The 144,179-nt window shown below is 39.5% G+C and overlaps 9 protein-coding genes across 12 annotated transcripts in view; 5 read left to right on the forward strand and 4 right to left on the reverse strand.

Annotated features, from left to right (window-relative positions):
- Positions 1 to 3,078: 3,078 nt before the first annotated feature.
- On the reverse strand, positions 3,079 to 11,565 carry pmela (premelanosome protein a). The gene is made up of 13 exons (XM_050039096.1): positions 11,427 to 11,565; positions 10,280 to 10,375; positions 10,037 to 10,183; positions 9,506 to 9,640; positions 8,035 to 8,196; positions 7,653 to 7,937; positions 7,244 to 7,546; positions 6,616 to 7,068; positions 6,347 to 6,511; positions 6,118 to 6,220; positions 5,626 to 5,831; positions 5,448 to 5,538; positions 3,079 to 3,624 (listed from the first exon to the last, which is right to left on the reverse strand). Exons 1-13 carry the CDS (start codon positions 11,482 to 11,484, stop codon positions 3,480 to 3,482), a joined length of 2,349 nt encoding a protein of 782 aa, XP_049895053.1. The 5' UTR covers positions 11,485 to 11,565; the 3' UTR covers positions 3,079 to 3,479.
- A 6,605-nt stretch (positions 11,566 to 18,170) lies between these two features.
- On the forward strand, positions 18,171 to 23,194 carry cdk2 (cyclin-dependent kinase 2). The gene is made up of 7 exons (XM_050038667.1): positions 18,171 to 18,758; positions 20,166 to 20,243; positions 20,354 to 20,474; positions 20,602 to 20,772; positions 20,974 to 21,075; positions 21,205 to 21,408; positions 22,233 to 23,194. The coding sequence occupies exons 1-7, from the start codon at positions 18,643 to 18,645 to the stop codon at positions 22,335 to 22,337; spliced, it is 897 nt and encodes a 298-aa protein (XP_049894624.1). The 5' UTR covers positions 18,171 to 18,642; the 3' UTR covers positions 22,338 to 23,194.
- A 117-nt stretch (positions 23,195 to 23,311) lies between these two features.
- On the reverse strand, positions 23,312 to 30,460 carry olfml3b (olfactomedin-like 3b). Its single transcript, XM_050038666.1, has 3 exons — positions 30,287 to 30,460; positions 28,305 to 28,590; positions 23,312 to 27,597 (listed from the first exon to the last, which is right to left on the reverse strand). The coding sequence occupies exons 1-3, from the start codon at positions 30,383 to 30,385 to the stop codon at positions 26,813 to 26,815; spliced, it is 1,170 nt and encodes a 389-aa protein (XP_049894623.1). The 5' UTR covers positions 30,386 to 30,460; the 3' UTR covers positions 23,312 to 26,812.
- An 8,098-nt stretch (positions 30,461 to 38,558) lies between these two features.
- avil (advillin) lies at positions 38,559 to 48,110 on the forward strand. Its single transcript, XM_050038106.1, has 19 exons — positions 38,559 to 38,657; positions 38,878 to 38,952; positions 39,136 to 39,332; positions 39,410 to 39,518; positions 39,599 to 39,709; positions 41,612 to 41,817; positions 41,911 to 41,989; positions 42,198 to 42,296; positions 42,460 to 42,613; positions 42,719 to 42,819; positions 43,840 to 43,977; positions 44,137 to 44,295; positions 44,380 to 44,559; positions 45,101 to 45,258; positions 45,350 to 45,494; positions 45,617 to 45,805; positions 45,884 to 45,952; positions 46,461 to 46,571; positions 47,750 to 48,110. Exons 1-19 carry the CDS (start codon positions 38,598 to 38,600, stop codon positions 47,861 to 47,863), a joined length of 2,454 nt encoding a protein of 817 aa, XP_049894063.1. The 5' UTR covers positions 38,559 to 38,597; the 3' UTR covers positions 47,864 to 48,110.
- Positions 48,111 to 50,946: 2,836 nt separating this feature from the next.
- si:ch1073-456m8.1 (leucine-rich repeat flightless-interacting protein 2) lies at positions 50,947 to 58,685 on the reverse strand. 2 transcript variants are annotated; one of them, XM_050037321.1, is made up of 6 exons: positions 58,438 to 58,685; positions 58,071 to 58,145; positions 55,952 to 55,987; positions 55,545 to 55,706; positions 55,294 to 55,377; positions 50,947 to 54,609 (listed from the first exon to the last, which is right to left on the reverse strand). In XM_050037321.1, the coding sequence occupies exons 1-6, from the start codon at positions 58,534 to 58,536 to the stop codon at positions 54,088 to 54,090; spliced, it is 978 nt and encodes a 325-aa protein (XP_049893278.1). In that variant the 5' UTR covers positions 58,537 to 58,685; the 3' UTR covers positions 50,947 to 54,087. The 2 variants fall into 2 exon arrangements, with proteins under 2 accessions (XP_049893278.1, XP_049893277.1); XM_050037320.1 differs by having other exon boundaries at positions 50,949 to 54,609; positions 55,952 to 55,990.
- gdf11 (growth differentiation factor 11) lies at positions 58,039 to 98,730 on the forward strand. 2 transcript variants are annotated; one of them, XM_050037318.1, is made up of 5 exons: positions 58,039 to 58,173; positions 60,325 to 60,510; positions 63,265 to 63,792; positions 85,056 to 85,429; positions 94,698 to 98,730. In XM_050037318.1, the coding sequence occupies exons 3-5, from the start codon at positions 63,378 to 63,380 to the stop codon at positions 95,076 to 95,078; spliced, it is 1,170 nt and encodes a 389-aa protein (XP_049893275.1). In that variant the 5' UTR covers positions 58,039 to 58,173; positions 60,325 to 60,510; positions 63,265 to 63,377; the 3' UTR covers positions 95,079 to 98,730. The 2 variants fall into 2 exon arrangements, with proteins under 2 accessions (XP_049893275.1, XP_049893276.1); XM_050037319.1 differs by lacking the exons at positions 58,039 to 58,173; positions 60,325 to 60,510 and having other exon boundaries at positions 62,476 to 63,792; positions 94,701 to 98,730.
- LOC126385550 (piggyBac transposable element-derived protein 3-like) lies at positions 81,405 to 82,655 on the reverse strand. The gene is made up of 2 exons (XM_050037322.1): positions 82,616 to 82,655; positions 81,405 to 82,281 (listed from the first exon to the last, which is right to left on the reverse strand). The coding sequence occupies exons 1-2, from the start codon at positions 82,649 to 82,651 to the stop codon at positions 81,763 to 81,765; spliced, it is 555 nt and encodes a 184-aa protein (XP_049893279.1). The 5' UTR covers positions 82,652 to 82,655; the 3' UTR covers positions 81,405 to 81,762.
- Positions 98,731 to 122,888: 24,158 nt separating the features above from the next.
- On the forward strand, positions 122,889 to 124,264 carry gpr25 (G protein-coupled receptor 25). Its single transcript, XM_050038536.1, has one exon. The coding sequence runs from the start codon at positions 122,911 to 122,913 to the stop codon at positions 124,030 to 124,032; it is 1,122 nt and encodes a 373-aa protein (XP_049894493.1). The 5' UTR covers positions 122,889 to 122,910; the 3' UTR covers positions 124,033 to 124,264.
- Positions 124,265 to 130,308: 6,044 nt separating this feature from the next.
- The window catches only part of inavab (innate immunity activator b), a 21,756-nt gene continuing 7,885 nt past the window's right edge, over positions 130,309 to 144,179 (forward strand). Inside the window, exons 1-3 of one of the 2 annotated variants that reach the window (XM_050038910.1) lie at positions 130,309 to 130,584; positions 137,943 to 138,057; positions 143,591 to 143,724. In XM_050038910.1, coding sequence (XP_049894867.1) covers positions 138,003 to 138,057; positions 143,591 to 143,724 — 189 coding nt within the window. In that variant the 5' untranslated portion in view covers positions 130,309 to 130,584; positions 137,943 to 138,002. Of the gene's footprint in view, positions 130,585 to 135,125; positions 135,238 to 137,942; positions 138,058 to 143,590; positions 143,725 to 144,179 lie in introns of those variants that run through there. The other variant, XM_050038911.1, reaches the window with a different exon arrangement.

A 144,179-nucleotide genomic window follows, 5' to 3' on the forward strand; every position in this document is an offset into this window, starting at 1 on the left:
GCATAAGACATTTGAAAGATGCTGAATTTTGGTTACTTAACAACACAACCTAAAATAACAAAATATTAACGTCATCTGTCGTCAGTATTCTATGTCAAATTAATGTTGGCATTATCCTGGTTACTCAAAGTCACAACCTAAATTCAACCACATATCAACATTTACATTGACATTGGTGGTCAGTTGGGGCATTTACTATAGACCACTATAGCAAAAAAAACAAAGTTGAAATATTTCATTCTGTAAGACTTTCCATCAACTAGCTTTGAAAACTCCTGAGTAATGTAATTATGCTTCACATGCCAGATTTCTTTATGTTTCAAATCAAGTCTGTGTGACACTACTGAAGTTTAGGATGTTAAAATCAATATGTGTAGAATTTAGTCAAGGTTGAAACTGTGAGACAAGAATAACTCGAAACTTGTGACAAATGTTATTACCATGGTAAAAAGAAGAAGAAAATGTTGTGTCAGAAGTACTGTATGTGCTGATTGGGTGCTGCAGCAAGACTTATTGCTACATCCTTGACTGTGGTAGGTTTCTGCAGTGTAGAGGACAGATGAAGGAAACTGTATCCCTTTTAACATCAGTTGCTAGGGAGTGGTGTGCAATAAAGAATCGCTCAAATTAATCAGAGCTGTGTAGCTGCTTGGGTGGTGTCAACTCACTGACTGATCTTCAGGTCTCAGAGAGGACTCATGACTTGTAAGAGACAAGCCTGGTTATCTGGAAAAGAGAAGCCAGTTCCTGGAGTGTGCTGACAGCTCAGCCACTTTGACTGGGACTAGTGTGCAGGATGCTGTGACCTATTAAAAGCTGCAGGCCTGGTAAGCTGCGGGAGGGCTGTCAGGTCCAAGATAGAGATCATCATGTGAAAAATGATGGCGTTCAAGCAGAGCTGTGGGATTTTGTCTTGACTGCAGTGCACACCCGGAATGAAAGGAGATGGCTGAACAACACTCTGTACATGTGACCAAGAAACACGTTAACGGGAGAGGGTGATTAATGGCCGTGTTTGTGTAATTACTGTAATGGAGCACTGCAGTGTTACACAAGTCCGTTGGAAGGATATTCATTTGGAATATTTATGTATGTTAGTAAAAAGATAGAGAGAGCAAGGACGTGTAGCAGTGTATGCCTGAGTGAAACCCCATCAATACAAGTTTCCCCCTCATATCCCAATAGTTTTGTTGAGAAAAGTATGCTTTTATCTCATATTTTACTGCCCAAAGACTTAGGCGAGTCTGTTTCCCTCTCTGGTGCAATAATACAAAAGGCTGAATTTTAATTTCAGTAAAAACTGACATCAAGAATGCAACAGCCTTCACTCCAGTCACACTTTTACTTTGATTCCTAAATACAAACCATGTTATCAAGAGCCATCTTTTCCTTTACTTCCCTATCACTCCACATCTTTGTTTCTCCTGTGCAAGCCAGGCCTTATAGCTTCTTCCAATAAAGATTCTGCTGCATTGACGTCAGCCTCTTGCCTGCACTGCAGTGTGTCATATGATGTTCATGTTACGACCAGCAGCTCTTTGTCAGCTCAATACATAAAGGTACCCTGCAACATCTTAATGAATCATTTTAATTGAGCAGAGAGCAGAACATGATGGCAGTATTTTTTTTAGCGTACTCAGCTGCAGTGTTCCTGTAACCACACCACTTCCTGAGCGCATCTCTGCTCCACCTATAAGTGCCTGCTGAGTACACGTGAAATGTTCCTGACATGCTTGTACATATTTTATTAGGTGGTTTGCTGCCATCTAAACAAGGTATCTTTTGTTGTTTTTAGAATATTGTCCATTAATTTTTACTTTTATTTATTAATGCATTGAGTATGTTGTCTATATGTTATGTACCCGCTATTTAATCTGTGGCTCAGTGTAAATGTGTGATATGTTTTAACGCCCATTTCACTGTTTTATTGATTTATGCTTTTCTTTAAACATAAAGTCACTGTAATAGATTCGCCCCGATGGATGTTTATGGTTTAGCGGTAATGACCTTTAAAGATATACTATGCAGGTTAGTTACTGTTTGTTAATAGTATCGCTGGCAAAAGTAAAAGCCAGCGCTAGATTCACTTTGCTTGGTTTATGACCTCACGACCTTTGCATTTTTATTTATTTATTTTTTCAGCGCTGTGTCTGCAATATTTGTGGTCTTCTCTTGGATGCGTACTGCTTACAGTCCAGCACCTGGTCACTATATTTCTATAAAGTCCCAACCTCACCTGTACGCTGTAAAGACAAGAAGAAAATAAAAAAATACAGGCAGAGGGCCGAGTCAGATGATGACTGAGAAGGGTCACTATACATTCTATATTCTTTTTTTTTTTAAAGGAAAATCCTGCATAGCATACCTTTAAGGTTTTCATTAAACCTGCATTTGTTGATTTTTTTTGTCCACTTGGGGGCAGCAAACATTATATCACCTTATAAAGTTACTATAACAAATGTGTTTTAAACAGTTGCCTATTTACATATCCAACAGATTGGGAGCAACATTCACATTCATTGTAGTTGAAACTTTGAATGTAAATGCAATATTAAATTTCCTTTTAGCTCAGTGTTGGTCTCCACCAACTCCTGAGGGAATTATTTGACCCTTTAATCTGTAGAGGTGAGTGTAGAGTGGTGAGAGTGAAACAAAACAGTGAAGCTGCGGGCAAAAAAACAAAACTATAAGGTAAAAAAACTTATTCTGCAGAGCTTAAGGGGAACTGCAAAGACGTGATAATTCTCATTACTTCATCAACCCTTTTCTTAATACACATTTGATCCATTGTTAACGTAAAAATAATGTATTACACCTTGCATGTAAAAAAGATTCAATAAAATAACAAAATACTTTATATAAATATATCAATTAAACATTTTGTATTAATGACACCATTAATCAGTTTTGTGTTGTTCCAGCCAAAGTGTTGTTGTATTGTCTTCATGGTTCAATAAATCAACCAAATATTTCCATTTCTGATGATCAGATTCAAAAAATTACTTTCCTCTGCTCTTCAACTCTTCGAGACATAAAATCACATGAATATTACATGAAAATGAAAAGGAGATAAACACATAACAGTAATAAAGTTCCATTTTATTCATTTCATAACGTTCTGTGATGTAAGTGATTTAATTACAATGTAAAGAAAGAACTGAAATGTGTTAACATTGATTTAGTATAAGTAGGCCAAAAATAAAAGAGTAAGGCATGGCTTCTATAAACTAATGGTGCCAATTAATATAAAACACTGCAGGTCAAAATAAATATCACTTTCAACATTCTTCTGACACTTCTCTATTTCACACTTCTTTCTATTTCTACGCACGTTGTTGCACACGGGGCTGGTTCACTTAACTTGGCTCATTTAATTGGTTCTGGTATGGTACATTGGCAGTTACAATATCACTATAGTTAGAGTATAATGTGCATAAAGTCAGTATTTTAATGGATGGTGATGATGTTGATGATGCTATTCACACAATCCTCCCCTGAAGCAGTGGACGACTCTCTCCTGGCGACTGTCGGCTCAATAGGTTCCACAACAACATAGGCACTGATGTTACCGCTGAGCTGCCTCCATTACTGTCTTCTCTCAGTGGCTGATATTGTTTAAACCGCCTGCACAGAAACATGAAACAGGTGAGACTGGTGAGAAGGGTTCACTAAAAACTAAGTTAAAGTAAATAAGTGGTTTTACCCAGTGACATCTAGGAGTTTATATGGCATTAAATAGGGGCCTAAATGTCAAAAACATACAAAATCATAAAAAAGTAAAAAAGGAATGAAAACTGTTTAACTGTTTAAAAAGAAAAGAAGAAGAAGAAGAAAGATAGTTCCAAGAAGTTTGGTACGGACTACAGACTCTATGTAAAGATGGACCACCCGGCTCTACTTACTCCCATCGTACAAAACGAGATGTAAAGCAGCCAATACATCCACCTGTATCGTACACAACATGCCCCTACAAACCACTTCCACCACTAGTGCAAGACAAACCCACCATCGTTACGGATATCTGAATCCTGCCACAATGCAACATTGTAATGAATAATTATGAGGGCAAATGTAGCAATGATCAACTTAACAAGTCATTCTAAATTAACACGTGATTCACTTTATAAGTAATGAGATCAAACTCTAAATCTTAACCATAACAGCCTCTCTTTTAACCCAATACTTTTTATAGCATCAAATAACTCATTAAAACCAAACACATTAGAAAATGAAAATTGGCACATACAGTACATTAGCATGATAAGAACTACATAAAATGGCAAATACCATCTTTGGAAAAAAGTTTGAATTTTTTTGTTTGGCCCATGTCCCATCTGCTAACATAGAGGGAGCGAGGTTACTGCAGCCGGCCACCAGGGGGACGATCAGGATGTTTTGGCTTCACTTTTTGGTAACTGTCCCCTCAGTATGAACTGTAAACAATTTGGTGATTCCTTAACTTTTCATCCAGAACCATCATCAGGATAAAATTTCAATTTGTCCAAAACTAAAGTTAATGTCCAAATACCTGCAAAGCTATAGGTAGCAGATTTTTTTTTCTTTTCAGTGCTTATTAATGAATGTTAGCATTCTAACACACTACATTGTGATGGTGAACAACAGCATGTTAACATTGTCATTGTGTGCATATTAGCGTACTGATGTTAGCTCAAATTACTGTTGAAAAGACTCAGCTGTCAGCTGTCTGTTTGGGTGTTCCACAGGGATCAGTCCCCAGACCCCTTACTTTTTCTAAGGGCCCCAACACACCGAGCCAACCCTCAGCCACTGGTCAATTTCCTAGTCCGTCGGTTAATTGAAATCACTGTGATTGGTATTTCAGCTCAGTGCAGGAGAAGAGAAACAGAAGTGAAGAAAGCAAACAAACAACTAAATCTGAGAGGGTGTGAGATAAAAACAAACTTGTTGTATAAGGTAAAATTGTGTTTTTCAGCCACTTAGCTCTTTAGCAGATACTGTTTGTAATTGCATGTGTTAGTGTTTGCTAGCACATAGTAAATATCATTTGATTTTTCAACATCAAGTTGTGCTGATATTGTGCTAACTGGCTGGAATCCAACTTGTCGGTCTTGAGGGTCTTGGGTAAGACACAGGAGACATGAGGCCACCCAACAGGCAGCCTTCATCGTCACCAGTTCTTTGATGTTGGTTTGGTGTGTCTGGGCCTTATATGTGAATGATACTATACTGATGACTCAGTTTTACTGGTCACTTTTTGATATTGTGCGTACTGGCTTATTGACATGGCTTCTGACACACCTAAATTGATCTGAGGCATCATTTATGTCATCACCTGTATGTTTCCTGCTGTGACAAATTAAATCCTCACATTACAATGGAGGCAAAAACAGATTTTTCTTTTTTTTCATTCTTATTTGCCTCACATTAAATTCATAAATTAAGTTAATAATAAATTAGGTACTCACCTGTACATCAAACCAATGCAACAGACAACACAGGCGAGAACCATTACCCCCAGGACTGTGGCTGCAGTTCCAGCTGGGGAACCACCAGAGGCTGCAATTGAAGCACATCATACAAATAAGAGACAAATCTATAAATTGAGTAATTTAGTGGTTATTAATTCATTTTTCTTCCACCCACCTAGTGTTACACTGACTCTAGCACTTGCCACAGCAAGACTGACATCATTGGTCAGGGAGACATTGATGCAAAATACTCCGGAGTCATTGAAGAACTGACGAAGGATCATTTGACAGTCTGGAGAGGGTGTAGCTGCATTACAGACCGTTTCCACCGGTGTGATACAGTCAGCATCTGATATGACTGTGCAGACCTCATTTGGCAGACTGGAGGAAGGGTAGTGAAGATGTAGAGACATAGTTACAAAAAGAACAATCATAAGTGGATATGTTATTTTATAAATAAATGGGTTTTTTTGTGCTAAAGATAATACTTAATAAGACAATACATATCAGAGTTTCTGTGTTGGCAACCTACAAGATCATTGTTGCAATACTTTTATGGACCATTAGTCAAAATCAATACACTTCTAAAGTTAAGCTGAACAGTAAGTGAACCTCTTGACCCTGCCTGGGTGCTCTCTTTATTGAGTTGATGGATGTTACTGCTCACCTTCCCTGACAGGTAATGGTGACGTCCACAGCATTCTGATCCAACTCAGTCGCCATTGCTACAACGTTGGTCATCTGTACAATCTCTACACTTTCAATACCCTCTGCAGGGTTGAAAGAGGCAGAAGGGGAGATTTAGACACCATTAAACCCTACTTGTTTACTATTAAAGTAGAACATCATCGAATGAAGTATAAACTGCCATAGCTACAAAAACTGTATTGACTCACGAATAACATCTACAGAGGTGGCGAGGGAGCCATAACGGTAGACCATGCAGTCAGCTGTCAGCTCTGGTGCTTGTCTTTTAGCCACAACGAGGGGAACCTGTGCTGGATCTGCTTCTGCCTCTGCTTGGACTTCACCTTCAGCTGCAACGGCCTCTTCATCACCTGCTGGTTGTTTTGGAAAATAAAAAACATTTTGCCGTAATACTTCTGTAACAAGAGATGTCTTTTTATTTTCTGTATACTTATTTTAGTTTACAGTAAACACTCACCTGCAGGAGCTGCAGCTTCATTCTCAGTTGCCTGTACTTCAGCCTCAGTATCAGCAGCTGGTGCTGCCTCTTCTACAGGTGTGGCCTCAGTGGCAGCAGGGGCTACAATGTTATCAGCAGGAGCTTCTGTTTCAGCCTGGACCACCTCTGCATCAGCATCAGCAGCAGCATCGACAGCTACATCAACTTCTTGCTCTACAGGTACTTCGGCTGCAGGAGCAACAGTGGCAGCGCCAGCGTCCTCAACTGCAGCTTCTTCACCCTCTGTAACAGGTGCAACTGAAGCAGCAGCATCAATCACAGGCTCATTTTCTTCAGCTGCATCTGCAACCACTGTGGTTTCATCTGCAACTACTGCAGTTTCATCTGCAACCTCTGCGTTTTCATCTGCAGCAGCTGTATCGGCATCGGCAGCTGCGTCGGCATCTGCAGCAGCTGTATCGGCATCGGCAGCTGCGTCGGCATCTGCAGCAGTTGTATCGGCATCGGGCAGCTGCGTCGGCATCTGCAGCAGTTGTATCGGCATCGGCAGCAGCTGCGTCAGTGTCTGCAACAGCTGCATCGATGTCTGCAGCAGCTGCATCGGCATCTACAGCAGTGGCCACCTCACCTGCTGCTGCATCTGCACCCTCGGCAGCAACATCCGCTTCTGCAGCAGTGTCAGCAGGATCTTGTTCCTCTGGAGCAACAGCTGTGTCGACTACTGCAGGTGCTACTGAGGCAACCTCTATCACCTCTGTGTCTGCATCAATGACTGCTTCTCCATCTTCTGCTTCAGCTGGCTGCACGGACGCAGCGAGGGGAGTGGCGTCAGAGGCAGGAACATCCAGAGCAATTGCATCTCCTCCCTCAGCTGGTGCTGCAGGGACGGCTGCAGGGGTGGAGGCCATCACAACTACTTCTGGAGCAGCAGAGGCATCCATAGGAACAACTGAAAGAAATGTTAAAGACAACTGAGCCAAACTTATTGCACACTTCTCGTATGAGAGTATGTATGTCAAAAAGATAAAAAGAGAATAATTTGTTTAAAATCTCACCAGCAGTGGGGTTTCCACAGCCATTGGGGATGCTTGCCATCAGGACCACCTGAGGTTTGAACGTCCCGACTGCGAGGTACGTATGTGTGACGGTGAGGTCTCTGGAGATCAGGGTACCAGTGCTGTCACCAAAGTCCCAGCTGAAGCTGATGTCGGCGTTGTTGAGATACTGGCTGGGATCATGGAGCTTGACGTTGAAAGCAATGGCTCGGTTCTGGATGAAGTTCTGGTCGTTCTCGTTAACATCATTGACTTGGGCGAGCGATATGGTGAAGGGAACCTGGTCTGAGGACGGAGTAAAAGACGTGGAGCTAGTTAAATAAATAATAACAATGTAGAATCATTTTCCTCCAGCTAGGTTAGAAATTGTTGGCTAGGTCACCTGTGATGGTGAAGACCGTGGAGGCATAGCCAAGAGGGATGAACTTGTCTTTGCCGCGGCAGTGATAGATGACAACCTCCATGTTGTAGGAGCCCAGGGGGACATTGTCTGTACCGATAGTGAGGGAGGAGGAGGGTCCGTCTGCCACCTGCCAGTAACGCCCTTGAACAGAGCAGCATTGTAATTATTTAGAGTGGTCTGGTGATCACAGTGAAAGTCATTAAATTCACAAATTTTGGAGACACTCCAGGTGTTACTTTTATCATGTAGAACATGAGATTCTACCGTGTCTTTGATTTGTTGTGGAAGACAAACAGAATGAAGAAATGTACTTTTTGTTTTCTGAATTGTGCTGAAGAACACACTTTTGGTTAAGAAATTGGTGAAGAATGTCTCCAATTTTTTCTTAAATTTGACACATGTTGGCTTCTTCTTACCTGGCGCTCTGCTATTAAATGAATGAATAGTGTCAGACTTTGCAACTAGTTTACCAAAACAGGTAAATAAAATAAAACTTCTTAAGGGGCGTTACAAATTTATCCACATTATACTTATTAATCAGGGAATAAGTTAACAAACAAATCATTTCCCTGAGTTAAAAGCACAATTTCAATACAATATGCATTTTCCTTTACAGTGTGTCTTCAAATGTAAAAAAAATTTTTCATGACAGTTATAAAATGCTGGGGATCAGCACAAACAAGTTGTTTACTCAAAAGGCTTTGTTTGTAAAACGACCTGGGGCAAATATTAAACTTTAACATTAATGCCTGGAGCAGAAACTTCCCCTGGATTCTTCAGCTATAAAATAAATCTATAAATATACTATAAAAACTATTCAATTAAATGATTAATTTCTTACTGTTTTTGATATTTTTGTCAGATATGCAATGATGATTGCTGGGTATATATATATGCTGATGCTGTCTGATGTCAAGTCTCTATTTGTGTCAAGACAATGCATGCACGATAGCATGCACTAGGGTCAGTCATAATAGTGTGCACTGGGGCCTGTCATAACTTCCTTACGCCACTGCTGGAGGGGATGATGGATGGCATGACACATAGGCGAGACGCCTGACATGCTGCATAACACTATTGGAGAGCAACAAACAACAAAACCAGTTGTGTTTTAACAACCCATTGCTGTGTTTCCAGCAGCTTTTTTGGCAGTTTTTTACAGAGACATTGCTGCTTTTCCAAGGGGCCAACCAAAGTATTTTAAGCCAAAACATCTTCTCCTAAACATGACCAAGTGTTTTTTATACCTAAACCTAACTGCAGCATTGTTGAAATGTAAAGTGTTCTGTTCTTTGTCTCTATGGAGCTTTTACATGTTAATGTAAAGTATTCATGGCATTTGCAGTATTTTGGTGTCCTACTGCAGCATTAACTGCAGCTAAGGATCAACCTTGGTTTTTAACAGTAAATATTAATTTAAAGTAAATATTATGAAATTAAATATCTTTACCCCATGTCTTCCACACAAACACATAGTGGGGTTTCTTGTTCTGGCTCCTGTTGAAGGGTGTACCATCAGGAAAAACTCCAGTCGACTGGGAGTCCTGGTCAGGATACACAGCCTGACCCGCCTGGTACTGTTGTCCTGAAAGAGACGACAGCCACAGATCATATATTCATAGCAATAACAGACATGTGATCATTCCAACTGTAAGACTGCATATAGTTATAAGGAATTAAAAAAAGGGAATAAATTGTCTTTTGACCTTTCATAATGAAAGTAGCACAGTTTCAAAAATCACATTGATTATGATAAATATTCAGTGGTCTAACAGGTAATTCACAGATAAATTTGTTCTTTTGAATAATCATCTGTACATTATTTAATGAGGTTTTTCTTACTAATTTCTTGATATGGGAGGTCTAAAAACAATTAAATTCCTTAGGAAACATCATGTCAAAAATGAATGTGTCTTGACATTAAGATCATTTTGTAGTCAAACTTGTGATAAAATTATCCTTTCACAGAAAAGTTTCTTACCATTGATGGTACAGTTTTGTGCCCAGACCACCTGTCCGTCAGAGAGCGTTGTCTGATTTGGTGGGAAATTAAGATTAATATTGAAGGTTGCTTTTGCTCCAGTCAGGGTGGGTGCATCGTTTTTCAGATCAAAAGTTACTTCACCACCTGAAAAAAACAAACACATTTTAACATCTTTGGCTTGACCTGCAGACAGAATATTGTAACATTTCTGTTTTGAGAAACTGAGAAATGAAGCCTCACCAGACCAACAGTTCCTGAATCTTGGGTCTCCATCTTTCCATACGGGATACATCCGTGAGTTCCATGAGCGGTAACGTGTGAACTGACTTCTAGACTCTGGAAGAAATGTCAAAGACTCTTCAGGAAAAGAAGCTACATTCTGCAACACATGCTATTTTCATAAGTTTCAACTAGCACATATGATGAAAAAATAAATTTTTTTTAAAGCTTTTATTTCTAAAATCCATTCCTCAGCTGCAAAAAATGTACGTCAGTATTATTCAGTGTATGTTATATGATATTTATGTTTTGTTTGTGCCTGTTATACTATTAACTGCTTATTTCATTCGAATTAAAGTTGTGTACGCCTTTTAATAGAGGCACAACTTTTATATTTATTTCTATGATAATCAAGCAGGATTTGGACATAATGACAGATGCTTATGTAAACGAGAGCGGGTCAATGTTTGTGGTGTTGAGGAGGAGTGAGGAGTGTCGGGGTTCTTGGCGGTGGGAGTCACATGACCTGCAATCCCCCTCAATCCCTTTCATGTGACCATCAGCTGAGCAGCAGCATCAGTAATCCCAGTGAGAGGAATGAGGGATCCCAGACAACTGGCTCCCTGGGCTTTTTTCCTCAGCCTGTGATGTGTGTATATGAAAAAGCCATTGCATAAAATAAGATGATGAATGTTTTTCAATTTCCCAAGTGTGACAAGACAAGACCATACATGACAGAACAGTTTTCTGAATAATTGCACTGAATTATCATGGATGCAAACTGCCAAAACGTTGTACATCTTCCCTCTCAGTGCGGAGCGTGTTAGCATGAAATAAGCATGGAAATGAGAGATATTTATTTGCTTTTCAATTTGTAGTCCAAACAGTTACAGACTAAAGCATGTAATTGATGGCAAAGCAGAACATTAGTCACAGACAATGAACATTAACCACTCTCCCTGTTGCAAAAACTCCATCTTAACAAATTATTTACACTCAACTCTTAAACTTTGCTTTTCTTAAAAGAAAGAATTAAGCTAACAAGATAGATAAGGTAATTCCTCTTTATTCATATGCAGCTTTTCTTGCTTTAAATCTTTTATAAGATTGTCAAATGAAATACAAAAGTTCATTGTAATAGCACTGAGAAAAAAAAAATTGAACTCACTTGTCGCAGTGGCAAATGTAAAAGCCAAAACCAGCAGCAGCAGTGCCAGAGTCCTCATCCTGTATTTGTTGGTCTGTCTCCTCTCTCTGAGCCCCGATCCTCACCCAGCAGTCCTGAACCCCAACACAACTCCCAGAGAGACTTAAGAAATGTCCTTTCGCTCTCTTTATGAGGGCCTCAGACCTGAATTACCATAAAGTTTCTTCTCACCTCTGACATCACTGGGAGTCTCGGACTGGGACCACCCCCTTTGGAAAGAACAGATATGAGTACTGTTTTGTTACTAATTATTACTAACTATTGTTGTGTTTTATAAAAACTGTTGTGTTTACTTGTTGACATTATGATCTTTTCTATTAATTCTTTTTCTCTGCCTGAGTTAGCAATGATTTTACTTTGTGTGTTATGTGTATTTTTGTTTGAGAACAGTGGTAGAATGTAACTAAGTACATTAAGTTAAGCATGGGTGGATGATGAGACAACAGGCTCCTGGGCACAGACATGCAAAAGGCCCCTCCATCTTCCCTACATAGGAGCAAGACACAGAATTTGCGCTGGGTTTGCCTTTTTTTTATTGTTGTTGTCGTTTTGTGTATCTTATTAGTTGTCAAGATCTTTTTGTAACCTTGTGTCTCTGTGTGGTAATTTTGTGTGTCCCTGTGGTTGTTTTGTGTTTTTTATAAACATTTTGCGTCTCTTAGGGATATATTAATGTCCTTTTTGGTAATTTTCTTTCTTTTTGTAGTTCCTTTGCATCTCCTTATAGGTGTTTTGTGTCACTTTGAGGTCATTTTGTGCCTCTGAGGGGTATATTTGTGTATGTTTTGATCATTTTATGTATCTTTGAAATCGCTTTTTGTCTCTTTGTACTTCCTTTGCATCTCTTTGTGGTCATTTTGAGTATCTTCCTGATCGATACATGTTAATTTGAGTGACATTTTGCAGGTGAAGGTTGGGGGGCCACTAACACTTTGGACCCTGGGCCTGTTCCCAGTAGGCCCGTTTGGTGATCATTTATGAACTTAAATACTGTACTTAACTTTTGAGATACTGGTGCTTGAGAATTTCCATTTTATGGTACTTAATATTTCTCCTCCACTACTTGTCAGAGAGAAATAACTGAACTTTTTACTCCACTGCATTTGTTTTAAAGCTGTAGAGTTACTTTGCAGATTTACATTATTAATGCAAAATGTAAAATCAACAGATAAATTAGGATAGGCCTATATTATTAAAGTTTAAGTAACCCAGCAGTATATAAAGTATATAACTCCATTTATTGATTTACACATTAATGCATCACTAATGATACTCCAGTAATATAGTATACATTATTCTGAAATGAATCCTTCTCCCTAATGAGTACTTTTACTTTTGATACCAAAGTATATTTTAATGCTAATAGGCTATTTATGTACTTTTACTTAAGTAAGATTTTGAATGCAGGGCTTTTACTTGTGACAGTGTATTTTTTACACTGATATTTCTACTTTAAATGGAATAAAAGATTTGCTTCTTTCACCACTGCTTAAATGTAAACCATATTTAATCCAAATTTCACTCATTTTTTTCTGATTCCAACACAATGTGTCATAAATGCAGTCTCTCAAATAAGGAACCTCTAGAGAAAGGAACTTGTACGGTAATTTAATACGGGCTTTACGCTCCAAAAGATGGATATACTGCACGTTAATAATTCAAACGAACACAAAGTAACAGACGTGCCTCGAGCAGGACAATATTTTCTGAGTGCTTTACTGGAAAATCAATGGATTCTTTCTGCGCAGTGTAAATGAAATTGTTGTACATAATGCCTGCTCAAGGAAGGAGAGAGTGGTGAGATCTGTGAGCAAAGCTCAAGTCATGCCTGTTTTTGACGTATGACCTTAAAGCTATGTGTGCATGGGCGTCACAAGAGCAGTGTGTGGGAGGCAAATCAATAGCATCCTTTTATTTCCTCAGCTATTCCTCCGTATCCAGCTGTCCACCTCAGGCTGCTGCAGCTCTAAGAATGTGTGCTCGCCGCAACACAGACACACCCATGCTCAGTTTATGAGGCATAATCCAAAGTTTCATTCAGAAGAGGACAAGAATGCATTTGAGGAAGGAGCTGATTGATTCTGGGAGTGATTAACGAACAAAAAACCCATCTTCACTGATAAACTGTCACCTTCTTGAATATAAATGATTTCTATCAGTTCCCACGTCTGTTATTTTCCACTTGTTTGTTTATAATACAAATATGAGTCACATTAAGCCCAATGAAGCAGCTCACATGTCGCATTCAAACAACACAAGGCACACAGCATCAATAAATCCTGAAATAAGATATCATTATACAGAATGAATTATTTATGTTATCCTGAGTGCCTGGGTTTATGTTGGATGGAAAAAAAAACAGTATCCATATCTCAAGTACTCTACAATCAAGCAGGATACTGTAAACTTGTATATTTATCAAAACTGAATATGTTTCTAATATGAAAGCAATTGCTACGCAAAGGAGGCTGGATTAAGGATTTTATTATTATTATTATTATACAAGTTTATATTATATCATATAAGTGATTCTGACAAAAAATCCATATTGTTTTCCTTAAAGAGTAAAATCTGAAGTTATAAAAGGTGGGGAAAAAAATAAAAGAAAAAAAAGTGGATGATAGTTTTTCAAAGAAGAAGGGCTGTGCGCACATCCAAAGACTGTATTAGGTACCAGGTGCAGGACAAACAGGTGAAATCAAAAATTGAAATTGAAGAGCGGACGAGGAGAGAGAGGGAGCAGCAACAAGCAGAGGAACATGTCCGAATCCAGCTAAAGGTAAACACAGACGTTCATTTCTCCTTTCCGTTATGTTGTCGGATAATTATACTAACAATCCGAGTCTATCTGTGTGAAAAAAATGCACTTTTAGTGAACGTATTTTGATGTTGTTTGACGCGGTCTGAGTGCCCTATTATTTAATATAGCGCGCGCTCACGGGCAGCAGGCAGGTCAGCCCTAGCTTCATTCTGGAGAAATGTCAAATATTGAACATCCTATCACTCATTTAGACAAAAGTAGATCCGAAAATAGGGCCCAGGTTGATAAAAACATTAGTTCCCCTTTAAGTGTATAATCACCTGGAAGTAAGAATCATTGGGTTTTTATAACCTTAGAATGAGCTGTTTATATCTACGTAGGGAGCGGGTCCTCATCCACGGAGTCCACCATGTTGCACCGCCATGTTTATACAGTAGCCCAGAACAGACAAACTAAACACTGGCTCTAGACAGGGCCACTGTAGTTAGCAGCCCCTCTGTGATGAGCAGTGTTGGAGAAACACTGATATGTAATGTGAAACTGCTTTATTCAGTGTTTTAAACTGTTTAAACCACCTGGTCTGTTTCTTTTGGAGAGGAAGAGACTTCCGCGGATAATTCAGCTCCTGGTAGAAACCTCTTGAACAATGAACTCTAAAGGAATCTTAACCGGGCGAAGTTTCAGCTGGTTGCAATCTGCAATCCTCACCACTAGATGCCACTAAATCCCCCTAAATCTTACACACTGGCCCTTTACAGTTATTTCTCTTTTTCTTAAATACACATATTTTACACATCCTTTTTCTTTTCTTTTGGACTTGTTTCATTTTTCTGTAACTACTTCTGTGTGTTAATTGTTAAAATGTAATTTAAATACACAGTGAATATATTATTATGCAATTATATTTTACTGAGGGGCTGTTATTGTCATAGTGATTAGTGGTTTTTCCACTGATGTTGTCTCATGCCTGTGAGTCTGCTCAGGCTGCTCCACATGTGACCCCTCATGTGCTAACAGCAGAGTTCAGGAGGAAGTAAATCCTTCCCACAGAGCACCTGACTTAACATACCACAAACAGTCGACCGTTAGCTTCTTTGCTCATTAGTCTCCATTGTATGGTGTCTCAATATCACGTTTGAGGAATTTGTAGAATTAAAGACAACATAGAGGGTTGTTTTTCAGACTGAGGGACTCATTTCAAAGAATTGAAAATCTGGGAATTTTACAACTGCTTGCTTTCCAGGAATATTCCTTGATGTAGTTAACAATGTGTTGCACAGACTGGCTGCATTAGATGATAATTGTTTTGTAGTTTTCTTTACAGCAAGCCAGAATAGAGTGATGAATGATTTGCCACATAAAATAAAGGGAAATAACCACAATAATTACTTTGTGGAACTGCCTAAACATAATGTGACAAGTAATAGAGGGTTATCAAATTTCACATCAGGGTCACAATAAGGCTTGGATGCCTTAAAATTATACAAATACAGAGCCTGTCCTTCACTTGCAGTCTCACACACAAACCTTCTGTTTTCAAGCACAAACTCATAGAAAATTGGGATTTTTGTTTTATTATTGGCCAAAAGCCAGGTCAGTAAGGCCATGTGGTTTGTGAAATGTCAGCACAATATCAGACCAGACAGGCAAGTTAATTCATGAATACAGCAAGAATAGCAGCCATTCCGTGCATTCACAAGGCTTAAACAAACTTCCCTCATGTTTGATCCTAATTCCTTCTCTCTGTTAGTCAGTCGATTTCCTCCCAAACACCAACACTCAAAAACGAGACAAATTAGTTGCACACTTCTGCAAACACAAAGGAAAACTTTCATTAGTACATGACTTTCATCAGGATATACTTCTGGTGTTATAAACCCTCGAAAAAAAGGTATCTGTCACTCGATCAAAACATTTTCACACAGATCACTCCAAATCTGTGAATCACTAACTACATATAACCTCCATTAAATGAGAAATAGATGTCACTCAACATATAAACCAGCTGGGTGGATACATTTCAAGCCTCTGGGCTTTGATCATGTGCAGCGCTGGTATGAGTGCTTCTAACAGAGGCTGTTTCTCTTATAACCGGTGACATCAAATGGCTCATGACCAATCCTGCTCTCAATGTCAGATTAATATAGGTCCCATTTTGACTTGTCAAAATACACAGGTGTACAGAGCTAAATCAAGGCCAAACGTTTTGAAGATTTTTTTTTTTTTAAAATGTAATTGAAAAACAAAATTTTAAAATTTAACTTAAGTTTTAATTCAAACTTTAAAAATATAACAGTGTATTCACAATTTTCTCCCTGGGGATCAATAAAGTAGTCTGATTCTGATTATTCAAACTAAAAATAAGTGCAAGAAAGGATTTTTCAGGTTAAATACTGTATAAATTTGTGTCAGTTCTGAAATTCCTTTATTTGTTTTCATTTTTCACTTTAATATGTATATATATATATATATATATTATCAAATTTAGATCTTGTTTTTTTTTGTTTACAGTTTCAAATCTTTCTATTCAGATCCAGATTTTTTTTTCACTTTGAGATCTTATTTTTTTACTTTCAGATTTTTGGCATCTATCTGGTGTGGGGGGCGTGGCATCAGTTGAGATAGGTGTGGAATAATATTTAACCTAAAAAAAAAATTAAAAAGAAAAAACCTTTTCCTACACTTATTTCAAGTTCAATAAGTTTAAGATCAAAACTTAACTTTCATATCATGTTTCAATTTCTTTCTTACTATTTATTCCAGTAAGCCATGACAGTGTGACAATGAGCCAGCATTCATAATACTAGGACCCAAAGCTGTTAAATTTAACTCAGCCATCATTCATTGTCTTATTTACTACTGTACTTTTCCTACTGTGACATGTCAACTTCATTCCAGCTGCAGACCTTTGTTGCAAGTTGCCTTAGAGGCTAATAGGGGCCAACAGTTCTGGGGTCCCATAACTGCTTCATGTGGCCCTGGAGGCACACAAAGCTGTTGCATGATCTCACCATGATTGGATGAAGTGTTAATTGCTGCAAAAATTTAATAATTGATGGAAATGTTATTGGCTCCTCCAGTGTTTTTCAGTTATGATGATTACACGTGTCTACTGTGAAAAATGTCTATGACTCTGCTTTAGGAATAATAGCCTTTATGGAGGCATATGATATACAGTATATGCCAGGTTGGAAAGAACTCATTACTCTGAACCTGTGAGGGAGTGCACAGCTACACTTACTGCCACTAGAGGGAGCAACTGTATCTCTAGCATCCTGCCCTGTTCAGTGCACTGTGAAACATGGGGCCTTTTACTACATCATTTAGCATTTACCAACATACCAGACAACATGATTTCTGTGCAAAAACAGTATAAAAAAAATAAATAAATAAACAAAAATACCTGCCTGTATATTTTTGGAAAACAGCTTGGCTATAAAGGTTTCCAGATGTTTGGCCAAATAATATAGGCCTTGTCACTTTGTATACTATGCTGCTTTTTTTTAATGTATTTTACTTGTGTTGTATTTTGTGTCAACCTGTAAAAAGCAGTTTTGTTGACTAATTTATTTTTCTGAAAGCTATTTTATTACAGTCTATATGGTTTTCTATGACGTGTAATCACATGTATGTATAAAGATAACGGTAACTACCCCCTCAGCTGAAATTACTGTTTCTCTGTCCTTTAAAAATTTATTTTTAATTTTAAGAAGTTCGTACTTATTCTTTTTTTTCTTGTTTTCCTCTGCTACCACTTCCGCCTTGGACGTTGATTACGTAATACGTCACCGTTGTGTCACCATGTGGCCTGTGAGGTACGTTTGATGGATGATTGTTTCCCGTCCCGGTATAACACGACTCCTTTTCTCAACTTGCACCGACTGACATTAAAGGAAAGAATTTAAAGTATTTAAAACACAGTTTCACCTACATGTGGAGTAGTGTATTTCACGGTGATTCATAAGGAAGACGCCTTTGAGGAGTAATTTCGTAAAACCCTGAAACACCATTCGGCACCAACAGTCTGTGTGTCTTGAACACAAAAACGAGCGCCCCTGAGGTAACGCGGGAAACGCCGCTGTGTTGGTTGAGTGTTTTCGCAGAGAGGAACCGCCACGCTAATCCACATATTTACGGATATTACCATTATCAGAGCTAACAAATGACCTGACTCCCACAGTATTTAGCTGTTTGGCTCTGAACTGAGACAGTGAATCCTCTACTGGGCCGCTGCCCGCCAGCTGTGGTGTACCTGGACAATTTGAACCCGGAGCAGTGGTTAGTTATATGTCGGTCCCCGCGCTGCCCGTTAACGTCTGTCTCTGTAGCCACCGAGCAGTTGTTAGCTCACACACAAAGAGGGACGTCCTGCTAACTAGCTGAACAACCAACAAAGCTCCTGTTGTGTTTTGTACAATGGATACGTTTCAGAAGGTGGAGAAGATAGGAGAGGGGACGTATGGAGTGGTTTACAAAGCCAAGAACAAAGTCACCGGAGAAACTGTTGCTCTCAAGAAAATCCGACTCGACACGTAAGTTGATTTGTGAGTGTTGTTGGTGAACATCTGAGCACCACGGGAGGCCAAGCTAACGTTACTGGAGCTAACTGTTGCTTTTACTCTGCTACTAATGCGATGGTACTGGTTTACATCAGGGTGTGACAGTGACGAGCTCTGCAGCTAGCTAACTAGCACAGCTTCCTCCCTTCATCTCTTATCATCTCATCAGTGTTGTATAAGACAAGTCTTCATCAGTCCCACAGCAGGGACATTTACAGTGCTACAGCTGCAGAGGGGAGGGTGCAAATGACAAAACCAAAATATTTTACAGTATAAGTGCTGATCAGTCACCAGCCTTTCATTGTAACTACATTTAGACACTGCTCATGCGATTCCCTACACATTAAAATACTTATATCTGAAATTTAACACATTGTGCTGCAGCCACTGCACAAATAATCACGATATTAAAGTGCAATATGGCCAAGTGCAACATCCAAATCACAGGAGCTGCAGTTTCTTGACAAAGGTAAATGTGTCACCGTGGTGCTACAGAGATGCCTCAGCCTATAAATCATATTTATGACATAAGGGAGCATGTTTGTTTGGTGCAGACCCCAGTTAAAATCACATCCTTATCATTTTTATATTTTTTCCAATGGAAATAAACTGCAAAAAAATACAATTCCCATTACAATTGTGACTCATAACACAATATCTGTCAAAATAATTGCAGTATGACTTTTTTGCATATTGTGCAGCCCTAATTTTTGTCCACATTAAGGCATTAATTGTGAGCCATGTAATTCATATATATAATGCACATTTAAATATGGATCTAAATGTTGCTTATGTGCACCATGCAAGAAAACATAAATACTTCTTAAACTGCTTACTAATGCTGCTTAAAAATTGTTTATTTTTGGTCATCAGTGGCTGCAGTTTTTTTGATAAAGGTAAAATGTGTTACAACACCATGCTTGTTTGGTACAGACCCCAGCAATAATTACATCATTATCATTTTTGTGTTTTTGTTTTTAATGAAAATAAAATGCAAAAATTACCATTCCCAATAAAAGCGGGACTCATATCGCAATCACAATGTCTGTCAAAATAGAAATATGATTTTTATTTTTTTTTTGCATATTGAGCAGCCCTACTAATATGTTACCTGCCAATGATGGTGCAGTGATATATTTATAGGACTAATAGCAGTGCCAGTATAAGAGATGCTGCTATACAGCTCTGGTTGTCTCTCAAATGGACGTCCAAGTTATTTTGTCTCTCAAGTTGCTTTTGGTATAAAAGCTTTGAGTGTTTGCTCTGAAGATACACAACAGACAGAAAGAAGGAACTGAAAACCATTGAAACAAGCCAAATGCTGTGAAAACATTCACCAAGTTCAACGTAACCAGGTAATTTCCATTTTATTTCATTCAGGGAAACAGAGGGTGTACCAAGCACTGCCATCCGAGAGATTTCACTCCTCAAAGAACTCAGTCACCCAAATATTGTCAAGTAAGTGCCTGATGTTACAACTCTTAAATAAATCTGGTTTGCAGTATCACCTGCCTGTGTGACTTGATTCTATAAGTTCTCACGCCAGCCTGCCTGTTAACATATTTCAGATTGCGGGACGTCATCCACACCGAGAACAAGCTCTACCTTGTTTTTGAGTTCCTTCATCAGGATCTAAAGAAGTTTATGGACTCCTTCACAGTCGCAGGTCTCCCTCTGCCCCTGGTTAAGGTAAACATCGGCTAGATTTGCAAAAATGAATCTGTCTCAATCTCTTCAATAAATTGAGAGTAAATGGACCCTTGATTTTCAAGTTGACTTACCTGGGTGTATATTTTTGTGTGTGTGTGTTTTGTAGAGCTATCTTTTCCAGCTGCTGCAAGGCCTAGCCTTCTGCCACTCCCACAGAGTTCTTCATCGAGACCTTAAGCCCCAGAACCTCCTCATCAACGCCCAGGGGGAGATCAAGCTTGCTGACTTTGGCCTGGCGAGAGCCTTTGGGGTGCCTGTCCGCACTTACACACATGAGGTAACATGTACAGCTAACCCATCCATGTCAACAGGCTTCTCAGAAAAGTTTGGAGTTGTATGGTTTAAAATGTAGCCAGTGTTCACTGTATCATGCTTCCTCTGTGTGAATTGAGCACAATGGTATAGTGAACATTGGCTAATGGTAGTCCTGAGAAATTGTGTTTCTAAAAACCAAACTTGCTTCTGTGATATTTTTCAGGTGGTAACACTTTGGTATAGAGCACCAGAAATCCTCTTGGGCTGTAAATACTACTCCACAGCTGTCGACATCTGGAGTCTGGGGTGCATCTTTGCTGAGATGGTAATTTTCATTCTGTTCCATGTTTTACAATAAGCCTCACTGTGAATGACTGAAGCCTGCACATGTTGCACAGCAGATCAAATGTAACATCTAACCAACAGACTCTCTTCACTGTCCACTGTCTTGCAGCTCACCAAGAGGGCCTTATTCCCTGGAGACTCAGAGATCGACCAGTTATTCCGAATCTTCCGCACCTTGGGCACACCTGATGAGACCGTCTGGCCAGGAGTCACATCAATGCCCGACTACAAACCATCTTTCCCCAAGTGGGCCCGACAGGATTTATCCAAAGTGGTGCCAATTCTTGATGAGGATGGAAGAGAACTGCTTGGGGTGAGAACCTTTGTCGTTCATTCATAGATTAGTGTTACCTGTGCAAAAGAAGTTTGACTCGTGTGTGTGTTTGTGTGTTAGCCAGATCAAAATATGACAATAATATACATGTTAAAGTTTGTGAAGAGGGTCAAGGACCATGAACTACTGCACTTAAGTGCAACAAAATTAGACAAATCCTGTCCAAGGATAATGTGTTACTTTTTTTAATTTTGATGAAGATGCAGATTACAAGTTAAATAATTTTGCAGCCTTGGCAGAAGTATGAACTCTCAGGGCCAGAACACATGCTGCGTCTTTTACTGCCTGGGAAACGTGAGGTCAGATGCTGTGTGCTACTTTTGTGCATACTCTGGGCCGCCATTAAGGATGTGGGGGCAGGTTGCGCCTGACTTTGCTAAGCAGTCATAACCAGCACTGTATCATAGCCTTTTACCAGAAATCCTGAGTAAGGAACTGATGTTCTTCCAGGTGTTGTTGTTTTAAGGGCTAGTGTGTAGGATTTAGTTGCAGAGTAAAGCTCCTCACTTTCATACTGATGCAGGCAGCTGTGGACCCAGACCCAGGTTAATCTGAGTGAGACAGAGGCAGCTACCAATACAGTTCACAGCGACGTCATATGTTACAGTCTCTGGCTTTTGTTTGATATCTAATGTCGGCAAAAAATGTTGTACATTTTTCACTATTTCCTGACATTGTCTAGACTAAAATGATGAATCGATTAGTCAGGAAAAGAAATGGTAGGTTATTGACAATAGTTGTTAGTTGCAGCTGTACTTTATAGACACAACTATATTTCTCTATTTCTGTTTTTGTCCATGCAGGAAATGCTGAATTACGATCCAAACAAAAGGATATCTGCCAAAAACGCCCTTGTACACCGATTCTTCCGTGACGTCACCATGCCAATTCCTCATCTGAGACTCTGAGTCAAGCAAAGCATCAGTCCATTTTGACGCCAACAATGTCTAAGCAATAAGAACCTCCTCTCCTCACCTCATACCCGGGACTGGAGTGGACAGAAAAAGTGGACACTACAGGATATGTTGGATCCTTTAATGGATATTTGTTAATACCTAAAGCCAGCTTTCTAGGGTGTTATAATTGTAATGAAGGTTAAACTGTAATTTTCAATATCATATTTTTGCATATTTGTGTTCAGCTGCCATTTTCATCGTTGATGTTTGTGATTGGGATGGTCCTGATGGGGTCAGGGAAACTCATCCTAGTTATCTGCCAATGAAACGGTATGTTGGCTTTAGGATGTTCAAATTCGAATAGTCAAATAGTTAGAGTTAAATATGTTTAAATGAGTTTGTGGGATAGTGCAAATAACAAATGTCATACTTTGTGAGACAGCAGCAGCTGAAATGAAAGATGTGAGTGAAGGTTGTCACAAAGCAAACATCATCAGCTGAGCATAAAACAGTTGGAGCTAAAAGAATATGAGACAGCTGTCGTGCTCTTTTGATTTGATTTTCTTGCAGCTAAAGTCTAAATTTGGGTCTAAAATATCTGAAGATATTTTCTAGCAGCACCTTTTGGTTGTTTAAAACACAAAAATGTTTATTGGTCGTTCGGCTGGCAGGATTACTCACCAAACTGAAGTTCTCAGCGTTGTACATACAGTTGTGATATAGACATGTTCCCCGTTGTTATTCAGATTTTACAGAATTTAATGTGCTGTTGCCTCTTTCTTACTCTAGATTTTATTCAAATTTAAGGAACCGTTTTTATGGATTTTGTTAATTTACAGTTTGAAAAAATAAAACTTGTTTAAACAACTGTTAGTGTTTGTTCGTGTGAGGATTGTTTTGGTCTTAAAGGAATAGTTCACCCCTGTATGACCATTTGTATATTACACACTCAGGGTTATGTTGAATTCATGAAGAAATCGTTTCTCTGGCAGGCCTCTGGTGAACGAAGAATCCAAAAATGGAGAAGTCAGTGGGGTCCACATTTAACAACACCAAAACTATATCAAAACATCTGTTTACAAAGTCTGCCACAACTCGTGAACTACAAGTATTATTTATAGTCGTATGCTCAGTATTTCCCAAACACACCGCCCTTTCTGATGGGGAACTAAACTAAAAGTGAAATGTACTTTTGCTCTCCTCAAAGCCAGACTCCATTGACAAAAACAGTATTTTTACCTTGCTGAACATGGGAGCTGCTGGTCTATTGCTACCTTGATCAGTTTGTTTTTGTCATTGTGTGACTTTGGAAAAAGGGTCAATTTGAATTCAGCAAAATTACACAACACAAACTAACGGATAGAAGCAGTGGTAGACCAGCAGCTCCTGTGTTCAGCGAGGTAAAATTACAGTTTTTGTTAATGGAGTCTGGCTTTGAAGAGAGCATAGGTAAGTTTCACTTTCAGTTCAGTTCCCTGTCTGTTTGGGAAGCACTGAGCATGTGACTGGATAAATGAGACTTGGATAACATTGCATGAGTTGTGTGAGAGTTTGTAAATGGATGTTTTTATATAGTTTTACTGTTGTTAAGCATGGACCCTTATGACTTAAATTCATCATGAACTTTCTCTGTTTTTGGATTCTTCGTTCACCGTGGCGGCATGTGAAAAAAAAAATCAGTTCCCAAAGTTCAAAGTAACACAGTAAATAAAGTAAATGATATACAAATGATCATTTTGGGGAAGGGGGTGTACTGTCCCTTTAAGCTTGCACTTCAGGTGGTTCATTTGAGGCAAAAATATTTTCTTCAGTTCTGGAGCCAAGTGACGCAATTAATGCCTGATAGTTGTGAAACTGAAATACCAGAGTCAAATGCTGTCTCGCATTATTAAATCAAATTACTGTCACACATCATTAATCTTGGGCTGGACAAATGCACAGGTCCATTTCTACTGTTGGCATCGCATCACACTGGTTTTGTTCACCTGAGTAGTTTTTACGGTACATGGTGTAATTTTCTCCAGCAGAAAAGACCCATGTATGTTTTTATGTAATGAAATGGCAGTGATGTCGACTTCAAATTCAAATTCATATCTTAATTTTAAGTCACATTATGTGAAGAAGTGCATGACAGTTTGAGTTGAAACTACAGAAAGCACAGGAAAAGTACAGCAAAAGAGATGTTAAGTTTTCAAGACAAAAAAGGTTCAAGTATGTAAAATTAGATGATTAACTTGAGCTATAAGGTAAAATTAGGCAAAAATTAAATAAATAAAATTAGTGTTTTAAAAGCTGAAAATAACTGCTTCACACAAGTAAATTACTTTAAAAAACGCTCCAGTGAAATACCAATCAACCAACAGACTTCCAACTAAATAAGTCTTTATTAGTCGCGCCATATTTAGACGTCACGTCGGTCAATGCAAGAAGGTTGAAATCAAGAAAAGATGAACAGAGACAAACAGATAGCACAGATAATCTGAATCACAGGGAAAGTAATGCATTGCTGTCTGCCACAGTGTCTTTTTGATGCTACCACTTGGGAGTGCCAAAGTCTAAAATGTTTAAATCTTACACATAGTGGCTTTATTATGCTCATATCTGCACATCCTGTACATAGTAGGAGACAGAGCCCTAGTGTTAACGGGTGTAGTTTGCCATTTTATTTCCATAATGAACAAGAATTAGAGGCAGAAATGGGCAAAGATAGTTGGAAAATGAGCAGAAAAAAATAGATATGTTATATTCAGATATAAATTAATAAACGATTGCATTGCATGAGAGGCGTTATTCAAATAGTGGTGCTCTATGTTAATTTTATTAATTTCATTTAGTAAAATGTTAATAGCACAAAATCCATATGTGCTCGACTTGTGTGAAAAGTTGATGCATAAACAGAGAAATGTAATCTGAGGTTGCCATAGTGACAACATTTTTGTGGCTGCACTATATGTGAGACAACCCCGTAGATATTTTGATTATGACAGCTGGTAAATTAAAGCAATGTGTACTAGAAATGTTAAAAGACTGACGAGTTAATAAAGCTGCTGAATGAACTTTGAGGCATAACTGAAGAAATGTTTATTTTTTTAATGCTATCTTAAGAACTATGCATTGTCTTTTATGTAAAGTGATAAAAGTTAAATAGATGCTACGCATACTGTTATGAGGTGAGCGATTGCAGGAGGGTACATTTGACTAGAAACTCAGGTTGAATTCAACTGACCAACAAACAAGAGTGTTTCTATGCACTCAGCACTGCTACAGGATATAACATTTATTCAGACAGCAAAATGACAGGTTAAGTAGACGCACAGATATTGAGGTTTAAGTGAGTGGTCCAATAAAGTATGATGTGTCCTGCGTCCTGTATATTGACAAAAAAAAGATAAGTGCTTGGCTGATTTAACACAAAATATCACAGGTAAGTGCATTAAGTTGATGCACCAGTAGGCACAGATATAACTGATAAAATGGAAAGGCAGTGCAGTTTGATTAGAAATAACTGTTTGGCAGTGATGACAAAATGTGCCTCAGATAAAGAAGTCACATGATACCTTTTTAAATGTGGAAATATATGTCCAATGTTAACATCTAAAAGTGCGAGTTTACAGATGCAGCTCAGCAATCCAGCACCAATGAACTTTTTAAGGCTTTATGTGATTCAGACTCAAAGCCCACACTGGTGATATTGCATGTTCAGCCAGCTGATTACAAATCACATCACTGCTGACCATTGTGCACACCATGTTGGAGTGTTGGAGACTTTTGAACTTACTTTTCCTTCCCTCCAACCCTTTCCATTCATTTACATACGATATTGGAACCCATTTCTGCCAGTGTGATAGAAGAAAATGATTATAATAACTGATTGTAATTAGAAATTATATGAAAATAATCACTCTGTATTCCAAAATAATGAATTGTTATCATAAAACAATGTTTCTTTATCTCAAAATAATGACTCAGTATCATAAAATAATGCCTCTATCTTAAAGTAATGAGTCAGTATCTGATATACTAAGAATCTGACAAAGTATCTGAAATACTAAGTCATTGTTTTATGAAAGTTTCTCATTATAATTACTTAAATATTCTTTTTTTTTTTTTCATTTTAAATGGGTTGCAAACTCTTGAAACTTGCTTGAGTTGTCACAGTGCACAAATGTTTAAAAAATGTTCTGTAATTATTGAGACTTCAAACAGTCCGGACTTAAACTTTCATGTACCACACCACAATAATGAAACTGGAAAAAAAAACAGGTATTACTTGATGGTCTCTGGATTACACAGTTAAAGTTTCAAGATTTATTTTTACACTGTACGGACCCCAGTGGCACATTAATCTGAATTCTACATTATGCATTAAAATGGTCAGCAGTGCACATGATTTGCGGTTAAGGAGCTAAAGCACTGGTTTGGTACTTTAATGGGGTTTGGGTTTGTTTGTGGGAGTTTTGGGAGGATGTTGTGGTGTATTATGTAACTCAAATTTCTAGTTTCTTTTTCATGATAAGCTTGTACAGAATCTGGTAGCCATCATCCCAGGCGTACAACAGCTGCTCGTGTGGGTTATATTTCAGACTGGAGTGGGCTCCGTAACGCTTTGGAAAGTAAACTAGTGGTGCATCTTCATTGGTCACCATACCATTGACGTCAAACACACACTGGACACGTGAGCGACCAGGCTGCTTGGTGTTGTACACGACATACAAAGTGCCACAGATGACAAAAGCTGCCTCCGCGTTCTCCCTCGGACAGTTTGTGTCCCACATTTGCTCGATGTCCAGAGAGTTGGCGTCCATTTTCGCCAGAGAGATGTACCTCTCGTTCTGCCGTGTGGCATAAATGGCCCACAGGCCTTCCTCGTCCACAGCCAGGTCCATCACTGTCTCAGGGGTCAGGCCGTACACTGGGACGTGGTCCTGCACCGGGAACACTGCGCTGTCTTTCACAGAGTTGTTCTTTATGTCATATTTAACCACCATTATCTCATCAGCCTGATTTATATAATACACATGATTGTTGAAGACAACATGTCCGGTCCCCTTCCAGGCAGACGGCAGCTTCAGGTCCTTGGACAGAGACAGGCCCAGTGAGCGGGAGAAGTCTTGTACAGTTGCAAACTCATGGATGGTGTCTTCATCTGTCCCGTTAAAAATGTAGATCTTCCCAGAGCCCCTGCTGGTGTCTTTGGTCCACGTGCCCTTTGGCCCTCCGACTCGCTTCAAGATCTTCATGGCTTTTATGCTGGAGATCATGTCGCTGCAGTCTGAAAATGAGAGAGCAACAGGCTTTACATGATGGGTGAAACCTCGCCAACACACTGATCATGTTTACATTTTATTATCATTTAAATACATCAGGAGTGTCTTTAAAGGGAAAGCTTGAAATTTAAGGAAACACGTTTATTTGCTTTCTTGTCCAGAGTTAGAAAAGAAGATCAGTGTCTGTTCACTGGCATGCAGGAGACGCTTAGCTTAGTGCTAAAGATGCCAAACACCCAGTGGAGACTCCTGGTCACTGCAGCCAGCTAACAATAGTCCAGCACCTAAAACCATAGCCTGTCGGGGTTTTTTGTACAGATTAAACTAAAGAAATGTAACAAGGTAATTAATGAGCTTTAAAGGTGCTGGTAGGTACATTTTGTTACCTTCAGGCAGAGCCAGGCTAGCCATTTCCTTCTGTTTCCAGTCTTTATGCTAAGCTAAGCTAACCTGCTGCTATTTCCAGTCTTATTTTTCAGTGCACACACACGAGAGTTTCATCAGTCTTCTTACTGAACTCTCATCAAGAAAGCAAATAGGCGCATTTCCCCAAATATTAAACCATTCGCTGAAGTCATTTGGGACAAGGTCAAGTCAAGTCCTTCTGGGTGAATCCAAGTCAGGTCCTCATGTTTATAACTTAAGTCCCCTGCACTATTATGCGGTGTTTATTCTGATAAACATGTCGTCTTGTTGTCCAAGCACATCTCACCTGATAGTTTTGAATACTTGGCCTTCTGCTTCTCCTCTACCAGCGTCACTTGCTGCTCTATCAGCTTGTCGTCCACGTCCACACATGGCTGAGCTCCGTTCTGAGTCTCCAGGTAGTCCAGCTCACGCTCAACCCGGTCCACCCTGGTCCCCACACCATCCAGACTCGTCCTCAGTATCTCTTTCTCTTTATCCAGGTTCTCCAGCTGGGAAACCATCTGTTGCTTTAGCTCCCGCAGCTCGGAGGCGTAACGGGCAGTCTGTTCATGCCACAGGGAGATCCGGTCCTGTGTTAAAAGAAGGTGACAAAGTTATGTCTGAATTTTTACACAAGCTGAAGTGGTCACTTGTTTTCAACTTATCTGTTTGTGCTTTAGTAATATGAGCAATACGTGATGTCAGTTTTATGGGAACTGTAAATCAGAGGTGTGGACCCTGGACTGGAGTCACATGACTTGGACTTGAGTCAGACTCTAATCACAAATTTGGTGACTTTAGATTTGACAAAATAAAAAAAAAGACTTGCAGCTTGACCTGAACATTAAAATCACTGACTCGTGATTCCACCTGGACTTGAGCCTTTTGTCTTGAAAAAACTTAATGCCTTTCCTCAAGCTGCGAAAGTAATAAATGAAACAAGGTTCCCAGCTGATGTAGCTACATATGCTGCTGTGCTGAAGCAGCATGTAGCTACATCAGCTGACTCTCGCCTCAAGGACAGAGAACTATAGACATTTTTTCAGTATGAGGTGAGTTTACAACAAAACAGGACAGAGACATACAAAATTAATTCTGTTGTGGTACTGGTTATTAGTGCTATACGCTATGAAAGTGCAATGTCAGCACTGTCTTTTAAGATAAGTTCAGTTGCACTTTTAAAGAGCATTCATGATTTCTGTAAACCAGCCTTATATATTATTACTCTGTTGTTAAAATGGCACGTTTAGGATTTGAAACTTAAAGTTTTGACTTGCGACTTGACGCAGGACTTGCCTATCTTTACTTGGGACTTGATTGAAAAGACCTGAGACTTACTCGTGACTTGCAAAACAATGACCTGTTCCCACCTCTGCTATAAATACACTACTAGAAAGCTCTGAGAAGGCCATAATTTTAAGGTTTTTTTCAGGCTCCGTAAACAGACTGGGACAGAGGGACATAATAAGTAGGAAACTCATCCTTCAAACAACCAGGTTCAACCCACACGTGGCAAGTTTCCACCCTGCTCAAATGTCTTTTAGCAAAACACTAAATCCTACCAGCGCACTATGCTGCAGCCCCTGACCTCTGACCTCAATGTGGAGGAGGAACAAGAAAATAGATTTTCTCTGCAGATGATGAGAGAAATCTGACACCACATTACAGAGAGATACAGATACTGAGTGATGTGGATGATCAACATCTTTATTTTTAGTTACTCCATTCATAGAAAACCACAATATTAAAGTAGAATAACTGCATAACACAATCCACATGTTGAGCTATTACTGGATCCTTGAGGTATATTTGATACATTGGAGATATATTTGTATCCATCACAAAAATCATTTTCCACACAGGCAGGACATTCCCTGAAAGATATTTAATGTGTCATGTGCTGCTGGTGATATCAGTACTGACTTCATCATCATGGGAAATGTCATTTTCAGATGCTAATATAGCACAACTCTTCTGAACAAACCAGCTTTCACCTAATTTTTTTTTTTTAGCATTTTCCATTATGTAACTTTAAAAATTAGCATTTTCTGAGTGCACTGTGTCATTTTTGAGATCATATATGGACCAATCCAACTTTTAAATTACATTTTTGTCTCAGTCTCTGAGGCTCATGCTCCCTACACATTTTAGAAAGCAGCATTTTCCAGCATTTTCCCCAGGATTTGCCCACATCTGCATTCCATTGCCTTTGCCCTGTCCCTGAAAGTTTCCTTTCAGAGGGACTCTGGAGCACAGGGCTCGGCAGGAAGGTAAAGTGAGTCTTACCTCAATAGCGAGCAGCCTCCGCTCCAAGTAGTCAATCAGTGCTTGGTGCTGAGCACTGGCAAAGCAGGCCAAAGTAACCAAAACAACAAGTCCTCTCATTTTGTGTCGGCTCAGTCTCTTTAGCTCCTGTAAAAAGTTTGACTGGAGTTGAGTGAGAGTGTGTGTGTGTGTGTGTGTGTGAAGGAGCCAGCAGATTCCCAGAGGTGGGCTGGAATGTTTTACTAAGCTGTCTGGGAGGAGCCAAAAACATCTGGTGAAGATGGAGGCACACAGTCTCTGAGAGAGACAAGACACTGGTTTTATTCTCACTCCAACTTTTACCTGAAAAAGTGGTGGGAATTTTTTTATTCAAAACATATGACATTAATGTGGCACAGCAGGACCACACGTTACGTAGGAGGAGCAAGGGAAATGTGAGTCAGTGAGGCACTGTACTCCTGCGTTGAGGGGAGGATCATGGACTGTGGAATTCAAAATTAAATCATGTTGTAAACCCCCCTAATGATGCAACAATGAAAAATTATGTGACCACAATATGACCTGTTCTAAGAGATGGATATAGTAGCTGTTGGCCTGAGCTGTGATCCAAACAGGTGTCTTTATTTTGAATGGTGAGAGCAGAAATCTAATGTACCTCATTTCACAGGACATGAAACACTGATGCACACAGATCCAGAGGTTTAGATTATATTAGATAAGATTAAATGACTTTATTCATCCTAAACAAGGACGTTAGTTTGGTTGCTGCAGGTCAGAAAGGTCAGATCTGACAGGAGTGACACTATCACATATTCCATCTGGATATTGGTGTTGCTGGGTCCAGTTGTTAAAAAATGTAATCTGGATCAGAATAATCTGGATTTTGAAATCCCATGTTTTGCTATCCAGCATCAGTTAAGCCATTTGACTTTTGTGTCAGTTTTTCAAAGCAACATTGGACTGGATCACCCTGATCAAGGTACAGACTTTTCAAGATTACCAAACCCAGATAACCAGTTTTCAAATGGGAGTACATATCACAGTGTAGGCTACAAAAGACTAGCGGGTAGAATAGCCAATGTGGGGTCACTCTCAGTGTTTTAATTTGAAAGGACAGAGAACAGCATGAGGGATGTAACTATTAGAAACAATTTTTGCCTGTCAGGGTCTCTGAACATTTTCATGGACAAAATTTCCAAACTTTTCCATGACTTTTCAAGGACCTATAATGACATTTCTATGACCATTTTTGATGTATAAAACAAACATGTATCCATCTAAAAATGCAGAACAATTTATAGTAGTAGTAGCAGGGACAAAATCTTTTATTTATAAACGTTTACTTCATTGTACAGATACAGAAAGACTTAATTGGTAGCCTAATGTCTACTTTATCACTGTAATGGTGAAACAAACCAATGTATATATATGCAGTTTAAAAGTTTTATTACATTTTGTGACTAAAATCCACCCTGAATCCAGCCTTCTGCTGGGGTCAGGATGATCCTGAATTTTGTTTTTGTTTTTTTCAATCAAAGGTATCCTAATCTTAGTGAAAGAATTTGAACAACACATACAGACGGTTTGATCCAGATCACAACTAAAACCTGTATTTTTACTCTTGAACAACCCATTTTCAGTATTTGATCCAATCCAATAGCTGAAGTCCAAACAGATTACTTCTAAATAACTTGGCCCAGGAGACCACCTAACCACTTAATTTGAAAAATAAGTATTTGATACACAATCATTTAATAAATCTGACTGTAAGTCATAAACGACCCATATCTCACATGCCATTCAAAAGTTTCACAGTTTTGGGACCTTCTCAATCCTTCTGTTGAGCATCTTAGCATCCTTAAGTCACTCAGCAAACACTTTATAGACAATAAACACTAAACAGGGGATGACCTTCAGTTTGAAGTTTGGTTTGAACAATTATGTAAACCTAAACTGTAATGGACCGTAAAACAAAAACATTGTAATAGTGCCGGAAGAAAAATCTTTTAATAACCAAAATGGTTTGATTCATCAGTGCAGTGTTGTTTGGTCGTGTTCCAGCAGAGCCTGCTGTGTTTTCAGCTGTCTCTGTGTACAGTAATACTGGACTGATGTCTGCAGCATGAAAACAGTAGTTAGTTTGGTGAGCAGTGAATTACTGGGGAAATAGGAAATAGTGTCTGCAGTGTCACTTATAATTATCAGACCACCTTGTTGTACAGAAGTCAGTAGTGACATCACTGCACCTCTTTTTCAACACAGCCTGCTTTACTTTAGTTTTTCCAGTAGCTCTGAAACTCACTCACACAGGCCAGAGTGTGTTCATACTATAATTAATAGCTTTATGCTATTCCTGTCCTTTTAAGTTTTACAGATTTATGATTTATTCTATTTTGGCAGCTTTGAACTACATGACATAACATCCCATAGAGACCCATCTGTGGTGGAGAGACATGAAGTAAAAAGTTTTTATAGAAGTTTGCTGTAAGTAGTGCAGTCCGTCTTTCATTCATGCTCTGTCTTGTGTGATTTTATGTTAATTGTGCCGCGTGCTTCTGTAGTGGTAAATCGATTTTGCAAATCAAAACAGTATTATTTTCATTCCGCACAAACTATGATGCAATAGTTTTGCATTTTCAGATTTTCAGCACCACTGCAGTATGTCTGCCTACACGGTCCATTGGCAGTATCACCACTAACAGAATGGCAGCTTTTATCCTCATTAAATCACTAACTGATGCAATCAAACGAGGAACTATGAAAGATGGCGTCTGCTCTGTACTGCTGCTGAACTCTTAACACTCCAAGTCACAGTCCTCTAGATAACGGAATATGAAAGTCAGCTATAAATGATTCTATTTTTACAGTTATTACTATTATAGTGATAAAACCAAGGTTACTTATGTGTTTAAAAGAAAAACTGTGTAGCCTTTTGATGGACTGTCCTGGGTGTGTCCTGCTGCGTGGAGCTTCAGCCTCCCACAAACCTGAACAGAAAAATTAGTTTAGAAAATTAATCTATGAATGAGATAAACAAGCAACAGGGTCACAGGATTACATTCATAGTAGGGCTGCAGCTGTATACTGTTGAACCGTATACCGTGGCAACCCAGCTGGCCATCACCGTCATTAGACATTGACATTTGGTTGAAGTTAGGCTGCTGACCAAAATTCAATATCAAGACATCATCAGCCAATGAAAATTTGACGTAGAATACTGACGACAGACAACACTGATATTTTGTTGGTTTTAGGTTGTGTAGTAAAGTAACCAAAAATGACTACCAAACATCTCGTGCTAACATCATCTTGACATAGAATAATGAAATTTAGTCGTGAGGTATGGAGAACAAAACCCAATGTCTTCAAATTGTCATAATGTTAATGTCCACACAATATGAAATTGTCATATCGTTAGACATTTAAAATTTCGTCAATCCAATTTTCAACCCAACTAAACTTTAATGTCTGTCTGATGTAAGAGTCCAACGTCTTTCTGATGTCATATTGACATCTGGTGCCAGCTGGAAGAAAACCGATGGTTATCATACTGTGTACATTTGCTCATTCATGGTAGGCCTATTGAAAACTGAGAATATCACCTGAGCATCCAGTCTCTTTTGGTCTTAAAGTCTTCAACTGCCTGGAGTGTTTGTTCAACCAAACATTACCTCGAGGGTCACGGTAACAGATGATAATAATAACTGCGTAATACTGTATACCATGATATTTTCTCAGTACCATGAAAATCTCACACTATTTCAACGTGCTCCACCCACCCAAACACTGTTGCAGACAAAATAAACCCCCTCATTGCCATGACACTTGTCCATGGCAGTGCCCCCCCAGCAGGACAATGCACCATGCCACACCATAAAAACTGCTCAGCCATGACCCGAGGAACGGGACAAAGAGCTCAAGGTGTCAACCTGACCTCCACATTACCCAGATCCCAACTTGATCGAACATTTGAGGGATATGCTAATACCCCAGAGGTACCCCCGATCCACGGCTGGTGCTCCTTGGACTGGACTCCCGTTAAGGCGTGGACACAGGACCTGTGGAGGGCGTCCCTTGGTGTCTGGCACCAGGGTGCTAGCTTCAGATCATTTGTGTCCTGTGGGTTGTGAGGTGGGGTACCAGCATGTCCCACAGATGTTTGATCAGATTGGGGTCCAAGGAATTTGGAGGCAAGGTTGACGCCTTGAGCTCTTTGTCACGTTTCTCGTACCATTCCTGAGCAGTTTTTGTGGTGTAGCATGGCACATTGTCCTGCTGGGGGGGGGGGGCACAGCTACTGGGGAGTGCCATTGCCATAATGGGGGGTGTCTGGTCTGCACTGGTGTAGTTGGGTGTAGCGTGTCAGGTGGCAACCACACGAATGTCAGAACCCAAGATTTCCCGACAGAACTTGGCATTGTCACAAGATGATTAGCATTGTTCACGTCACCTGTCAGTGGTTTTAATGTTTGGCTGATCAGTGTATATTCAAAGATCATATTTTAAAATATTCCAGACTCTTGGCCATGTCTTAGATAGCTTTATGTGATCCATCTGTGGATTACTCAGATAACCTACAGATACAAATCCAAGGCAGGCTATGTACCCTTTTGACGAGTGCCACTGCTGCGGTGTGTAGAAAATTACATGGGAAAACTTTTACAAAATAAGGATTTGAGATAAGCTTGAGATCATACTGAGCCCAGGAAGATGTGGGTGAATGGTTTAACTAAAAATAAAGCATAAATATTTCTCACAGCTCTTTAAAATCCAAGATTTTTTTTTTACTCCCAACAGTAACTCTATTGTGCTGGGCTGCAGCTCATTTGTAAATTGGCGCTACGGCCATCTCAGCATCCTACACAGGAAATATGGTGCTATTTAATGCTGCTACAACTAAAGGCCTGCTGTATTGGTCATTGTTGACAGTAGGGTCATTGTAATTCATGGTCATGTGAAGCATGTTTCTGACTCTCTGTTATCTCACTTTGTACTGTCATTGCTTAAGGTTTGTTTGTTTAAGAATGTGCTTATTTGAATTTGCGTCACTTTTATGATCAGTTGATTTTTCATTTCATTTAAAAAAAGGTCAGCATACAGATATACAAGCTGCTATAACAACCTGGATAAATATAAGTGAAAACAGCTTAAGGTGGTTATTAAATGGCATGGTTAAAAGGTGGTTATGTTAGTATGTAACAGCCCAGCATGTGCGAGTGTGTGTAGGTGTTCCTGTGCTGTGTATGAAAATGTTTCTGGGCAGTGACTGTGTGTTAAATGATAACAGAACAAATATTTGTTAGTCATTATTGAAAACTATCTTGTGCTTTTACACGCATGGGATTAATCCTGTCACTGACAGAGAACAGTAAGAAGAGATTCCTAATGTTTGGCAAATCTCTAATAAAAATGCACAGTTGATGCATTCACCTCATAAATCATGACATAAGCTTCTCCCTCCATGATAACACATTAGAGGTTCTGTCTCTGGTTTTTCTCAGCATAAGAACCAAATGTTATGGTATCATCCACCCCTATTAATGTATTTGATGTGTTTGTGTCAGGGAAGGTTGGAGCTGCCTGAACAGGAGCTTCAATGCTGGCGTCAAGTCAGGGTATTTTGCAGCATTGTCAGAGTCTTGTCAAAACCTGGTTCCCACATTACCCACAATGCAACCTAATACTGTGCTCCATTTACCCTGACAGTCAAAGGATGGAGCTGGGAAAGACATTGGATCCAATTTCACCGTGTTCCAGTACAACTAGTTGGAAAACCAAGATGTTGTTAGCAATGCCAGTTCTAGCCAGGTTGGCCATTATTAGCAATACTAGTAAATAAAAACATATTACGCTGTATTTTGCTCCTACACACATTGTAGCAACAAGTCCACAGGTAGAGGTTGGACAGGACTGTGTGTGCGACTGTTTTAATGAGAGACAAATCAGACAGAAGTGCTAATTAACAGTGAATTACTACAGCTTTCAGTACTGATAATGTGCAGAGCTGCGATCTTGGATTTTGAGGACAGGGTTGGTGAAGTTCCTCTGACATTCTGAGTTGGAATTCCACCTTTAGGCGGCAATCCAGTTGAAATTTCCAATTGGGAACTCCAAAATTCCCATTTCCCAGTGCAAAAGGGAGACGCCATGAGATTTGAGTGCGTTATAATTGTATAGCTGCTAATGTAGCCTCGAGCCACCCAGCCCCAAGCAGGGATGAGCAGCAGGCTACAGAGGTAAGCTCACTACTTTCTACCTCTACACATTATTTATTTATTTATTTGTTTGTTTTTAAACTTGTAGTCTCCACCTGACAATAACAGGGAACCATACATCCCAAATGACCGTGACTCAAGTGACATCACTTGAGGTTATTTATGAGATTTCATGCAGCTCCCTCTAGAGCCACAAAAGGGTTCATATAAATTTTGTCACACATGCAGTAGTACTTCCAAAAGATTATCCTTAAAGGTGCAATATTAACCTGGTCACACTTCTCTTCAAATACCGAAACTTGGTCAGTGGCTCTCAGCATCAGACACTGACGCACAGAGGCACTCTTAGCGGTGGTGAGATGCACTGGATAGCGGCATTTTTTGACACTCTAGGCAACTACCACAGTATGGAGAACAAGAAAAGTCTGCATATGATGGTTGAGAGGGGAGGTGGATGTTCAAATAACTTCTGACTTTCACCAGGAGATCGCTGTTTGTTTCCCATGTGAAACCAAAATTCAGTGGAGTTATTTATTAAACCATGTTGTGTGCTAGTATGTGCAGCATGCTAGGCTCATTGCGTGTGTCACATGATGTATGTCATGACGTTATTTTAGGTTAGTAACAACAGTAGCCTACTTACTTTAAGCCAAGTTTTTTTTTATAAACCTAACTATGAGCTTTAGTTGTCTAAACCTAAGAAAGTAAACCTAAAAGCAAAGGTTTTTTTTTTTTATCCATGTTCTAAGTTACTTTTGAAAAAGCCAGTATACATACAATGAGCATAAACTGACCCGCCCAAAACTGACACAGAAGGAGGGGTACGTAACGTGTCATATTTTAACGTGTAGGCCAGCTGACCAAAACGTCAGCATTTGAGTTGGGAGTGAGAATGTATTGGCAACATACAGCTCTCATGTCTAATGTCACAAGTAAACATAAAAATCATATCAGCTATAACTGCTGTATGAGTGCAGTACAGAGCGGCAGCAATTAGCTCGCCAGTGGGACACACACACAGGGACTCACATGCACTTACATGCACACGCAGTCGGCCAAATCAAAGAGCAGAGAAGCTCAAGTTACAACACAGAGAGAGAGCGTGACTTCCTTCTCTGCTTCTCTGCCATTACTCCACCATATCTTTATATAGCAAACAGTCATTTGCGGATATATAATGTTCTGAATGTTCTGTAGCCTATATTGCAGCTTAAAAACAAATTTACGTGAAAGATTTACGACATCACTCTGGACAGTTCTACACTTTGGTGCTCACCTCTGTCCATAGACAAACCCATCTCACTATGGTGTGCCAGCAGTGCAACTAGGCCTGATCTCATCTGCTTTAGTGTGTATACGTATGTGATACTAATATAACGCTATTACTACTGTTATCACTAATGCTAATACGACTAGGCCTACTAATAGTAATAAAAACACATAATCATTATTATCTATATCCTTGTAAGGAACTGTAATATACGATTCTTTTGAAGCTCATTAACACAAAGTTGTTATTTATAGACAGTCTTTCTACCCATAGCAGTGGATGCATCCATATATGGGGTGAATGTGGTGGTACAGGGCCAAGCGGGCTGTAAATGAATGAACAAGATGGCGCTGATTAGTGTTACTGTGTGTGTTTGTGCATTTGAATATGAGTCAATCCTTTTTTTCCAGCACATTTGCCTACAGGATTGTGTGTCTTCTTCAGTGATTGGGCAGAACACCGCGAGAGGTCCAGAAACATGCAAACACAGGCAAATGTTTAAGAGGCAGCGAGGGGAAGAGGATTGAGGGCCTCTTGTTATCACATAGAAATCAGCTGTTTGCACATCATACAAGGCTGCAGGGAAGTGTACAAACAAGAATACAAGGTATGTTCTGATGGATAATACATTGATTAGGAGATTTTATCATGTTGGCTCACTGTAGGTTTAAAGAAGTGAAAAGAGACTAAAGAGGAAAAGTTTTTTTTCAAATAATGTTTGTGTTTTTGTAGGTCTGTACTGAAGGAGACTGTATTTAATGTACCAAAAAAAGAAACAGTGATCATTTTGATTTCCCTCCAGAAAGAGAATACAAAGTGCTACTGAAACTGTGAGCATTGGAGCAACATGGAGTACACATTCAGAGCAGTATCTCACAGCCCTGGGATTATAATCTGGAGAATTGAGGTAATTTGATTTTACAGTAGCTGCTGCAATAGTGACTGTGGACTGGGGTTATTCAAAATCAGCTGTACAGTTTGGAAAGAGAAAAAAAGGTCTGGGACTCGCAAATGACTAAAACAGCAGTTATGATGTGGGGGGAAAAAACTGAGATCGAGGAATACTGGTTTTTACATCTGAAATGTAGACCTTTTTTTTTGGACGCCTTGTTCTCCCTGTGCAACAGAAAATGGAGCTGGTCCAAATCCCTGAGAAATCTTATGGAAACTTTTATGAGGGCGACTGCTACGTACTTCTGTCTGTAAGTCTGGGAAGGTGACTAATAGTGGTTTTGGGTGCCATGGCTGATTGTTTGTTTGTTTGGATCTGTTGTGTTTGAAGACAGTAAAAAGAAGTGGTGACAAAAATTGCTTTTGTCTTTTAGTAAATCAGATAACATCCTGATCCATGCACACTGTTTCTTCACTCCTGTATTTCTCCACAGACTCAGAAGGTGAGCAGCTCTCTGTGTTATGATATCCACTACTGGATCGGCTCACAGTCCACTCAGGACGAACAAGGTGCAGCTGCTGTTTACACCATACAGCTCGATGAATTTTTGGGTTCCACTCCTGTCCAGCACCGAGAGGTTCAGAACCATGAGTCTGATGCCTTCAGAGGCTACTTCAAACAAGGCATAATGTGAGTGAAATTATCATGACCATCATTTTATAGACAGTTAAAAAAAACCTTGAAAATCATCATCCTGTCTTGTGTAGCTATAAGAAAGGTGGAGTTGCATCAGGAATGAGGCACACTGAAACCAACACCTATGACGTTAAGAGGCTGCTTCATGTCAAAGGGAAGAAGAGAGTGATTGCAACCGAGGTGGGCCACGCTTCACAGTGGTTACGTAACATTATGGCACAGAGGATGTCATTTTGAAGGAGTGCTCTAATTTGTTTCAGGTGGAGATGAGCTGGAAGAGCTTCAACCTTGGAGATGTGTTTTTGTTGGACATTGGCAAGACTATTGTTCAGTGGAACGGACCAAAGTGCAACAAACAGGAAAAGCTTAAAGTAAGATTTTTGTGGTCATTTGGTTGCCTGTGTTTATGACTGGGTGCAGAATTCATATGGAAATGCACAAAAATATTGAATAGAAAACTAGATGCATTTACTCCACATTATTTCACTCTTCACTTCTTTTTCAACAATACAGGATATGTCGTATAGGATTACAGGAAATCAGCTTACCAGCGAATACATTTGCAATTGTTTTTGCCGGTGCATAATAATAACATAACAGTAACTTTACCTGGCTTACAATTTACATTTTCTAACAAAGATGTTTTATGATCATGTGAAAGTCATGTGAGCAGCGTTTGAGGTGCAGACCCTGAAACAAGACTGACAGACGGCTTTAACTCCTGCCCTCACCCCGTCTAAATATCATCATTACACCTCTATGGAAAGCTGTGGGAGGGTGCAGTCGGAGCTCATTTCCTTCTTCCTGCAAAGAGGCTGGAGGCTCTGAATGATTCACTACCCCACTGCGCACAGTCCAAAGCTATGTAACAGCAGCACAGTGAGCGAGGAAACTTTCAGGTTATTGATCTTTATATTCTAGTATTACCATCATTTTGGCTCCCCCACATAATACTTCATTCAGATATATTTAGCCATTAGTCAGGTTATGTGCTCATTTATGTTGCATGTCCTGTCTTTATAATGAGATTTCTGACAAACCAACTTTGGAACTCCATATAGATAAAACTAGTATTGGATATAACTTACAAACTTCTACTTAACTGGGAGGTGAGAAACTAAAAAAATGGTTAAAGTGAAAGCTAGGCTAAGATATTCTGATTTTAAAGAGGACCTAGTATGCTCATTTTTAGGCTCATACTTGTATTTTGGGTTTCTATTAGAACATATTTACATGCTTTAATGTTCAAAAAACACTTTCATTTTCCTCATACTGTCTGTGCTGGAACACCTGTATTCATCCTCTGTCTGAGATGCTCGGTTTTAATGGCTGTCTCTTTAAGTGTCTCTCCTACAAAAAGGCCCAGTCAGCTCTGATTGGTCAGCGTTTCCAGGTCCTTATCTTGGAATTCCTGCACCTTCATTGCAGCCAGGGGAATGACTGTAACAGAGATTAGCGGCATTTTCTACCATGTAAAATCATCAAAAAAAAGCTTCTAAACACAACCAGACATGTTCCAGCAGGAATATAATCCAAAATCGGAGAGAAATGAACACCATCAGTGACCAGGATTACATGTTGTATTGGAAGCCATCACTTGCAGTAGTCGTGCATGGAGCAGACAACCACATTAAGGAATTTGTCTTGAGCTGACGCCTTGTAGCCAAAGCAGAACAGAATGGTCTGAAGCCTGAGGTCTCTGCTCATTATCTGAAACTTTGGTCACATTTAATTTGAACATGCATTATCATGATACATGACAGAAAATAAGGAAAATATGTCCCCTTTAAGTCTCTTGTATGGCTCCAAAACCACTGGATCTTTCTGTCATAATTTTAAGGTCTGGAGCCCAAACTGAGATAACCAGGGTGACATCATCAGTTTTTTTCCAGGCTTACGAAATCTCCCTCCCTCCACAGAAGATATTATACAGCTGTTTTCACAAGCTGGGTAGGGTAGTAATTATGACTACTATACTGAGTTTAGTTTAGTTCATCTTTAATATCTGCTTCTTTGCTTTGCTGTGACTAGATGCCTGTGTGCTGATCAAAACAGTTTTACTGAATGAGTTAAAAACAGCACATATATATCTTTGCCGAATGAGCTAATGAAAAATGATTAGGGTACACTTTACAGCAATGATGTTTTCACCACATTATGACACCTCACTTTAATATCTTGTGGTGAATTTAGTGGGCATGCTCAGTTTTTTAGTTTGAAGTCTGAGATTTCTTGATTGTGTAGTTTTTCTGTGTCACACTTCTGCTCCTCAGGGCATGCTGTTGGCCAAAGACATCCGAGACAGAGAGAGAGGAGGTCGGGCAGAGATCCGAGTGATCGAGGGTGATGCAGAGGGCAACTCTCCTCAGAGCATGGAGATCCTGAACAGTGTTCTTGGAGAAAGAAGCTTTGAGCTGAAGGATGGATCTCCAGATGAAACTGCTGACCAGGAACAGAAGGCGAAACTCACACTTTACCAGTGAGCTGCTCCCCGGCCGTGACATTTTCATGTAGCTTATGTCCAGTTAAAGTGTAGCTTGTTTCTTCTTATTTGTTTGTGCGTTTATTTCAGTGTGTCAGACGCTGATGGTCAGATGAAGGTCACAGAAGTCGCTACCAGACCATTGGTTCAGGATCTCCTGAGCCATGAAGTGAGTTGGTGCAATAAAGACTAAATAAAGATGCATATGTGATTATGGCCAGTGGCACCTATAAAATATAGCTGTCCATCTAGTGTGACATTTCCCTGAACAACTTAAAGTTTTAAACTCTTGACACTGCTGTTTAGACTCAAATGACTTGAACAAATAGTTTATTTACTGATTTCATCTTGTAAATTTAATGTAATTATGTGTTTAGGACTGCTACTTCCTGGATCAGGGAGGGACGAAAATCTTTGTATGGAAGGGGAAGAAAGCAAACAGAGCTGAGAGACAGGCTGCTATGGCCAGAGCTTTGGTGAGTGACCCTACATCAGGCCTTCATGTGTAATCTCAGCTTGTGTTCGATTGCTCTTGCATGCATACAACTAGATAAAACTAATGCAGTCCAATACAGCAGTCCTGCAGTACATTCCACCTGAGTGTATTTGCCATGGATTTTTTCTGATTGGCTGTTATAGGAGTTCATCAAAGCAAAAAACTACCCAATCACTACAAATGTGGAGACGGTAAATGACGGGGCAGAGTCAGCTCTCTTCAAGCAGCTGTTCCAGAGGTGGACTGTAAAGAACCAGACTCAAGGTCTGGGCAAAGTGCATACAAGAGGGAAAGTTGGTACGTGTGTTTTTAAATTCACAAAAACACAACAAGAACAGACTATTGCTTCTGATAAACAAAGAAAGAAATGAACTGGTTTTGTTTTGTGACCATATGTTTCAGCTCATGTCACACAGGAAAAGTTTGATGCCTCTCTGATGCACATGATGCCAGAGGTCGCTGCACAGGAGCGAATGGTGGACAATGGCTCAGGTCAAGTGGAGGTATCAGTGGCAATTTAATCTGAATGTACTTCGAGAAGGATCAGTCTGTTATCCACTGTATTAACTTTATGAAAATCTAATGAGTAAATCGGTGGCATAAGGCAGTTAGGACAGGCCCCTGTGCATGCTAGTTACTAGTTATGAAGCACATTTTGTGTCCAAACTATCTATCGTATATCCATTGTCTCGTCACACGATCAGATAGAGATAGAATCGCTTACTGTTCTGCGCACACCACATTGTTGGAGGGCCCACTCTCTCCATGGGCATGCTAACACTATTATGTTAGCATTATACTATTAACATTCAGCTCAAAGTGCAACTAAGCATAGGAACAGGTGACAAACAAAGCTGCATTATAAAATGCTCCTCTTACGTTTTTACTCACACCTCGCTCTCATACACTTTTAATTAATTCCTCCACACTCTCACACCCATCATTAATACCCCCCCCCAGACTCCCACTCTTTCATAGAGTAGGCCCACATTTCAACTAGGAATGTACAAATAGAGGAGTCTTCAAGAATAATAGAATGACTCAGTAAAATAATAAATGTATGATTAATTACAACTTCATTTCGTAATATGTACCACTCAAGGTGCCTTCTTCACAGCAAACATTTTGAGTTGTAGCAGGAAAAACAGCAGGTATTACTAATAACATTAATGATGGCTCTGAACTAATCAGTTGTGCCATTAGCTAGTAGGCCGTGAGAGTGATAGTGAGCCAGCATGCACGATACCAAGACCCTGAAACTGAAGCTAAATAGACTACAGCCATGATTGATTTTATTATTTAGGCCACACTTGTGCTTTTCCTACTGTGACATGCCAAAGTGTCTTCTGAGAAAAAGGTGAGTAGGGTCCCACAGTTCTGGGTTAATCTGAACAATCAGTTCTGTAGTTGGTATTTCTTACCAACAATCTTTCATATGTGTAATGAGCATTTTAACCCTTGAAGGGGAACTTTACCTGCAAATTTCAGCACTTCCAGTAAATGTGCCTTTGCAATGTGTTCAGGTGTGGAGAATTGAGAATCTGGAGCTTGTCCCTGTGGACCCTCAATGGTACGGATACTTCTATGGAGGAGACTGCTACCTGATCCTCTACACTTATCTGGTCAACAACAAGAAGTGTTACCTGCTCTATATATGGCAGGTGAGGATTTAATTCAACACCCAGTGTCTTACATAATAATAATAGTAATTCACAATCAGTTGCTTACAGGAAAGCCTATCCCTCACTGTCCCTGCTTTGGAATTTCCTGATTATCACTGCATTATATGATAGAAAATACTTTACCACTGATTGTTTCAGGGCCGTCACGCCACACAGGATGAAGTGGCAGCCTCAGCGTTTCAGGCTGTGGACTTGGATCAGAAGTACGGGGGTGAGCCAGTTCAAGTGAGAATAACAATGGGCAAAGAACCAAGACACTTTATGGCCATGTTCAAGGGTAAAATGGTCATCTTTGAGGTACGACTGTACTTATAATCATACATTTGGAAACACTGTGGTGTATACAGTTTTTATAACAGTGTAGATTTTTTTTTCTGTTAGGGGGGCACATCTAGAAAAGAGTTTGCTGATCCAGAGCCACCCATAAGGTTGTTCCAGGTCCACGGTTCTGACCCGTCCAACACAAAAGCCATTGAGGTTCCAGCGCTGGCTACCTCTCTAAACTCCAATGATGTGTTTCTACTAAAGTGCCAATCGGGAGTCTATCTGTGGTGTGGAAAGGTAAACAAAGGTGGTGTTAAAATAAGATGGAGAAAATGATGGTGGCTGGTGACAATACAACACAGTATGATACCTTTGTAGTGTCTGTTGTGATACTAATGGGTAAAATACATAGAAATCCACATCCAGAAACATTTGTGTACTTTTGTGTCCATCACTGTTTTCATGTTTTGGACTATGGCCCGTAGCACCAATGAAGTAAAATCATGAGAGTGTAATGATACTTTAGACAACAGTGTGCTTCCAGTGTTGTGGCAACTGTTTGGGAGGGCCCTTGTGCACAAAGCCAGAGCTGGAACTGGACGCAGACTACGAGCCGGGCCTTATCGGCCAACATCAAGGCCTCACCTCACTAACGGTCTTGTGCCTTAAGCAAATCCCTGCAGCCTGGCTCGGAGACCTGTTGGAAAGTCTCTCCGGAATAATGGATACTCTTAAAGCAGCATGTTAATACTCATACGTTCTACAATCACATGTGGGATGTAATGTTTGTGTGTCCACATACCTTACTGTAACAGAGTAACTGACTTTTCATTACCAGGGATCAAGTGGAGACGAGAGAGCCATGGCAAAGGAGGTGAGCTCTGTGATTGGCCAGCAATCACAGCAAGGCAATGAAGAGCTTGTGGCCGAGGGTCAGGAGCCCATTGAATTCTGGGAGCTGCTCGGAGGGAAAGCTCCCTATGCTAGTGACAAGAGGTGATGATGACACATTTACAATACTGTTATTTGCAAATGGGCTTCAAATGGGTTTTTCACTATTTTGCATCTAACATGTTGTTGATAACAGATTACAGCAAACGGTTTCAGACCACCAGCCGCGCCTGTTTGAATGCTCCAATAAGACAGGCCGTTTCATTGTGACCGAGGTGACTCAGTTCACGCAGGACGATCTCAGTGAGGATGATGTCATGCTGCTGGACACATGGGACCAGGTATGAAGCGACACTATACATTTAAGAGCTGAAGGTGATTACATTGCCAACATACCTGAATTTTTGTGTAGCCTTTTCTGTCCCACGCTACCTTAAATGTTCATTTTTATCGTTGGTCTTAGGTGTTTCTCTGGATAGGTAAAGAGGCCAATGAGGTAGAGCGTAAAGAAGCACTGGTCACCAGCCAAGAGTACCTGCGCACCCATCCAGGTGCCAGAGATCCAGACACCCTCATCATCTTGATCAAGCAAGGATTTGAGCCACCGATCTTCACTGGGTGGTTCACAGCATGGGACCCCTCCAAATGGAGTGTGAGTGGTTTTGAAGTGAAATGTAGATCAACATGTACACTGATGATTTGTTTTTAAATATATATTTCTTTCTTTTAGGGAGGAAAGAGTTACGAGGAGTTGAAGAAGGAGCTGGGAGATGAAGTGTCACTTGTTCATGTTACAGCTGTATGTAACATCTTATTTATTTTTTTAAGCTTTTTTGCAACATATATCATTATTTGTCTGATACAGTGGTCACCAAGATGTTTCCATTCTTCTTCACGCACATTGCATTGAAGTTTCGGTGTTAGTGCTTCAGGAAAAGAGGTTTTGTCATGATTAAATTCCAGTCAGATACAGAAGAACATTTGGGAATAATTACTTTAGAGCTGCAAACATCCAGTCTTACCTAAAGCATTCAGGATAGCAAATCTTAAGAGGAATGCTAAGGACATTACAGTTACATGGAAGAACTGAAGATGGATTTTCAACACTGTTGTTTTTGTTTAGCCGATCTTGAATGCAAAAGAGTATGACAAAGAGTCAGGGATTGTATCAAAGAACTCTATCCCTCTACTACTGTCTCACCAAAAATGTGTTTTAAGAGCCGGTTTAATGTCGCAACAGGAAGTGATACATTAATGAAGATACAAAGATCAATACTCTGAATCTAAACCATGATGTGACTTTCTAGGAGCAGAACTGTGTTGAACCTCAGAAAAACTTTCAGTCCTTCCCACCTGACGACTTGGTGAACAAGCTCGCCAGCGAACTGCCTGAAGGTGTTGACCCAACCCAGAAAGAGGTGAATGTGTGTGTGTGTGTGTGTGTGTGTGTGTGTGTGTGTGTGTGTGTGTGTGTGTGTGTGTTAGGGGAGCAGGTGCTTAACATGGTGTGATGAAGTTAAAGTTCAGCCACCATGTTCATGCACTCTGCCCCTGGGACAGTTCTGTCATATCTTCTGCATAACCTAACCGGTCATGGCAGAAATAAAACCTCAACTGACAACTAGACGTTATTACTGTATATAAGTCAAATATATGTCAAATACATATTGACAATCAGCCAAAAAAGTACAAGTCTGTGATCCCGAAAGCCACATTAAATTATCCAAAGTGGATATTATGAACTTGGTAATGCTTTATTTTAAGGATAAACAGTAAGGCAAACCAGGCACTCCAAAATATAAGATAAAATATGTCACTGAGGAAGAAAATAATAAAAAGCCTTTATTGTTGTGGCTATATCATTTAAAAAAGCCAACATGTTTTGACCAATAGGTGTTCATCAGGGCGTTTATAAACGGACAACAGGGGTGTTGCCTAACCTATATTGTAGCAACTGCCAATGGGAGGCAATCACATGACTCACATGATCCCATGACAGGTAAAACAAATTGAAAATAATGCCTGAATAGCGCCTGATTTGCCTTCCTGTTTATCCTCTTTTGTTCCCTATTTTCTAAGAGCACCCAATACATTTTTGAACTATGTTTGAGTATACAGAGCAACCAGTAATCTCTTTTTCCTTGCTTATTTTTATGGCTTTATAGGGGGAAAATAGGGATTTCCTTATAAAGAAAGGCTCAGTTTATATCCAAAGATTAGTTAATTATTCCTTTATTGTATCTCCATGTTGAACTGTAAGCTGTCTCTAGACAAATGTCACATTTTTATGAGCTGCCCCTATTTTAAAATGAGTATGAAATTACATAGCTTTTTTCTTTTTAAGATAATTCCAAAGAAATAACTAGGAAACTGCTGACACATAAAACCTTTTCCATTAATAGTATCATTGCCATGTCTGATTCAGTTATTATTTTTCAGGAGCTACTTATAGTCAGCAGTTAGTCTCTGATTTGTTCCCCCCTCAATCATTGTTCATCCACTCAGCATTTTGTGCACCTTGTTGTAAAATGTAACCACGATGCTTTGCTGCTATTGTGATGCATTCACTAACTACAGTTTGGGAACTGTTTTTCAGAAACACCTGTCTGACTCTGACTTCTACGACGTATTTGGCATCACCAAAGACGACTTTGCCAGCATGCCACGGTGGAAACAACTAAACCTGAAGAAAGAAAAGGGGATGTTTTGATCAGATTGTTTTCTGTACTTGATATAAACTTCCCTCTTTAGCTTAACCTGTGTTTGGAGTAAATATTAATAATGTGTCTTTTTAGGTCTGATTTTTATTGTAATTCATACATTTGTTCCAAATCACTGTATGTCTTGAATACTTGATTCCTTTATGAATTGTGTGGATGTCGTTCAATCAACACTGTATAATTAATTGTTTGTGACAATATTATTTGAACTCTCAGAATGAAAAAAAATATAAAGTATATTGCTTATTCTGCTGTGTTTGTTTTGTGGCACAACTTACATCTAATGAAATGGCATATTTTAGCTAAAACAAGACGTCACATTCATTACTGATTTACCGACTATAATCGGACATGATCTATTTATTATGGATTCAAATTCCAGCTTGGTGCTTTTTACTGCTGGATCTCAATGAAGCTTCTGACACTATTTATCAATCACCATATACTTATTGACTGACTGGAAAACAAATGTGGCATTTCTGGTCTGGCTCTTGAGTGGCAACAATCTTATCTATCTGAAAGAACACAGTATATTATCTTTAATAATACAACATCAGTATTTTCTGATGTGAATTATGGAGTACCTCAGGACTCCATTCTTGGTCCTTTGCTCTTCTCTCTGTAGGCCAATATAAACACAGTCATGGAATTAATTTACACTGTTACACTGATGAAACTCAGCTGTATTCGCCTGCAAAGGCAGATGATCATTCCCAAACTTGGAGGCCTGCTTGCCTGCTGTGACAAACTGGATGTTAAGTAATTTCTTGCCCCTAAATTTAGATCAAACTGAAAAACACTGGTCCTTCTCAACACAGACGCCAGTTTTATCAAGTAACAGAAACTCTAGACAACTGTGTCATATCCCAAAGTTCGACACCCAATAATCTTGTTGTTACATTTGATTCAAACCTTGTTTTGACCAGCACATTAAAGATATCAAGATTGCCTCACTTCACCCACGCAACATGGCTAAAATCAGGTCATTTTATCCATGGCTGATACAGAGATCTAAATTTCCACCTTTGCATCATTAAGACTGGATTATTGTAACATTTTGTTGTCAGGCCTGCCAGGCCTTCTAGTACTAGAAGTCTCCAAATGGTGCAGAGCACTGCAGCAAGAATTTAAAATAAAACTAGAATATCTGACCATAATATACCAGTTTTAGCTTTTCTTGATTTGCTCCTTACCCATGTGAGATTGGACTCTCCGCTGTTAGTGTGCAGGGCACTTGTGTGTCCCCAGAGTTTAAAAAGAAGTCAGTGGAATTCCCCTTAAGTAACCTCCCTATGGACATCAGACAATCTGATTCTGTTAAAACCTTTAAATCCAAACTCAAAACTTTTTTGCCTTAACTTTAAATTAATTGCTTTCTCTGCCATCACATGATGATGGGTTGGTCTCAGTCTCAATGTATAATTTAAGCCTAGTTGTCCTGCCGACAAGCCACTGCTTCTCAACAACCCTTTGTTGGTTGTGTCCCACAAACACTGCTGTGTGCCTCTCTGTCTCTTTCTCTGTCTGTCTTTCTCTCTCCCTCCCTACCTCTCTGTTTTTTATAACTCAGGCTTCTCTGTGCTGGACCATGGGCCCTCCTGGGACCTCTTTTTCTCTCCAGGCTGTTGGTGCCTCATTCCAGATGTCTGGATCTACTTTAGTCTCTCGCTGTGCTTGTTCATTCTCCTGTCTATGAGAATGATGTGCTTCAGTTTTGCTTCTTGTGTGTTTCTGTAGCCTGTCCTCTTTTAACCCAACCAGCAGAAAAAAAATGTTGGCACTGTACGTTTCTCTAAGCCACAGATACATTTGCACGTTATTATATAGTGCATACGTTGAAACCTGAAGTTTCAACAGCGCTGTGGTTAACATGTGGTTAGGTTTAGGCACAAAAACCACTTGGTAAGGAAATTATCATAGTTCTGTTGTCACAATCATGGCTGGAGAACCAGTTGATGTCTCTGTAAAAAACAACCGTTTTTTTAGTTTGATGGTCCTCAACAGTGATCTGCAGCTTTCCAGCTGTAGCACCATCCACCATCCCCTCCACCTTCCAATGACAAAGTCAGCTCATATACTACCTTACTTTAGAAACGCTGATATTATACATATGTTAAAGTACAAATGTATCATATTCCTGGTTTGCAAAAACGTACAGTTTCAACATTTTCTCCTGGGGACTGGGCTGCTTCTTTCCTGGTTACATGGTAAAGAGGTTGTGTGGCTCTGTTTGGTGTTACCTGGAAGCTGCCTGACATCCTCCTGGATCCACCTTTTTCATATATGTTTACATCTCTATGTCTATTCTGTACATATGACATGTCTTGCATGTCTGTCTGTCCTGGGCAGTGGGATCCCTCCTCTGTTGCTCTTTCTGAGGTTTCTTCCATTTTCCCCACTAAAGGGTTTCTGGTGAAATTTTTCCTTATTTGCTGCAAGTGTCTAAAGACAGATGTGTCATATGGTGTACAGATTGTTAAGTCCCCTAAGGCAAGTTGTGAGTTGTAACATTGGGCTATATAAATAAAAATAGACTTGACTTGACAATTGAATTTCAGTCCTGATGAAAAGGCTTTAGCTATATGATAAAAGACCACATTATTAAAAAATATATTTTCAGAAAGTGATAACAACAGAACATTAGAGTGAACAATTTTCCAAACTCATCACAGTAACAAACATTTATGTAACTTTTAGTAACTCTGATCTCCTGGACACAAAACCAAATGTGAGGATGATCTACTGTGCCATCTGCTGGACAAATACTGTGACAACATGTCAGGCCAAAATAGCTCAGGGAACAAAATGACAAATTTGAAAATGGTTTAAAAGTTCCCTCCCATATCTGCAGGGGGTACACCGAATGCAGTGCAATTTCTAGTGGATTTCTCTGTTATACTGTATAGCACTTTAGGTTTCACAGGAACAAATTACCAATTGCCATTTTCAGTGTAGTTTATTTTCATCTATTTAGTTACATTTAGTTTCTCTGAAGGCAATGCCAAAACTGTTCTGATGTTTTGCTCCACAATGATGCAAATATATGCCTTTAACAAAAGCATGCTATGGCATTAATTGTAGGAAACTAGACCTGTTTCTTCCTTTATTATGTCATAAATATTTTAAATATAAGTAAAGAACAAATGACTAATCAGCATCAGCATTATTTCACTTTTTTTATTTTGATATGTTTGGAACGTATTTTGTGTTACAAGTATAAATCTATGTAATTTACTGTTACATCTTAACATGTAATACAAAGCTCAGGACAAGTCAAAATATCTACCCCATAAAACAGATCACATGAAGAACATATTTTTTGCATTGTTGTGGAAAATGAAACACAAAAAGCACTTTGATAACTTCGCAAGTTGTGGAAATGTCACTGCTTTGAGAAATAAAATGAAGCTTAAACATGATGTTCAATCAGTTAAACATTTGAAGTTAGACTAATGTAACTTGATTGGTTCATTACAACAAACCAAATTATTTGACCTGACAGGAAACCAACAGGAAAATAAAATCAATTGTTGATGACAGCATAAACAACCAATGATTGTGGATGTTCATGTAGAAACGTCTGACCAGCATTGGTTGCAAATGACCTGATTGCTCAAGAACTGACTACAGTGCCACCACACAGCACTACAGTAACAGTAACCTCCTCCTATCAGCTCATTTTGTGCATAACGGCAGCCAACAAAACAGATAATCAAGTATCAGCATGTGAACCAGCATTATGTTGAAATAGGACTGTGTGATGAAAGTGATATAAAAGACAAACGAAACAATACAAACATTAACACACCGCCATAAACCCACAAAATGATGAGCAGCTCTGTGCAGCCGCTGTTAACATTCTACATATTTCTACATTTTTATTAATGCTTTAATATTGTTCCGCTTTTGTTTTTTTGTGTAACCAGATATCAAAATTGCCATTTTCATTTAAAAAATGTTAGTGTCACATATGCCCCATCAAACTGGAATTATTTGCTAACTTGAGACCCACCTTAAAAAACAGGAAATGACAGAATGATACTTTATATATGCAAAAAAAGTAAAATTAAAATCCCTTCAAAACACCAATTGTCGCAGTAAATACCTTAGATCAAAGTATTATGTAATATATGTGTACTGTGTGCAAAAGTACTGATAAATGACAGATCAAGTCATGTGCGATTTGGAAATACATTCTTAGATGCTCATGCAAACTATCACAAATGAGGTGAAAGGGTCGATTCTTGCGTCAAGCATAAAATAAATGTACCGTTGTAAAAACAAACATTAAAAAATTGCGATTAAATACAAAGTGTTTACAGCAATCAAAGACGTCCAAAGAGACTCATTTCAGCAAGTTTCACTGCAATTGTGCATACAGTATTACCATGCAGGCAGAGAGAATACAGCCTGCAGCAGGTCAGCTGATTACTTCTCACTGACGTGTTTGGTTGTGAAGAGACAGTTCACCCCAAAATCTAAAATACATATTTCTCCTCTTGCCTGTGGCACTGTTTATCTGTATAAATTGTTTTGGTGTTGTGAGCAGTTTCAACTAGGAGCTAAACCCGCCAGCTATTATCACCATGAAGGAAGCGTGCATCTACCCATGGACGCCTCTTGTTCCTATGATATCACAAGGTGTAAACATCAATGCCATTACGTTAGCTAGCTCAGTGGTGCTAGGTGAGCTGGCAGTAGATGCATGTTTTATTTTGTGCGGTGGCAGGTGTAGCTCAGTAGAAAGGAAACAGTTCCTACATGAAACTGCTCACAACAAGGTCTGTGGATTATCTTGAGTGAGAGGGTCACGATTCCTGGAAAGAGACATTGCTGTTGAGTGTTTCAAATTTTTTGGCACTTTGAGCACCACAAGCAAAGTGACATTTATTCTATTATATGTGAAGGAAGGTCTCCAACACTCAGCAACTCACACCAAAACAATCTAGACTGATAAATAGGACTACAGGTCGGAGAAAGAATGTGTATTTTTAATTTTTGGTTAAACTGTCCTTTTAAGGGAATGTTGCTTCTAATGTAATCGAACAAATTTATTCCACAATACAAGAACTTTAAAAAGTGCAAATGCAGCCAAATCAATTTCCCTAAATTCAACATAAAAACAGGAAAAGGGACGGATATGAAAGATAAAAAAATACATTTTGTAAAGATCAGCAAGGCAGCAAATAGATGGCATTTTCCCTTACTTCAAAAATCTGTTTTCCATAGCCTTTCGGACGACTGCCTTTGTCTTATCTTAGCTTCCAAAGATCAGTGTCAAACACATCCTACACCTTCTGTACAGTGAGCTCTACAGCTGAAGACAGCCACATCAAATATCTTTAAATCAGTTAACAGCTGGGAGTGTCTGAAATGTTCAGACTGCCTCTGTAAATTCCAGACACTTTAACATGACTGGAGCCAAAACATCAACAGTCCAGATACTGATGGAGCTCACTGTGTTTTGTCTACAGGTGAATCCCAATGTGTGTCCTCGCAGCTGTTAGTATACAAACAAACCTTATCAAAAGATTAAAAGAGGTAAACGGTCAAAGCAGCATGGACTATTTTCCATGTCTATCCACAGATATATTTTTTAAAGAAGTTAAGACAGATATTAAAAAGAAATTATTGGCAAATAGTATTAAGTAGTCATTAGTGGAATTCAGGCTGGTAAACCACCTGGATCCTGAGTTTTTTTGTTGTGAATTTAAAACTGAAACTTAGAATTCTTACAGTGTATTACAACTAGAGCTGCAACTAACCGTTATTTATCAATTTAAGCTACAGATTAATCGTTACTTTATAAAATGTCAAAAATAGTGAAAAATTATCATTACAATTTCCCAGAGCCTAAAGTGACGTCTTCAAATTCCCACCAGCGGTTAAATCCCAAATATATTTCTTTGACTATGTATTTATGACAAAGAAAAGCAGCAAATCCTCACATTTAAGAAGCTTAAACCAGCGATCGTTTGGCATGTTTTTGACACATCACTAAAACGATGAATCGATTGTCAATATAGTCGCAGATTCATTTCTTTCGACTGACTACTTGTTGGAGCTCTAGTTACAACTCTGAATGTTACCGTTGGCCTCAAAGTTTTCTAAGAACATAAATATCAGATGTAGGTAAACTTAAGATCAAAGAGCTCTTGAATTACACCAAATGATCAATGATCAATAATGTCTGACCTTTTGCCCAGTAAACAGATTAAGACACGACACAAGCTTCAGGGTTTTTGGGGTCTTGGGTCTCCCCGTGATTGATCGGGCAGTCGTTAGAAGTCGTCTCCGAATCATCAGGCAGCTCCAAAGCATCCGCTTCATCTGGGAACATCCTTTCCTGCTCTGGAGTCTCAGCAGATGCATCCTCGTAGGCACTTATGCTGTCTGGGTCGTCTGGTCCGTCCTGGACGCTGTTTTCGAAAGGCCTCTGCAGGACCCCGTCTTCACAGAATGGGTTGTCTATTGCGAGAGAGGGCATGTGGCTCAAGGGCCGATTGACCATCTTCCGCAGCTTCGTCATGACGCTTCCTTCATCCTCTGCCCCTTCACTCTGTCCCTCTTCCTCTGACGCTCTGCCTCTGCTTTCACTGCTCTGAGGGTCACACAGCGAGGAGTCTTTCATTGGTCCCTCTGCATCATTTTTCATTTGGTTTCCTTGACCTTGTCTCGTTCCCTTGTCCCCACTTCCATGTGTGTTCTCTGGAGCAGATGGTTCCTTGTTCTTCTCCTACAAAGAGAAAATTATCTGTAGGTAAATTATGTGTCCTTAAAAACATGGTTGCATTTGCTATTTTGTCATTATCAGTTGCATAAAATTCGCAATGGGTGGTTTTGCTTTCACCTTGTGAATCTGTGTGTGTCACTGATGTACAATGTGGTCCTGGTGGCTCCTACTGAGCTTGAACCAACACAGAAGCCATTTTTGTGTGTGTGTGTTTCAGTCTGTCTGTCTGTCTGTCTGTCAAGATGCAGTCACAAAACTTTTCAGGTGTCTAAGGCTGGTTAGAAGTTAGGAAGGAGCCATTTCTGTGGGGATAAGCCATCGTATTAACTTCTCATTTCAAGGTAAGTATCGCTCATTTGTGCTAAAATTACTCAGTGTGTGACTTTTTCCTGTCAGTTCCTGTAAACAGACACGATGAGGAACTGAGTAACATTAAAGTGCATGGGGTACTATCATAGCTAGTGATACAGTTACTAATTAGTATAAATCAGGAGAGAATGTCACAACTAACTTAGATATCCAGGATAAACAAAACATGCACCATCTCCAGTGTTCACATTGAATATGAAGTGATCGTGCTCTTGACAAACTGTTACATAACAGGTTCCATAAGACTCTACATCGTCATACATTAATTCAAAAAGCTTGCATCTCACTGTTGTGGTGTAACATTAACCGTCACATTACCTCTCTTAATCTCTCCACCTCTTGCATCAGAGAGTGGACCATGATCTCCAGTTTCTTCTTGGCCTCCCTCTCTCGTTCCAACTCCTACAAACAGAGGAAAACAGTTTGTCAGTGTCACACTTTGTCACAACAAGGAAGGACAAGAAACTTCTCATTAGAGAGGATGAAGACTAAAGACGTGCTATGTTGGTGAAGTAAAGTGTTTAAGTGAATTTAAATGGTGTTTTAGTGTTGGTGAGGCCTCAACGTACCATACTAGCATGTCCAGCTTCCCTCTGGGCCTCGGCCAGCAGCTCCTCGACACCCTCCAGCGTGTCCTGCAGGACGTCCACCTGGAACAACAGAGCCTCTCGCTCGACCTCCAGCCCACGCAGCTCCTGCACCACCTCGTCATAGCTGGCCTGCAGCTCCAGCTACATCACAAACACAATTACAAATCAGTGTGGGCAACTTTAGAGGAGCGCATGCCAGTCAGTGGGTGGGCAAGTGTTTAGAACGCTCTCAGAGGCATCAGTGGGAGGCCTCATCTGGAGGCACAACGATCCCTCCATATGCATGGGAATATAAATCACTGCAGTGATCTATTAGATCTGACAGAGCGGTGAAGACTTTACATATTAATAATAGTCATAAATATGATAACAGTAGAAAAACTCACCATTTCGGGGAGTCCCATAAGGAGGTCCTGGTCAGACTGCTGGAAGCAGAAAAAAATGTTAATTTATTGATAATGGTTGGGTATTTTTAACTCACTTAAATTAGGCAAGCACGTTCTAAAAGGCCAAATGGGATGTTTTTTTTATCAACTCCTCTTGTTCATACAAAACAATTATGACAAACCATAGCATTAAACATAACCATTAAGTTAACTCACAAATTAAATCATTGTATATAAAAGAACAAAGTGTTGCAGGACTGTAATCCTGGTTTGTATCAGAGCCATAAGAAAAGCAATGTTTTGTGACATATAATTAAAGATTAATAAATAATTTGTGCTGCTTCAATTAACATTAGTAGTTTGTTTCTGTTACTGAGATGGTCCTTTACTGTAACTGATGATGTCATAGTCAATAGCTTTCAGTCTGACATTTAGACATGTCACAGTAGGAAAAATCCAGGTGTAAATTGAATGAATGACAGACGAATACGATTTAATTGCTTCAGTTTCAGGGTCCTAGCATTGTGCATGCTGGCTCACTGTCATGACTTATTAAGACACTTCAAAATAGCAGAGTCATTGTTAATGGTATTAGTAACACCAGTGCTTTTCCTCTCATAACTGTCTGCTGTGAAAATGGCCCCAGAGAAGGACAGTTTTTTGTTGGAGACTTAAAAGAAAATGGAGCTTTTTAATCTGTAACTTTTTCTTTTTCATTGTAACCCTTTAAAATAGGGTGTTGCACCAAATTCTGCGACCCAATTAGGATCTCCAACACGAACATTTTTAATCACAACTTATAATATACTTTCTTATAATAACAGCTGTTATTATAGTGCCTCTGCGGTTAGTTCTTTCTCTAACGTCACAGAGTCTAACAAGTCATGGACTTTGGTACACCAAAATCGCAGCTATCAAAATTTGGGACCTAATCTAAATACTGTACTGCACCATGTCTGATAACAGCTCTCAAAACACAGCATGTGATTAGGTAAGATTAAAAACATTTGCAGTGGCAATATAGCTGACATTTCTAATCCAGTCATGACATGTGACAGATCACGGGACGTGTGCAACATGAAGACTTGATGTGTTTTTAACATCAGTAATGGTGAATTTACCAAAAAAAACAAAACAAAAGGATTGCCAAACAAGAGACAGCATTATATTTTCAAATAAATCAATTTCAAGAAATCAACTGTCAAGCTTCAGATCCAACTCCATGAAGAGAACACAGTTTGTCCCAACCAGCTGACTGAATGCAAGTTTTGATTTTCTGTAAATAGACATTTAAAATCAGCCTTTGTGACATGAGACACCAAATAGATATAAAGGCATATATCAGAACTTAGCTAAACTTAGCTAAAGTTGATGTTTCTTAAGTACAGAAGATTCTGATCCTTTACTTGTTTAAAAATACTAATACAACAATTTAAAAACAGCACTCTGTAGCTGGATGAGGTGGAGCTGCCGTCTAGTTTAGATAGTTCAGATAAATGTGAGGGGCTGTGACATGATTAAATGGATCAAAAAAGAAGAAGAAGAAATGACAGTGTTATGATTAACACATTTGTATTCATTACGATTTCTTTCTTTTTTCTTGCTTTTTTTATCTTTGCTTTTTTGAAATATTGCGTAATTTGATCTCTTTGGCTTCAAACAGCTGTTCAATAACTATCTGATATAAAATCACATTTTGGTGAACTGCTTACAACTAGGATATCTAAACCATGACATTGCTTTTCTGTAAGAGGTCACATGTCAAAAAGATTGGGAATCACTGCCTAAAGATCTAACAGTGTGTTGAAATTCATAAGCTTATGGTATGTTTTCTATATGTAAAACAATACTCTGACTTTAGCTGTATGTTGATTATAGTGGAGTAAAGAGCACAGTATTTCAAACACAAGTAACACAAGGACCTGTAACGTCACTTGAGTAAATAGTTACTTTCCACTGACGTTACTGCTTAGGTATTATCATTACATTGCAGTGATAAAGACGCAGGTAAAGTGGAGACATTCAGGACCGTGGGAATCTTTGGTTATCTACAGATCAATACAGGTGTTTTGATTTCTCTGTCCCCTCCTGGCTCTTGTTCGTGTTATCAGGCTCCTACCTGACTCTCACTCGTCCTCTTCAGGGTGCCTGCTCGGCTGTCGCTTCGTGTCAGACGCCTGGTTGAACTCTCTGTCTGTAAAGAAGACACAACCACACCTCAGGTGAGTTAAACAGCCTAGCATCACATGCAGTCAGTAACAAACAAGCTAACGGTGGCTAATGAGGAAGTGAACTGAAGCTACAGGCCGATATAAACGAGTCTGTAGAGCCGTTAGTCAGTCTTAAACGGTTACTAAAATGGCGGAGATTCATACCGACTATCTTGATAACGTTAAATGTTTAAAAAAGTGTAAATAATGAGCGGTAAAAGAACCTTAGCGTTAGCTTTAGACAGTGAGTAATGACGGCGTGATTCCTGCGCTCACCTCCTTTATAATGCTGCGGAGAGACTCATCCTCGCTCATGCCCCGTGATAACGTCCGCTTCTTTGGCGAACCACTGCTGTCCAGCGTGACTGAGTGCATTTTTTTAATGGGTTATATTAAGTTTTCCTTTATGTAAGAGACACCTCCGAGCTCTCAGCTGGGTGGAGAGGAGTTTTGTGTTTTTGTTTCCTACGCAGGAACAGCTGTAAGTGAACTGCCGACGCCCAGGCCGTGATCTACGGAGAGCCACGGGGTACAAACTGTCTTTAACACCGCCCTCACTCCGCCCACACAGTCACACAGGAGTCAAAAGATCAGCCTCTGGCCTGGATCTATACATCCCGTGGCCTCTCACAGTAGAGACCAGTCCATGTTGAAACGTTTTGGGCATTTAAATAGTAAAGTGTTTCAAAGTTCAGATAAGCACCATGGCGCGTGTCAGGTCCTGAAACTCATCAATGACAACAAGGTGTACCAGCTGTTTTCAGGTAAGCTCGATGGTTCATGTGCATTTTGTGAAAATGTGAGGTAGGCCTACAGTTTGGGGGAAGTTTGGGGGAAACGGTACAATGAAAAGGCAGACATCACACTTAATTAACGAACAGTATAGAAATACATTAAAATCTTAGTCTCTGCCAATGATGCTCCATGCAAACCCCATGCAAAAGCAGTGTCGTCATCACCACCATCATCATCATCATCATCATCATCATCACAATCATAAAAGCACATAGTCAAGCACTATCCAAACCCACAACCTTTTTTTTTTTGCCAAAATCCAGAAGACACCAAAGACGGAAGATGACATAAGATAAGATAAGATGAGATAAGATTGTTTTGCAGTAGGTGCAGTACAGGGAGAAAGAGTGCAAATATAAAACATAACATAAGGCCTATTTGCACTATTTCCTCCTGTACTGTACCTTATTGATATTTTATGTCATAGGCTGTAAATCTAACTATATATAAGGTGCAAAATACGTGGGAATTAGGGGGAAATGTCTATACAATATGCACATTACTTTTAAAATGTCCTTGTTTGATGTAATGATGAAAACATAGAGTAAAAATTAGACCTAGAATTAGATGGAACATGCAGATACAAAATGTACAGGCTGTGTGATACTGTAACTTTTTGAACTTCTAAGCATGAATTCATTAAGCAATGATATTTGAAAGCACCAATTATTTAACTCAGGGCATTCCATAAGTGAGGATTAAGTGTAAAGCTTTCAGGGGCCACTTCTATAGGTGGGCCTGACTCCATTGTCAACATACACAAAACAGAACTCTTTAGAACTTCCTGAAACATTGTATAATAATTGCTCCACAATGTACATTGTCTCTACATCCTTCTTTATTTCAATGGGGTAATATAAAGTTCAGCGTGATTGTGTAGTCAGATCAGATAACTCAGTTCACAATTCACCCCTCAGCCTCACTTTACATTCACATCTCTTATCAATGAGTCTATCAAATTTCACTTTGCCGACTTTATTCATTAATATATTATTACTATAACTGATTTATGATCACTGGCTCATTGACCTTTTATCCCAGCAGATATTTTGGCCTGTCATAAAAGCACAGGTGTTACTAATGGCTCTTTTTGTATGTTAGGTAAGACATGACAGTGGTACAGTGAGCCAGCATCTATAATATCAGGACCCTGAACCAAAGTAGCTAAATGGAATTAAGCCATTGTTAATTATTATTTACAGCTGTTCTTTATTGTGATATTATATGTCAAAATGTCTTCAGTGGAATAAACCTATAATGAGGTGGTTCATTGTGAATACACAGACTTGAGATATGTCTGATTGATTGAGTTTATTCATATGAAGGAGCGCACATTAACTACTTTATGTCTCTCTTCTTGTTCCACAGCATCATCATCACACTCTCAGTTTCTTGGTTATGATGGCGGACAAAAGCTCAGCAGCAGAAGGTTGAATTGACGAGCTGAAAAAGTCCAGCAGCTCCTGAAGCCTGAGGACTCAAAATGAAGCCTCCTTTCTGGGAAGCAGGTCTTGGTGCTACAGACTTGAGAGCTGATGTGCAGATGAGATTTTGGTGAGTTTTTGGTCCCATATTCATATATATCTATAAGCACATGTAAACAACAGTTTTTGCAGCAAACATACAGTATTTGATGCTAAGCATGTACAGTACAGTGCAAGTCAAGACTAAGCTGGTAACATTTCTTTTCATCTAAAGTCATCAATTTAATACAAAAAATATTAACACCTAAAACTATTTTCATGGTAAGGACCAAAAGGAAAAGGAATAAACCCAAAGACAGTCAGAACTGACAGCCCCTGGATTTTCTGCTTGCAGCTCTCTTACAATGCCATTTTCTGTCCCCTAAATGTGTAGCATAAAGCAATAGTTCAGCATTTTGTAAAATAAACATGTTCACTTTCTTGCTAAGAGTTACATAAGAAGACTGATGCCACAGTTTAGCAATACATCAGTGAAGACATACTCTGTTACAAGTACAAGTTAAGAAATTGCAAACAAACTCCCACACTCTGTTTAGCTTGCAAAAATATATTTATTTGCAATTTTTTTTGGTCAAGTTAAAGTCCTGCATTCGAAATTGCACTCAAGTAAAAGTGTTCAATATGCAGAATGGCCCATTTCACAATAATGTACATTATATTATTGGACCTGATAATCAACAAAGTCTTATCTTATTTTAAACTATAATTATTTCTTGGTGATATTTCACATTAGTAATCTGAATCTGCAAAGTGACTAGAAACTAAAGTTGTCAAATAAATGTAGGGGAGTAATAAGTACAATGTATGCCTCTGAATTGTAGTGGATTAGGAGCATAAAGTAGCATACTTAAGTAAAGTACAGACTGTACTTGAGTACAGTGCTAGAGTAAATCTACATGGTTATTTTCCACTACTGCTGAGGTTCAGGTTGGGTGCATTACATAGAAGTTTTGTTATTCTAAATTGAGCTGTTGTGTTGGTGAGTGAATGCTGTGCTGTAAAAATGTAATATTGATGATTTACATGAAATTTCATAAAAACCTACAAACACACTAAACAGGGACATGCAGCTATCCCTTGAGGACTCTCTGGTTTATGGTTTCGATCAGTTTCATTTAGATAAGGCAGATCGTTTCTGAAGATGTTTCAGGTCAGCAGTGTAGTGTTATTTAATTTAATGTTCATTCATGGAATGAAGCTTCCAGTGTAAGACATTGTTTGCACACAAGAGAATTAAAGAAAGAAATGTGTGCAAACAGCAGCAAAATGTTTCCCATATATTAATGTCTTGGAAGCTCCACCGAAGAACATTAAGAGACAACTGGATTCATTTATGGAGCACTAATGCTTGATCCTCACTAACCTCTAGTCCTACCAGTATTTTAAAAAATACTGCTGTATTCCCAAACTAAATGAGCTCATAACTAAAGGGCCCTGTTTTCCACTGAAGTACCACAATTTGGACACATCAAGCAATGAAAGAGGCATCACACATGAAAACTATTCCTCGAAGCGGATCTGCTCTGCAGCTGCAGCTGTGTTTTCCTCCAGCAGATGACACTAGTGAGTCAGTGATGGTTCACTAAGAGACTCATTGCTATGTGAAGTACAATTTGTACATAAAGAAATCAGGTCCAGAAATATCACAACTTTTATTGAGCACATGTGCAGTCATGAGTACAGCATCTCTCCATGATTTGTAGCTGGGCTACATTTTGATCAAATACTGTGATATTTTGAAACACTGTGGGTTTATGGGTAAATGTGACACACAAAAGACTTGAAATTCTACAAACTACAGTAATCCATAAGGAAGCGAGAAAAAATGTGTGACATTTTTATTAGGGTCATAGCTGATTAGTGCAAATTCAATTCAAAGTAGGCTCATATAGATTATAAAGTCTCTGCAGACCTGCTGCTACTGCAGGGCTTCAATCAGTATATTAATACAGGCTAATAAACATAAACCTTACATTATTATCATAACCTTTCAGAACCTCATTTGTGCATTTTAGAGCCCTTGTTATGAAATATAAAGTCCAGTTGTTACTCTAGTGGTTCACAAAGATACTTTGACGCTCACTTTGGAGAGCCCTGCATCGAACAAGCTCGTGCAACTTCTAAATAATCTGCATTAAAACACCTGGTAGGTCCTTAAAACGACTTCTCATCAGTGGGTTCTTATTAAAATGCACTTAGATGTGTGTGATTAAGGAGATGATGTGGAGAATTCGGGAGGAATCCATGAGGCTTTTCTTTAATTCATTTTTACACCATAATAAACCATTTAGGCTCCAACAACAGGCGCAATGAGCCATAGTTTATGTCATCATCATAATAACCTAATTGGGCAATATCTCTAATGTGAGACATTGTGTGTGCACTGTAAAAACATTTATACTCCCATAACAGTGCGTGCACCCTCCCTTCGCTCTGTCCCTCTTGACTTGGTGACAGACCTAAAAGCCTTTTGTTGCAATCTTAGCCAATGGAGACGGATTACGACACCGGGCAGCTGAGATATATAAAGAGCCCCTTTTTGACCGCACTTGCACATTTTTCAGTGACACTTCTGAACACTCACACACCTCCATGGACTAAATTGTACAGAAGAACCCCAAAACAACCATTATAGTACACGTGAGCGGGCTATGCATTCATCAGACAGATAATTTGTTCACTTTCAATCAAAGCAGCCTGCACCGAGACACACTGGAACGTACTTTTTTTTTTATTTATTGCAAAATCTCCTGCAAAAAAAGCAGCAACTTCGGAGTGATCGTATTGGATTAGATGCATGTCACTGATTCCCTGCCTTTTGTAGGATAAGGCAAGGAGCGACGCACACCCGGCAGAGGGGATATAACGGAATAAAGCGAGTGAAAAGACAAGCAAAAGAAAGAAAAAAGTTGCATTGCCTGGTGTCCACGCATCGTCATGCCGAGGTACAACTTCTTACTGTGCTTGATGGTGCTCATCTCCCTGGGACAGTCGGGGAGCGATGAACCCAATCTGCTGCTGCCTTCTGCCAGCGAGACGCCTACGGATGCCGGACTGTCCCTGCTGGACGAGGACGCCGGTTCTCACGAGTGCTCCGCCTGCGTTTGGAGGGAGCAGAGCAAAGTGCTGAGACTAGAGACCATCAAGTCCCAGATCCTGAGCAAGCTGCGCCTGAAGCAGGCGCCCAACATCAGCCGGGAGGTGGTCAATCAGCTGCTGCCCAAGGCGCCTCCGCTCCAGCAGCTCCTGGACCACCACGACTTCCAGGGAGACGCGTCGTCCCAGGATGAGTTTATGGAGGAGGATGAGTACCACGCCACCACGGAGTCCGTGATCACCATGGCCTCTGAGCGTGAGTAATAGTTTACAACCCAACAATATTGTCTCCAAATGCGTCATGCGCGTAATTGCGGAGCAGATAGGCTCAAGTGACTCAGGCCTGCTGCGTGGACAGTGGAGCCGCTGGGGCTCATTCAAGTGAGTGACCTAACCTACTTTTTTCAGATTGGGGGTCCACTCTGTGTGTCTGAAGCGGAATGATAATATTAGACAAATGGTCTGCGGTCAGCTGCTGGCCACGGCTGTCAAAATAGGGATTACGCGTTCGGCTGATAAATCAATAATCAGCAGCATAAAGAGCCTCGTCACTCTGAAACAGACAGCTCCAATATGGCCTGATGGACTTTTGTTTTCATGGTGATGATGTTTATGATGATGATGATGGAGGGCTAAGTCCTATTGGAGCAGCAGTCTAATATTTAGCTGCCCAGTCCACCTGCTGTCATGTTCAAACTTTCCCTCATATGCAGGATTTTTTTTGTGTGTGTGTTTGACGGGGTGTAAACGCATGACAGAGCCGTGTGAATGTCAAGTGCATTATTAATGATAATGCAGCATTTGGCTGGCAGTTGCATCAATTTATCCTTTATGCCTTCTTTTGCATAAAGGCCCTAAATTCTGGAGTTATGATCGCGCCGTGAGGCCCTCTTATTATTGCCCCTCTAACAATTTGCTCGCCCTCTTATAGTTTCCCATAAATCCACAGATAAACCGCAGGCAGGCCCCTTGGAGACATTTTATAAAATTACTGTTGAACCCTGGCAGCTGTGCTCTATCGGTCTTTTATAGGAGGCTCTACCGGTTTCCCTGCTGTTCATCGCAGTGAGAAAAAGTGTGTCCAAAAAGCTGCTATTGTTCCCCTCATGCAGCGGCCCCCCTCGGCCGCACTTGCCTTTTAAATGCGAAGTTTATGGGCGCAGCTCGTTTTTTTTTTCACCACGAGTACACAAAGAGAGAGAATCACTCGAGGTCGAGGGGAGTGTGTGACCTTTCCCTGGCGAATCGCGGGGTTCAACAACATTTACACACGTAATATATTCTGCACAAGGCGGATAAAACACACTCCAAATAATCAGCTTTTTCTTACTCCACCAATGAACAAAGATACGCCTGTGTGCAGGAGACTTTGGCCTCGTGTTGTCTGACATTATTAATTCCTCATTATAACATCTATCTATCTATCTATCTATCTATCTATCTATCTATCTATCTAGTTGGGATTTGCATCTTCAAAGAGCCTCGGTTTCTTTACTTTCATCAATTACTTTTTGTTGTTTGAGGTGTATTATAATATCTTAGAGTTTAATTATACTTTTCTGTCCTCACCTGACCAGACAGTCCCACCTGTATCTGTAATTACAGCAAATCATCTTTCACTTGACATGTTGTGACATACAGTTCCAAATGTCATCTAAATTTTAACTCGACCTTTCCCGCAGAGTGCTGCAGGAATGAGTCCTAAAACTCAAAAGCTAAAGAAAACATGTAAGTTTCATAAACTTTTGATTGTATTCTGCAGTATTCCAAAATCCAATGGAAAAATTCCATAAGCTTTTAATGAGGGAACCAGGGTGACACTAACTTCTGTGTTGGCATAAGAAGCACTCTATGGCTTTAGTCTTTATCAAAGCTTTTAACTATTTTGTATTTTTTTAACCACCGTTTCTTTTGAGAGATGTTTTTTGCTCTGATGCGAGTGATGCAGTTCAGTTCATCATAAAGGAGAACAGTGCACAGCTGATATCTTGCATCGTACAGGTGAATAGAGGAGGCATTCAGTTTGACATTTGTCAGTCGCTTGCTTTATTTGGCAACTATTTTTAGGGCATTTCCACAGGATAATCAGTGTGTCAGTGCTTCTATCTATCTGTCTATTGATCGATCTATTTCGAATGCTGACAGTGAAGGTCTTCTATAATAACTGGCTGTCATCTCTCTGATGTGCGGATCAATCCTACATTGGACTATCTCTGTCCACCTGTAAATACAGACACCTCTGTATGCCTAACACACTCATCTGTACATTACAAGTGAAATCAACAATATCCTCCATATCCTCAATATATAGTGTATTTTTGCTTCTCATCCTCTGCACGTCCACACTCGCACACCATGCAAAGTGATTTGATACAAGCCAGAAAAAGGGGCATTATGCATGACGCTGGCTAATTGCATATTTCTAATGGCCCTCATGCCAGCCCGAGGAGCTAATGACTGACATTACTTCTGTATCTGTTATGTTACAGCACTTCCTGTTCTGTTCTGTTCTCCTCATCTCTCTACGTCAGCTGCCGTTTTTATCATCTGCTCCTTCTCTCCATCTCTTTCTCTCTCTCCCCCCCCCCCCNCCTCTTCTTTTTCTCCGGTACTCATGGAAGAGTTGAGAGAATGAGTGCATCTCTTTTTGCCTGTGGCGCCTTAGTGATCCCACAGGATTAAAAGTGCCTTTTCTGTCTCTCTGATAGAAGGAGGACTTCAAACACTATTCCCTGCGCACCTCGAACCCAATCACCCTTTCACGGTCGTGCACACTGCCTTTGATGGGCCATGTGGGTTCACACAGTACATACTGAACTGGACCTGTGCCAGAGTTGCTTCTTAGTATTCACTCAAGGTACGTGGGTGCCGCAGTGGGGGTTGAGAGGGTCCATGCTTCCTGGTCTCTAATTACTATGAAATTTCATGGAAAAGTACAGCTATTTATATCATAGTGCGGCACTAAAACATCACCCTCCGTATAGTGTGTTGTGTAGGTAACCGCTGCGCTCACTGTTCATGCATGAAAAATGAGTCCGTTTGAAGCAGTTTATCAGGGTCATTTTCTCGCACAGCATCATGAACGAGCGTTGATTTTTATTATCAGATCTATTTACATTAACATATATGTTGATTTGTGTGTGTAGTAATTGTGCGCAAGCGTGCATGCAGTGTGTGAATTTGGGAGCTCGGTTCGTTTTGCCCGAGGTGGGGTGAGGATTTGACCCCACTAGTCTCCCATTTGTCACCTGTCCAAGGCATTTAGACCAGACCTTCCCCTTCCATCAGTGACCTCCTCCTCCTGTCTTTCTCTCTGTCTCTGTATGTATGTTTTTATGCTCACTGACCACACACTATTCAACTGTTCCATTAAATACTCCAGTAATAATAATACTGAAAACACAATTACTCTGCTAGAGCACACAAAAAAACAGCACAGAAAAAAGATTTAAAGGAATACTTCACCCCCAAATGACCACTTGTTTATCAGTTGCTCGCCCCGTGTTACGTTGAATTTGTACAGAGAACTTAGTTTTTGTTGCATGCCTTCATGGTGAACAAAGAATCCAAAAATGGAGAAAATTCCCAATGAATTGAAGTCATAAGGGTCCAAGTTTAATGACAACAGAACTATATTAGAAAAACTCCCCCCACCCCAATGACAATTCCTCTGTCAATTACCCACCCTGTGTTATGTTGAATTTGTAAAGAAAACTTTGTTTTTCTCACATACCTCAATGGTGCATGAAGAATCCAAAAGCAAAACTACATCAAAACATCTGTTTACAGACTCTCACACAACTCATGCAGTATAATCCAAGTCTCATTTATCCAGTCGTATGTTCAGTACTACCCAAACAGACAGACCTTTCTGATGGAGAACTGAACTGTAAGTGAAACTTATCTATCTTCTCTACAGACTCCATTGACAAAAGGAGTAGTTTTACCATGCTGACCACAGGAGCAGCTGTTCTACCGCTGCCTTGATCAGTTAGTTTGTTTGTGTTATTGTGTGACATTGGTGTTTTAAAGGGTTGGTTCGCATTCAACAAAGTCACACATTAACACAAACTAACTGATCAAGGCAGCCGTAGATCAGCAGCAGGTGAAATGACTGTTTTGTCAATAGATTCTGGCTTTGAAGAAAGATTAGATAAGTTTCACTTTCAGTGTAGTTCCCCACTAGAAAGAGCTGTCTGTTTGGGAAGTACAGCGCATACAGCTGGATAAATTAGACCTGGATTATACTGCACGAGTTGTGTTAGAGTTTGTTAACAGATGTTTTGATGTAGTTTTGCTTTTGGATTCTTCATGCACCATTGAGGTATGTGAGAAAAACAAAGTTTTCTTTACAAATTCAACATAACACAGGGTGGGTAATTGACAGAGGAATTGTCATTGGGGTTGGGGGAGTTTTTCTTCAAAGAGAAATGCCACATCTGTGGACTAAGAATACAACGGATATGACTTAGTTTAGGTAGTATGTGTGTGAAGCTTAATGTGTTCTTTATCAGCTTCTTTGCTGTGACATTTTGAAAGGTTTTGAGTAATGCTGACATTGTCCAGTAAAAGAGATTCCTCACTCACTTACCCTCCCTCTGAGCATTTATTCCATGTTTACATTTTTTCATTGCAGTGCGTCCAAAACATAGGAAATCACTGACTAACCCTAGCCCCTAACCCTATCAGCAAGGAAAGCTTGACCATTTAAAGGAGTACAAACTTAAGTTTAAAACATTACTAATGACCACTCAGCTATTCTTGAAAGTTCTCATTTTGTTAAACTATTTTATACCCACATTTCATCTTGTCCATCATGATTGTATGTAGGCTAACATTAGGAAGTGCTATACTGGTATTATTATGTAATCCTGTTAAGATGAGGCACATTCAGTACGAGCACAGGCTTACACAACTCTTCAGTTGAAAAATGAACATCTACACACATGTAAAGGTACGAATGTACAAATTTCCACATGTGCACACTTGCGTAGACACATGAGGATGCTCTCGCGCACACACACACACTCACACCCAGTCACACAGTCACACACACACTCCAGAGAAAAGTTCTCCTATTGACAAAAAGGGTCACAGAGTTCACAGCTATGTGATATATTGGAAGAGGAGACTATTAACCTCATCGGGTCTCTTTCTTTGGCAGCAAAGACGAACCGGTAGTAACTTGAACACTTATCCCCCACCACACACACACACACACATGCTCACACACACACATTCATCCACTTACCACTCCCACAAAAAAACAAGTCTTTTATAGTGTTGACCCTATAAAAGGGTCATTTCCTGAAGGTGCAGGAACCATAAAAATTAAGAGGGAGAGCGCTAAAAGGACAGAGCAGCAGAAGTCGGACTGTCTTCAGCTCAGTGGCTAGTGTTTGCTGGAAGTTGATGACTATGTGAGGTTTTTATAGATTTATTTATTCCATGGAGGTCTCAGTTTGACGATGACACCTGTTCTCCCTGTGTAGTAGCTGGCATCAGTCGAGGGAAAGATAAACTTTGGTGTTGAATTGTTTGGACACAGGGGGGCACGACTGGTTTGTTTAAAAAGAAGTAAAAACGTAAGAATGAAAGGTCTGTAGAAATTGCACAACATACTGTCAACTTTATGGCTAATAAAATTTCAAAGGGACCAAAGTCTATTAATACAGGGACAAAATTTCCCCAGGACCTCAGGAATCTCACTCCTTCCACCCTCCTTCCCCTATTCCCACGCTCCCGTGTACCAGTCCCTGCAGCCGGTCGTTCCTCTTGGCATTTGGGAATATGTTGCCTAGGAATTTAATGCATGCTTTACCAAAAATACAACACTGAGCAGTTGGGAGAATGGATGTAACACATGAGTTTGGAGGCATAGATGAGCAAGGGTATTATTTTTTTTGTCTCCTTTTAAAAAAATAAAAGATGATCTCTGCTTTCACTGCTTGTGAGCACTGGTGAGCTCCTCATTGCTTCTTTAAAGGGTTTCTAAAGAGTGTGATCGAGTTAGGTGCACCGCGGCTCACGCTGTATGAAGGGGGGGGTTGGGGGGAAGAAGGGAGGGAGTCCGCAGGGAGCAACAAGCAGCCCAGTCCTATCCTAAAGGGACAGAAATCATGCAAGGGTTTTATAGGTACAATTAAAAAGACCTGAAACAGATGTTACGTTTCACTAATAAAGGAAATAATTACTTCACACCAGTAATTAAGGGACATGAGTGAAGAGGAGGAGGAGGAGGAGGAGGAGGAGGAGGGGAGTGAAAAGATAAAATGGAGATCATTGAGGGGATTATTGTTGATGGATGCGTTCAGGCTCTGTGTGGTCGTGTGCGAGGAGCTGCTGAGGATCAGTTTATGGAAGAGTCCATTAAATCTGAGAGGCGTTTAAGCAAAGGAAATGCTGCATGGGCACAATGCTTGATCCCATGAGGGAACCACTGTGTCGGATAGAAGCACAATTAACGGTGGATTACCTCATGATTATCTACATGAAAATTTAATTAGCCTCTTTTCTGCGGCGAAGGAGAGCAGCTTCTCGCTGTATTTATCACCTGTGGTTGTATTTCTGCCTGCCGTACCCACATCATCCCAGGAAGTTCATTATGGAAAATGCACAGTCGAAGTTCTTCAGGGACAAGAGCCAAGTTTGATTTATATAGTGCACAACACCCATGGATAGCTCATAAAGGGAACAATATTCTCACGTTGGTTGGAAAATCACGAGGAAACACTGTAGATGAAAATGCTTCCAAGAGCGAGGGTTGGCCACTCTAAGTCTCTTGGCTAAGACAGATTTGGGTGGCCTCAGGAATTTTTTTTTCAGTAACTGAGTTTGCTCAAACAGAAAGACATACAGGGAGAAACGTGGCACATTTTATAGCATTTAAGGTGATGAAACTAATGAGTGCTCAGCATGTGTAAGGGATAGTGTTTGAATGTGTTCAGGTGTCAGAATGAGCAACAATAAGTACATCAATAGTAATGCCATAGTATTAGTAACATGCATGTTTATAATTTCCTTTGCTGGATTAGATTAATTGTTTTGCAAGAGAGCATGCTGGAAATTCAGAAGTTTAGTTAACACATAAAGCAATAACGCATTAAAGAAATATGAAGAGACAAACATCAGTTGAATTAGAAAATGAAAACAAGGACAAACAGATGGATGAAGGTTTGGTTTGGATAATAGTCTTCAGATGGCAGAGGTGAACGTCGTGTTTATTCTGGAAGTTTGTTCCCACTACATGGAGCATAATGTTGCTACAGGCTTATGACATTTCATATGGTAATAGACAGAGAGGAGAAATTAATCAAGATTTTGTCCGTATCTGTAGCATTTCATCATTTATTTGTTGAGTGTATTGGTTGTGGAGCATTTTCAGCCTAGTAACTAGTTAAATGTGTGAACTCATGTTTTATTTGTTCTGGCAGATGCGTTTGGTTCCCCTCCTGGTCAGACAGATTTCCAGCTGACCTGGCCCGGGTCGGACCAATTACAACCGTTTTTCGAATATGGGGCATGTTTTAGACAATATCTGACAGCTTAAAGGGATAGTGCACCCAAAAATGAAAATTCAGCCATTATCTACTCACCCATATGCTGAGGGAGGCTCAGGTGAAGTTTTAGAGTCCTCACAACACTTGCAGAGATCCCAGGGGAGAGGGGGTAGCAACACAACTCCACCTAATGGAGGCTTACGGCGCCCCAGATTCAAACGTCCAAAAACACATAATTGAAACCACGAAATATCTCCATACTGCTCGTCCGTAGTGATCCAAGTGTCCTGAAGCCCCGACATAAAAAGTTGTTTGAACTTCATTTGAACTCTGTTTTTAGCCGCATTGTAGCCTGTAGCTCTAACTGCTTCTGTGTACACCAAGCTCACGTGTGCGCGCTTGCACATGAGACCAGCGAAAGCACGTGAACACACATGAACGCGGTGCTCACGTCTCACGGTCTTGCGTAAGCGCCCACACGTGAGCGCGGTGTACAGAGAGGCAGTGCTACAGGCTACAATGAGGCTAAAAACAGAGTTCAAATGACGTTTTTCCAAGCAACTTTTTATGTCGGGGCTTCAGGACACTTGGATCACTACGGAAGAGCAGCATGGTGGAGATGCATGGAGATATTTTGTGTTTTCAATTATGTGTGTTTTCATCTGAGCCTCCCTCAGCATATGGGTGAGTAGATAATGGCTGAATTTTCATTTTTGGGGGCACTATCCCTTTAAGGAGCCTTTGCGCCAAATGCAATTCAGAGTAGGCGTAAACACAGAAAGTTGAAATATCTCCAGTGCTGTGCTAAAGGGTTGCTGTGTAGTGGGCTGCACCAACAGTGAATTCAAAAACACTGTTCTCTGATTTTCTCCTGATAGAAGGCTTTATGGCTCCAAGCTAAAGACCAGTCGTCACCAAGGCCACGCCCCCTTTTGGAGAAAGGGAATGCGCCGTCACATATAGAGCGAGAAGCTGTTACGTAGCGGGCAAACCAAGGCTTTAACACTGAGTGAATATTAAGTTGCTAAATGATGCCGGTGACAGTTACTACTGATGGACAGCTAATGTTAGCATGAGTGGGAGCTGCTGCAGTAAAGTTACAGTCATACAGTACAGCAGCATTAAATTCTCATCTCCAACTAAATCCAAGCCTAGATCAAACAGTTGGCTATTAACAGGTTGGTTAGACTGACACTACACTGATGATACGTGGTGATTCAGTCATCCATCCATTAATTCATTTTCATCTGCTTTCCGAGGCTGGGCTGCGGGGACAGCAGGCTGAGCAAAGTGCTCCAAACGTCCCTCTCCCCAGCAACGCTTTCCAGCTCCTCATAGGGAATCCTGAGGCATTCCCAGGCTAGGTGAAAGATATAAAATCCCTCTAGCATGTTCCGGGTTTTCCCTGGGGCCTCCTACCAGTTCGATGTGCCCCGAACACCTCTAAAGGGGGTGCCCAAGAGGCATCCTGATCAGATGTCCGAACCACCTCAAGTGGCCCCTTACGACGCGCAAAAGCAGCGTCTCTCCCTCCGGATGTCGGAGCTCCTCACCCTATCTCGAAGGCTGAGCTCACCCTATGGAGAAAGCTCATTTCGGCCACTTGTATCCACCATCTCATTCTTTCAGTCATTACCCAAAGCTCATGACCATGGGTGAGGGTCGTGTTGATTCAGTCCATCCACTTGAACGCGGGAAGACTGAAGGAACATGATGCCGATCAACCTTCATTTATTCTCGTAATGCGAATGCTCAGGTTCAGGCAAGGTCACAAAACAGACATTTCTTTGAAACAAACATTCATTTAACAACAATTAAATGCTTGCATCAAATTGCATTGACGTTAGTCAGATCTTCAGCTCCCTATCTCCAAAAAGGGGCACAGCCTTGACTTTTGTGAAGTCCCCGTATCTGCTGGTCTGATCTATAAATCTCGCTCCGTAAAGAGGAGCGCCGTTGAGGCTTCATTGAAAACAGCCAAGACTTTATGTTGAAGTACTATTCACAAATTCTGAGGGCAAAAATCGCAAAATTCGTTCACAGATGTTTTAAAGCTACACCATCAAAGTTCATCTCTGCATGCTCTGTCTGTTGCTCAGTGCCACGTCACATGTTTCATTGCTCTGATAGGTTGTAGCCCTATCCAGTTACATCCAGACGTGTGTTGATATACATCTGTTGATAACATCCTTTGGAAATTAAAAATTAGGGTTCCAGAGAGAGACGTTCCAGACTTACTTGCTTTTGCAGTTTGCTGTGGGGATGTCAGGCTAAGCATTATCATTTGGTTAAAGAGATACATGTGTCATCTGCATAATTAGGATAGGTGTTTTTATTATTATTTTTTATATAATTTTTATTACTCTGCATATTTGACAGTATCAAAAGTCATGTACAATATCAAGAACACGGGTGGCCTTGGGGGCAAAATTCTCACCTCATCTCCCAGTAGTAGTACCTTGAGTATTCCAGCAGACACTATTGGCTGTGTTCAGAATTGGGAAGCAGATGAGGGATCACGTTCTTGTCAGTTCACTAGTGTCAACCTACTGGTCCTCTGCAATGAAGAAATAACATTTCACTACAAATAAAATCAGACATAAGGGATACAATACTATACATTTTACAGAAGAAAGAAGTAAATTAAACTCGGATAAGATGATTGTTGGGGGTTTTTTGCAGCAAAATGTCATTAAACGATAAAAATGACACTTCACTACCTATCTATGGGATATCATATGGATTAGGATATTAGCACAGGGGATGTGTCTAATGCAATGCATTGTTACAGCATCTTAATGCAACTGTTGAATGATTTCCAAACACAGATGTACTGTGAGACAGTTAAACCTGGTTCTTGCCCTGGTTTCATGGATCTGCAAGTGTTAATATCTGTTTGTCCTCATAAAATGTAGCATTAACAAATAAGTTATGGTCCTTCCGTACATAACATGACTCGAGCTCCACTTGCTGCTGCATTCAGCACACATCTCATGAGGTGTTCGGTGATGTTAGGTGAGTAATAGGTGGTTTTCAAAACCGCCTTTCTTTACCTAGTTGAATTTTGGGTGCGAGCTTGGCGAGTGGTGTGTTGTGCCGTGGACGTGCTTGTCCGAAATGGGCTTTACAATATGAAATTATTCCTGTGTTCATCTCGTACATAAATGTACAACTCTTCAAAAAGTAACTTTGGATAAAGATAACTGTTTTGCACATGTCACGTGAAAGAATATTAGTGACCATGTTTCACCAGTGAGAAAAATTATCTCAGAGGTCGAACTGAGTCTTTGTAACTACAACCAAAATGTGTCAGCCAGTGTTTATACAGTATGTGTTGTCATCAGCCACATGTAACGTGAGATAATGTAGAACAAGCCTCTAGATAGGCAGGTAGGTTTGTAGAAATGTGCTTCTTCCATGCAGTTTTAATTATAATCCCTCTGCCACAGGTTTTGCAGAACTGCTGAGATGAACAAAATGAGTGAACAGCCAGTAATCTGTCTGTCTTATATCGCTGTTAGCTATCGGGTGATATGAACTGAACTGCTTATGTTTCTGTTCAAGAGTAAAATCGTACTGTTGTTATTTTGTATCATACTAATGTTGCTGCAAAGTTTGTACGTTGGATTAGTTGTGCTTGTCACCTTGAACAGCAGTAAATAAGTAAGTGGTAAAAGACCTGAACTAATGGTTAAATCAGTGTTGTTGTAGGCCAACAAGGTTTCTGGCAATTGTTTTGCAGCTTTCCTTGGTGACATTAGTTACAGCACAGCGACTTGATGACCAGCAGTGCAGTGCAAGTTGATAAAGGGTGTAAATTTTGTCCTCGGGTTATTTAACTTTAATCAACAGATGTATCAGGTAACCAGTGAAGTAACTCAGCAGTTGCTTGAAGAAATATACAGTAGGGAACATTATCATCATGCTCAGTGACATAATGTCAGCCTGCAAACCCAGAGATGATCTATGTTGCATCTGTATAAGTTTTAAGTTTCTATCATCTGAGTAATAACGGCTGAAATTATAACCGCCTCTCAAGTGTTTATTCTCTTCCTTCCGTTTTCCATCAGTCACCTCTAAGCTCCGTCCCTGCTGAAGCCTTCGCCTCGGGGCTTCTGCCATTTCTGAAACGATAGTCTCTCAGGAGGGTCACTGCCAAATTGAATGCCACACACACTCGGGTAAACAAACACACTGTTAAGTTGCAGCACATTTCAGATAGAGTCCAAGGCTAAGAATTACATTTCCAACAACAAAATTTTTGTTTCAGCTTTGCAAATGATGTCTTTCAACTTGGTGAAGATTCAGCTGATTGAATGAATATCTGATTTTTTTTAGATTGAAACACACACTGATACTATCCCGGTGTATTCTGGGAAACTTGGCCGGAGCTAATGTAAGAAACAAAGCCAGAAAAATGTGAAATCTATAACAATAACCACAATTTAAATAGCATTAAAGGGACATACATGTCAGAACCTCATACTAACCAAATCAAAACTGCTACTTCTGATCGGCACAAGTTAACAAACTCTGCTCAGTTTTATTTTAGTTTTCCTCTCGTCATGTGAAAGACTTTCTCTGTACTTTTACAGACATGACATGTATTGGAACATATTGAGCAGAGGGCTAAAATGCACTGCAAGTGTGCAGGATCGTCTTGAAATATAACAACTGTTTACTGTTGTCTTAGATTGTCATCTTGCAGTGGTGTTTTGTTTAAATACAGTGCAAAAAACACATGTTAGTATTCATTCATAATCTGACTAAAGCGTGTCAGCAGTTCAAAGCAGCAGCACTATAAAACGGAGCCTGCAAATCAGTCAGAGCCATCTTTCTATCTTGTCTTGTCCAGATATCTGCTTTATATAAAATGTGTTTTAAAAAAAAAAAAAAGTTTGGAATTAACTTTTGAAAACAGAGCATAACGTTGTCCTCTGGTGTTACCATCTCGCATGTATGTGTGGATGCACACAAACACAAGTGGTGAGACCCCAGCATGCTTCCTGCTGTCCAGCTGTCCACCTTATTGCAGTTCACTGCACGCTCGCTCTTTTCATCCTCCGTCCCCGTCCTGCTGGAGATGTCCCGCAGACGTTCCCCTCATAATACAAACACACAGAACCCCAACACTAAAAACAATGAGTGTGTTTGCTAAAGACGGTCAGTTTGGAGCTTGTGTGTGTCGTGTGTTTATGTGTAGCTGCATGTTTCCGTGTGTGTGTGTGTGTGTGTGTGTGTGTGTGTGTTCACTGAGCTAGAACAGGGAGCATTAGGAGGTGTCTTTTGTTGCTCCTGGGGGGCTACTGTGCTCAGTCCTAATAGGAGTCTTGTGCCTGCCGTTGTCCCAGGGGAGGGCTTCTGAATGAGGGGGTCTAACTTCACACACACACACACACACACCCCCTCCTCTCCATCCCCAGCTCGAGCGCGGCCTCCCCCACCACCCTCTCCCGTCCCTTGGGACTGACCGAGAGACAAAGAGGGAGTGGGGCTGGGGTGGGATGGGATGTTTGAGGGGGTGCACTGTGGCCCCTGTCTTATTAGAAGGGTCGTGAACGTGTCACGATGATTAATATGCCGAGGTGCGCGGGGATACCCTAGAGTCACATTTATTCAACACGAGGGCTCCCAAACACACAGTCACCACAAAATGGCACATTTGCATTTCCCATTAAGAAAAGAAAATATAGATATATATATGCAAATGGAACTCCTATCTGGTTTTATACCATTTTGCATTATCCATTTGGACATTAACAATAGATGACCATTTCTCTGCAAACCTCATTTTAGCTGCAGATTTTCACCTGACTGGGACGTGTTACGGCACGTGTACACCACCGCCTTTGAAGAGTTTGGAAAAGAAGAGAACTCCTATGAATTTGTGTTTTTGATATGAGATAGAAGTGTAAAGGTCATTTTTAATTCATAAAATCCTGTCACACAGTTTACTGTAAAACAAATTCATCATTTTTACTTTGCTGTCTGATATTTGGCAAAGAACATTAAATAATTTTGATGTAAAGACATGAAACATTTTTTGGTGTTCAAGTCTTAAACTATCATTTTAAGCTTTCTCATGTATTTGATCATGTTATAGTAACTGGGTGGGGAAACTGTAATTGCAGTATTGTGAGGTTAGTCTTTGATGCTAAAGTTTATAGCAGCAGCACAGAAATCAGTCAGAAAAAAGTAGAAACCTTTTGTGAACTCTCTTTCAATACTTTTTTCTATGTGACTCGTGGAAATCAAAGATAAATATCCATTTGATTAATCAAGAGTCGACAATTTTTACCACACTGCCAACATTAAAGCCCCCTCACTTGTAACATGTGGTAACTATTTATTGTATAACTTCACCTGAGCGTCCCCTCTCCATCTGTTTTCAACTGTTTAACTGGCTCGACGTTGCTGCATCTGATTATTAAAAGAATTTAACTTTGAAACAGGCTATAGTCATATTAAAATGGACAGATGGCATGGCGAATAAACCCTTATATACTATATGTTTCCCCCTAACATACACGTATAGGAGGGCTGTGGGCTAACTGTGGGACACAGGTACCCTGGGAGTCCACCAGATGTTTGATAGGCTCACCTGCAGGCCTGCTGCGTGCTGGCAGTAAAATTCATGCGCTGCATATGCTGCAATTATGCCACAGGGAAATAAGCTGCTGTAATAATGAAGTAGGCCGGGAACATGAGGAGGGAAAGCAAACAAGCCTGTTTCCTTTGGAAAAACACAGCCTCTGTCCATACTTCACTCGACTTGTCTTCTACTTTTTAAGTAAAATAAGTGTTATTACTGCACAGGGACTAGTTTGCATCTTCAGTTTGGCCGAGCATGAGAGAGGTGTCGTTGCTCCAGTAGGTGGTGCTGAAAGCAAAATCAGAGTCCTCACTGCAGGATAGAAGACAGAGTGTTGAAACACTGAAGTATAACTGAGCAAATTGTTCAGGAAATTAAGCCATAAAAAACAGTCCTGGAGTTGCAGTAAAATTATGAGCTCTTTTAGCAATAACATGTCATGGCAGCTGGAGCAAAGGTAGCTCAGGTCAAAGCATTAAATGTCCCACTGGTTTTCTGATCTTTACAAGCTAGCTTTGCTCGTTCTGCACAAGTGGAATGCTCTGCCAAGACGCGGGGTGTAATTAAGCTGCAGGCATTCATCCTCCGTGCTCTGCCTCTTACTTGTGCACTTACAGGATCTATAAAGGCACAAATTGATTTCACCTATCAATGCAGTCATTGTTTAACATGACGTAGCTCATATGTTGTGCATGTGTGTTTAATAACCGGGGGTCCTAACTGGATCACGGCGCACGGGCCCTGCTTCTCAGATTACTCCTGCTCAAGAAAAGGCCTCTGCTCCAGAAGCTGAACCATTTCAGCTCTGCTGTGTTTGGTGTTTGTTTTTTTTCCTTCCCAACAAAAGCGATTAAAACTGTTTGCAAAGGAAGAGCCGGTGTGTGTCGGTCCCCATCTGCAGCGATTAAAAACAACAAAAAGTAGTAATCACAAGTAAACCCCAAGCAAACTGCAGAATCATTCATTCCCGGTTTTGTGCTGATGAGCAAACACAACACTACCCACGTTAATTGCTGTGACCCCAGCAACCCACCAAAAGGAACATTGACATATTGTTTGTCCAGCGTGAGACACTGTATAATTTACACTCGCTAATGACTGTCCCTGGAAATACAGGCTGAAGGACCACGTCTGTCCCCAGCTTGGCCCTTATTCAATGTTCGCCCTGGACTCTTCTAATGGATAGTCCATCTGTACCTCGGTGAATTCATATCCCTCAATGCATGCCCATAATTCAATTACAAGACTTGTTTAGTGTAAAAAAAAAAACTAAACAAAACAGCCTGGTGCACTGTTCTCTCCTCGTCAATTGTGGTTTGATAAACAATTCACTATTGGCTGGAGAATCTCCACCCTAATCAAAACAAAAACAAACTGTGGCTGATTCAGCACAGTTGTGTTGCAGAGATTTTAGATGATTCTCTGTTGTTTTTCTTTAAAAAAAAAAAAAGAAAAAAAAAAGGCGTGTGGTGAAGAAAGACATATTACCATTGCCATGGGGTCGACCTTGACCTTCAAACTCAATCTGGCTATTAGGGCTGCCCCTCCCCAGCACCCCTGAGATGTAAAGAGGCTGACGGTTTTGACCCCTGATCCCATTTCTTAACTAGGCTGAGGTGCCAAATAACCTTTTGACCCAGGAAGCATTTGCAGGTTGCCTGAGCAACCTCAGATTTAGCAATGATTGACAGCTCCGAACTGTTTTTTTTTTAGTTTTTTATCTGCTTCTTTTTTTTTTTTTTTTCAAACGAAGGAACATCAACGCTCCTCTGCGAGATGAATGACAGAAAACGGCAGTTTATTTGCAAAAAATCTGGAGTTGTAATACATCAAATATGCTCAATAGAAAATGGGCAGATTAGATATTCTATTGTACTCAGTTGGCACATTATTATGCCAGATAGATGCAGAATAAATTTCCCTTAATAAATGAACGCTTTACATGGAAATGAATGTATGAATGCAATGGATGGATGTCATTATATCAGATGGAGGTCTATGTAAATGAACCATGAGCAGATTTGACATGTGGTGCAAATCACAGAAACACCAGAGCCGGGGATCACGACAGGAATAAATCTGCCTATTTTAAGAGACGCCTTGTGTTCTTTGACATAACCCTTAATCCACTCCCCAAATATATTTTCAACAAGGGCGAGCCGCCGCTAAAATAAACTTGCTTCAGTTTTTGCTAGTTGCAATGTAGGAGTAGACCATTTCATTACGATTGACCCAGGGGAATCTAAGGTTACCATCTGGCCACTGGCCACCATTACTGATCCTTGTTTTAATATGCAAATATATCTGTTTTTCCCAACCTTGATGTAATCACAAATGTAACCTGACTGAATGGACCGAACAACAGGACCATGTGCACATGTGATAACGGACAGCTTTCATGCACATGTGGCTAAAATCTGCAGTTGGACAGAGAATGGCAGTCCGCTTAGCCACACCCACACACACAAAAAAAAGCAGTGTTCAGATTCAGTGTAGGGACTCCCATTTTACATGGTATGACAGATACTGATTATCCTGTCTGGGTTAAGATTTTACTTTTTAGGGGGGTTAATGACATGGACTCAAACTCAACATCAGAGTCCAGTGTGTAGGATTTAGGGGGATATAAGGGCAGAAGTAGAATATAAGATTCATAGCAGTGTTTTCTTTAGTGTATAATCACCTGAAAATAAAGATTCTTGTGTTTTTGTTACCTTACAATGATCAGTTTATACGTATCTACACAGGGAGAGGATCCTATTCTACAAAGTCCCAAAGTGTTCTCATCCCAACGTGTCAAATATCGCTGCTTTGTCAGTGGACTTTCATGTCTAAATATGGCGTACTAAGTAACCTCTTGCATCTGTTGTTGACATGCCGGGATAGCGTGTGTATTTACACTTGTTACATGCATTCTGTCTTTTCAAAATACACTTCTGTTTTCACAGGAAAACAGTTTCTGCTTGTTGGATACATACTTTATTTTTCTCTTCAAAATAAACTTACAATGTAAGTTTTTACATTTATTTCCTTGTGCAACAAAACCACATGGTAAGGTTTGGGCAATAAAAGCATGTGGCTTGGTTTAGAAAAAAACTTCGGAGACCACAAAAGGTCCCTTTTTGTGTTGGTATATGACGCCAACATCAGTGACAAAGCAATGTTATTGGATAAGTTGGGAATGACAACGGACTGGGAGTCCACCATGTATGTTTTACTGTAGCCCAGACTGGACAAACCAAACACTGGCTCCAGATAGGGCCATTTGTGTTTTGGCATTGGCCACCGTAGTTCTCCTGCATGCCTGGCACATGGGAGAAGTTTCATTTGATTGCAGTCTGCAGCATCACTGCCAGATGCCAGTAAACCTTACGCACTAGACCTTTAAGTTTTAAGATCTAACTAATACTCACCACAACAAAAAAACATGTATATCGTACCACTGTTGTCGCATAAAGTTTACAACAGTGGTGTATTACTGAGCTGGAGTTACACAAACATGTTATCCCTTCTGAGTGACGTGCAGTTCTGTGGTACAGTAGTCTCTGGCTTTCAGATCAGTGTGTAGAACACATGCACATTTTTCTTGTCAAGGTGCTGAGTCCAAAAAACTGCAGCTGTTATTTCTGCCTGCCAAGGAACCGAAACACTGTTTTCTGCTCCCTTTAAAATTTCTTATATAAATTTACCAATTTCAAATTTTTCAAATATTTCATTTGTAAACTTTTAAAACATATTATAAGCAATTAATTAGTTACTTTTTTTCATGTCTTGTAAACAAAGTTTAAAAAAAGTGGGGGAAAAACTGAACACAAGTCATTGGAAACAAATCTAGCTTTGAATAAACAATGAGCTACTAACATTACACAAAACGTCTTATTCCTGTTCTTATGCAAACATCTCCCCTGTGGAGCTCCTACACTAGAAATAGCCTACTGGCAGTGGAAGCTGTGGAAACAGTTGCGAGGGTTTTGGCCAGTGACAATGCAAAGCTTCACTTTGCACTTCTGACACACGATGGAGGTCTGTCCATCCTGGCACATCCTGCATCAGCCTTTCACTGACACGATAGGGAAGTGGTCAATCCCGTCATATCTCATATCATCCACAAGCCTGGGATCTTTTGGCTGTTTGATTACTCTTGGTGGTGTGTTGTCTTCGTTTCCTTTGGAGGGGCGACCCCTTTTTTGCTTTTCAGGGTAGATGAGTCCTTTGGCAACATCCAACCTAAAGTCCTTAAGGCAATGATGTGAGTGTTGTACTCAGATACAATCTTCGGGCATGGCACACTTATCTTCTCCTTTTCCTGTTTGGAGTAGCGTCTCACTTGGCCAACAGGGTTGACAGAAGCACAGGAGCTCACCAAGGTGACAGTTTTGTTGTCTGCCCATTTGACCACAGCAATCTTTGCATCGTTGTCTACACGAAAGTCAAAGCTGCCTCTTCCTCTTCGTAGGAGGTCTCGATCTTCTTCCAATGTACAACCCATCAAGCGGTTCTTTCGAATGGTACCCAAACTTCTGAGGCCCAATTCATCTTCCTCATCTTCACTGGTTCCCTCATCTTCATCTGAATCAGATGAACCATCAGGTGGCAACACAACAGATGCCACCTCTCTCTTTCTTGTACCATAGAAAGTACTGGTAGAAATTCCCTGAAAACATATGTACACTGGTGAATTAATCAGTAATACACATTTAAGAGTAAAATGAAGTGTAATCAACATTTAACACCTTTATATTATTGATTATCTGTAGAGTATAGGCTTCAAAACATAAGTATATCTGAGAGTGATTATGCTTGTTTATATACCCCTATCTGGACAACGTACCCCCCAGGATACAGACATTCAATGCCTGTTTATCAAAGTTGTGTAAATGTAATTCATTATTTTTCAACCAGAATACATAAAGTTATCCTTAAAGAACAATATTTTCAAAAACAAATCCCCTCAAAACATAATTAACAAGAAAAATAACAACACTTACCTCATGGCCAGTGTCTCTGTCCACGTAGGCAGCCATTTTGGAGTGTGACATAAATGTATCAATTTAGTTTTGAATGCTGCCATAAAGTCACATGACCTGGGTACTTGATCCATCCCCCCTTAAGACTTTCTCATGATATTTAGTGCAGATACTTAATGCCCCTCCCCCCTACAGCCTGCCAGGGTTTAGGGTATAAACCCTAAACGGGCAATGTATCCTGGGAGATACAAACTGTAAAATGAAAAATAAAGGTCATATTTTTAAAAAAAATCATGAAATTGTGTTATTTTAGCCTAGAAACATTAGAAAATAGCAATTAATTATTTTTCCCAAAATTTTATATGTGCTTGCCCATTTAAGGGTTAATACATTAGGAAAAGTACAGCGTTTGTCTCTTTGTCAGGCGCGGATGATCAAAAGGAACACTTTGCTGATTTTCTACCAGCTTTGTGTCATCACAGTGTGGGTGGTATGTGTAAATGAACTGTGGTAAACTTCCTACCATCTTGACAGCGCCCAGATATCCCTACTCATCTGTCAGCTTAAATCCAGGGCTGTTGCTCGAACTACAGATTGTGCTCCTGCATTAGGATAAAAAGAGTATAGAAGCAGATCAGCAGAGGGAAAGATGCCTCTATTACTCCCTGTCTCTCAAACTCAGCTCAAACAGTAAAACTAAGCTGTGCTAATGAAATATGGACTAAGATTATGTTACTGTGTTGCCTATTTCTCGCTTAAAATGTTTTCAGAAACATATTTTAACTTACTGTTTAACTATTATTCAAGATTGTTTGTCACCAGACAGACACCATATTGTTTTCGGACTGGAAATTTGCATTAAGTCAACCACCAGTGGGAACGTTTATTCGTCTGGTGCAGCACAGAGCATTCTCATAGTTGCAGCTTTTCTACCTCTTGAGCAAAAGCAAATGCCACAGTCCTTTATCACAGCATAGACAGCCCAGTTTAATGGAAGGACCACATCCAGCAGTGAAATACTTCTTTAAATAGACTTGTGTCATTGAAGAAATTGTTTTAATAACAAACATTGTACTTCCTATCCTATCATCCTGCCCATCCTAATGTCACAAAAAACAATTAAAAAGTGCTCCTGTTAGCAGCTTAACATCACTTTGGTGTGGGTTATGTAGTTTAAAATGTTTGGTGATGGATTAAATCAAAGTAAACACAGAGGAGTCGGGTGTTAAAATGTCCTAACTTACACACTCAGATTTGACTTTTACTTGCGTTATTTTGGGGGTTTTTTTTATAGATATTTAAAGGTAAACTATGCAGAAATTGTCAACTGCTGCACAGTATCACCAGCAAAAGTAAAAATGAAAGCAAACACCAGATTCACTCTTGTTTTATAACGAGCTGTATCTGCTTGGAGTTTTGCTTTGCATTTTTTTCAGCGCTGTATCTGTGATGTTGGTAGCCTCCTCGTGGATTCGTGCTTCTCACAGTCTGGCACCTGCTCACTACCTTTTTATAAAGTCCCAACGTCACCCGCCCAGGAGCGTCTGAACACAGCAAATTAAGAAGAAAATAAAATACAGGCAGAGGGCAAAGTCTCTGCAGAAAATACACTGTCACACACTTCTAGTTCATCAGTGATGATTGAGAGGGATTTCTTTTGTATGAGTCCTGCACAGCATGCCTGAGCATTGTTGGTGTGAGCCTGTTATTCCACACATGATAATAATAAACAAGCTGAACTTGAAATTGAAAATGTTGTGGACTCTTTGTGCCCCTTCCTAAATTCTCCTTTATTATGAAAAGTCTTTGCTTGGCTCTGTCAGAGAGGATGCCTTTCAGTTGTCTGGCTGGGTATGATTGAAATTATTAACGAATCATAAATGAAGAGAGTCGTTGTTTGTTTCTTTGGTGAATGACTGAGCATGGATGCAGCCATCTCTGTTTTATATGTGCTGGTCAGCTTAAATCAGTCAGACCCAGGGTATTTTTCATTCCATGGTTTCAAACAGTGGAACCTATGTTGAGTTAATCAAAGATTATGCATTTGCTGTTCCAAATACTGTGTTTTGGTCTGACCTTTTTTGATAATAACCTCTCTGATGCACAGGAAGTGATGTATTTGGGGCCAGTGATGCACGAACAGAAAAGAGCACCGCCTGCAGAGCAAAGAAAACTGGGAAAATCGTTGCTGTGATGTTTATCACCAAAGATGAAGCCGAACTAAAAAAAACTGTTGCATTAAAATGTATTTTGGCACACACATTACAAAATGTGTGCAAAATGCTATGATATAATACTGTATATATATTTCTGGGGGGCCTTTTTATGCCTTTCGTTGATCGGCGTTGCTGGACATGTACCAGGAACAATGTTCACTACTATCTGAATGATGATGATCTTGATGATATATGTATACAGTGTACTGCATATACAGTAAATGTAACTGCCCTCTTTTCCACAGCGGAGCCCCTGGTGCAGGTGAACGGGAAGCCGAGTTGCTGCTTCTTCAAGTTCAGCCCCAAACTGATGTTCACCAAGGTGCTGAAGGCCCAGCTGTGGGTGTACCTGCGGCCACTGCAGCAGACCTCCACCGTCTACCTGCAGATCCTCCGGCTGAAGCCCGTCACGGAGCAGGGCAGCCGCCACATCCGCATCCGCTCCCTCAAGATAGAGCTCAACTCCAGGGTCGGCCACTGGCAAAGTATTGACTTTAAGCATGTGCTGCAGAACTGGTTTAAACAGCCCCACACCAACTGGGGAATCGACATCAATGCCTTTGATGAGAGCGGCAATGACCTGGCAGTTACCTCGCTGCGACCCGGGGAGGAGGGACTGGTAAGGACCCTCAGACCTGTCCTTGGGGCAGGGTGGGAACACTTCTCTTATAGCTCAGATTTATGCAAACATAAATCCAGATTTTAAGGAGGTCAGCCAAAATCATGTCAGAGGAAAAAACAATATTCAAAGAGAAATGTGGATGTGTATTGATCACTGTACTAAAATTGACTTATAGTCATTGAAAAACAGAAAGATGGCACTGATGTCATCCAGCATATCATCCTCCTTTCTCTCTCTCTCTGCATCTTTTCTGTGAACCTCTGCTGTCAACTCTTAAAAACTTAAAATAGAAAAGTTTGGGAGTTAAATATTTACACAAAATGGTGAGCAGTCCCTTTCTAGGGAGGATCAAATACAGGCTCCTATACTGAAGGCTTTGTCTTGTCAAGCTAGTTATGACATTTGACATTGCCCTGCAATATTTGTCTTCCATCCTTTATGCTTTATATCGCTCAGATTTTAAAAAGTTTCCAGCCATTATAAGTAGTTAAAGTGTGCTACTATGTTTTAGATTTCTGAATATTGTTTTTCTACCTTATGGGCAGCCACTGCTTATTTAATTTCAATAATCAACTTGCAGAGACTTCAGACTTGCATGTGCCATGTTAAGTATTACAGTGAACATCAGATTCTAAAACCTGTTTTACATCAACACACACAGAGCCTTTACAAAGATTGAAGCCCAAATTATTTTCACAGTAAGGAATCGTTCATCTTAAAGGGACAGTTCACCTCGAATCAAAACTACACGTTTCTCCTTTTACCTGTAGTGCTTTTTATCAGTCTAGATTGTTTTGGTGTGATAGAAATGTCTGCCATCTCTCTAGTATAATGGAACTAGATGTCACTTGGCTTGTGGTTCTCATAAGTTTGATAGAAAGAAAATAGTACCTACATGAACCTGCTCACAACAAGGTCTGTGGATTATCTTTATTAACCGGGTCGTGATTTCTGCAAAGAGACATTGCTGTTGAGTTTTTCAAAAGCAGGTTTTTGGCTCTTTGAGTACCACAAACCTAGTGCCATCTAGTTCCATTATACTGGAGGGAAGCCAAACATCTCTACAGCCGATATCCCCAATATTCAGCAACTCACACCAAAACAATCTAGACTGATAAATAGCACTACGGGTAAGAGGAGAAATATATATTTTTGATTTTGGGGTGGACTGTCCCTTTAAGCGAGTTTTCAGCATCTGTAAGTTGTCCAGAAGCTGCACAGGAGGGAAACAAATTCTCAATGGATGACATACTGTATGAGCACCACAAAAAGAACAGGGTTGTATCATGTCGCATCAATCTGCATCAGAAATACTAAAAAAAATAGCAAATACTACAATATATTGTTGATATTGGTAGTGATAGGTTATTCAGTGTGCACCAGACTGACCTCAAAATCCATGTTTTGAGCCACAGCTAAAGCAGCTACACTTCTGAAAAAGCACGATGGTTTCACACAAACCTGCAGCAGTTACAATGTTTTTGTAAAGCTGACTTCACTCCAGCAGCCTAAATCACAAACTCACACTGTTGGGAGAGCAGCTTCCCTCTGACTTATGTCACAGGTTCACCTCAAAAACACACATGCATTTGTTATGTTATGCTAAAGACACTGACTGTAAATCTCCACACAGAAAGGACTGCAGGCATGAAATGGCAGGCATCTGTTAAAGGCTGGACTCCAAAACCCCCATTTCTGTTACTTTCGAGTGTGCATGCCTTCAAAAGTCAAACCTTTAGCTTGTTGTAATTGTTGCAAGAGTTTCTAAAGGCTGTTTATATGTAGGGACACAGGAAGAGCTGTACTCTGTGTCAAAAGTGTTGATAATTCTGTACTTCAGTGATATCCATATCCCCAAATGGTGAATTTGAAAAAAAAAAGACATAGACTACATCTTAAAATGGAAACTTTATTGTATCATCCTAGATTTTGGACCCTTAATACGTCACCACTTGCTATCTGAACGTTTCAGTCGTGACCACTCTATATTTAGTTCAGTCCAGGGAGAACACAGCTGCCTTGTTTAGATCAGCGTTCACCATTCACATGTTCTTAAAGGAACACTTCACCCTCAAAATGATAATTTGTATATTACTTACTGACTTCGTGTTACAATAAAAGTAAAAAAAAATTACGCATTCCTCCACGATGACTGAAAAATCCAAAAACAGAAAAAGATTCTTTCTGAACTGGAGTAAAAGGGGAGCCGTGTTTAACAATAACAAAACTAAGACAAAACATCTGTTTCCAAACTCACAAATCTTGTGCAGTATAATCGAAGTTTCATTTCTCCAGTCGTATGCTCAGTACTTCCCAAACATGCATTTTAGGTAAAACCTTACTATTTAAAACACTTAAGCAAACATGTGATTGAACTCTGCTCGTGCATTCTATTGAGCAAAGGTTAAACACATGCACTTGCCCCAGGTGCGCTTTTCATCGGTGTGTGAGATTGTTGATGTATAAGTGTTTTAAATAATAATGTTTCATTAAAATGCGTGTGTTTGGGAAGTATTGAGCATACAACTGGATAAATGAGACTTGGATTATACTGCACGAGTTGTGTGAGTTTGTAAACAGATGTTCTGATGTAGTTATGCTGTTGTTAAATGCGGCCCCCTTTTACTCCAATTCATTAAGAATTTTCTCAGTTTTTGGATTCTTTGACCACTGAGGAGGCGTGCAAGAAACACATGGCAAGTAACTGATTTGTGGGTGAAGTATTCCTTTAATTTTTCCCTTTAATCCTAAATGTAATGTATATACTTTTTGCAAAATGTGAATAGATCATAAACTAATGTTCCTCTGAATAGTATGGGCATTTCTTTAGCCTCATGTTGAGAGGATGCCCCTGGGCCTCAAACCCTGAGAACAGTTTTTTTTAATATATGTTTTTACTTTGATTTACTAGGTTTATATCCACTGTAATGGGTGGGTTTACACGGATGAGTTCAAACTTCAGTCTTAAAGCAAAACCATCCGTGAATCATTAATCTAGTTAGAAATCCCAGAGTTACCGCGACTGACAGTTACATACAACATCTATGTGAATTATGTAGGCCACTTGTCCCCATTAAGCAACACCAAATATTTACTAAGTGGTCATTTGGGTCAGATCTTCACAACACATATCAGAGGTCAGCTCTGGTGTCTTGGCCAATAAATCTCTGCCCTCTGAGCACACAGCAGTGTGCAATATTATTCTTGACCGGAAAAAAAAGGAAAAGATCAAAAACACAGGCAAGCATACCAAAATAAAACAAAACACAACAAGCAAGGAAAAAGTCAAACTCTGCTTCTCCCTGATCCTCTGGGTCTTTTTTTCTGCAACAAAAGCCCTAAAGGCCAAGCTGACATGGTCTCACCCCAACGGCCTTTCAGCTTATTTCCTCTTTTGAATGCGTCACAAAAAACTGTGCTGGAGCCCAGCTGGAATCACTGTGGGGAGAGGAAGGCTTTGTAAAACAAACATGATGGAGTAAAATATTTGATCCGCTTGCTTTGCCCAAAGGTCAAGTTTATGGCAGCCTGCAGATGACCTCCTGGGTCACGCATCAAACCAAGTATACCAAGTCAGCCATCAGTGTTAGAAAAGTAAAGTGTGTGAATCGCTGCTCAAATGGCACGTTGTGCTCCTTCTTTAAAAATGACAAATAAATTCATATGTTTTCGTGAAATATCAGATAAGTAGGTTTTTGATTTTAAGCATTTCTTATTTTTCTTTGCACTTTCGCCACCTTTCAGGTCATCCAAGTGTTGATCTTAGAAAAAACTGGCAGCCATTAGCAACTGTTTCTAATGCTAAACTAAATCATACAGTAACTCTTTGTTTAACCAATGTCATATAAGGTGAGCTGCTGGTGGATCTTAGGTTTAGGAAAAGAAACATGGTGAGGACGTACCTTAAAATGACTCAGAGTTCACTCAAAGTTCACAAGGTTCTGAACAGCACTCTCCAGGGGAAGGTCCTGGTGGGAAGTCTGTGTTTTGTGACCCATCATTCACCCGATTCTTCCTCCTGGGACCACTTCCTTCTTTACTCCCCTCAGCGCATTGGTCACGTCATAGCAGCCTTCCCAAATACATGGGTTACGCACAAATTACTGGCTCATGATTAAGTGAAATATGCATGAACTTTATAGTGTTACTTTGCATCAGCAGAAGTACAAACAGTGCATGAGAACTTACCTGATATCAGACAGAATAGTCAGCTTGTTACACGCAGTTTCAATCTTCAGTCTCACATTGTGTTCACTCTGTGGGGGAGGAGGATTTGATTTTCCCCAACCAGTCACTAAAGACAAACATATCCACTTGAATCTGCTGTCATTTTAGGTCCACACTGATGCATAGCCATGCCAATACATCTGTTTTAGTAAGTGAAGTAATAACGAGTGATGAAGTTGGGCGATTTTGAGAAGACATGTCGATTTAGAACAGCCTTCATAGCAGTGTCTATCTTGCCTGTGTCTTGTCTATGTAACTTTTTTTAAACGTTGCATAAATAATTGATTTTGTATCTGGACTACAGATACAAATTGAACAGTTACAGATTGAAATACTGGTGGAATTAGCCAGGAAATATTTCTACCTATGTTGAGCAGATAGTCATAACACACCAGAGCTACTTGACATGTTGAAACTGAAAGACTTTGCTTCTTTGTTGTTGTTTTTTTTGTTTGTTTTTTTAATTTACTGACTGACATCTCAGTTGACATCACCACTTAGTTTTCATCTTTTGGATATCAAGACTGAAGCAGAAATAATTTTTACAGTAAAGGATGTTTCATGGTAAAGGCATGGTTAACCCTCAAATCAAAAACACATATTTTTCTTCTTACCTGTAGTGCTTTTTAGCAATCTCGATTGTTTTGGTGTGACTTGCTGAGTGTCGGAGATATCAGCTGTACAGATGTCTGCCTTCTCTCAAATATAATGGAACTCGATGGCACTCGGCTTGTGGTGCTCAAAGTGCTGAAAAGATACATACATTTAAAATACACTTGAAGCTCAACAGCAATGTCTCTTTCCAGAAATCATGACCTGGTTATTTAAGATAATTCACGGACCTTCCTGTGAACAGTTTAATGTAGTAACTATTTTCCTTCTACTGAAATACACCCGCCAACTGTATCACTGCGCAAAAGGAAGTGTGTATCTACTGCTAGCTCACCTAGTGCCACTGAACTAGCTAACATTACAGTTCAGCCAAGGAGGACGCCATTAATGTTTACATCTCATGTTGTCACAAGCACGAGCCTCCCGTCCATGAGCAGATGCCAATACTGGAAGGTCTGTGGATTATCTTGAGTAAAGGGGTCTTGAATCCTGGAAAGAGACATTGCTGTTGAATTTTTATTATGTTGAAGAGAAGACAGACATCTATACACCTGATATCTCCAACACTTGACAACTCACACCAAAATGATGTAGACTGATAAATAACACCACAGGTAAGAGAAAAAATTGATTGATTTTGGGGTTGAACTGTCCTGTTAAACCTAGCATCAAAAATATTATGTCAGGGTCAGTCAGGATATAAGTATGTTTTCAAATACGAGGCATAGCCAAGACCAAAAGCACTATCTTGTTTCTTTCAGTACAGTGAAATCACCACATCGACTAGCATTTATTCAGATACACTTGCATTCTTTCATAAAATTGCTCTGTTTTGTAATGTTGTCTCTCACACATAATCACAGAATACTATGTACTGAACACTTAAATTCACTTTGCACAAGCAGTTTCATAAGAAGTTTCTAGCTGTACTTTGGCAATCAAGTCTCAACAGTACTGAAAGGGCAACTACGTCCATTTTCAAAATTCATACATGTTATTCATATGGTCTAAGACAGTCCAAAAATCCAAATACTTAAACTGACATTTATGAAGTCATAGGGTATAGTCCGGAGCTGCTTCACAGACAATTAATTGGGAAATGAGATGACACTGAGAGCATCCAAAGGAATGTTTTGAGTACATGGGTGCATTTTCTGTTTCAGATCTGAGAACATTACAACAGAATAAAGCTCATTTGGGTATTAAAATAATAACATTCTTTGGCTCCACAAATTCAGGCTGCTATTCAATGACTTTATACCCTGTGACATCACAAGTTTTAGACTTGCTTCTCTGGTTTATGACTTTGAGATACAGTAGCTTATGTTCAACAAATACTGACTGAACTTTCCTAGGCCATGGAAATAATATATTGGAATACTTAATTTAGGTGGTGTTCTCCTTTAATGCTGAGCTACTGAAGTATTAGATACAGTTTGTAGCTTGTAGTCCAGTTTCTGTGAGTATGTGGGTGAGTTGACACATGGATTCAACACAAAATACGTGCACTTGTTAATTGATTGTGTGTGTGTGCGTGCGTGCGTGCGTGCGTGTGTGTCTTTACTTGCAAAACAGGCCTATTTTCACATTAGTCCCTCTGAATTGCAACAGCTGGAAAAGCACAGGTGGAACTACACTGAAAATGGCAGTGAGCCATTATGCACAATAGAAAAGCCCTAGAACTTGTCAAACTAAATGGGATGCAGCCATTATTAATGTCATTAATAAACATTTTTTGAGAATCCCACTCCTTTTGGGCTGTTTTGGCCAAAATGAAACACGTGAATGTGACAGGATGAAAAATAATTGCTATGAACTCTTTATAAACTCTGTCTATAAATTGCAGATACAGATTACAGTGATACCTAAGTCTAAGTGGAGCATTGTAACCAGTCTTACATCAACAGTCTAAGAAATTAAATGAATAGTTCCTTATTTTGGAGAAATACACGAGAGATGACGAAATCAATATAACTATCATGTTTGTTCATTAGATACGTAGCTAAGGCTGGGAGGTGATTGGTGATTGGCTTAGCATTAGCATAAAGACTTGAAACGGGAAAACAGTTAGCCTGTTAGTCTGTTAAACAATCTGCCTACCGGCATCTGTTTTGTTTAATCCAAACACAAACAGAACTATAAAAAGGACACTTTGAGGTTTTAAGGAGACTTACTTACTCAACAATTTCTTGGCAAATAACCGCAGGGAGCTGTAACTTCCCAGAGTCTTGTCGTTGCCAAGAGGTTGCTGGGTAACCAGCAGAAACACAGAAGGGCTGGGTGGATGGATAAACTGTTGTTCATCATGAAGTTACAGTACGTAACTCCCCCTTTAAGCACAACTTGTCATTTTATGCTTCTGTTTGTGCACAGATTACAACAATAAGACACAACATGTTAATTAGTTAGTTTTAGAGGTGTTGGTGGCCATATTTTTTAAACTTTTGAAAGAGCAACACTAGCTGTTTCCTCCTGTTTGTAGTCTCTATTCGAAGCTAAGCTATTAACCTCCTGGCTCTGGGTCCTTAGTAAACAGAAAGACAATAGGGCAAATAGGCGTATCTCCCCTGAAAGACATTAAAGGTTCAGTAGGTTACCTTTATGAAAATGACGTTTTGTCATTTTGTAAACACTGTCACTATATCCTGACAGTAGTACATGAGACAGATAATCTGCAAAAAAAATCTGGTTCCTCTGGCTCCTCCTAGTGATCCTAGTGGTAAGAAGAATTGCAAGAATCCACTGTGCCTGAACAAAAACAACCAATCAGAGCCAGGAAGAGTGTCTAACGCAGTGTCATTCATTGCTCATGCCCATGTGGCACCACACCCTTGCCCTGGGTATGCTGTTATTTAAGCCCCTTTCCCACTGCACAAAAAACCCGCTAACATCTGGCTTTTCAGTGTAATGGGAAAGGTCGCCATCAGCATTCACAGCTGGGTCAGATGACTCTGCAGTGGACACAGGTAGTTATCGGCTCCAGTTTTGATTAACATTGATGGAAACACAACACCCAGGTGAACACGGTGATTTAAATCCCTCTACCAGCAAAACGCAATGACACGCTGCCATAAAATACCATCTCCGCCCAAGCAGCACTCAAACATCGTCCCAAATTAGTTGAATAAATCAGAGATATATAAAATATATAAAAGAAGTAACCATCATAAGATTTTTCACAGGCCTCCATGCTGCTCTCTGCTTTTTGCTAACCTGTTTTCCGGGCTGTCAGTGACGTCGCATACTCGTCTGCTGCAGAGCGGTGCACACGGCTGTAGTCTACTGGCAATAGGAAAGTCTATCCAACATATTCTCACTCACAACTCGTCACACAACACATATGACACGCTAGTCATCATGGGGGCTCCTGTTGTTGACATTCTAGGATGCCGTGTCAATTTACGATTGTTGCATGAATTGTGCCTTTTCAAAAAACACTTCCATTTTCACTAGAAATGTACGGTTTCTACTCGTTAGATGCATACAGCCTTTTTTTTTTTATAAACTTACAACATCAGTGAAACACCTAGTTTTTGTGTTTATTTCTTGTGCAACAAACACACGTGGTTAGGTTAAGCCAACAAAAGCACGCACGTTTAGAAAAAATCATGGTTTGGCTCAACATTCATATGGTAGGCACACACAGGGCTCCTGGGTGAAAGTCCGGTGTTTGTTGAACTGATCCACCACCCCTCCTGACTGCACTGATTCCAGGTCTTTAAGTTACAGCAGCATTTCAAGCTGACGCCATCTGGCAGTATTAGCAATGGATGCCGCCTGGCAATGTATCATACTGCCATGAAAGGATGGCTTTTATTGACGGGGTCTGACGCAGAAATTACTGACCAAGCGGCAGTCTTTGATGACTTCAGAAAGGGAACGGGTTGGTCTATCACCTGTTTGTAGCAGGTTTTCCCGTGTTTAAAAAACCTGCATACACGCACTAATTTTGGTAAAAAAATGGATATTGGTTATGTTCACCACCTTCAGTCATCAGGAGAAGCTTTGCAAACACGCAATCCCTCTTTTACCAACAACAGTGTACACCACAAAGACAACTTAACACAAGAAGACCAACGACGAACAGCAAGCTTTAACTTTCACAGAAGTTGTCGGTCTTCTTCTGTTTACTTGTATTCACTGTGTACTCTATTGTTGTGCATAGGCAGTGATTGACGGATGCGTTAGAGACTCCTCTGCTCTGATTGGTTGTTTATGTTTGGGCACAATGGATTCTTGTAAATGCCATTAGGAGCACTAGGAGGAGCCAAAGGAACCTGATTTTTTCACAAATTATCTGTCACATGAACTACTGTCAGGATATAGTGACAGTTTGCACAAATGTGATATAATATTACAAATATGTTGTTGTTCTCTTATAACCACCTCTTTCTCTCTGTCCTGCCCCTTCTCCCCCTGATTCCAGCAGCCGTTCCTGGAGGTGAAGGTTCTTGAGACGACCAAACGCTCTCGGAGAAACCTCGGCCTAGACTGCGACGAGCACTCCACCGAGTCTCGCTGCTGTCGCTACCCCCTGACTGTGGATTTCGAGGCATTCGGCTGGGACTGGATCATTGCCCCCAAACGATACAAAGCCAACTATTGCTCTGGCCAGTGCGAGTACATGTTCATGCAGAAATATCCGCACACCCACCTGGTGCAACACGCCAATCCCAGAGGCTCTGCAGGGCCCTGCTGTACCCCAACCAAGATGTCACCCATTAACATGCTCTACTTCAATGACAAGCAACAGATCATTCACGGCAAAATCCCAGGGATGGTGGTGGATAGATGTGGCTGCTCTTAGGCTGCAGGGGAGACGCACACTTGTGTACAGCCACCATCGCATCGAACCACCCAAAACCCTTACGGAGCTCTCCCCTGGCACCAGAACCCACTCCTCGGCACCAGATTTCCCTTTTGCCCAGCCGCAAAATCAACCCACTGGGTTTCCATTTTTCCAGTAATTAAATTGATTCTAACTGTAAAAAAAAAAAAAAAAAGTTATAAATGAAACATGAATCAAAAAAGGGACTGAGTGATGGAATACAGTACATTATGAATGATTTAAAGAGGTTGTCCATGTGGAGCAGCTTCAGAAAATGGTAAATGAGACAAAACTATGTTATAGAGTACGTGTTAGTTTTGTGGGTTTTTAAAGTTTTATGTTGTTTTGTTTTTTTGTTTTGTTTTTTTAATGGCATCTTTGTGAAATGTCCAGGTGAGTGGATTGAGATGACAGGAGACATAAGCATTTACAATATTTTTAAAGCTATTTCAGTCCTAAAGTGAGTTTGGGAATACTTAATTTCACAGTTAAGCTTACTTACGGGTGAGATTTGATCTACAAAAAATGTTTGCAAGGGGGCATGATCAGAATTATTTTTGCAATCCATCACTTTAACAAAAAGAACTAAACCCATGCTAACGTGAGAGGGGTTTACCATTAGAAAGAATACACTAAGATACACAAAGATACACTCTTAGTATAAATCCAAAATCTTGTTTACAGATGTTTAGAGATGTGCTCTAGAGATGTAAAGTGTTGAGGAGATCCAAAACCAAACCTATACCCTCTATTAATGTATAACACCCCAGTGTGACATTCTCGAGTATCTACGAAACCTTTCACAGTTACTTTGATCTTTTTTTATTTGGAGTCTTGTAAAACTCGAAAAGGAAAAGGGAGAGAGGTGGTTGTGTTATTTTAACTTCGCTTTTCAAAGTGGATAAATAAAGTCAGTATAGCTATTTCTGCCATTCTGCTAAAGTAGATACGACATATTTAGGTTCCACTTCAACACTAAAGCCTAAAACTCTGAAGTCTAAAGTACTGTAATGTAGATGCACTCTGAAGTCATTCGGCACCGCCTGGGAGAGGAGGAGGAGCAGGATCCTGCAGGATGACAAGAACCTGACACATTTTCTTTCTTCTACGTGACAAAAGGAAAATACACTTTAACACCCTCAGCTTTTACATGAAATGTTTAAAACAGCAAAGTAAATGCACTGTTTCATAACTTGAAGAGGCCTGGGACTGAGCATGTAATAACCAATAGAGAGCAAAATCCATACCCTGAAATAAAACACACAAGGCTGACAGTAACGCTCAAATGTTCGCTCTGCTGTGAGCTGAAAATAGCACAAACCAGTGTTACAGTATTATGACTACAAGTTTACACGCTTGTGTTTGCATCTGTGTTAAATAATTTGCTTAAATTTAGAAAGAGCTGTAGCTTCATCTTATCGAGCCAGTTCATTCACTTTTTCTCAAGACTAGTTTCAGAGGAGATAACAAAAATGCAAAATCCTTTAACTGCAGTACTGTACTCAGACATAATAGCTTTTATAAATCACAACAAACCACTTAACACGTGCAAATCAAGAGAATGTAACTCAACCACTGACTTTAGTTTAGAGAGCATATTTGATTGGTTTTTGAAATGCCCCCACCCACCTCTGTGGAGCTAACTCCGGTCCAGAAGTTTGATCATTTGAAAAAGGAGATTGTTATTGAAAAACTAAACTTTGAAACAGAAAATTTGATTTCGATCTTGAAATTTGAGAAATACAACAATGTATTCAAACCAATACTATACAGTATGTGGGAGATCTTTATCAGGCTAGCCATGATGTCACATCCTACACACCAGATCAAGGCCAAAAATATGAAACTGAAAACTACAATCTGAAAGTAAAATAAAAATTCTGAATATTAAAAAAAATAATTAATAAATAAAAAAAAAGGTCTACATCTGAAAACCTAAAAGCTGTAACTGAAAAATGAAGACCTCAAATATCAAAATATATATATATATATGAAAGTGACAAATTGAAAAATGAATAAAAGAATTCCAGAACCGAATGAAAACTATATTTAACCTGTAAAAGTTGTTGTTTAATTACAACTTTTTTTTCAAATTACCAAAAGTTTTGTCCCAGATTTAGTTCCATACACCTTCACCTCAACCATACCATCATTATCATAAAATATTGTTAGTGCTTGAACACATAGTAGATTAGAAACGCTTGAAGTCTGTCTTTGTCTCCTGGATGTCAAAGCAAAGATATCATTTTGTTGTAAACGAAAGCACTATGCTGTTGGATAAAGGAAGAGCCTTCTGACATTATATATAAATGATATATGTATATATTTAAAAAAAAAAAAAAAAAAAAAAAAAAAAAAAGGGGTACAAAAACCTTTTTTGGGGCACTCTACCTTACCAACAATAAATTTTGCACTATGGGACGTTCATGGCGTGAGGAGGTAAAGTGTTGTTTGTGTTTTACTAAGCACAAGAGAGCTTGTACAGTATAGGATTAAGAAAAAAACTATTCAAGCTTCTGGTGATAAACCATGAACTAGAGAGGTTATCACTTCTTTTGATACCATCACGCTTTCCTGACTTTTGTCTGAAGCGGGGGCCTGTCCATACACTCACACACTTTTATCCAATCTGGAACCTGGACGTACTGTACCAGCGGCCTGAAAGGCCTCCTTGCCCACTTTGGGTGATAAGTCATGTGAATAATAAGTGTCTGGATCAATGAGAATAGAATGCTTTAACTGGAAATGGCCCGCCCACCAACTTTAATCTGTTACCATGTTAGAGAGACTGCGTCCTTTTGACTTAAACAATGTGTCGACTGTCTTGCATAGACATGTTTTTGCCTTTTGTGTGTGTTTTAAGTGAAAGCACCCATGTAAGAATGGGAGGAGTATCCAGGGATTGTTAGCCAAAGTAGAGGATGACATGTTGTGTGCTGTAACTTTTGTGATCGCAGGAATATGCTAGAACATTTCAAAGGGAGGAAAAAGCTGGTTTAGGGGCAGTGGTTGGAAATAATTCAACTGGTCAATTATCTATTTATTAATATTAATTACAATGCATTTCAAAGTCTGTCTACCTCACTTTAGCCTCCTAAAAAAACTTGCTTTTTTTAATTTGTCATCGATTAATCTGTGCAAACATATAACCCATAAGAACCCCCTCCCCCCCTCAAAAAAAATGTAGATGAAAACCACAGGGTCCCCTTGCTCTCAGGTTCAGATTGAGTTATTGACAGAGTGACTGATGGTAGCGGCTCTGGTAATGTGTGGTCAAAAGAAATAATTAGCTGTGCCCACATCTATGGCTTGTTGAGAAGTTGCATTTTGAATTTTAGTGTTTGTATACTGGTATGTGTGAGAGTGTTTTCATATAAATATATGAGAGTAAGAAATCTCTATGTAAATACCTACCCAGATGATGATGATGTTTTGGACAGGTTCACCGCTTCTCATGTTTTTCTCACTTTCCCCCGTCATTCCTCCGTTCTTTGTGTAGTTTAAGAAAAAAATCACCCCAACTTTGTAGTTTAATGGTTGTGCATATGAATAACTGTTCAATTGTTATTTTTGCCTTTTGTTGTTTATTTACTGTCATTTTTCTTTTGTACAATAAATCATTTATTTAGCTTATGGGATTTGTTGTTCATTTTTAAAAGCTCTGATACATCCACTGTTTACTACCTGCTCACCACCATGGATACAGACAACTGGATACAGTGTCGGAGGCGGGGCTGGTTTAGCCTTCCTCTAACTTGAACGGAAAGAAAATAAATTGTGGAACTGTCGAAATGTTATGGGACTGAATGGATCAAATCGTGATACTGAAACATTTGGCATTGGTTGTGACACTCCAAAAATGTATCCACTGTTTTAGAGACGTCTGATTCCCAATTTAAGTCTATAAGAAAAAGTATTTTTGGGCTTCATGGTGTTACATCAAGGACCTAAAGTTGTAGTTACACAGTTTGGTCACAATGTTGAAATGACCACAAAGTCTGGCGCACTTCCTGGGGGCCTGTCCTGAAGTCATTTTACATCCTGTTAGTTTGTAGTTTTTACTCCTCCAAAGACTACAGTTCCATTCCAAAACCATTTTCAGGAAGTGACATAATATTTTGGCAGGGAACTCAAAGCAGCAGTAGGGAGGGCATAAACATTCACTCTTGTTTTTCGAAGTTACAGGATGTTAATCAGTTTTTTGTCACTCTTAAAGTTACATACTGTTAAGCTAAACTTTGAAGAAAGTTGGTCTGATTGCAAAAAAACATATACTTGTTATGTGCAGATGGTTAGCAAACTCAATCTGGATTACTCACAGAAATAAGGCTAATTTAGCTCAAAATGTTTTGCCCTGTTAGATTTGTATCAACCAGTCCACCCATAAAGATTATTATTTGATTGCCTGAGATTGGCCATCATGTTTTCTGACAGTTAATCATGTCACTGTTCTTACATAATTCAAGAAAAAAATAACAAGCCATCTTTTTTCATAAGTCATGAGGCAGAAATGCTGTCTCCTAGAAATTCTGTTTGTATATTACGAACATATCTTTCATAATTATGTTGTGGTGACAACGTAATCACTACCTGGAGTATGTTCACAAACAGTGTTTCTTTTAGTTAATGAAACACTACATGTATGTACCGCGCTACATTCACAGCGAGGTCGTTCAGGTGGATGGCTACGATACTACATCCCAGGTTCACATCCAGACTCACATCTGTGGTTAGGTTTGGGCAACAAAAGCACTTTGATTGGTGTAATGGATAGTGTAGTGCAAGATTTCCTATTTTGGTGGAACACAAATGAAATCCTTCATGAGTAAACATTTGCTGATATGTTTAGTATCAACATTTTTGCAGCTTATCAGGTGCGTTAATCAGCAACATTCCCTCATTTTGTAACTAAAAAAGACGTGATTCGCTCTGTCTGCATTGCATTTCCATTAAAAAACTGTGCTGTTTTAAATTAGTTGTATATGAACATAATTTCTCAGAGACAAGGCTGGTGTAACAGGAATGACACAGTTACTGAGATTTTATGCACAAATTAAGTAATGGATTTACAAATAGCTGGTGCAACTCAGTTGAGTTACAACGTGTTAACATTTTGTTACAACTTTTTCCTTAAGAACTTAATTTGTGTGGTACAATACATTTTGATCTGGTGATGCAAAATCTCCACACAGTAAATACTCACGTTAACTATGGGGGCTAAGTTAGAACTTACAAACAGCTGGTATAGCCAGCTCTGTGTAAGCAGGGGTGTGGAGGGTGTACCCACCTTGTATTCTGTCTGTTTACAGTATACCCACCTATCAGCCAAGAAAATATTGGAATATATAGGAGTATACCCTCTTCCTACTTGGTATCCGACCCATCTAACTAGTAGCACACCCACCTTTTCAACTCCCACTACAGCACTGTGCATTAAGGTTTAAATCCATTTTGTTTTGTTGTCCTAAAAGTATTTAAATTTAAAAACTGAGTCATTGGAGTCAGTTTATCAGCTACGCACCAAGATTTAAATTGGAGAGTGTAAACTCCCCTCAGGTCGCTCTCACACCTTGAGAGGCACTCACACACCAGTTAAGCCACCGGTGGCATCGTAATTCTTGGAAAACAGTAACGGTCAGCAGAGGTGGCAGGGAGCAGATTCACCACGAGGCTAATTGGTGAAAGAGAGCGTTCAGAGGACAAAGGTTTAGTCTTGGGGTTCGGGTTGCCATTATTTGGATGTCATATAAGATCCAGCCTGACCCAATTAATATGCCACCTGATAGGAGGGCCTCTCATCAACCTAATTTAGAGAATCAATAGGGGACAAATGAGAGTGAGAACGAAGCTCTTTACGGATGCAAACAGACAAAGACCACCCAGTACAAGCTCGAGGAGACTGATGCCAGCAATGACATAAACCTTTTGACAAATCCTCACTTGACATAAACAAACATTCACACAGTCCCCTGCCCCTCAAGTGCATCAATGTGCCGTACACATCATCAGTCATACCCGCCCTACATAGACAAGGGAGGACATTGATGGATGTTTTTATTGTTTTGGCACATAAGGAGGAGTTGTACAAGTTGGACATGAAGTGTTAGAGGCTGAATGCTGCACCCAAAGCTTTAGGACTACTAACATGATGAACTCTGACCCAGCTTCATTAAATAAAGACTAAACTATGCCATGGAGGCACTTGTGGGAGAAAAAGAAAAGTACAGTACAATGGGAATATTGAACATGTTACAAAGCCCTCAAGAGAGGCCGGTGGGGGCTGGGAGGATTTGGGAGGAGCTTTATGGCAATTATAGCCATAAAGTTAAGAAAGAAGGTGAATTGGGGGCAGCTCTCAATAGCTTAAATTGCTGGACACAGTCATCAGTAACACCTTTTTGTCTGGCTCGCTGACTGGCCGGTGTTTGGAAAGGAGAACTGTTCAGGGAAGATCACACACATTATTATGGGATGAAAGAATCTCACATGACAATAAAATAAACTGTGGAGACGCCGGATTGAGTCTTGATAAGTTGATGAGCAGTAGTAGTGGACTCAAGTGTGTGGTAGATTATTATTGCTCACTGAGTTCGTGTTGCACTGTTGTGCTTCAAAATAATGAATATTTCACCTTCTCAAAGTGGATATAAAATAATATTTTGTGGGTATAAATACAACATTGATGTCACATTTTTAAAGATATTTATGAACACAGTGTCTTAGTTGTTTCAACTAAATAAATTTCATTCACTTATATATCATCCCTCCTTAAATAAGTTGTCACTCTAATCTCCAACAAATATTTTAAGTGCAACTTAAGTTCTGCTTCATTTAACTGATATACTTAAAAAACATCAATGCAACTTTTTGCATCAGATTATCATTAGGATCAAGCAAAACAAGTCTTTGTGTAAACTACTTTTTTTTTGTATGTAAAAATTTATTTACAAGTAACTTACTTTTATATTACAGATCCAGCAGGACAAGTATTTTGCAATCATTTCTGAAGCAGCTATTTGAGAAGATAACTGTTTCAAACCATTCACAGATTTCACCTCCAGTTTCTATGAAGCTTCTCTTAACATTTGGGACCATTACTGCTACAGCTTCTACTATTTCAGTGGTGGAGTGGTTTCTTGTTCATTGAGAGGGATAAGAGGTCCTTCACCAACCAGACCCTGATTTTGGTGTTAGCCTTGGGCTTTAGTAGGCTCCTAAGGGGCCATGGCTAATGTGGTCCAGTTTGACCCACTTCACTTATGGTTCTTAATCAGTTTTTGAAACATGTATAAGCGACAGCCATAACAAAATCCTATAGTATTGTGTAGCTTTCCAGGTGACTCCAGTGATATGTGTTCAGTAATATTGTGGTTGTCATTAAAAGTAAGATTCCAAGTGGGAAAAAAAGTCATTTCACAGTTATATTGAAACAGTGTAAATAACATAAGATCATTGTTTATTGTGTGGATGTACCTCAGAGGACTGGATGGGATTACGTAAATGCATCATGTTAAGGTAGAAGTCCACAGTTTCTTGTGTTTTAAACAAATGCAGATTAATTGTAAAACCAGATACATCCATATTAAGATACAAACTTAATTTTTTTTGTGAATACCCCAGATTTAATTATGCCACATTTACATTTGCACAGATTTATTTTCTTGAGCACTTTTTCTTGTATGTGTTAGTCTTTGTCAGGTATATTTACTTTTTCATATTTTGGATCAGTTGTTTTGTTGGTGTGTTTTTTTTTTTGCCTGTTATGACTTTTGTCACAGAAAACACTGAAAACACATTTCAGTTACATCATTGTTGTCATAGCAGCAGCTATAGGCAGTCAGCTTTTGTCAATTGCATGGCACAAAATGCAATTTTTAGTTGGATTGAACTAAATGCTATTAGTTGAACTAAACTCAATTAAATTCAGTGAAAGACCAGCAGGATGGAAATTTCAGTGAAATTTAATTTGTCAGTTCCATCAATTTGTCAAGGGGTTGGGGGGAGCTAAATGCTATTATCATTAGTATTAACAGCTTCAGCATAATGTGAAAAATTAAAAGTGCTATGTCTCTTCTGCCAAAAATGATCTGAAATTTTATTGTTTCAAAAATGTAAATTTTATCTTGAGGGTACTTTGAGGAAATTTTATGTATGTTTATTCATTTTCATGTTTCACCTCTTGTGGAACTTGTAACCATTAAATCAGTTTAGGTCCAGTTCACGCCAGTGGTTAAGCTCCTCTGTGAATGACAGCTGTCACTCTTTTGTGCTCCCAGCGCACCATCTGGTTTGAAGTCATAGATGATGGTGAGGTGCAGTCCGGTGGGCCTGGCTGACACTCCTGGCTGCCTTCCAGGGGCATGTTGCTGCACTGTCCCACAGATCTGACAGCATACCTGGGGACAGGATGACCACCCCTACCCTGGAGGATTTCCTTTCTAATAGTCAGGATCAGAAAGGAAGCTACAAAGGTTATAATTATAGTCACATTTGTACAAGGGCATAGGTTTTGTTTCCTTTGTGTGAACATTTTTGGGCATCAAACACTAAATTAGCTGCATTGTGGTGAATTTGTTTGCACCAATTTGTGTCTTTTTTTCATCAGTTTATGGTGCTGTGCTTGAACATTTGTCAAAATAAAGGTCCTCTGGTACTTTCATATTTTTACTGGGGGAGACAAGTGCACCCCTCCACCACCACCACAAATCCACAAATGTATACCTATGCATCTGTGCATCATTTTGATGTTTGGTGTTTCTTCGGTGTTTTAATGTGAGAATAAAAGCTGTTTATTTTTTATTAATTTAAGTACATAATAATTAACAGCACTTAATATTGACTCTATCTATCCCTGAAATAACTTCATAATGAAAACATGCAAATAATAATAAAAGTTCTGAAGTGGTATTAAAAAGCAACAGAAAAGTCTCAGGATTTCTCACCATTTTTGTAGCATTCTTATTTTGCCTGTATTTAAAGGTAGCATACAGTGATCTTATTTATATCCAAATGTTAAGTTTATATAGATATTCTTAAGACAAAACATACTCTTAAGATAATACAAGTCTTACAATGCGTGAATTGCAAAACCCAGGGAAGTCAAAGGGCATCATGTTGCAATGAGAAAAAAAATCTGACCACAGAAGTTTGAAGAATTTATATCAATGAGCAAAACATACATCTTTCATGCAGGAGTGTTAAATATGAGAAATGAATGATCTCTCTCAGGTACAACATCCTAATGACGACTGAAAACATGCAACACCAGCCTCTCCTCTGCCAGTACAATCTGCACATTCCATCCACTTATTTTGAATGCTCCTCACAGCAGTGTGTGATTACTTGAAAGTCAGTCGGACATCTCTCTGTTGGCAACAACAGGAATCAGCCCGAGAGTGAAAAACAAAACCTTTTGTCCCACGCTGTCGTCCTGCAGTCCTGGTAATAATCCTAAATCTGCCTTGTTTTTGGAACAACAGTTCCATCTGTAGCACCTCTATAATGGCACATTAAAACACAGAAACACCACATGCAGTGTTAGAGAAGCTAATATAATGTGAAATATCAGCAAAGCTGTTGGTTCTTCTCTTAAGTTGCCTCAGATCAAATTTATTGGGATGATATAATGATTTTTTTTTTTTTTTTTTTTTTTAAAAAAGGGGGAGGTTATACGAGGACACAGCTGCACTCCCTCTCTGATGTGGTAGGGCTGGACACACTGAAATATTCCAGGTCACTGATCAAACCTCCAAAAACACAACCCTCGATCAAGTCAGCCTTAAGCCCCCCAATTCACACACATCCGTATCTGATGTGCAAGAAATGACGTAACACACAAGTAGGAACAATGTTCTGTGTCTTTTGTGATTAATACACTTGTTCTTCATCTCCCAACAGACATCTTGAGGGATTAAAGCATGGCAGTCTCATCTTATTATGCTTTTTTTTTCTTAATATACATGTGTGTAAATGAATTGCTTTTTTGTTGCTTCTTTTTTCGCATATTTGGAGCCAAAATGTTTGTAATATTTACAGTTTAAAAGTAATTGCAAAAGGCCTTCATAAATTTCAAAGTTTCAGTTTTTCATGTAGCAGTGATGTATGTTAATATTTTCTTTTGGATTCATTGTCTTAAAGTCTAATAAGTCATTTGAGGCACTTTGAAATTGTCTAAAGTATATGAATTGTGTGCTACATAATTAAATTTCACATTATTAGGAAGAAGGGAGGATGACTGAAAAAGGATAAATGAAAGATGGCGAAGTAACACTCCATTGCTCACAAATAAAGTTAAGATTTTGTTCTTTTTCACAAGCCTCGCAGATAGTAATGCCAGCATGGCAGATTTTTGGGGTTTAATGAAACATGGCAGCAAAAACAGCAATAACGAGTTGCCAAAATATAGAACTCGGGGCAGAGATGCCGTCGGTTACAGTGCTGGCCAATAAAAAGGGGTTGTGAATTTCTTTGAGGCCTGAGCAGTCAGTGAAAGGCACTGTGGGGTCTCCATAGTTCACATGGCAAACTCTCAAACACCCACGGGGGGGTTGCCCTCCCTCCCTCCCCTGTCATGCCTTAACTGAGGCTAGTGTTGACACAGTGCTGGCCAATCTAATTTTGATTGTCAGGAGCAAGGGATGGTGATCCTCCCCCCGCCCCCCTGAGATCATCAAGTTCATTTCTCTGGCTGCATAGGGATTTTTTTCCTTTCGCCCCCCCCCCCACACACACACCCTCCCTCTCCTCCATCTCCCCATCTCCCCATCTCCCCACCACTAGAACAATATTCAGCCGTTCCTGGGCCTCTCAGAGTGAGCTCACTGGAGTTAATCTCTCAGGCCTCTCTCCTCTCTATTGCTGCCTCTCTCTCACTCGCACTCTCTCCCTCTCTTTCTATTCAAAAAGCCATTCGAGAACAGCTTGAATTAGTGACAGTTATTATTCAGACTAATGAGTAAAATCTCAAAGGCAACAAAAGTGGACTGTGACATCGGCTATAACAGCATTCATAAATCATTCATTCTTGGCAAGAGGGATTTATTAATAAGTGGGTGACAAATATAATTTCTGCAACTTATAAGATTTTAATGAACCGAACACAACAGCGGGAACTAAAACAGCACATCTGTCTGTGTGTGTGTGTGTGTGTGTGTGTGTGTGTGTGTGTGTGTGTGTGTGTGTGTGTGTGTGACTGTGAAGTCTTAAGAGGGAAATCTGTGAAATGTCAGGAAGCCTTCATTGTTTTCCCAGATCTGTACCATCAGAAAAGACAGATGGCCCACTGCACCTTTGTTTGTGTGTGTGTGTGTGTGTGTGTGTGTGCATGCGCATACACGTCTCAGAGACCAAGGGAGTGAAGAAGGTCAGGTTTATTGGCAATATCATTCTTCATTTGAATGATATTTTTGCCTTAATTCTAAATAAATAACACAGTCCCCAAAAATAAATAATTGCCTTCAATTACTGAACGATAACTGACATATATCTGTGAATTCACAATCATTCATTATTCACGCATTTTCTGAAACACTCATTTAGTCCAGTGCTTTCCGTCATTTCAGATTTAAGTATGCATGATGAGTTAATGCAAAAAAGGGTCACTTAATGTCTTTTGTGTGGTGCAGAACGAGGGGGAAACTGCACAGTGACAAACTGACATTTGGTGGACGCCTCTGTGTCTCTTTAATCAAATTCAAGCAGTCGCAGACATTAAGACAGACATTCATTTTCCCAATGAATTCCCAGGCAATGAGGCGCTGTGACAGTCCAGCAGTGTGAGGCTTTGTGGTGTAATTAAAATGAGATGTAATAACAGAGGAGAAATTAGGGGACAGCAGATCAGTTGATGTGAATGGATCACTCCTGCTACCTGAATAAAAAGAAAAGCATCAGAGAATAATGGACACGATCAATCATGTTTTGTAACCTTTGCACATCATTAGCCTATTTAAAAGCTGACTTTAAAGATTAGATTTCCAAAAAGCATCTGTGGTACTTCAAGTAAAAGTTGTTTTGATTTATCACAGTTGTTCTAAATGTCCAGAGATAAAACTTTGTCATTTGCAGGAACTTTGTACAACTTTAAATGCAGTGTAACACGTTGGCCAGATGGGGGCACTACAACTAAAGGTCAAAGTTTAAATTAGTCCCAAACACTCTTAGTATAATCTGCCATCCCTCTGCCATCAGGTACTAAAGGTTGAACTTTTTATTAATAATAATATAAAAAATATTTGTGGAGTGATGCTTCAGAGATAACAGCAACAAAACCTCGACAAAAATCCATCTTAGCCCGAAAGTAGCTACAAATGTGCATTGAAATGTCAACATTGATCGCTGTAGGAATAAGTTTGTGTGCAGGAATACACTTACTGAAAATGTAAAATTTAAGACATATTACCAGGGAATCAAAAATCATTGTGTGTGATTTCTAACTTTAAAAATGTGTAAAGAAAAAGATTCAGTGTGTAATTACAGTACTCTCTATGGTATTAACCAGCAACAAGATAAGATAAGATAAGATAAGATACACCTTTATTGATCCCACTATTCCAGAAATTCCAGTGTTACAGCAGTCAAGGGGAAAAAGTCAGATTAAAGATTTCAATATTTAAAAACTTACAAAAAAAAAAAAAACAGCAATAAATAATAATAATAATAATAATAACAACAACAACATGACAGAGCTGGTTTTGAGACACTAGTGCAAGTACAGAAGGCAATAAATCATTTAAGAAATTAGGACTTTTAATCAAACTTGTAGTTTGTCATAAATAATTATCAATTTCACAAGTTAATCAAGACAGGGGGAAAGTCATTTTTTGAAGTTTAAGTTAATAATTTCTGTAAATATCACCCACCCATCAACAATTTGAAAATAAAGGATAGTTTTAAAATAAGTGTTTATAATATGGTCATACATTCAGTCAAGGGGTGTAGACTTTGTTTTAACATTGGGGGAGAGAAATAACAGGAGGTTTGGGGATCCTCTGCAAGAAATTTTGGAGCATCAAACACAAACACACCTGCAATTTGGTGAATTGAATTTTTATGCACTAATGTGTTCATTTTCTGCACCAATTTATGATGTAAAAGTCTTTAAAACAAAACATACATTTGTATTAACAATACAGATGCAATGTACCTAATGTCCTAATGATTCCTATTCAAGCACACTTTTAACTGCACAGAACAGTAAAGAGGACGAAGAGATAGGCACAAAAGCAAAACTATCTGCTACCCCTCTGAATGGGGACGTTAACTCCCCACTGTTAAAAGGGCTAAAAGGGCTTTCTGTTAGGACACGTGCTTTCAACATCAGATGTCACATATAATATCTTGTCAGATAATACATGACAAACAACCTAGGAAGGAAGAATAGATGAAAAATAAAAAAGTTTGCACATAATGACAAAACTTGGTGAATATTAAGATCAACAGCCAATATTGTCCATAAATGTTTTAGCAAGATGCTAAACTTTAACACGTCTTTTGTTGATGTTGTTGTTGTTGTTCAAATAATATTTCAACGCTTCCAAGTGTAATACATTGCTCAGTTCCCTAAGCCACACTTTCCACTTCTGAAGTACATTTTTTCCCACTTAAACCAAACACAATGAAACTGCCTGTGATTGGCATTTTTCAGCCTTATGCGACGTAACTAGCTGAGTACCTGTCAATGGATCTTACTTCATTGTGGCAGCATAAGCCTCTGACAAAAATTAAAATATATTCTTCGACAATGGATGAATTTTTGGGGCATGACCATAGAAAGTGGAACAAAGTGAACCCGTATACATGACATTTACTACAGCTAGGAGATACCTCAGGGTGTATTTTAAAAACGTACTTTTAAATCTCAAAACTCTCGCTCCTAAAATCAGAAAATAACAATTTGCTCTTGAGCTGAGAGCACAACTGCAGCTTGTCAGAAGTAATCTTGACATTACAGAAAACAATTTCGAATCGAAAGATCAAAGGTTAAAGGTCGAAATTATTCTGTCAGAGGTGTCGGGTTCACTGATGTGGAAAACTGACCAAAACAGAGCCCCCATCTTTAAAAAAAAGAAGAGGAAGAAAAGCTAGATTTACATTTAAAAAAAAACAATTAAACATGGCTCCTTTGTTTTTAAAGAAATGCGTATTTAAAAACTACAGACAGGCTGAAATTTAAAAAGGGGGTAATGTGGTGTGTTAGGTGTAGGTGTGTGATTTGCAAGCTGTCAGATGACGGCCTTGCGGATGAAGAGCAGTAGGCCCCCATTCTCTGTCCGGTCCTCGGTGCTCCCCACCCCCCTCACTCAAACGCCTCCCCATACCCCATGGGAGGAGGTCTGTTGCGCTGCGGCCACACTAAATCAACATCGTCCTAATGAGGTGTCACACTTGACCCCCAGCAGCCTCAGCCCCTCACATGGGTGTCAGAGCCACAATGAGTGGCCCTCCATCTCCAGCGCCTGGCTGACACATTTTGATTCATGAGAGAGCCTGGGCCCTGTCAGGTCAAAATTACCCCTATCAAAATGCCACCATCAACACATTCATCAACCCTACCTCTGAATCCGCCCTTTTTCTTCTTTCTCTTAAAATAAATAATAAATCCCTCTCCAAAAATCAGCACTAATTCCTTGCTTGTGCTTTGCATGATGCGCCCCTCCCTCCAACTCCCTAAACACACACACATTTGCACACAATCATACCTCTAAACACCTTACACACACTTGCGTGTTCTCGCTGATGACCTCTTATTGCAGCTAGACGTGATAGGCCTGCCTGTCATTGGTTGGGGCTCCAGCCTTCTGCTCCTAATGGCTCTCAGAGCGATGAACTCTGTGTCCCCCAGGTGTTGGTAAGCCTGTCCTCTGACCTACTGACCCAAAACACTCCTAATGTGAACAGGTCCTCACAGCTAATAACGAACCTGAGAATGAAATCTGTGTGACCTGCCCCACAAAAAAGAGCGACAGGAGCAGACTGCTTACTCATAGCAGGAGGTGAGACATGTTTATCTTCACCTTTGGTAGCGCAGGCAGATCAAACAGATCATCTAGATACCGTGCGATGAAAGGTAAAAATGTTATGATCTTGATCACACTCCTCACAACACACATAAAACTATTATGATGATGATTAAACCTGAACGCTCTTCTTCCCCTGGAGATCAGCTCCTTCATTGTGACCACAGCTGAGACTTCCACCTTCCTGGGATCACCCCGGGACGAGATCCCCTCCTGCCTATAATCAGCTCAGCCCCGCAGATGCTCTTCTCGATTCAAATGAGGAAGGATCAATGTCAACAACCAATCCCAGCCCGCTTTGTCGATCGATAATCAAAGGTGTTGTCCCCATCCTTCATTACAGTTTGGAACAACCTTGTCCATCGCTTTACAAGGACAAGCTGTAACATGGTGGCCCCTTGCTGAGAAGATCATTTACTGTCAGCTGACACTCAACTCTGCCCACTGAGGTAGCCATCTGCTCCAAAAACTTTCCCCTGGGAGACAAGGGCAGTCCAGTAAGACCAGTATTCCCGTCAACTGACTGGTCTAGTCTTGAGCCTCTACAAATGCCCATAATCTCATCCTTATTATCATGTAAAATGAGGATGTCACTATTTATTACTCGAACTATCAACTATCTTCATGGAGCTTTGCCACGGTGTTATAATTCATCACGCTCACTTTAATGCTTATCTATAAGGCATCATTGGGTCGGGTTACCAAAGTCACACACTTTTTTATCTTTGCAATAAAGCAGTAAGAACATGTATGTTCACATCATAAGATACAAGGTAACGATAATATTTATTACTGCATTTACAATATGTGTTTAATGAAGCTCAGGGTCATAAACCAGAGTTCATGCAAAGTGTTAATGAAAAGTAATAAAACTGTAAGATGTTACGACCCAACACCCATAACGTTAATGTAGCAAAGCAAAGGTCTCTGGTGCCTCATTTGTGTCCAGATTTAAGTAGGTAGTTGTAAAGATAATTAAGACAATCTAGCATTTATTACGCTATTGAATGTTGTGGTGTTTGAAACACAGAGAGTCTGGATTAGGGAATACACTGCATGCGATAGGAGTTCAGTTTTAAGACTGAATTGGACCAAACTGGTTAAACCTTAATGAGGTATCCTTTGTTTATGTGAGTTTTATAGTGAGCATATGTGAGCGTGCATGTTGCTAGCTAATTTCCTGGCAAAAAGCATGCATGAAAGCACAGTTTCAAAGAGTGGCACATGTTTTTGACAACTGAATCTATACATTTGATGAGGACATGTGACTGCAGTCAACTGCTTAACTTTATGTTTCACAATATTTGGAAGATTTTCTTTTTTTAATTCATCAATTTATTTGTTATTATTCATATTTAAAGTAGACATTATCACAAGCTGAACAGTTTTTATGTGATGTTTCTATTGTCTTGTCCCTATGAACATTTTGCCCTGCTCTACTGAGGCCCCTCTGCAAATCAACATGTTGGCAGGACATCTCCTTTGCTCCAGTGCATGCACCACTGCTTTCTGAGTGTAGGTGTCATTTGTCTAATGTTGGATATCACATTCACAAATTAATTTCAATGTTAAGCTTTACATCGATGCAAGATGAACTTCCAAAACAGGATGTTATTCTGTAACAATTTCTCAACAGTAAAAACACTTTGAAGACAACAAGATCATCATTGGGAAAGTGAAAGCATGCTTCAAATGCTTAAAGTGTGTTTGATCAGCTTGTTTTTAAGACATTGGCCTCTGAAGCTGTGCTGTGAGGGCAGTAACAGATTATGGGACTTGCACAGAAATCAGTGATGAACTTAATGAGCAGCTTTGAGAGAAGACAGGAGAAGCTTGTTGCACCTGTAGCTGGATCAGGTTTGTGTTGAGGGGGACTGTGATGGTTAAATCATTAGGTAGGAAAATCATTATTGCTGAAGCACTGCTGGCAGCTGGTGGCAGGAGTGTGAAAGACCAGGAAACAGAAACCTATGCATGAAAGAGTTTGATGAACTGAAAATGCATGGAGGCCAAAAAATACCTGATTGTTAAAATGTGTTCAGGTGAAATACCTATATTGATATGAGTGACTGTGCCGTGGCTATGAGTGTAACCGTCCTTTAAGAGGCCTTCAACAAGTTCCTGTTCAATAGGTGCTTCAGAATGCAAGACTTAAAGGGACAGTTCACCCTCAAATCAAAAATTCACATTTTTTCTATACATCAGTCTTGATTGTTTTGGTGTGAGTTGCAGAGTGTTGGAGATATCGGCCGCAGAGATGTCTGCCCTTTCTCCAGTATATTAGAACAAGATGGCACTCGGCTTGTGGTGCACCAAAGCACCAAAAATATTTTTGAAAAACTCAACAGTAAAGTCTCTTTCAAAAAATCATGACCTGGTTATTCAATATAATCCACAGGCATTGCTGTGAGCAGTTAGATGTAGGAACTATTTTCTGTCTACAAAACTACACCCACCACCATATGACCGTGTATAAGGAAGCTTGAATCTCCTGCTAGCTCAACTAGCACCACTGAGCTAGCTAAAGTTACAGCTCAGCCGAGGAGGATGCCATGAATATTTACACCTCGTGCTATCATGAGCAAGAACCTCCCCTCTATAACTAGATGTACTTTTCCTTCTGCGCAGTGATATGTTTGGTAGGTGGATGGCTGATATCTCTAACACTCAGCAGCTCACACTTAAACAATCTAACCTGATAAATAGCACTACTTGTGAGAGGAAAAATATGTGTTTTTGATTTTGAGGGGAACTGTTCCTTCATTTGAAAAAGATCCCTAAAGACATTATCGCTGCTACATAATCCTATAAGCTATATAACAATATGTGCAGTGTGGAAAAACTAAAGATTTAAATTTATTTTCTGTATTTTTAATGTATGCTGGAAAGTATCATGTGACAGTATGAATCATACAATGCATTTTCAGTTCATCAAACTCTTTCATGCATAGGTTTCTGTTTCCTGGTCTTTCACACTCCTGCCACCAGCTGCCAGCAGTGCTTCAGCAATAATGATTTTCCTACCTAATGATTTAACCATCACAGTCCCTCTCAACACAAACCTGATCCAGCCACAGGTGCAACAGGCTTCTCCTGTCTTCTCTCAGAGCTGCTCATTAAGTTCTCAGCAGCAGATGAAACATGAGTCCTCTCTGAGTAGCTGGGTGGTGTGTTTACTAAATGCTCTGACATATAACCTGCACTCGGAGTGATACGTGTCTGACTGAAAGCGTCCAGTTTATGTTGAGTTAAGTCTATAGGGATTTTTTTGCATTTGCATTCGCAAATGCATCAGATTCAAACAGAAACTCGGGAAAATGTGATATATGTAGGGAAACACGGGATAAATTTATCTTAAATTATATAGAAAAGTGAAGGATTAAATGTTTGTCCTGCTCTGTTGTTTAAAACTTATGAGGACTGACTACATGTCAGTCAAACCTTGTTTGTCTTTAGCATCACTGATTTCTGTGCAAGTCCCATAATCTGTTACTGCCCTCACAGCACAGCTTCAGAGGCCAATGTCTTAAAAACAAGCTGATCAAACACACTTTAAGCATTTGAAGCATGCTTTCACTTTCACAATGATGATCTTGTTGTCTTCAAAGTGTTTTTACTTTTGAGAAATTGTTACAGAATAACATCCTGTTTTGGAAGTTCATCTTGCATCGATGTAAAGCTTAACATTAAAATTAATTTGTGAATGTGATATCCAACATTAGACAAATGACACCTACACTCAGAAAGCAGTGGTGCATGCACTGGAGCAAAGGAGATGTCCTGCCAACATGTTGATTTGCAGAGGGGCCTCAGTAGAGCAGGGCAAAATGTTCATAGGGACAAGACAATAGAAATATCACATAAAAACTTGTGATAATGTCTACTTTAAATATGAATAATAACAAATAAATTGATGAATTAAAAAAATAAAATCTTCCAAATATTGTGAAACATAAAGTTAAGCAGTTGCAGGTTTACTATAAAAAATATTATTCAATAAACCAACTCACTCTTACATTCAGTACCCAGGCCCGCCATTTTCACTGTTAATACAAACAAATACTTTTTACACAAATTTCAAAATGGCTGCAAATGGTCACACACTTTTTTGCTACCACCACTGAAACTGTAAACCTGTAAAGCATTCAGGACTGAAGTGTCTTTAGCTGCTTTTAAACTGTGATTCAATCATTTTGATAACACAAACACACAAAAAGCTGAAGCCCTGCATACACACCCATCTCTCTCTCAGTGGCAAACTGACTAAAACTATTAGCCAACAGTGCTACTGTTGCTACCACTAGCACTACCTGTACCGCCTCTGCAACCACTGCAAGCATGTAGTCAACCCTAACAACCACAGAACACTTGCACCTTGCAACCACCCAGAATCCCCCCAAAATCCCTCCATCCCCACCACACACCATAGCAAAAAACTGGTAATGCCCTTGCAAAATTCTGAGTGTGTAAAAGTATCCATTGTGTTGTGCCTTTAAAAATTCCTCAGTTGAACAAAAAAGTGCATCATATTTTATATACAGTTGTGTGACTCAACAGCCGTTATGAATGATCCAAGAAATGATAAGAAAGAGTGCAAAACCTCAATTTACTAATCCAGTGTTATATAGAGAGAAGAGTGAACAAAGAAGTGATTTCGGACACAGCCTGCGTTCCATTTACTTCTGAAGTTGGTAGTTGGAGTTGAGTTGAGAATGACGCAACACTTGAGTTGACCATGTTCCTATTCAAGAAGTAGGAAAACCAAGATAGATGCAAGTTCAATACCAGTTCTAGTCCATGGATGCAAAGAACTGGATACAGCGTTGGAGGTGGGGCCACGTTCATTCCTAAGAAAGTTGCTCAGTGGTGCTTGAAGCCAAAAAAGTTTGACTTCCGAGATATAAATAACCCAGATCTTCTGTATCATGAGGCTCATAGAGCAGGCACACACTTTCACTGGTCAAACAGCTGACTTCCAGTTAAAACTCTGCTAACTTTAATGGGGATTATGTGATTTAATCGTGCGGCTCTTCTAGACTTTCAAAATGTTATCCAACCAAATGAATCAAATCTTGACAGTAAAACAAGTCATTTTGCAAGGTTTGTGAGTCTAAGAAAAACATTTCTGTCCCAGTGTGAGTCTATGGGAAAAGTCTTTTTGGGCCCAATGGCATGATGTGACAGCCCCAGAGATTGCAGTTACACAATTTGGCCACTATGTGCAATAGGCTTTAAAGTCGAGCGCACATTCTGGGAGGCTGTTCTAGCCTGGTTAGTAACTGCCGGCTATTGTTAGCAATAGCAGCTGATAGCAACGCATTAAGCTGTATTATGCTCATACAAACACCGTAGCAACGTGTCCACAGATAGAGGTTCGACAGTATTGTGTGCACAACTATTTTAATAGACACAAGTAAGACAGAAGTACTACTAAACAGTATATTACCACAGATTTCACTTTTCTTAATGCACAGAGCAGCCATCTTGGATGTTGAGGTCAGGGCTGATGAGGGTCTTCCAATTTTCCAAGTTGCAAATACAACTTCAGGTAGGATTCCAGTTGAAATTTCTGACTGGGATCTCAAAAATTCGGACTTCACTTTCAATGGAATGCACTGTTGGTAACCACCTAGTGAAACCCTCGCAACCACACCAAACATCTTAGCAACCGTTTAACAGCTTCTACAAAACTCCCGGCAACCACTTAGTGACGTGGTCATAAACAAGCAGTATCTTAATATCCATGTAGCAACACCTTGAAAATGTAACTAACCACCTTGAAAATCAAAGCTTTTCAGTTTTGCTCAACAATATTTTTTAGAGAGTGTAGTAAACCCAAACTAACAGTGGTAACAGAGGTCCAAACACCTGAAAATTGTGGCCCCATGGCAGTTTTATGGCATTGCAAAGTGATGTTTTTAATCAATTAATTGGCATTGTTTTATATGTGCAAACTGTGACTGTGACCAATTCGTTTTCTTTCTTTAACCAGCTGCAATCCTGTATATATCTCTTACTATGTGCTATGGGCAATAAAGTGTTACTCAAATTTATTGCATGATGTGGTTTGTATGTAAATGGAGGAGAAATCATGTGGAGCACGAGGACAGTGGGTTAAAATTGTGACATTTTTTAACAAAGGGGAACAGTTAAAAGCCCCTCATCACTTAAAATGACACGAGAAGTGGACTGAGGCCATGCAATCCTTTGTGTTGAAGGAACTTTTGATTTAGTTAAACAGCTAAAACAAGAACCTTTCACACCCAAACAATGGACTCCTTTTCTGAAACTTAGCACTCGACAAGTGAGGAGCAAATTGTACGTGTGTGTGTGGTGTGTGTGTGTGTGTTTGTGTGTGTGTGTATACGAGTGCGCACGTGTGTGCATGTGACCCCCCTATGTCTAACAATCACCCTGACGCATACCACCCTTTCTCTCCTCAAATAAAAACAGGGTAAAAGGAAAAGAGAAATCATCCACTGTTGAAGTACTTTACGAGATCCTCCTCTCAACAGAAAAAGGACTAAGTATCCATGGGAATCTTAGCACGTTAGGGAGGCCTTTCTCCCTTCCTCTCATCCGCTCTCCCCCGCTGCACCCATGGACCAATGCAATTGTTTATTTTCTCCCATTGAGGCTGCTCCATTCACTGGCTCTCACATTTACTCTGCTCAATTGGAGTGAGACAGCACTTATTCGAGGAGAGGAATGTAGCGTTCCACTGACAGAGCAGCAAGAATGCAGAAGAAATAATTAAAACTTTTTAAAGGAAAAAGGTACAGCTGAGCGTGAGGGAGAACGACGTCAAACCGAACAATGCAGGATTTTCTGCCGTGATGAGTATATCCACACATCACCTTGACACTACAAAGTAAAAGGAGTGTTTGAATAATGCTAGAAAGTGGAGCAGGGATCCTATAAGGAGGTCATTCATTCACCGTGCTTTCTTAACTGAAGCTCTCCCGTGGAACAATGAAGCTTCTCCGGCCTCTTCTAAGATGTGGCCTGTCCTCCAACCTCACTCCTCCCGGCCACAGCACAATAGCTGCAAGCTGGACCACGGAGTTCATTTCTCCTGAGGTCTATTCTGTCTTGAGTAGGCAGCCGTAATGACAGTTTCCTTCTCTGTAACAATGGCCGTGGCTGCCAAAGCCTTCTCTGTCCTGTCAATCTCTGTTATCTTTCACCAGTGTGTGTCTTCTAGGACAAAGACAAGGAGCTGGAGGTTGAATCGTACCATCTAGACTGACATCAGTGCTGTATTTGGTAAAGATGAGCTGCTGATGCACAGTGCAGCAGTGCTGAGCAGTTTCAGGTCGCCTCATCTTGGGTTTTCGTGGTAGTGATGGGTTTTTACAGTACATGCCCGGCAGCTGTATCCGTACGTCACATTATCACTATCTCCATCTGCTGCATCAGCAGACAAGATCAAGATACAGTGTGTCCGCTGTACATGAAACATATTTTTGCTGTCTTTGTGCTTTTTAGGTGTTAGCTACCTGGTAGTGAGTTGACAGCAAAGCCTGTTCTATTTACATAGCCCAAAAACACATATCACAGTTTTGCAGTGGTGCACATAACTAATTACATTCACTTACGTCCTGCACTTAAGTTTAAATTTGAGGTACTTGTACTTTAGTTAAGTTCAGTATTTTATGCTACTCCATACCTCTACCACTTCTCAGAGGTAAATATTTTACTTTTTAATCCACTTTATTTATCTGACAGTATAGTTACTTTGAGCATACAAGAACTTGTCATGATATGAAGCTCTTTATCTTTTTATGTAATTCTGTTGAGTATTTATGATTCAACTAATTTCCGTGTGATCAAGCAATCAAGTTTTATCTTATGATGTGCTCATAAGATATGATCCAGTACTATATGTATCCACCAGTATACATAGTATCTAAAATTCAGTCCACATGCTCTTACATGTATTCATTAGTGATAAAAAAGAGAATACTATATTATTCTATAACAATATAACACTTTCAAAGGAGCCATTCTGCACAATGAGTACTTCAACTGTGATGCTTTACGTACATTTTGCTGATAACACGTGTACTTCCACTTGAATACAGGACTTGTACTTGTAATGGGGTATTTTTCTATGTTATTTCTACTTTGAAAGGATCTGAGTACTTTTTCCACCATTGCAAATTTGTCGCAAAGGGCTTTAGAATCTGCACAGGATATGACAACTTCTGTTCTTCAATCCTTGGTTCAGAATTTTAATATAAAACTTTTAACAGGAAAAAAGGAAGAAAAAGGATGAAAACCAAAAGAAGAGGAGTCTCTCTTCCAGGACTGAGAGACAAACATGTCATGTGTACAGAATACACAAAAATAACAAAATGAAACCACAGACAGTGGCGCCCCCAGAAATTTTTCATAGGGGTGACCAGACGGGGCCACTGAAAATCTTGGGGTTGCACACTAAAACCAAAAGCCATGACTGAATTTCAGGGATTCTGTTATGCTGTTGAGGTACATAGGCCAGCTGAAAACTATGTCTGTATATGACAGTTGAAGAATCACATACTGATATACTTGGTTTCTTATCTTGCAGTCAATATTACTAAATTTCTGATGTGCATAGAGTAATAAGATAACATTTTGAGCTCAATAACAATGTGCTAACTTATTTTTCTTTAAATAGGCTGGTTGTCCTTTTCCTTAAAAAGACAAATGTGTGCCTTTGATTTAAAGGAGCACATTGATTGTAAGCTACAAAATATTTACTGGCAACAAGCCTACTAAAGTTTAAAAACACAAAAAGAAGGCACAAATTATTTTTTGATTATTTTCACGGAGGAGAGGGGGGCAGTTTGGGGGCCAGTGATTACATTAGGTTGACTGTGGTCCCCGCTGGTCACCCCTTGGTGGCACCAGTGACTATAGAGAAACAAACTGACCACATCAGGCTCGATAAATAACTTTGTCTCACTGTGCACAACAGAAAGCAGTATGCTGTCAAATTACTGGTTACAGTTGCACTTCCTCTGTACAAAGATACACTGCTGAGATAATGCTGAGAGCGGAATCGTGAAAAGTGGGCATGTAAACAAGCCAGTTCAAATCAAGAAACTGACTGGTGAAATTGAAAGCTCTCATGGGGTCAATGTCGAGTTTATGTTGCTGAAAATGCATGGACCCTGGCAGATATTTGCACATTTGAAAACTTAAGTATTGTTTTAGTGCTGCTCTGTCACCGTGTGTCTATTTGAAGTATGACCTGCCCAGTGACTGCAGATGACAACTGGCTTTAAACTCTGGTACAAAAACATCAAATGATAAAATGTACCTCTAATGTTCTACAAGGACTCTTACTAATAAAATAAAATGATAATAAAATGTTATATAAAGATGTTCTTTCAACAGCACAAACTTGTCAAGATGAATGTATATAAATACTGCAGCTTCAAAATTAAACAAACACAACTGCATGTGGTACAAAAGTTGAGCCATATAAATACTGACAGAAAACAGAGACTGCTGATTACAGTATATGCCGTATATCTTGAATTAATGAGTATAAAGCTATTCAAAAGCTGTGGTTCGGAAAGAGATTATGATGGGCAGCAGAAATACTCGTGAATCTCTGCCTGCTCCTTCACAGCTTTAACCGTAAGCATGCTCACACCAATGAGAGGGAAATTTTCAGCGAAGCAAACATTTTCTTCTACAGGAAGATCAGTGACATTTACTCCACAACAACAGTGAGGCAGGCAGGAGGTCGCCACATGTAAAACACAAGTAAATCTCACCTGCCCCCTACTGGTCACAGACATCTAATACACAATGATAAAAGACAGAGAAAGACTGTCTTTGGTGGATGTGACAGTTCATGTGGTCTGTAGATGCACACACACACAGTTTGTCTTTGGAAATATTATAGAATTCAAAGGGCAACACCACCAAATCAAGAGTTCCAGTATGTTATTTCCATGGTCTAGGAAGGTTCAATCAATATTTGTGATTGTGAACACGAGCTAGTCTCTCCCTCAGAGCCAGAAAACAGAGAAGTAAGTCTCGTCTGTGATGTCATCAAGTATAAAGTCTGGAGCTGCTCTGTAGACAATGAATGGGAAACTGATTTTGTGTACCCACACAATGTTTTTCTTTTTTATACCCAAATGAGTTTTAATCTATTGAAATGTTCTCAGCTCTGAAACAGAAAATGCACCCATATACTCAGAACAGTCCCCTGGTTGCTCTTGGTGTCATCTGTAACATATTACCTAATACATTGTCTTGGAGCAGCCCCAGACTTTATATTTGATGCAACCTATCCTCATTCAAAGGTTCATATGATATTTTGCAAACTAGCGCGCCACGAATTGAGTTGTAACATTACTTTAACATAAAGTTACTTAGGTTACAGGAGCATAAATATAGACAGTGCAAGCAGGGCAGTTGCACTGGGGCCCATGGGATGGAGGGGCCCATACAGAGAGCAGGCAGTCTAACAATATGTCTGGCGGAGAACATGCCTTTGGAAGTGAAACAGACTGTCAGATATCTATTTGATCATGTGACGAGACAACACGATATATGGTAGCTAGTTCGGATGCAAAATCTGAGCTGAGCACATCTGCAAGCTGAGCGAGCAGTCATGCCTTTCAAAGTCATGCCTTTCAGCAAGAAAGATTAAAAGATTAGAAAAGGAGAAGAAGGTATCAAAACTCCTTTATTATATTTTTTGGCTTTGTTACAAACAGTTGCCAATCCATGGCCTCCTAGCAGCAATACTGCAGTTTGGCTGGCATCAGCATTGACGCTGCCCTCAGTCGCGTGTCAACAACCATGCAATTGGGATAGCAAGCTAGATGTAATGTTAGTCCAAGATAACTGTAATGTTAGTTGGGCTTTTGTGTTACGTATAAATTTCAAGAGCTACTCAGGCCTAACGGTGTGTACATGTGCTTCACAGCTAGTACGTAGCATGTACTGGAGCCTTACACCACAGGTAGGTTAGATTTAGCCAAGTAACGTTATGTACATTAGGTTTGGGCAAGTAAAGTTACATAGGTTAGGTTTAGGCAAGTAAACTTATGAAGGCTAGGTCTAGGCAAATAAAGTTCTGTACTCCAGGTTAAGACAATTAAAGTTCCGAACATTATGTTTAGGCAGGTAAAGTTACAAAGATTAGGTTTAGGCAAATAAAGTTACTAAGGTAACTTTTAGGCAAGTAAAATCCGTATATTTGGTTTAAGCAAGTAAAGTTAGGAAGTTAAGTTTAGGCAAGTAAAGTTATGAAGGCTACATTTAGGCAAGTAACGTTCTGTACATTAACTTTTGGCAAGTAAAGTTACAAAGGTTAGGTTTAGGCAAGTAAAGTTATGAAGGTAGGTCTAGGCAAGTTAAGTTCCATACAATAAGTTTAGGCAGGCAAAGTTACAAAGGTTAGGTTTAGGCAAGTAATGTTACATGTATTAGGTTTAGGAAAGTAAAGTTATGTACAATATCTTTCGGCAAGTAAGTTAAGTTTCAAAGGTTAGATTTAGGCAAGTTAAGTTACGAAGGTTAAGTTTAGGCAAGTAAAGATCTGTACATTAGGTTAAGTCAAGTAAACTTATGAAGGTTCAGTTTAGGCAAGTAAAGATCTGTACATTAGGTTAAGTCAAGTAAACTTATGAAGGTTCAGTTTAGGCAAGTAAAGTTACAAAGGTTAAGTTTAGGCAAGTTAAGTTCTGTACATTAGGTTAAGTCAAGTAAAGTTATGAAGGTTCAGTTTAGGCAAATAAAATGTCATAGGTTAGGGATAGGTAAGTAAAGTTATGAAGGTTAGCTTTGGGCAAGTGAAGTGATGTACATTAGGTTTAGGCAAATAAAGTTAAAAATGTTAGGTTTAGGCAAGTAAAGTTAGGAACATTAGCTTTAAGCAAGTTAAGTTATGTAGATTAGGTTTAGATAAGTAAAGTTACAAAGGTTAGGTTTAGTCAAATAAAGTTATGAAGTTTAGGTTTAGACAAATATAATTTCATAGGTTAGGTTTAGGCAAGTAAAGTTACAAAGGTTAGGTTTAGTCAAATAAAGTTATGAAGTTTAGGTTTAGACAAATAAAAATTCATAGGTTAGGTTTGGGCAAGAAAAGTTACAAATGTTAGCTTTAAGCAAGTAAAATTATGAAGGTTAGTTTTAGCCAAGTAAACCTAACAACCCTCCATACACAGACTTTTGCCCTTTACACTACTTACTAATATTACTGCGTTCAGTGCATTGGTCACATGAATGCAGCCTTACCATGAGACAGGTTATACATGAAATGTAGTGCATGAGAAAAGCCTGCTTGATGACATGACAAATTTTAGTTTCAGCACTCTTATTTACGGTTTGGAAGAAAGTTGGTCATGTTGACAAATATTTTTTGGTTGTCTTAGACCATAGAAATAACATGAATTTTGAAAACTGGTAGAGTTCACCGTTAAAGTCTTGCAAATTGGAATAAATGAACAGGTCAAGTAGCTGCAATTGTAAACTCAAAAGCTTAGAGGCTTTAATGAAGTAGTGCAGGAGACTGACTCAGACTGATACCAGACTTTCTTATTTACCATTAAACTTTTCTTTTTGGCCCACTTAAATCACACATGCGATAGAACACTGAGAGGAAGCTGCCACAGACAGTCAAAGGAAGACAGCTCTGTGAGAGGAAGACAGCTGAAATAGGATCTATTTTTCTCTGTGGTTTTCACGTTGAATATCGAATAGCAGCATGTTGACGTGGTTAGACTAACCACCCTGCCACAAGACAACAGCTGCACTGCAGAGGCTCTCTGTGATCTCTCAGGATGGGTGCCTTCACTGATTATCCATCTTATGATGACTACAATTACACTGACTACTTTTCTAACGATGGGATATTCAATTTTAGTGTCCCAGGGGACTGCATTGTCTCACACCTGCGTGGCTCCCACATCTTCCTGCCCATACTGTACTACCTCATATTTTTCATAGGCTTTTTGGGGAACCTCTTTGTGATCACAGTGGTGGGCAGCAAAGGTAGGAAAGGTGGGCGTCTGGTGGACACGTTTGTTGTCAATCTGGCCATGGCTGACCTCGTCTTCGTCCTCACGCTGCCTCTGTGGGCCATCTCTACCAGCCAGGGTGGCGTCTGGGACTTTGGGTACGGCGGGGACCTACTGTGTAAACTGAGCAGCTACATCATAGCTGTGAACCGCTTCTCCAACATCTTTTTTCTCACCTGCATGAGTGTCGATCGCTACCTGGCTGTGGTGAAGCTGATGGACTCGAGGTACCTGAGGAGCAGTAGGTGCATCCGTGCCACCTGTGTTGGAGTGTGGGTGAGCTCCCTGTTGCTTGGCATCCCATCCCTGGTGTACCGCAGGGTGGGGCTGTCCAGTGTTGGACTCTCCTGCTTGGAAGACAACAACTCACCTTTCTTCCTCGGCCTCAGCCTCACCATGGCGCTTCTCACCTTTGTCCTCCCAGTGTTAATCATTGTGCTCTGCTATGGTACCATCGTCGTGCATCTCAACCAGCACTGTGCTGCAAACCCTCGGGCTGAGGCCCGCCGCAGACACTCTCTCAAAATGGTCCTGTCCATCATAATAGCCTTCGTGGTCTCCTGGCTCCCCTTCAACATCTTCAAAGTCATCATCATCGGCTCGCAGCTCTCAAACGCTGAGCTGAGTTGTGATGCTCTGACGTGGCAAACACACGGGCTCCAAATTTCGTGCTGCCTGGCCTTCCTCAACAGCTGTGTGAATCCAGCCATTTACTTTTTCCTGGACAACCACTTCAGGAGACGAGCCGAGGGTCTGTACAAGACCTGCACAGGGAAGCCAAAGTTGCTGCAGAGCTACAACTCTTCAGCTTCATTCACCAACGTTGGCACTTCAGAGAGCTTTGGAACAACTGGTGGGAGAACTCAGCTGCAGACGATGGAGTAGGAGGCATCACACTTTCCTTTAATTGTGCGGGGAGTAAAGTTTTTGTTCTCTTATTAATATGTGAAAGCTTGTCATCTTGATAATGAGAGACTCTGAGTATATGTCTCTCTCTGGATGTTTATATGAAGTAAAACCAGATACATGGCAAGAAAAAAAAATTGGTACAAAAAATATGATTTTCTTTTGTCATATATGTCCTTTATTCTAATTTTCTACAAATACTGAACATGTTTTTTATAGCTGTTTATTTTGTACCATATAGTTCAGTAGTGTTGACATATGATTATCTACTATTATCTTTTGTTTGTATGAATTCCTTTAATATTTTTGTAGCATTAGTAAAGTGCAATTATGTCAATTAACAAGTATAAAAATATATGCAAAACATATACATACAAAAATATATACAAATGTGTAGCATAACTCATAATTACCTTTTTTTTGTTAATGTTTTTGATGTATTGAAGGCAAGAATTTAGTGATGTTTTTATAAGGTGTTCATGATTAATGTTTCATGAAATACAAATACTGTTGTGATAATGTTGCATTTAAAAAATAAAAGCTGAAAAATATATTTTTGTGTATTATTTGTAAATTGAAATTTAAAAGTGTTAAACCCATGACAGAATTGTGTTTAATTAGTCATTCCACTACAATAAATCAATGAAATTAACTGATGATGATGATGATGATGATGATGATGATGAGATATGACCTTAGAATTCAATGGTAAAAAAAAAAGAAAACACTTGTTAATTAATTAAGGATAACATGAATTTAAGTTGATGATTTAATTGTGCTATAATATATTAATACACTGGGCTTTCAAGGACTGCTCACCAAACCTTTGGCCCATTTGTTGTCATAACTGATTTTACTGCATCACAATATAAAAAAGAAATCAAGATTCATAAAAAAAAAAAAAACTATCATTATAAACATGTTAATGTTTGGCAGCATTATTAAAGTTAGTTTTGTTATCATCCTCAGTTGTAGCTGCTTGTCAGTGACAATCCTGGCGTTTAAAGAGGTGAAATTATTTTCTATGTTGTCTGTTGTAAAGAAAATGAACTTTTAGGATATACTTGTGCAATTACAAATAATAAAATGCAGGGACTTGGAGCATTTCATGTTGTTCCCTAATGTAGCACTGCCCATTGCTGAGGTATAAGTGCACAGTTTTATCCATAAGTGATAAGTTTCAAAGTTTTGGAAAAGTGCTCAACATGAAAGCAGTGTTTGGTGTATTAATGCAATAATACATCAAAATAATATCAGCATTGGCTGGTCAAAGGATATTTCTTTTCTTGATTGACTGGAATTAAGTAGAGACAATACAATAATTAAGCTGTGTCTGTCGGTGTGTTATGTTGAAGAAATACAGGAAATGTTGGTTCTTTGTCATTTACTCATTTTATCATGTTACACTGGCTGCCTCTGCTTACCGTAACTCTGGTTAACAAAATTAAATAATCCACTCGACCTCTCAGATTTTATCTCGTCTTAGGCGTACCAGTAGCTGTTTCGCTTTGTGCACTTTGTGTGTGGTTTGACAGACGTTTTGTGCGTTGTCCTCTTGGTATGAAAGAGTGCAAACAGAGGACACTAAATTTAAAAAGAAAAAAAACTCAAACAGAGGTGTGAAATATGAGGTCATTTATGATTTTTCACTTTCATGGGTGAGTTTTACATAAGTGAACAGGAACACTAATAGGACCGTGAGAAGCAAGTCACACTTATTCATACAAGGAGAACTGGCAACCTAAAAACAGGAAACAAAAGCTAATTGTGTGGAAGATGGTAGAAATTCTCACATGTAATCAAAAAGTGCTTTAAAATATGAAAAGGGACCCAATGGCAGTAATTCTAGATGAAGTTTGTCTAAAAAAACAAAACACAAAAGGCTCCTCGGCCAGCATATAGCAAAACAACAGGCAGCTCAGATCTGATACCTGCATTGTCTACTGAGAGGAAGACTATGCAAAACATTTGTATGTGAACAAACTTCTCCCTGGTCTATAAAACGTCTTTACTGTCTGACAACAAAGCAGAGTCACTTAGGCATGAGGCACTGCTAAATGGAAGTTCTGAGAAATCAAAGGTTTTCACATGAGTGTTGGTAGCACATATGAAAGTTCAAATGTTCATGCATGCCCACTTGTGTTTCAGTTGTATATGAGTAGTTTCAGACATGAAAACCAGGTAGGGTGCCAGGCTATGGGTGCAAAGGGTCAGGAATTTCCCCTGCCCTGCTTGAAAAAAAAAAGTCATCTCAGAGACGCACTGACCAGCTTCTCTTGTAAGACAGTTATAACAACGTCACAAAAAACTACCATCGGTTTGGTATCAAGTAAAAGATGAACATTAGAAGTTTAGATTATTGTATTTTATTGTTGTTAAACCAACAGGCCAACAGTTACAGAACAGAGTATTCTCGCATAGTTGAGCAGTGTTTTGCATTTTGATGATTTTTTTAAAATGGTTAACTGCTGCACCCTCATAACTGTGATGCTTTTTTTGGGGGGGGGGGGGCATTTTGCCTTTAATGGACAGAACAGCCAAGTGTGAAAGGGGGAGAGAGAGAGAGAGAGAGAGAGAGAGAGAGAGAGAGAGAGAGCAGCAAAAGGCCACATGCTGGACTTGAACCCGGGCCGCTGCAGCAACAGCCTTGTACATGGGCTGCCTGCATCACCCCGTGATGCATATGTTTATACTTTTAAAGTTTGACATTTCAGAAAACAGCCTCCCTCAGGATGGAGATGTGTCGATCTTTACAAGTTAAAATAAATGTATCACAGTTCTGCATGTGTGGCTTTCCTTTTTTCTTCTTTTTTTTTTAGTTTTTTACAAGTTACATAACTTTAAGTGACAATAAGTTTAAAGTTGAATGAATCTATAGCTTTGTTTAACTTCATAACAAACATGTACATTATCCTCTTTGTTAAGGTTTTGTGTGTGTGTTTATTGTACAGTGTTACGGATCAATGTTGTATTTAATGGATGGCACCTTTAACTTGAGAACAGAGCAGTCCACAAGCTTCACATTCACACACACAGACACACAGCAGTGCTAAGTGCCGACGGCTTTGAGGTTTACTGAATTGCTTAAGGACCCATAGTCATGCAGACGTGAGGAGCCAGGGTACAAACCACCAGCTCACCAACAGTAATGAATGACAGTTGCTCGTTTCTGTTAACTGAAAAGATGGAACACGTTTCACATCAATGAAATACAATAATGATAATAGATGCAGACTCATTTTTTGTTTTATGTATGAATCATTTAAAGTGTTTCAGTCTGTGAGTTCAGAAGTTAAGCTGAGCTGTTGTGGCTCAAGTTTCTCATGGCAAATATTTTCTTCAAAGTTAACATAGTATCAGTCCTTTCTGTGGCATTTTATTTAACATGTTTAAAAATAAAAGTACTTTACATTTCTATATATATTACAAAGGGAAAATCTACATTTCTGAAGTAATAGCAAACTAGTTGTAAGAGATGTCAGCTGTTCTGAATAAAAACCCTTTAATGAACTGCATGACGTATTGTGCCAGTCTGGTACACACATAATGAAAGGTGTGACCTTGGCACTGAGTCTTATCAGTCTTTTCCAGTAAGTCAGTTTCTGTTACTCTTAATGGTGAGACTACAAACTGGCAATGTTCTCACAGCTCTGCTGCAGCTCTTTCACGTCGGCAGCCTCTCATTACGGAACTCATATTTTCAAAAAACAGATCTGTCATGCTCCTTGATGCATGAACTTATCTTCAACTTGACAAATGAGTAAAAAATCACTATAAAATTATAACTGTTAAAATAACAATAAAAGTACAAGACTGGATGTTGGAGCAGGGAGATACGGATGTTTCATTGACACACTAACACTACTACTATCAGTTGGTCTAATATTTTGATGTTGATAATATTTCAGTCTTTGGCTATGTATCTTCTGTTAAGGAAAAGAAATGACACATTATTCCTGTTACATATATAAAGTTGAATCTATAACCAATAAACACCCATATTCAACTGAGGGGTTTTGCTGCTACAGGCTGATGCTAACTAACCTTAGCTAACTTTATGACCAAAATTATTCAGACAGTTTGCTAACTTAATGACTCTCCCTCGTGCTACTGTTAAATTATGTTTTAGCTTTTATTTTTATCCTGTTATTGTCACTTATTTTGCTGTTTATAGTTTTATTGTGAAGTTGCACTACACCTAGTTGATATCATTTTTGTATGTATCTTTTCAACTTTGTAACCTTTTTGTTAAGTAAAAAATATTTTGTGAAAACCTATTTCTTGCATGTTCATATTATCAGCACTTTTCTCTGTACAGACAGACCTTACCTGGAGTGAACAGTATATGTATTAACTTCACTGTTTAACCACCAACATGCAGAACCTTTACACAGAGATTATGCCAGAGCTGCAGCACTCAGGTCAGGTGACTGTGGTTTCCTTGTTCCTTAAAAGTAAGCTCATGTCTACATTGTTTGATCTGTACAGAGTCGGCTCACTGAGAAAAGCGCATTTATGCTTCATTTCTGATTGTCCTGTGAAACAAGAAGTCCTCCATTCCAGTGTCATCAGATGTCAGGTTACTTGTTGACATCTGATGACAGGGGAGGGTCATCACTTTTTTTTTATTTTAACTGAAACTTCCCCATTTGGACACAAATGTCATTCATAGGTGAATACTCAAAAATATGTAGGCCTATTATTTTTTCCAAATAACAGTTCTTCCTACAAGAATTAAGATCATGGATTAATATCAAAGAGCCATGGTTTCAGATTTATTCACAACAATTAACTGTCTGGCGACTAAAATCACTGAGACAGATGTGGTAAATGTTTTTGTGTCTGACGAGAGAAAAGGAAGTGCTGATAAAAAAAAAAAACAGACTTTGTTTATCACTGAAGCAGTGCCAATAATGTGTTTTACTTTTTGAAAAAACACTACAATTCATTGCTTTACACAAGTTAAAACATATTTATATACCAGAATTTTCCAAAGTATATAATAATCTCTATTTGTGCAACAAATGGCACAGGTAGAATTTGGACTTAAATTATGTGAAATGTGAAAAAGAACATTTGGTTAAACAGCAAAAGTTATGTGTTTATAAAACAGAAGACATACTTTTGTTGTGAATAGAAAATAGTGATGATCAGTTTCATTATTGTCCATGAACAAAGACACATTCAGCCACTATCTGTCATTAAATTTGCCATGAAATGTTGGTCGCTGTAGCAAAGGTGTATATTTGAGCTAATGGCTTTAGGTTGTTGGTTTGTGATGCACAGCAAAAATAAATAAATAAATAAAAATAATGATCTTTCATAATGATTAGGTCTTGTTAGGATAAATGTCTATGTCAGGTCTGATTTGCAGTGACCCACTGGATGTGTGAATGGCTAAAGGTCATTAGCTGTCATAAAATATTTACTTAGTAAGCTACAATTCATTCATGTGTTTCTCTTAAAGCGGACTTCATTATTATTATTCACTCTTTCATTTGAAACACTATCATTTTAGCCACTGATGCAGCATCTACTAGTAGCTTACTGTATCAGAAGAGTCAAAATTGGATGTTTTGGTACCTGACTGTTCACGTGGTTTACAGGATTAAAGGTCTGAGTAACGCACTGCTGCCCTCTAGTGGCTAAAACATTGTAGAATATAATGCTGATATTCGTCTCCTTCAACGCACGTTGTCCTCCTCCGTAAAAAATCCGCACTTTGACTATGTTTAGTATTACTTAAGTTGTTTTGATGTCGAAATCCGCTGAATAACCATGAGACGGTGTTTACTGCCGGTAAACCGCCCACACAGTACCAGAGAAGAGGATGAACCATGCGGCGTTCACAAACACATTTAAAGCCCGTGATTCCCAGAAACATGTTGTTAAATATAACTTGAAGCCTATTCAGTAGCCACCAAGTGACAATAATGGCAACTCGACCCATCCACGGATTGTTTCACATGGAGGTTATTGTTTTATTTAAGCAATCAAGGGACATATTGGCAGAATTAGAAACGGAAAGCAGGAAAACAACAACGACAATACCTTAGAATAATAACCCTTTGTTAATTAATGAAATTAGAATGTTGAATTGTATTAATCTCTTTCGCTATGTTGTTTTTAATTTTGATGACTAAATTTGACACGCATGGCCATTTTTACTTCGAGTGTCGGAAATGCGGTTGCCATGGTAAATACTTTATGTTGTTAGCTGGGTCATTTCTTCCGACAGTTCCTGAAGGCGGCACTGCGTAGCTTTACTTTAGAAGTAGCCTCTCAAACAGAAAAAAAGTTAGGCTAGGGGAGTAAAGTGTTAATTTAATGTTTGTGTTATATTGGGTCCACTCGGTTAGACCACAGAGACTTAACTCGAGGACTTGGTGTTGGGTTCTTCTGCTCTTTTGTCAGTGTAAATAGAAATAAACTTCTAGCTCAAATCTGGGAGACTGAGAGCCGATGGAGCGCAGTTTGTATGGATGCAGATGAGGCACGATGCTAGCTAGCTAACTAGCTAACGTTACTGAGGTAAGAGCAAAGGCGATGAAGTTACAAGTTTTGTTTTACAAACGTTGTGTACATGTACGCAATGTGTTACTAATGCAACTTGACTCACTGCTCCTTTGAAAATAAGTACGTGGGAGTGGATAGTTAAATGTTGGGAAAAGTTCACATCTAAAGCGAGTTTCTAAACTTTGAGAAACTCTTCAAAGCCGAGGCCCAGCAGCTTTATGAAGCTGAGTTAGCGGGGGGATAAAACGGATGAATAAATACGTTATATTTCTCTATAACGTTACCTCACGCGTAATTCAACTTTCACGTTGGTCCAGCCCTTTTCAGTGTTGTCGCACCATTTGGCTTTATTGTGTAAATGTACATGCATGTACAGAACTACAGTATTCAGGTGTATTCATTATATTTTTATATTTATTATGCCATAATTGTTTGGTAACATTCATTCACATTAACATTCACATACATTTTCCCAGTAGTTTAAACCTAGCCACAAAATATGTAATTATAGTATAGGACACTGAGTTTACTTCCATCTTTTATTGTTTGTTCCTATAGAAAGTTAAGGCTGTGTTTCAGGGATAATCTCTGGTGTTTTCATGAAGTTGTCAGTTCTGTGTAAAAGAGAACCACAGTGTAAAGGGACCATAACCTGTGTTAAGATATGTGACTGCACTGACCAGCAGAGAAGTACATAAATTAGCAACATCCTCTTTCAGCAGAAACACACAGCAGTTAACAGATAACTTAACGGTGGTGAACAATGAAATTCAACTTACAGGGGAATTTCATGCTGTCTTACATGCATTCACACTCAGGGTTATCATATGACAGCAGTTTAACAGTACACCTACCCTATGAAGTTTGAACATAATTTACAAAATGGTTGATATATTTGAAACCGAATGATATTGTTTTACTTTCTTCTCTATAAAGCTTTTTTATTAGAGCAGAAGTCTCATTAGTTAGTTTGTGATTTCTGTGCATTGAACCATTTCTGCTGTCTACACATTCCTGAGCATTGACCAGGGGGCAAAAGGACATGAGTGGCTTAACCCCTGAAACCTCAGTGAATTGCTGTTGGGATAGTCATTACAAACTTAAGCTGTGCAGCCAAACTTTAGTAAAAGTCATGTAACTTCATTTTTTAAATTCTAATGGAGAGCCTAAATTTTCAAGATATGTCGAAATAAACTTGGAAAATTACAGAAATCAGATGCAAAAATGGTCTAGAATATGTCAATTTGCTGTATTGTTACAAGAATACAATTATATTAAATCTTTGGTTTTAATATTTCACTCAGTATAAACATCAAATAGCTTCAACAAAGACCTTGAACAAGCTTATACAGAATACACATACAGTTTAGTACTATCAAGACAGTGTGGAACAATCATACTTTTCCAATTTAAAAGCTACTTAAGAGGAGCTTTAAATGTCTGTCTCTGTATGTAATGGTGTTGATGTGTTTAAGCTTGTTCACTCTCAGCCACGGCCTTGGGCTTGGCCACAGTTTAGAATAGACCTTGATTTGCATGGGTGTGCACAAACTTATAATTCAGTAATCCACATCAGACACACCACTTCTGCACGCTTGCTCATTTGAGATACACGTGGTATTTTTTTTTTCACATCTTTATTACAGTCAATTAGAGCCCTTAGGCAACATAAAACTTAGAGCTGGCTGCAGGCAGGGGGAGGTGGTGGGTGGAGACCCAGCAGCTCCCAGAGTTGCTTTGTTTGCCTTTTAAAGCTTAAGGATTTGTACTCCATTAGTGTAACTACTGTAATGTAATGTAGCAGCTTTTTTTGCATCCCCATCTTTGATTTAAGCATCATGACAGTGAGATGATATAGTAGCACCTGGCGGAGGAGCCAAGTTGCAAAATATTAAGGGGAAATTGTGTGATCCTCTGGCAGCTGATGGCTCTACACACTGGCAGCGGTAGTCTAGCCATACTCTTATAAAGGACTCAAGAATATTTAAAGAATTTGTTATGCCAGCTGCTGGGTCGCCTACACAAAGCTCTGTCTCTGTCTCCTGGGGACCTCTGGTTTATATAAACTACCCATGACATCCACCAACTGGCTACTTAAACACAGGACAAGTGTCTGTTTTACAGCAGTGTCGAGGGAAGTTGTAGTCTTCATGTCGAGCATGATGGACATAACTGCACAGTTGTTGTAATTCCATAATTGAAGGACAAAAAATGCTTCCAAAATACTGTTAGCATTAGTGTTGATATAACCTCTAAACTTTGGTTCCCATGAACGGAAGAGATTGTTGTTCATTTATATAATTGCACTTCCCTTGTATCTGATTTTAGGTTATCAAACTGCTTGGTATGCTGCCTGTTTACACAAGGCACTGCTGCTGCTGCTGCTGCTGCTGCTGCTGCTGCTGCTGCTCTTTTATTCTATTAACTATACAGGCGCTGGTAGCTTGTAGTTGTTTCCTAGTTTATTAGGCACACCTAGCTAAAACTAATGTAGTCTAATACAAGAATCTGCAATAAATGCTGCCTTCATGAAGGTTAGAATATTCGTTTTTTTTGTTAAAACTGTTTTAGAGAGGTCTTGATTCAACTTTGTGGTTATTTTGGAGGGTGCGGTTTGGTTAATGCCTCATGCAGAGGGATGTTTCTGTTATTCAGCTTACCCTTACTGATATAAATGCAGCAGACAAAATATGAGAAACAAAAATTATATATTGGTATAGAGATTATAGCCCGACCGACTCAGGACTATTTAGGCAGGTATAAAATCAGGTAAAAAAATCAGATAATGACCAAGGCCAAAGAATAAACTTTTCAGGGCTTTCTGATGGACAGAATACAGAGCATTGACTAGTATCAAGACATATCTTGTTATTTCTGTACTTGTTATTTATCGGCTGACATATTTGCCAATACCATTCGATCTGTCGGCCCGACTGATTTATTGTTCCAGCTTAAATGGCGCTAGTGTGCAGGGGCTGGTGGTTTGCTGTAGGCTAGCAGGGCTAACATATATTTTGTCAACTTGTCATTGATCTGCGATAAGCCAATATCAGCTTATAATACTGGTCAGATAAAGTAAATACAACAGTGCAAGAAATCAGATTTAATATTTCACTACATTGTCAATGCCAAACGTAAAAGCTTCTGTGAAATGCACCCTGTCTCTTCCCACTGTGAAACCTAAATGTGGAAGTCACTGAACCAAATATCTGCCGCTTTTGTCACCGTGGCTGCTGCTTTCTCGGTGCCGTGTCATTTGAGAACTGATTCTTGAGTGTCTGGGAATTGCTGGACCTTTTCTCAGCATGTCTGGGCACCAACATTCCTGGAAAGCCAAAATGAATATTGAGATTCAGAATGAATGTGAGCCATGCAGTTAGAGAGCAGGTGCTGCATCTGGGTCTCTGTAAATCATGCGGACTATCCCACCAACATGTGTTTCCCTCTTTTTAGTGGAGGCAAAAATGTCAGGCTACAAAAAGGCCTCTGCATTGGTAGCCTGGAAGTGAGAGAAGTGCCAAAGTTTAGAGGGCTATTTGCACGCTAGTAAATTTGTAAGTACATAATTGGTTATTCATTTTTACTGGCTGCTTGAACATCCAGGAGATGGCAGTAGACATGCATTGGCCAGATATTTGACCTTTGTATGCAGAGCTGAACTGTGACACCGACAGTTTATTGTTAAGAAAACAGACGAGGTGAGGAGTCAGCGTGAGAGTCATCAACAGTCAGTTATCAAGTCATTGCGTCATATATTATCAGTGATGTAAGCATGAATATTTGCTTTGCATATTGTCCCACGTACCCGGACAAAAAGAAATCATCAACAAAATTGAAAGAGTTGAACAAGACTTGTAGACTGCTAAAATGGGTTGATTACTGACATCATATTAGGGCTGTAACTTATTTATATTTTCAATACTGGTTAATCTGTGGAATACTCTGTCAATTAATCGATTAACTGTTTAGTCACCAGTATTCAGATTGGAGGGTGATGTTGTTACATTGTTTGTTTGGTCCAAAAAGACAGTTCACAACCCAAGATACTCAATTTACTTACATACAATTTAAAGACAAGCAGAAAATCTCCATGTTTTAGAAGCTGGGATCGGCAAAGTTTGGCATAATTACTTAAAAAAATAACTGGCAACAAGTTTGGTAAGTGATTAATTGTGTAAGTAATTTTTTGTCAGCTAATAGACTACTTGATAAATCGTTTCAGCTTTAAAATGGACATTATATTCATAAGTGCTGTTGCTCATAAGTTGCACCTGGGTCTTCGATGTTTGTCATACCGTGTGACTACTTTTTATAGTAGTAGTGCTTTTGTAATGGGGCACACGTTTCGCACAGGTTGCCACCACCCATCTATTAGGATGCTGATAAGAGGGCAAAGTGAGGTGTAATTTCTCAGTATCTTTGTCATTGTTGTTGACACAGTTTCAAACTCAGGCAGGAGTGCTGGGTTATATGATACTGACTCAAGTGTTCAGCCCTCTGTATGTGGCCACTCCTCTACAGCAGGCAGCGCTTTCTTAGTGGGCGAGTCTCTCATTCCTGTCCAGACTCTACACAGCTCAGGTTTTGTGCATTTCCATTCAAGTCGGGAGTTGTGAAAGAAAGTTTTTGCTGTTTGGATTTTGACAGTTTTTCTAAGTTTCTCATAAAGTAAGTAGATTTTTTTATATGTTGTCCAGCTGGCAGTGTTTGATGTACTTTACATCATTTAGGTGATTTATTTTTGATCGGTGTGGGGTAACTGTCATTGTGTTGATTGTATTGTTAAGTTAATATTTTATATTTAGACATGGATGATTTTACACACTACATCAGTGTGGTGTGATTGTTTTGTCTGTTTCCTACAGTTTCTTAGCACCTTCAGGGTCGAGACAACTCCTTCCCTGTTTTTGTATATGTGTGTTTGATTTCTCTAAACCCGTCCCTAAAGAAATGCCCAGTTTGTACTTGTTTATCTAATATTGTGTTGGAAATAGAAAAATGTTGGGATTCATGACGCACAATATAAACATTTCACACAGAGAAAATATGTCCAACAAAACATTTGATTGGAAAAAAGTTCAGTACATCAACAGGTCATGTCATATGTATTGACAGCAAGCCACTGCACATCTACAGTGCATCAAACTACTTTAGTAGTTTTGGTTCCATCCTTGTGCGGTGGAGGGATGAGAGTCTGCCGGTTTTTCAGGGGATTTCAGTGATAAGCGCACCTTGAGCTGGTGACTGGGAATCCGAAAGCTTAAAACACTCCCAAGATGTATGACTCAATTTTTTTTTTGTACAGCCTGTCTTTGTGGGATTGTTGGATTAAGTTACCTACCTGATAAATTAAGTTCTGAATTAGATCATCATATTTTGGTTTTAGTTCTGAAAGGGTTGATCATCAGGTAGCTGATCGACTTGATTGAAAGTAAAATAACTTTATAAGTATCCAGCAAAAGTGGCAAATTGATATATGATGATTCCAGCCTATCAGAAGTGAAGAGTTGCTGCTTTTCTCTGGGTTGTATCATTTTGAAATATTATAAAGCCGTCACCTTGGGCTCTGGGAACATGTGATAGTAACTTTTCAATATTTTATACTTTTTATTAAATGATTAGTTGATTATTCAAAAAAAATATGTATTGATTAATGATGCAAATTATCTCTCGTTGCATCCCCAGTGGGTTTATTCCTTTACCTTTTTGATTTTTGCTGTTATTAAATTGATCAGCAATGTGATCTCTAAAGGTGCCTTATACAACATTCGGAGCATTATTACAGCAGCAACTATTAGATATGTAAAAGTATAGTAGAGTAATGGTGTCCTGAGCAGAGAATGAGGTCACGCTCCCTCTGCGTGTGTTGTAATCTGAGCTTCTCTGTTCTTTGTTGTGGTAGACTGGCTGCGCATGCATGTTCGTGCATGTTCGTGCCTGTAGTCCCTGTGAGTTTGTCCTACTTGCTAGCTAATCGCCATGTCTCTGCACTGTGCTCATATGATGACTACTGCTGATGACGCTGTCCCAACCCACAACGGCGGAACAACGTCATTGTCATAAGCATAGTGCCTGCCCTATATTCCCCGGACACATCAACACTGTTAGGTCTGTCAGCACTGTTGCCATTGTTAGCACTGTTTGCGCTGTTAGCATAGTTAGCTGCTAGCCACTGGTTCAGCCGCCACCATGTTGAGAGCCATGTGCAGACAATCCAGTTTTAGACTCATAGATCAGCTCTGAATGTGTAGTTGTTTGTCGAAAGTACAAGTAGCGTATGTTTACATTTATTTTTCAAACCAAATTGAGTTTGAATTCAGCACTGTAGGTTGTTGTTGTTTTTATTTAATGTCCTGTGCATGAACTGTTACGCCTTAATTCTGCAAACACAGCAGCCAATTATTTGTGATTTGGAGGAGTGAAGTGTCACAGTCACAGTCATGGGAGCTGTTTGGAGGATGTGTCATGTTCAGGATCATAATGGGACACCCTTATATGGATCCCTGGGCGTCACCATGAGCCTGGAAAAACATACAATAGAAACAACTCTTGCATGTTGCTCATGACTTCACCTCATCTAGTTGTTCCTCAAAACAATGACTGCGGGGAAGCTTCCTAGCTGAGGTGAACCTCCCCTGCGTGTTGGTATGCAACCAGCAGCACATTCCTGTATTATCTTGGTTAATAATCAAACCAACAAGTTTCACAGTTTTTTACTTGACACCAGCTGAATATATGGCTCATGTGTTCTGAGCCTCTTATCTGAAGGAGTGAGATAATGGTGATCATGTGACATCAGAGACTATCAAACAGGCAGTCACAGGAAACACCCTAGACTTGGGAACATGTGTGTGTACTCATGCTGTGGGAGACTATGACTATACCTGACTGTAGGGTCATGAAGGAAAGTCACACCTGAATCACTCCATTAGCAGGTCACAAGATAAAGGATTGTGCAGTCTTTGGAGAGCTTGTGTTAGTGCTGTTTGGCTTTAGATTTGGTTTTAGATTTTATCTAACCATCTATTGCTTGAGTGGCTTGTAATCGTCCTGAATGGACTGGAAGGCTGCAGGTTTAAATGCTGTGCTGTTTTTTGAGCTAAACTGTCACAGTTTGAATCTGGTCTGGTTTAGCCTTTTGAAGACACAAGACAAAGATACCTTGGGGACAGGAAATGGTGGGGAAAGTTGAATCTTGCCCACTCAAATTTTAGTTTTTCTTGATGGAATTTGCATTTTTGTATTGGGCATTACACCCAAAGTACCAGAAGTGTATCCACTTTTAAGTCCAATGTTGCCACAAATGATTCCTGACTTTTGTGGAAAAGTTTGACAACTGTAATGGATACTAACATTGAAATAATACTTTACAGGAAATGGTGAGCGTCGACATTATCCACTGAAAAATAACAACAGGAAGTCGATCCACTGACATGGAGGGCAACGGAGAGATCAGTGACACAGACAGCGGCATCATCCTTCATTCAGGTAAACATTTTGTTCATCACTTATAGCATTTTTGAAATATGGATTAGCGCAACTGTCTTAGTCACATTTTTATTATAAATAAAGGAATGCACAATCAGGCACAAAAGACATAGTTAAATGCCACTGCAATGTAACAATTACATTTGATCATCAAGGCTACATTTTAAAAAATGTTCTAGAGCCCTGTGTGGGACTGTTTTCTTCATCTCGCTCCTGCCCGCTCCCGCTGAATTTCTGACCATTACCGCCCGGAACCGCAACGTGTGTGTTACACTCCCGCCCGCTCCTGCAATGTGTATGTCCACTCCCACCCGCACCCGCAAAACTCTGAGAATTTATGCCCGCACAATAATAGAGATGCATTGATTTTGTGTCTTCTCCCGTCCCGCAGGAGAAAACATGTCATTTTATAGGCTATTAATAAAGAGATTCATGGGGTTGTTTGTTTCGTTTCCTTGGCCTGCATGTCTTTTGATGCACTGGTCAGGAATAGCGCTCCTATTTCATTGTTTTCATTTAGTTTTCAATGAAATAAAGGCTGTTTCATATTGTATTCTCCTCCTCTGTATTTTATTTATTTTTCTACCTTCAAATAATCACGCACATTGAGGTTAAGGCAGGCCCGGCACCAGGATGAAGTTACTGAGGGGGCGGTTAAAAATTCAGAGGGGGCAAATCTTTATTATGCAACATAGGTTCACAGTGAGTTATAAAGAGCGCGCTGCTGTGCGTAATTGTCGCGCGTAGTGATCCCGCCGTGGTTTTTTTAGCCGCCCGTTCCCAAAATTCAAACCGCCTGCTCCCGCGATATTTGCGTTCCACGGGACCCAATCCCAATGCAGCCCTCTAAAACATTCCTCCATTTTTCTAGTCTCAGAATATCAAAACTTGCAGATGTACACATGTGCAACATCATAAATGTGATCATTTATGTCAGTACAGTTCGCTGCAGCAAAGTTTATTGTTGGGCTGCATCAAATCTTGATTCTTAGAAATCTAAATCAGTGACAATAGCCAGCCGTGTGAGATTAAAATTAGTAGAAAACAAACTAGACGGCAGATTGTCTTTGGTCGGCTGCCCAAATATGTCTGAGGGACACTGGGCAGCTTTATTGAATTGCATTAATTAATGTGAAAACAGGAAGTGAATTTACGTGGGGATTGCTTCATGGTCTTTTAGCCAGTAGACATGGCTGGAGACCCAAATTAATGTAGTACACACATACTGTTAACTTTAGTTGTACATAAAACCATTACTTACATAAATAAGGAATTTAGACATACAACAGAATTAAATTCAAGTTGAAAGTTCAAACTTATTTTCTCAAATTCTTTAGAATTTTAAGGCAGCCCGGACACTAACTTTCAAATAGTTCCTTTTTACAGTGTAGCTTAGTCCAGCACATGGTAATCTTATCACAGCAGCTGCTTTCAAATGACCTCAAACAGAAGACAAATAAAAAAATCCCAACTAAAGTCAAGTCAAAACATACAAATATATTTGTGTTGTTCAGGACTAAACAAAGTCATTGTTCACAGGTCCAACAAAATGTCAGTATCTTAAGTTTAACACTTACAGAAACATTCCTACATCAGCAGTCATAAGCAATGGTATGGCTTATTGACTCTTACAGGCCCAGCAATCTGTCATGTGACAGAGCTGTTATGATGTTGATGTCTTTTGCCAAAACACAGTTTATTTCTACCTACTCATTCTCTTCATCACCGCTGTTACATTTAGACTCAGTTGGTAACATAAATCTTCCCCTGACACAAGTTCACCTCTTTTATTGCAGCATCATTATCAAATCTGTCAAGCTTGTCTTTCATCTGATGTTTAGCAAAATGGCATCCATTCAGAGAATAACTCAATCGTAGCAGATTGCATGGCGTTAGCAACCGCTGCTACAAATTTCTTGGCAGCAGTGATGTCAATGTGTTCTCAATAAAATAATCTACATTCTTGAAGCAACTCCCTACGTCAGCACACAGCAAATTAAATTAGTTTTAGGTAGTAATTCCAGCCCATTGAAGAAAGTGAAAGTCATATTTAAAGAAAACAGGTCATTATCAAAACTCAGGCAGGGACCAAAATGCATCTGGTCCATTGTCTGTGTCCTGCTCAAGATGAAGAAAGCAACACAAATGATCCAGATTAAAAGAGCACTCCATTGATTTCTTTCTTGTCAAAACATGACATCTACATTACCCACAATGCAACTTGGCCAACCACAGTTTTGTCAGAGCTTTGGGTTTGTTATGCTAATAGCAGCTAACGTAGCCTTGAGCCGCTAGCCTGAAGCAGAGATGAGGAGTGGGCTACAGAGCTCTGGTGAACACACCTTTTTAGAACTTCTTTATGAAATTATTGTCATTTTTAAACTTGGAGTCTTCGGACCAAACTGAAGCTGCCTCAAGTCCGACTTCATGCAGCTCCTTGTGGAGCCATAAAAGGCTTTATACAACTTTTTTCCACCTAAACAGGTGTACTCCCTGAAATCTCTGTTACACTTTGGTGTGTAAATTAAGTGGAGTACCTATTTCAAGTCTGATCTTTTGCTGACCTTTTGCTGGATTAATATGTTTTGTGACTACTAAAGTTGAAACAATTGATCTAGTAATCCATTAGTTGATGAACAGAAAATTGACCAGCACAAAATTTAGCAATCAGTAAACCATTTGTGTCTTTTTTGAAGCAGCAACGCAAAAACTTCTGTAGCTGCAGCTTCTCAGTGGTGAATAGTTGCTTGTTTTTTAGTTGTCTGTGATATTAACTTGACTGCTGATCAGACACAACAAGCACTTTGAATATGTCACCTTGTGTTTTGAAAAAATGCGACAGGCATTTTTGGCTCTTTTCTGACCCAATGATTAATCAGTTTAACAGGTGCAACTCTAGTGAATATGTTGCTCTTTGTATGTTGTAAGTCATTAAAGGGAGTCACAGATTGTGGTCACCTAGAATTATTATTCTATGGTAACAATCCCATAGAATCAGATGCAAAGTTTGGCAGCCCTGTTTTTGCTACGCCCAGCAGTGTCTACTGATTAGTTCTGGCCTTTCTGACATTCCTTGCGCCTTAATTAAGCCACGTGATGTCTGTCCTATACAATGAGAAAGTGTCGATCTACAAAGAATAGGGGGATTGTCATTCACAGAGGAGGAATTCTTTGCCCTATTGTAATGCTGTCACACTTCTTTCCTGTCGCACCTCAGATGTTTGTCAGTACCTGCAGGGATTCTGTTAATAATCTCTGAAGGTATGTGGCGGTCAGTGCATTTTGCCTGAAGCCACTCCCACTGCCCTGAGACTAATCTTAATGTCATTAGTCACCAAGGCTGCAGACAGCAGCAGACAGAACACTAACACATTGTTAATAGTTACGAAGATCCTGCCTGTCTTTCTGCATGCCACTAAAGAAAACAACGATAAAAACAGAAGGTACGTTGTGTTGAATGCAACAATTGTGTGTGTGTGTGTGTGTGTGTGTGTGTGTGTATAGTGGCCTCGAGAGTTCATCTGGAGCAGTGTAGTGACAGGGCACTTTCTAATTAAAATCATGGTTAGCATAGTATTAGCATGCCAGATTACCCTCAACAAGGCAACAGAGGACAAAGTAAAAATAAAATTAAATAGAACAGGCATCATCATTAACATGAAGGTCATGAAATAGGAAATGATAATAATATTGTTTTGATAAGAATAAATTAAGTTTTACAACGGACATTTTTAACTTTTACAAGTTATATTATTGCTCAAACATGACATTGGACGTGACTGATAAATGCAGTTGTAGCAACATTAGCTGTGATATCACTAACATGCATTTATAAATAGACTTAAAATGTTATTATTTTACTGAATGTTTGATTTGTTTTGTTTTCATTATGGCAGAAAGTACATATTCATTTTCACACGTTATGCACATATGTTTGCGGCCAACAATACTAAACCACTTTTCAGTTGGGGGCGGGAATCTCCAGGCACCTCACGATTCAATTGCGATTCAGAGGCCAACGATACGATTAGAATCTTGATGCATCAAAACGTTTGATTCCTGTACATGAGTTATTTTTTCTCACTGTGACTATTTTAGCTTAGTTGGACACAACTTGCATACAGTGTGACTCTTGTCCAAGTCCCCTTTACCCTTCATATTTATATAAGCCAAAAAGCTTTTATACCATAGACTTTATTTAAAAAAAAAAAAAAAAATGGACGTAGCTACCATGAAATCACCCATTGGTTTGTGGACTCCCGTTTTGAAGTCTTAGCATTTATGGTCACCACGTTGGTTGTTTGGAGCCAGAAGTGACTATATTTGAACAACAAGGTGGAGCTGTGGAGGAGCGAGGGTTGGATGTGACTGAGAGTCTGAAGACACTATCCGCAGACAGCCTGTCACTCAAAGCTGCCTGCCCTTAATTATACATAACTTTTGCGCCTTAATCTAATGTAAACACAAGTTATAGAAAACTTCAGTCCCCTACAGTTGTCATGAAGGGGGAAATTAGCAATAGAGACCAAATCTGATTTTTGTACGAGGGTGTAAACATGTTTATTTATGCTGTGAAGCTGGGCATTTTGACATGGGGGTCTATGGGGATTGACTGGCTTCTAGAGCCAGCCTCAAGTGGCCGTTCAGAGAACTGCAGTTTTGGCACTTTGCAGTGTTTGTTAATTTTTCAGACCTGGAGGTTGCCAGTTATTTCATACACTAGCTTTTAAGACAGGGATTGACGCTCGGATTATATTCATCTGCAGTTGCTCACACTCAGCTATCCTCGCCAAAGAAGTAGCCTAGCTTAGAATGTAAACATGTTGATGTTTACATCCGTTACTACTCATCCAATGGGTTCAGGCATAAGGAACGTACAGCCTGGCCTGACAAAATAGTTACAATTGTTCATAATGCGGAGAACTGGGTTTTAAATTTCTAGTGATTGACTTGACTGGATTGAAACATAATCATTAAAGAGAGTATCATGATGCATTTAAGAAATGACCAACCCCCCACCCCCCACCCCCACCTCTAGTTTCAGTATAATCAATCCAATTTACGGTGTTGAGTCAACATCTCTGTGACAATGTCAACAACGACTGAGCATGATAGGCGTCATAAAGGGGAGTGTTCACTGCACAGCTTCTGAATTGGATTGCATAAGAGTCAGCAAGGTGTTCACATTAGACGGACAACTCAGTGTATTTGTACTGTGTGTTTGTATATATGCTTTAGAGTCCAGACATTTGGTCAACTAATCAATCAGTCAATATCTATAAACATTTTACATTTATATACTAGGTGATATTGAAAGTAATCATTAGTTGAAGTTCAGTTAGCTTTTACTGGTTATTTTTATGTTACCCTTCAGAATGAAATGTGCCACTGCTTCAATTTTGGTCTTTACTTTTTTCTAAATTTGATTGACACTGAACTTATGTTCTCATGTGTTTAGTACTGAATAACGGATGTTTAACAGTCACATAATCTCAGATGAGTCCTTATGCTTCGTTCTTGTTGCATTACGCAGGCTCTGACAGCCCAATGACGCATACAAAGGATGTAACCACGCACACGCGGGCCATGAAGCTCAAACACCAGGATCTCCAAAACCGACTAGAGAAATGCCTGCGGGACCTGAAGGATCTCTGCATCCGAGAAGCTGTAAGTAAAAGTAATCTACAAATCAACAGGCCGACTGTTTAAAAACTGACTACATAATAAGAATTACATTGAAGCTTCCAATGTCTGTCGTCATGTTTTATGACGTCATCCCTCAAATCAACTTGCTTTAATGAATAAATGTCATTTATGGTACTGTTAGATTTGCTGCTAGACCACTAAGTTTATACAGGTGTGTGCACAGCAAGCAGGAGAGCAAAGCATTTTTTGACTGCAGTGAAAATGTTGTCTTGGAAAGGCCAACAAGTGTTGATAGAAGCAGAATATTTAGTTTGATAAATAAAATGTTGTAAATTTTGTTTTCTTGGAGATGTTTGGATCACATGAGGCAGAAACAATACTCAGCAGCTACTGGAATCTAATTCTGCAAATTGTACAGTACTTACAATATTAGTGTAGCCTAATCTTTATCTGCAACTTTGCAGAAATACCAGGTT

Source organism: Epinephelus moara, chromosome 24 (assembly GCF_006386435.1).
Source record: "Epinephelus moara isolate mb chromosome 24, YSFRI_EMoa_1.0, whole genome shotgun sequence".
Taxonomy (NCBI): domain Eukaryota; kingdom Metazoa; phylum Chordata; class Actinopteri; order Perciformes; family Serranidae; genus Epinephelus; species Epinephelus moara.

Excerpts from the sequence above, each read along its gene's own strand:
- avil (XM_050038106.1), top strand. The coding sequence starts at position 38,598 with ATGGAGTACACATTCAGAGCAGTATCTCACAGCCCTGGGATTATAATC. Across the intron at positions 38,953-39,135 it reads ACTGCTACGTACTTCTGTCT|ACTCAGAAGGTGAGCAGCTC; the intron begins GTAAGTCTGGGA and ends ATTTCTCCACAG. Across the intron at positions 43,978-44,136 it reads ACCTGCTCTATATATGGCAG|GGCCGTCACGCCACACAGGA; the intron begins GTGAGGATTTAA and ends TGATTGTTTCAG.
- LOC126385550 (XM_050037322.1), bottom strand. The coding sequence starts at position 82,651 with ATGGCTGCCTACGTGGACAGAGACACTGGCCATGAG. Across the intron at positions 82,282-82,615 it reads ACAGAGACACTGGCCATGAG|GGAATTTCTACCAGTACTTT; the intron begins GTAAGTGTTGTT and ends ATATGTTTTCAG.
- si:ch1073-456m8.1 (XM_050037320.1), bottom strand. The coding sequence starts at position 58,536 with ATGCACTCAGTCACGCTGGACAGCAGTGGTTCGCCAAAGAAGCGGACG. Across the intron at positions 58,146-58,437 it reads TCCGCAGCATTATAAAGGAG|ACAGAGAGTTCAACCAGGCG; the intron begins GTGAGCGCAGGA and ends TCTTCTTTACAG. Across the intron at positions 54,610-55,293 it reads AGGTGGAGAGATTAAGAGAG|GAGAAGAACAAGGAACCATC; the intron begins GTAATGTGACGG and ends TTCTCTTTGTAG.
- cdk2 (XM_050038667.1), top strand. The coding sequence starts at position 18,643 with ATGGATACGTTTCAGAAGGTGGAGAAGATAGGAGAGGGGACGTATGGA. Across the intron at positions 20,475-20,601 it reads TCCCTCTGCCCCTGGTTAAG|AGCTATCTTTTCCAGCTGCT; the intron begins GTAAACATCGGC and ends TGTGTTTTGTAG. Across the intron at positions 20,773-20,973 it reads TCCGCACTTACACACATGAG|GTGGTAACACTTTGGTATAG; the intron begins GTAACATGTACA and ends GATATTTTTCAG.
- olfml3b (XM_050038666.1), bottom strand. The coding sequence starts at position 30,385 with ATGAGAGGACTTGTTGTTTTGGTTACTTTGGCCTGCTTTGCCAGTGCT. Across the intron at positions 28,591-30,286 it reads GGAGGCTGCTCGCTATTGAG|GACCGGATCTCCCTGTGGCA; the intron begins GTAAGACTCACT and ends CTTTTAACACAG. Across the intron at positions 27,598-28,304 it reads CAAGTATTCAAAACTATCAG|ACTGCAGCGACATGATCTCC; the intron begins GTGAGATGTGCT and ends TCTCATTTTCAG.
- gdf11 (XM_050037318.1), top strand. The coding sequence starts at position 63,378 with ATGCCGAGGTACAACTTCTTACTGTGCTTGATGGTGCTCATCTCCCTG. Across the intron at positions 63,793-85,055 it reads GATCACCATGGCCTCTGAGC|CGGAGCCCCTGGTGCAGGTG; the intron begins GTGAGTAATAGT and ends TCTTTTCCACAG. Across the intron at positions 85,430-94,697 it reads GACCCGGGGAGGAGGGACTG|CAGCCGTTCCTGGAGGTGAA; the intron begins GTAAGGACCCTC and ends CCCTGATTCCAG.
- pmela (XM_050039096.1), bottom strand. The coding sequence starts at position 11,484 with ATGAGGACTCTGGCACTGCTGCTGCTGGTTTTGGCTTTTACATTTGCC. Across the intron at positions 10,376-11,426 it reads TACATTTGCCACTGCGACAA|AGTCTAGAAGTCAGTTCACA; the intron begins GTGAGTTCAATT and ends CATTTCTTCCAG. Across the intron at positions 7,069-7,243 it reads AGCGGATGTTGCTGCCGAGG|CTGCCGATGCCGATACAGCT; the intron begins GTGCAGATGCAG and ends ATGCCGACGCAG.
- gpr25 (XM_050038536.1), top strand. The coding sequence starts at position 122,911 with ATGGGTGCCTTCACTGATTATCCATCTTATGATGACTACAATTACACT.